Source organism: Tiliqua scincoides, chromosome 3, assembly GCF_035046505.1.
Source record: "Tiliqua scincoides isolate rTilSci1 chromosome 3, rTilSci1.hap2, whole genome shotgun sequence".
Taxonomy (NCBI): Eukaryota; Metazoa; Chordata; class Lepidosauria; order Squamata; family Scincidae; genus Tiliqua; species Tiliqua scincoides.
In genome coordinates, this window is record NC_089823.1 from 14,044,626 (window position 1) to 14,179,959 (window position 135,334).

At 44.6% G+C, this 135,334-nt stretch overlaps 6 protein-coding genes and 6 non-coding genes across 15 annotated transcripts; 2 read left to right on the forward strand and 10 right to left on the reverse strand.

The window, feature by feature from the left end:
- Positions 1-1,822: 1,822 nt before the first annotated feature.
- Positions 1,823-21,272, reverse strand: TAF1D (TATA-box binding protein associated factor, RNA polymerase I subunit D). Of its 4 annotated transcripts, none has more exons than XM_066622290.1 (14): positions 21,192-21,272; positions 18,056-18,211; positions 16,855-17,263; positions 14,056-14,231; positions 13,014-13,068; positions 12,508-12,691; positions 11,737-11,799; positions 10,492-10,537; positions 9,876-9,954; positions 7,854-7,884; positions 5,978-6,034; positions 5,454-5,513; positions 4,687-4,779; positions 1,823-3,667 (listed from the first exon to the last, which is right to left on the reverse strand). In XM_066622290.1, exons 2-6 carry the CDS (start codon positions 18,190-18,192, stop codon positions 12,626-12,628), a joined length of 843 nt encoding a protein of 280 aa, XP_066478387.1. In that variant the 5' UTR covers positions 18,193-18,211; positions 21,192-21,272; the 3' UTR covers positions 1,823-3,667; positions 4,687-4,779; positions 5,454-5,513; positions 5,978-6,034; positions 7,854-7,884; positions 9,876-9,954; positions 10,492-10,537; positions 11,737-11,799; positions 12,508-12,625. The 4 variants fall into 4 exon arrangements, with proteins under 4 accessions (XP_066478387.1, XP_066478386.1, XP_066478384.1 ...); XM_066622289.1 differs by having other exon boundaries at positions 11,737-11,802; XM_066622287.1 differs by having other exon boundaries at positions 11,741-11,819.
- LOC136647090 (small nucleolar RNA SNORA32) lies at positions 5,019-5,142 on the reverse strand. Its single transcript, XR_010794255.1, has one exon. It is a non-coding gene; the product is annotated as a small nucleolar RNA SNORA32 (small nucleolar RNA).
- On the reverse strand, positions 5,573-5,703 carry LOC136647092 (small nucleolar RNA SNORA18). Its single transcript, XR_010794257.1, has one exon. It is a non-coding gene; the product is annotated as a small nucleolar RNA SNORA18 (small nucleolar RNA).
- LOC136647083 (small nucleolar RNA Z40) lies at positions 7,583-7,655 on the reverse strand. Its single transcript, XR_010794250.1, has one exon. It is a non-coding gene; the product is annotated as a small nucleolar RNA Z40 (small nucleolar RNA).
- On the reverse strand, positions 9,708-9,838 carry LOC136647085 (small nucleolar RNA SNORA1). Its single transcript, XR_010794252.1, has one exon. It is a non-coding gene; the product is annotated as a small nucleolar RNA SNORA1 (small nucleolar RNA).
- Positions 10,279-10,417, reverse strand: LOC136647084 (small nucleolar RNA SNORA8). The gene has a single exon (XR_010794251.1). It is a non-coding gene; the product is annotated as a small nucleolar RNA SNORA8 (small nucleolar RNA).
- Positions 12,091-12,164, reverse strand: LOC136647110 (small nucleolar RNA SNORD5). Its single transcript, XR_010794268.1, has one exon. It is a non-coding gene; the product is annotated as a small nucleolar RNA SNORD5 (small nucleolar RNA).
- A 210-nt stretch (positions 21,273-21,482) lies between the features above and the next one.
- On the forward strand, positions 21,483-40,787 carry C3H11orf54 (chromosome 3 C11orf54 homolog). Its single transcript, XM_066621010.1, has 9 exons — positions 21,483-21,528; positions 26,435-26,525; positions 30,213-30,311; positions 32,374-32,447; positions 33,485-33,586; positions 35,227-35,403; positions 37,608-37,757; positions 39,434-39,550; positions 40,020-40,787. The coding sequence occupies exons 2-9, from the start codon at positions 26,468-26,470 to the stop codon at positions 40,191-40,193; spliced, it is 951 nt and encodes a 316-aa protein (XP_066477107.1). The 5' UTR covers positions 21,483-21,528; positions 26,435-26,467; the 3' UTR covers positions 40,194-40,787.
- Positions 40,788-44,518: 3,731 nt separating this feature from the next.
- MED17 (mediator complex subunit 17) lies at positions 44,519-57,842 on the forward strand. Its single transcript, XM_066620115.1, has 12 exons — positions 44,519-44,805; positions 46,287-46,453; positions 46,726-46,945; positions 48,602-48,738; positions 48,826-48,910; positions 51,477-51,629; positions 52,478-52,608; positions 53,493-53,677; positions 54,725-54,862; positions 55,746-55,863; positions 56,502-56,661; positions 57,391-57,842. Exons 1-12 carry the CDS (start codon positions 44,556-44,558, stop codon positions 57,594-57,596), a joined length of 1,950 nt encoding a protein of 649 aa, XP_066476212.1. The 5' UTR covers positions 44,519-44,555; the 3' UTR covers positions 57,597-57,842.
- A 3,674-nt stretch (positions 57,843-61,516) lies between these two features.
- Positions 61,517-76,921, reverse strand: VSTM5 (V-set and transmembrane domain containing 5). Its single transcript, XM_066619495.1, has 5 exons — positions 76,788-76,921; positions 75,459-75,502; positions 64,562-64,891; positions 63,740-63,877; positions 61,517-61,560 (listed from the first exon to the last, which is right to left on the reverse strand). Exons 1-5 carry the CDS (start codon positions 76,919-76,921, stop codon positions 61,517-61,519), a joined length of 690 nt encoding a protein of 229 aa, XP_066475592.1.
- A 12,084-nt stretch (positions 76,922-89,005) lies between these two features.
- LOC136644029 (high affinity choline transporter 1-like) lies at positions 89,006-100,503 on the reverse strand. The gene is made up of 8 exons (XM_066619496.1): positions 100,329-100,503; positions 95,790-95,903; positions 94,231-94,386; positions 92,306-92,454; positions 91,429-91,572; positions 90,832-90,985; positions 90,323-90,540; positions 89,006-89,533 (listed from the first exon to the last, which is right to left on the reverse strand). The coding sequence occupies exons 1-8, from the start codon at positions 100,501-100,503 to the stop codon at positions 89,006-89,008; spliced, it is 1,638 nt and encodes a 545-aa protein (XP_066475593.1).
- A 6,531-nt stretch (positions 100,504-107,034) lies between these two features.
- On the reverse strand, positions 107,035-119,654 carry LOC136645490 (transmembrane 4 L6 family member 1-like). The gene is made up of 5 exons (XM_066621746.1): positions 119,484-119,654; positions 115,863-115,928; positions 112,782-112,945; positions 109,620-109,812; positions 107,035-107,121 (listed from the first exon to the last, which is right to left on the reverse strand). Exons 1-5 carry the CDS (start codon positions 119,652-119,654, stop codon positions 107,053-107,055), a joined length of 663 nt encoding a protein of 220 aa, XP_066477843.1. The 3' UTR covers positions 107,035-107,052.
- Positions 119,655-135,334: the final 15,680 nt, after the last annotated feature.

Here is a 135,334-nt window from a genome sequence, read left to right on the forward strand (position 1 = left end):
CTAAACCTTCCTCTAGTGCAGCTGTTTTCAACCACTGTGCTATGGTTTCAATCACACTAGTGGTTCACAAGACTGTGGGAGAGATCATTAGTAGGGTCAATGGGGATGTGAACCCCCCACTGGCAGCAAGGTGTGCCTTGACAAGTATGCCACAAGATGAAAATTGCTGCTCTAGCACCTAGCAAGTCTAAAATACCAGCTCTCCTAGTATGTCCACATTTCTAGATCTTTAAAAGGTAGCCTTCAGCCATGCTGGCCTTGGGGGTGGAGGGAAGGCTTTGCTGTCTTACCCTTGACACAGAGTGGCATAAAGTGGGTTTTTATCTCTATGGGCTATACAGCTGTAACATGGGGTTGTATATTTATTCCCAGTTGTAGTAATGAAGTTTAAGTCCTTGTGTTGCCGACACTGCTCCATCACATCTACATGTGTCATGCACACATACACAAATAACTGAAATTGAGGAAATTAGCTAGAGGTTTAATCTAGCACTGTGATAAGGTTTAGGATTGTTTATGTGGATGCAAAACAATCAAAACTGCCTCAAAATTAGGCTAACAGTAACTACAAGACAGAGCTTTCAAAAGATAGTTTAATATAACAAGTAAAAGGCATGTTTAATTTCAGGTTAGGAGATACTTGCAAATAACTGTTTGGACAGCAAGAGTTAGTTGGAAAGATGATTGATCTTCATAGCAGACTCTTCCCCAGAAGATTCAAACAGGGAGGCTTCTTCGTCCAGAGTCTAAAAAGAACTACCCAGTTGGGCAATTATAACTAACATTCAGGCAGGACTTACTAGCTCTCCTTTTGTTGGATCTCAAGCACCCAGATTTAATCAACCAGAGGGGCTTTTCCTTGGGAGACAGCAACATCTCACCCCTTTTCACATGAGGGAGGCCTGCCCAGCTCTGATACCAAGATAAAGTCAAACACATGTTTTGGAAAGAAGGTGTCTAACACTTGCCTTACAGGATTAGCAGTGCAACTAATCTTAAGGCAACATAGAACATGGAATGGACTGGTGTAAAACAAGCTTCACTCTATATACAATGGGTTCATGATTGCTATCGAGCTCTAGGGAAGGATACAGCCTATGTAAATACAAACCTTGTAGGGAGCAGCTCTTGGCTGGAAGTATTAAGGGAAAGATGGTTGGCAACCTTCAGTCTCACAAGACTATGGTATAAGCCTACAGCACCCAGTATTCCCAGGCGGTCTCCCATCCAAGTACTAACCAGGCCTGATCCTGCTTAGCTTCTGCAATCAGATGAGACTGGGCATGTGCAAGGTAACAGTTGCTGCCTAAGGGAAAAATATGGCCTTGTAATTTATGCTTTACTTACAACATTAGCTGATAACCATGCCCCCAAAGAGCACAGTTTAGTTCTAAGGTAGAAGCTTCAATTTCCATGGTCTTGGGACAAATTATTAAAGGCTATGAGTTCTGGAGCTATGTCAACTATTTGTTTAATGTTAGGCCCAGAACAGATTACTATTGTGAAGGTGCACTGTATAGAACTAATGGGCCATGGGCCAATCCTATCCAATGTTCCAGGGCTGCAACTGCAATTCAGCCAGAAGGGAACAAATATTTCCTTATTTGCAGAATCTTCTGGGACTGCCCCTCCACCCTAGTCTGCAGCACATGTCCTGTCAGCCTGGCTTCATCAGTGCTAGAAAGTTGATAGGCTTGCACCCTAAATTACAGCCAAAGCTGAACAAAAACCAGAGAGCCACCTAAATCTTTACCTCAGTATGTGAGCTATGTAGAACACTCAGGCTCCATCTGAGTACTGCCCATGTTAATATTGTCCTACATCCTACCACCTGCTATGTATCTTGTGATTAGTGTACAGGCATACAGACTTTAGTGGTTGTGACCAACATGTCAAGTGTGCTCTATTCTTCTTTTCAATTATAGTCAACCCTGCTACTTGACTCTCCTTAGCTGTTTCCATGTGACATATATATTCAACTTCATCTACATCTGATTGGTCTCAACAGTTTAGTTAAGAGTAAGGAGATTACGTAAAACACAAAAGGTAGTGCAATAAAGATTCATTTATTGAAAAGTATTTACAGAACTAAGTCAGCACCAAAACTGGTGTTAAGATATTGGTCTGCCAGCTCTAAACTATTTTTAACTTTTACATGCAGATGGAGGGATTCAACCACCACTTACAAGCCCTGCTCTTATTCATGGTTTCTAGACACCTTAGTCAGGATATACTAATTATTCTACCCCACCCTTTCCTTACTCAAAGTTGGTAGCTGCTACCCCATCCTGTCACTATCTTTAAACTCAGCCCAGAATAGCCAGCTAAGCCACTTTACCTCCTTTGTTTTACAAATATTTTATTTACAGCATTTTTAACCCACCATTCTCCATAAGGGAACTCAAGGCAGCTTACAAAAGAGCAGATACAAAAAAGTAAAAACAGTTAGAACAATCTTATTCTGCTCTAAAAAATCCATAAAACTAAAACAAATGTTAAAAACCATAAAATACAATTTAAATATAGCCAAATTGGTCTGGTTAAGCATGTTTTAAGCTCATCCAAACACAACTCTTTACCATCTTAAACTACATATATTGGTGTAATGAGGTCAAAACCTCTCAGAATAAAAGGCACTTTAGTACAATATATTCTAAATCCTAAAAACACAATTCTAAATACTTAACTCTAAGCTGGATGCATGAAATCTTCAAGCTGCAAGTTATCAGAGCTGGAGTTCTCTACCTTCTGGATTGGGAGAGCTGGCTGGCAGCATCTCCCTCCAAAGGAAGCGGAATGGCAGGAGGCAAGATGGATTCACTTTCTCCTTCTTATACTCCAATTCGTAGAAATAGGTATGCAATCCATACCTTGGCACATAGGTAAGTCTAGATTTCTAATAAAACTGTAATCCCATGAGTGGATAAAAAGTCACATCTTCCCCTCCTCCTGATTATCCCCAGCTGTGTCAGCACTCTACTTAAGATTTATATACTATCTTTCCTATGTTCAAGGTTGTGTGCAATTTACAACCATAAAGCCAGTCTCTCCAAGACAAAGTGGCTGATTGCACCAAGACTTACAACCTCTCAGCTTTTGATGATCTCTGGGCATCTTCCTTTTGGCTCCAGCCATAAATTTTAAATATAAGCTGTGAAACCATAAACTTATCAAGACATCCCCTGTTGAAATCTGTGACAGCTAGAGACAGGTACATAACACAGCCCAATTTATATGTTAATATTCCCTCTTAAGAACATAACAGCCCCACTGGATCAGGCCATAGGCCCATCTAGTCCAGCTTCCTGTATTCACAGCTGCCCACCAAATGCCCCAGGGAGCACACCTGACAACAAGAGACCTACATCCTGGTGCCCCCCCTTGCACCTGGCATTCTGACATAGCCCATTTCTGAAACCAGGAGGTTGCACATATGCATCTTGTCCATTCCAACTTTTTTCCCTAACTGCCACCTTATCCAACTATACCTGAATTACTGTAAGTTTCCCTTTTAACAGGTAAAAGGACTGACAGTCCATTAAGCTCAGGGCACAACAGCAGAACACTAGGTGCTCCCCTTAGAAGTAGCAGTTGCCAGTGTGGTTAAGTATGTTTGAGATGGAGACCACTGCCAGCAGATTTATTCAAGCTTCTTGACATCTGTAATCTAAATAAAAGCAATGTGTTACTTTAAAGATAACCACTTTGTCCTGCATTTTAACCTAGAGCTTTCTTCTCTCCCCTAGCAGTACAGAGGGAAAGAAAAAACTTGCCATACAAAAGCCTTACCCATGACTGAGGATTTGACCCTTCTAACTTGCTCTCTACACAAGCAAAGCCAGGGTAGAGAGAAGAAATTAAGGCAGGGGAAAGGGCTGCCCTCCATTCCCATACAATTCACTACTTGCTCCCTCTCCCAAAGCATCTGATCAGGTATCCTTTGTCTAGTTTGACTTGGATTATTGAGACTTGTAATAGTTGAATATTACTTCATCCCCAGGACATTTCCTTGCCAAACTTGTATAAACTCAGTTCAGAATAGGGAGAGATTTATACACCACTCCTGAAATTACTTTTAGCCTTGTGTAGCTTGGAGCAACACACTCTGGTTCACTAGTTATTCGGTTCCTTGAAGCTTGTCCTTACTCCCACCATCTTTCACCTTTTTGAAAAGTTACTGTTTCAGTTAAAGCTCCCCTATCCTCCATAAATGGGAATGCACTATTAAGAGGATAGGTGCACATTGTACAGTTTAACATTACTTAAACTGGTGCTTTTTATATGAAGAGTTTATACAGTCAACACCATGGCAAACACGCAAGGACCATTTTCTTTTATAACAAGCATGTGCAGCTTAATGTAACCTGGATCCTTGAGGGGATGAAATTCCTTATTCTGAAATGGGAAGCCCCACTACCTAATGTATTCTAGATCAGGTACCCTGCATATTAGATGCAAATAGACCTGGTACATTTGCACAAGTGTTATCACATGCAGTTTAACCCCAGCTGTCAAACTTCACATTCAAAATGTTTCCTCTGTAATAGACCATAGAGCACACCAAGTACCCCTGGTATCCTGCAGAGGACTTCTCTATTAGGCCATTGCGTTAAGAGCCATTTGTTTAACAGCACACAGCTCTCTTTGAAGTGACCTTCAGCAAGTGCTCCTGATATCAGTCTTTACCTTTGGTACCAACTGGAATCCAATTTTAATTGTAGTTCTAAGTCCATTTTAGGTTTGGTTGTGGATTTTCTAGAAGCGACCTTATAACAGATGCTGGAAAATAGGATTAACACATGGTTAGCAGGAAGCAGCCCTAGAAAACCGAAGTTTAGACAATTGGAATTGAGTTCAGTGGAGATTTATCTGTAGAACACCCCAATTCAGAAGTACTTTCTAAAGACAGCACAAGGAACTGTTACCAGGACACTTTGGGGAATATGTCCTTGCTTAACCCTAAAACAGGGCTTCTCTGGCCTCCAGACTTGGCAATCTTCTGGTCCAAGTTTATAGTAAGGTGTTTCCAACAGATTTTATGCTACTATAGTAGCAATGCAAAAAATCATATTGGGAGTTGCTTTATGGTCACGTCCACAGCATACCAGAAATCGTATTTCATAGCAGCCTTGGTAGTGACCAGGTAATGCATCAAACTTCAATTAAGTCTATTTTAGAGTTGGTTCAAAACTACCATCTTTGCAGCAGTGCAAGTCTGTACAAATGTTTGTACAACTGTATATAACTGAGTTGTAAAATTGCCAATAGCCCCCAAATGCTGCCACGTGCTATCTGAATACCTGGTTGATCTGAAACACTGAAGGCGGCAGAGTGTCAAAAGAAGGACAAGAGTCCCAGGTGTAGCTGTAACAGTATAATATGTTCTTAACTAGTCCTGAATGTTCTTGCATATATTAACATAAAACCACAGCATAGTTACATCCAAGACTTACCTACTATTGGAGAAGGCATTTTTTCCAGCTGCAGTGGAAAGGCTGCTACCAAATCCAAACCTGTAGAAAGACAACATTTCTTAATGCCCTTTCTTAAAGGTAAACCAGCAGTTACTTAGGACTGTCTTGCAGTTTTATATCCCACAGACCCAACACAGTTCAGTGGGTAAAGCGAAACCACAAGTTCACTCTATGAGGCATTTCCAACGACAAGAACCTACAGCAAAGTCCCATCGGGATAGACCTCAACATGACCCTTCACCAACACCTTTAAGTGTCTAAATGTTCTATCCTGTTTATTGCAGCACTGTCATCCTTTGGGAATTTACTATCTGAAGTGCAAACTCTTAACGTGTACATGTATAATCCAATATGCAAAATCCAGTTGGTAATATTAAGATATCTTGAGGTATGTGCTGCATGTTTACAACATGTTTGTATTGTGTGCTACATATTTGTCCTTTACAGGTCACTCCCCCACCTAAACCAAAGAAAAGATGGCAAGCCAATATAAATTTCCATACCTCACATGTTTTCTACAACTGGAGTCCTGTTTTTTTCATTTGTGCCATAATTCCCACCTGCAAGAATCAGCTGTTAGTTTGCAGAAACAGTAGGATCAAGACATTTGTAATACTTTTATCTCCCACTTTCCAAGGAGTCCAGGAAGGTTACAAACGTCTTTCCAGCTCTGCTGCTATCCCTGTGAGGTAGGTTACACAAACGCATCGTCCTCAGCCAAGGATGGCCTTGGCCAGTTTCATGGCCTTAAAACTGAGGTATTCAATCTGTGCGTCGCACCTCCCTAGTGAGGCATGGCTAGCCTCCAGGGGAGTCACCAGGCATCTCCAGGAGAGAGGTGGCCACAGCTGCTCTGCTCAGCTCAGCTGCAGGTGCTGCCTCCTGACTTGCTGCTTTTCTAAAGCTGAGAACAAGGTGGGTGGGGCAGCATGAGGTGGGGAGAGCTGTGAAACATGGTGGGGGAGGTGGGAGAGAAGGCTGGCTGGGAATCAGCAGAGGTGCTGCTGGGTGTGCTCCTGGCAGGCTTCAAACTGGGGGGAAGCACTTTCCTCCACTTGGGAAAGAGGAAGCCCCACCTGCTCTTGGGGGGTGTCCAAATGCCACAGCCTGCATTCCTCCGTCTTGCCTGGGAGAATGGGGTGGCATCTGCATGTTGGGGAGTGTGTGTATGAGCATCCCCCATCTACTTTGGGGGTGCATTGTAATCTTGCTGGGTGTGGTGCAATCCTATCCACACTTTCCTGGGAGTAAGCCCCATTGACTCAAATGGGACTTCTGAGTAGACCTACATAGGCTTGGGGTCTGTCAGCTTAACCAATCTTCACCTCTCTTTTCCCCCCCTTCAAAAAAAGAAAACAAGCCACTCTTGATGACTTTGTCTCCAAAAATTGATTAAAAAAATACCCATTCCTTTTCAGCCAATCCTCCTTTTCCTCCTGCCTCCTTTTGGGGGGCTGCTTCCCATGTTAGCTGCTATTATAAGACAAAAGGCACAATCCTAGCTAGATCTACTCAGAAGTAAGTCCTATTGTGTTCATTGGGACTTACTCCAAGGAAAGTGAGGTTAGGATTGCAGCCAAAGCAGTCTCTGGGTCTCAGTTTGCAATTAGCAGATACACACAAAAACAGTCTTCCCCTCCCCCAGCAAATTCATCACTTCCCCCCCCCCTTTCCAAAACCCTCCAGGTGTGCTGCAAAAAACTCAGGACACAATCCTAACCAGGTCTACTCAGAAGTAAGTCCTATTTTGTTCAATGGGGCTTACTCTCAGGTAAGTGTGGTTAGGATTGCAGCCTCAGAGGCAGCTATTTTTTTTGTTTCTAGAGTATAATTATAACACCTTCATCCCCATTTTGGGGGTAACTGAGGTGAGGTGATGTAATGGGGAGCTGTGGTCAATGGCCACAAGGATCAGGGGAGCCTCAGGCTGGAAAAGTTTGAAAACCACTGCCTTAAAAGCTTCAGTGAACTTCATGGCTTGTTGAGAGTTGGAATCCAAACTACTTCTTCAACATTAGGATTAATTATGTATTCAACAGGGGCTGTTATGCCACACAAAGTTGCAGAAATCTTCCCCTTACTGATAGTTAAATTTAGCTATTCTATCCACTTGTTCAGAATGGCTTTTATCATTCACTCTTTTCAGAGCAGTTGAACATCTTGCCAATCATCACAACAATTTCTTATGGAAGCGTCATATGAAGCCAATCATTTCTCCCCTGCTTGGACACAGGTGACTTATTTAAAATACACTCTCTCCAAAAGAGATAGTGGGACTTATCTGCATATCCCCTTTGTGCAGTGAAGAGATGGGATAATGCTGATTATAGGTTTTGCTTGTCCAAACAAAAAATGCTACAAGAAATGTCAATTTCTTACCACTTTATTTGGGAGGCAGAATTCTGAATTCCTGGAACAAAGAGGCAAAAAGATTCAGCATAGCCAAGTCAGTTGCCATGCATATTGATGCATGCATTTCAGCATTAAGAATACCAAGTACTATCACCTCCTGATAATGCATTTTCCATGCTATGGTGGGCAGAGATGCATGAACAATAACCAATCTGCCGGGAGACTAGGCTCCCCCCTCTGAATCATTGGCATCCTTCAGTCTCAGAAGACTATGGAAACACGCTCTGAAAAGTGGTTCTGGGACAGCGTCTGGTGTGGCTGAAAAGGCCAATTTGGGAGTGACAATCCCTTCCACACTGGAAGCAAGTGCAGTCTGTCCCTGGTGTGTCTCCCTGGTTATGGGCCTTCCTTCTTTGCCTCAGTCTGATGGCCAAGTGTCTCTTCAAACTGGGAGAGGCCATGCTGCACAGCCTGCCTCCAAGCAGGACATTCAGAGGCCAAGGTTTCCCACCTGTTGAGGTCCATTCCTAAGGCCTTCAGATCCCTCTTGCAGATATCCTTGTATAGCAGCTGTGATCTACCTGTAGGGTGCTTTCCCTGCACAAGTTCTCCATAGAGGAGATCCTTTGTGATCCAGTCATCGCCCATTCTCACTACATAAACAAGGCAACACAGGCATTTGTTTCAGCAGTGCATGCATGCTAGGGATTCCAGCTCATTGCAGGACCGTGTTGTTTGGAACTTTGTCCTGCCAGGTGATACCGAGGATGCATCGGAGGCAGCGCATGTGGAAAGTGTTCGGTTTCCTCTCCTGTTGTGAGCGAAGTGTCCATGACTCGCTGCAGTACAAAAGTGTACTCGGGACACAAGCTCTGTAGACCTGGATCTTGGTATGTTCCATCAGCTTCTTGTTGGACCAGGCCCTTTGCAAGTCTGGAAAACGTGGTAGCTGCTTTACTGATGCGTTTTAGCTCGGAAGAGAAAGTGTCTCAATAAGCTACCTTGAAATTTAGAGGGAACATTTTACCATACTTGATGGAAATGCATCAATGCCAAAAATATGTTCTTTGCTATACCAGCAAATGCAACTGATATTTAAGGTAGATCCACAAATGAAACCAGAAGCTTTCCTGTTGGGAATACTTAATGACTGGATTCAGAAAGATTTTGAAACTATATTTTTATGTATGACAACTGCAGCAAGAATATTATATGCTAAGTATTAGAATGTTCCAGAGATACCTTCAGTTGAAGAACAGTGGGAAAAGATATTGGACTTAGCTGAAATGGACACATTTGCAGTTTTCCTTAAAGTCAATAAAGATTTTTATGGACAATTTTATGAAACCATTCATGGACTTCCTGCATACAAAGGGCAAAGTTGGATTAATGAATTATGGATTCGATGAGTAGATAATTGATAAATTGTTTTGTAGAAAATAAATGTTACAGAGGAGTTTTTTGTCTCTTAGAATTGCTAACAGTGAGATTATACGTTGAAGATTTTCTGTGTTTGTCAATTTGTCATCTTACCAAAAGAAATTAACATGTTCAAATTTCCCACTCCCAAGTTAGGTGTGCAGACCAGACCCAAGTGTGAGGTAAACCCAACAGGGATAGAAAAAGGTTTTGGACAAGGTCATTGCTCTGAGAAGCCAGTCATGAGACTCCAATATATATTTGAGGGGGGAATGGCAAGTACAACAGCGGACCCAGAGCTCTAAACACAAAGTGGCAGGCCAATTTCTAGATCAGCACTGATGTGCATGATGCATCTTTATAGTTTAAGAGGGGGTTCCTTTGAGAGAGGGGTGCTTGCTCGTGACAATTGGAAAGACCATTTAAAATCATCTCAATCCGACAGGTAAGACTTCAAAGTAAATTTATGACAGGTCTCATTGTCACCACTGTAATTTGTTTTACAATGATGGAAGCATAACCTGTGTTTCTGTAGCCCCATGGCTTGATTCAGACACAAACAAGTTGTGCCCATTTATTGTACCAACAAGGCAGAGGCTGAACCTGCTCAGCTTGCAAACTCTGACTTACTTGTCTTGGAAGAAAGAAGAAGTTGCCTTCAGAAAGAAGTCACTGTTCCCAAAGGTTGTTGCCACAACTCCAAAAATCCCTTCAGGATAGAAAGACTTGTTAGTTTTTATGGAGATTCTAGATTACAGGGTATTACTATGTACCAACTAGGAATTGACTCCAGAACAGAAATGGTAAGCAATTATATTTGCAAGGAGATATTCAATTCCTACCCTGTTAGGCCACAAAACAGAGGAAATCTCTGCCAGCAGCAAAACCCTAATCAGATATTTTGGTCATCCATTGCAAAATGAAGTCTACATTTCTGTGCAAATACAGTAGAGAAGAACTTTGCAGGACGACACACTGAGCACCCTGAAGGCAAGACTATGTTGCCTTACAAACCCTTCAGCTATCAGCTGTTACTTGTTTCAACAAAAATACCAGGTTCAGCAGGCACAGCAGCTTGAGAACCAACGATGCCACATGTTGAGTTAGTATTGCACTGTTTTTTGAACATGCCATCAGGAGCAGGCTGCTGGATGCAGATACCATACAGTGCAGTGAACTCCGCTCCTCTCACCACCAAAATACCTACATGTTTGCCTAACAGTAATACGAATGGATAATAACTTACTTCTGTGTGCCAAATCTGAAGACCTTTTCCAGTCGCTTTCGGTGTTCTAGGAAAAACCAGCAAGAGGAAATAAGTCTCCCTAGATAAAACTTTGATTAATGGAGCTTGCCTTACTATTAAAGAGATTAACAGGATATTGCTATACAGTTAGAAACTAGACAAATCCCACCAGGTTAATTACCTACTACTGCAACAGATTTGCAGCACCACCCTATGCACTTACTTGAAAGTAAAACCAGTTTATTGGGGCATGCCTTCAGCTGTATGTGCATACAGCATGCTTCAAAATGTTTATCCACCAAGTTGCCAGGAACCTCTGCTTGGAGACAGAACTTTCTAACTACCTTAAGCATGCTGCATTTGTTCTAGGAAGGCAGCTGCGGAAAAAGGGGTTTGTCTCAAGTCTTTCTGAAATCATATATTAGTCTTATCACTAAATTTTGCTTTAAGCTGCTAAACATAAATAGTATTAACTGATGTTTCCAATCACTTACTATAGTTCATTTCAATGCAAGAATGTTCCTTCCCATAAGTAACACAACTAATACAGATCAGCTGTGGGTTGCAAAGGAAGAGTTTGCTCTCAGCACTTGCTCTTGGATTTTGTCTACAAGACAGTCAGAACCTGAAGCTGTGCTTAAACAGTAAGTGCACACGTTCCTGATTCATATAATGTTCCTCTCTGCACATACAACAGAACATGCCTAGGACACAGGGCAGCCAGCTCTGCCCAACAATACAGCAGAGCATGGTGGCATGACCCTCCCCAGCTGGGAACCTTGAAAACCCATAGGTGGCCAGAATACAGAGAGTGAGGCTGCTAACTGTATGCACAGAGAGAGCCTACTGTGCTCCCATCAATCTCATTTCACCACCATTCACTGCTCTTAACTTCAGGTTGTCGTCATAACATGTTCATTCTCTTCCTGACTGGGAACTCTTAGCGTAGAGATTACAACAAGGTGAAGTTTAATGAATCTAAAGCTCAACTGCAGGATGGTGGCGTAGCTGTGGGGGTGGAGCACCCAGGCTGACAGAAGGGCGGGCAAGCAGCCCATTTGACTCAGTTTTGCTCCCCCCGCTGGGAATGGCTCTGAAGGGAGGGGCCGCTTGGACACCCCCCTCCAGCTACACCAGTGCTGCAGGAGTTTGTACATACAGTGGATTTTTCCAAGTCCAGAAATTTAATACAATTCAAAGCCATACAGAACAGAAGTAGTAAATACCCTTGCTATAGTATCATACCTACAAACGAATGCTGCTTCCATGAGGTCTTGAAGGCTGGTCATTAGTATTATAAGTCTTGTTCTGCTGTACAAATGTTTATACTGAAATACAAAAGCACAAGCATGTGTCAGTTATACATCAACCTTTCACATCAAGTGTCTTTCTCCACACCATAATGTGCCAAGGGCCATTAAGTGATGTTGAAATGTTTCCAAGTACCTATTTATCTACAAAAATTCATTTATAGTCAGCTTCCAAAATTTTTTCTGGAAATACAGTACATCTTTATGCCAACCCTTAAGGAACTGTTTGAGCACCATGAATATGCATTTTAGTAATGCAAACAGCAATACTAGTTCCTCTGCACTCAGTTCTAGTCAGAATTTTAGTTTTAGTTCATTTCTGAATCACTCAGCAGTTGAACTGAAAGCAGTCATCACATGAACCGCTGTGCAGAATCAGGAAGTTATATATGCCAGTTAATGCTCTTAGTGAAAGTCTACTCCCAGATTTAAATTAAAATTCTTGAGCCATATCAATCCAGTTTCCTTCATGATAAGCAGAGTCAAAACTATCACAACAAACTACCCTGAACAGTTGAATTTGTAGAAGTAGCAACACCTATGCAGTGTCACTACAGGAGTAACAATGTACTGAAGCTAAAGAAAATATACATCACAGCTTAATATTCCTCCCTGCCTCCACTGGTATCCCTACTTTGGGGATAGTCTTGGCCTCCACATTCTATGAGAAGTGTGCCGCCCACACATAGCACAACTAGTAACTTACCTAGTCAAGCAGACAAGTAGTTTTCACAACACCCTACATAGGAAACAGCTGATCCAACAACTGCTTTAGGTGTGCTGCTTCAGCAAATAGAAAGATTACAGCCCAAGGTCCAAGTCAGTCACTTTGTCTTCCTCTTGGATTTTTTCTTTGGAATATTGCTACTTAATATGAAACAGCTGTTCTCCTGTGGTGGGGAAATGAAACAGAAAGGGGGTGTTCCCATAGAATCAATACACAATAGGTTTAGTCTAACCTACAAGGGAACCCCCTTCTCCACCCTGCTGGATCAACTACCAAGAACTACGCAAGACCTGTGCAAGCGTGCATACATGCATAAGTATGTATGCCTTTTTGTTCACTTAATTCTCTGATGCTGTAAGAGTTAGTCCAGGACAAAAAGAGGGCATGTCTAAACACCTATAAAATTATTCTCAAGTGATTCAAGAAATACAGCTTAGCAAGCTTCATCAATCAAGGCAATTCATTAGAGTGATGCAATGCCTTACCACTATCCTGGCACCAATGTCTTCTTTATCACCAGAATTCTCATTTTGGTTTTCCCTATCAAAAGACAATAGCCCAAAGTTGCATTAGCTCTGCATAACTAAAGATCATTCAGTGATCCTACTTGAGGTACTACAAGTGGAGTCTATTTATCCGAATTAGTTCCGTGATGTCACAAAAAACATGTTGTGCTAAGTTCCATAGAGTTACACAAATACAATGCAGCCTGACACTTCCGGATGGAAGGAAACTAAGGCAGCTTTTATCAATCCCCGCCTCTCCATACTCAGCCCTCCCCATTGCCAGCTGTCCTGCCCTAGGTGTTTCTACTCAGAAGTCCCATTGTGGTCAATGAGGCTTACTCCCAGGAAAGTGTGGAGAGGATTGTAGGCTAAATCACATGCTTTGCTTACTGGGAAGTCTTGCTTGTGTCTGTGACAGCCTGTACCATCTCAGTGGGTGGGGGGGTTGCTTGTACTGGCGATTGCCTGCACCATGGGGGGGGGAATTCCGCAAACACTCCCTGGGTTTTTTAAAGCAATCCCCTCTGTTGCTACCACCTGCCCGTGTTTGTGTGTGTGCGCGTGTGTGTGTGCATTGTGTGTGCGCGCGTTCCACCTTGTTGCATGTGTTCTGGCTATAGAGGTTTTCTGCCCCCCCCCTTCAGCTGGCTCAGGCGCTCCAGGAGTCTTACTGTTCCTTTGCAAGGGGAACCTCTTCCAGGGCTATTTCCCTGCCTGGGTGAGGCAGAGCCTTTTTGCAGTGTTTTGGGCTGCCTGGAAACAGAGGGAGATGCCAGCACAGGGCAAAGGTGTTGACTTTCATTACCCCCACCCCATTTGGGTTGAGACAAATCCTAATGGAAAAATCTGTGAATAGGCTGCACCTGTACTTGCAAAGATTGAAATTGGTCAGTTACCAATACAAGCAAAAGATTTGGGAAAAATGGTCTAGAGACCAGCCAATTCCTAGCCTATGTAGGACTTTCTCAAGCGTGAAGACAAAGCAGATATTAAAAGCAATGGAATGCAGGAACATACGTACTCTGTTTCCTCAATAGGTGAAAGGGGTCCATCATCATCCAAATATTTGTACTTCCTCAACTCCAGACATTCATTTTCCAGATCATCCCCAGCATTTAACTGGGTCAAAGAATTTTTGAGGTGGTGTTCATACTTCAGCTGTTCAATATATTTGAAGAATCCTTTCAAGGCAGCATGCTTGAAAAAAAGAAGTCAGAAATTGACAGGCAGCCCTTTTGTTGCCCAGTAAGCCAATAAATACCAACATCAGTAAGGGCAATACTCTTATGCTTAGATCTTTGTCCACTCTATAAGCCATCACTTTTGCTTTAATGCATACCAATAATGGTTTGTTTTTTATGTCCTGGAACAAACAGCAGTTGAATTTTTATCCTGGTAACATTCCTATGTGCAGGTGGTTCACATATACTGGTGTGTGCAGTGCCTGGTGGATTCTGAGTGGGGAGGAGGAGAGAGGAGGTAAAGGCTGAAGAATCAGTCCCTAAACTATTATCATGCACTTTCAGGTCACAATCCAGAAAGTCATTTTGTAAAATAGACAAGGTTTGTTGTGCAGATTTCTCTGTTTAGCTCTGTGCTGAATCACATCTATCCCGGGCGCCATCTTGGAGAAGCTCAGAAAGCTGAGAATTCGCCTTCCCATGGCCTAGATACAACAACATCGCAGCAAAAAAAGCTATTAGGAGTGACTAAACTTGGCTCGTTAAAAAGTTTTACCGAGAACTGTAAGAAAGAAGTCTGGAGGAGGAGAAGATAATTTTAAGATTATTCACACTGGCCAGTAGCCACCCAGGGGGGAAATAGGTGAATTGGTATTTCCCCTGCTGGAGTAAGTACAAGATTATTCTTTTTTAATGGTATGTACCAAAGAGAAATAAGCAATCTTCAACAAAGGAAATAAAGTCTACTTTCATTTTCCCAGCAAAAAGCCTTGGTTTAAGTCTGGTCACTGTTACTTTCAGTAAGAGGCTTGAATTTTTTTTGGTTATTTAAAGGCATACTAACCTAATTTGAGTGTGTTGATTTGACTGAATTGTTACTGATTTGTCATTGATATTGACTGGACGTGGAATATTGACCTTTTTTGGATACAAAAATTGGAAAGTAGCCCCGGACACAAAATTGGAAAGTAGCCCTGCAGGAAGTGGTTGGTGTTGATAAAAATGGCTTTTGAAAATTTAAAAGATGTTCGTGAAAGCCAGGCCTTGTTGGTGGATTTCATGATGGATTTTAGAAGAGAAAACAGCAACAGGTCAGAGAATTGTCTGAACAAATTGGGCAAATAAGCTCCTCCCTTGTAAACTCGAAGGAACAGATTATAAACAATAGAGAAGAAAAAAGAATGGATCAGATGTTGGGTGAAGTTAAAGAAGTGGAGTATTTTGAAATGGGACAAGCCATGATGTGTATGCGCAACCTCCTGATTTTAGGAATGGGTTAAGTCAGAATGCCAGATGTAGGGGAGAGCACCAGGACGAGGTCTCTTGTTATCTGGTGTGCTCCCTGGGGCATTTGGTGGGCCGCTGTGAGATACAGGAAGCTGGACTAGATGGGCCTATGGCCTGATCCAGTGGGGCTGTTCTTATGTTCTTATGATGGAAGAAGCAATTGTCATAATAACTAAGAATCTTAAGGAAAAAAAATGTTCAGAGAGCAAGCTGTCTCAAGAAGAGGAAGAATTTATGGATTGAATTCAAGAACAGAATGAAAAAGAAGAAAGAAAAAGAGAGGGCCAAGAAACTCAACAGATTTAAGAAGAAAAAGAAAAAAAAGAAGTGGAAGAATCAGTTGGAGGAGTAAGAGGGAACACCAATAAGATAAGAGTACAAAGTAAGCAATAAGAAGAAGGTCAAAATGGTTGAATAATAAGTAGAAATTTTTTTTAATCATATTAAATCAAAATAGATGTAAATGAAAATTTGAAATATAAATATTGCGGAAATTAAGTGGTATTAAGATAAATATTTTATTAATTATATTAAATTAAAGTAGATGAAAATGGAATCTGGAATATAAGTATTGTGAAAATTAAAGTGGTAAACATATGAAATTAGATGAAAGTGCAAATTTGGAATATAAGCATTGTGTAAACTAAAGTGGTATTAAGATAAATAAAAGGGTTATTTTTTAAAAGAGAAGGTAAATGAAATAAATTATAGATGTCAATTTATTTTGGAGACAATATTAAACCTGTATTTTGGGTTAATAAATATGTGGTGGATAGGCGAAGTATAATACCATTGTAATTGGAGATAGTTGTTTTTAGATGTGATATTAGAAATTAAGAATCAGATAAGAGATTTTATTTTAGAGGTTAGTTTAGTGGTAAGAAGAGTCTATAAGTAAAAATTTGAAGCCTTTTCTGACTGGATAGATATGGAAAATGAAATATAATATGTTATAAGAGATATTGAAGGGGGTAATACCATTGTAATTGAAGACATTCTTTTTAGATGTGATATTAGAAATTAAGAATTAGACAAGAAAGATTTTATTTTAGAGACTAGTTTACTGGTAAGAAGAGTGTATAAATCTGAAGCCTTTTTATGATGGGATACATAACGTTAGAGGAAAAATATGGATTGTTTAGTTAAATTATTAACCAGTAGGTTAGAATATGATAATTTTTGTATTGATGAATAATTCCGTTTGGATTAATGTTTGTTGTAATCGATGGCCACCACCCTTGTGTGTAACCTATGTAGTCCTAGCCCTAAGTCTATCCAATTTTCCTTACCTGTATCTGTAATAAATAAAGCATTGTTAAAAAAAGGAAAGTACTTGTTTAATGACAGCTTACCTCATATAGACACTCCATTCTGAAAGGAATACGTTTTCTTCTATAAAATCTCTCTGCAAAAGGAAACCGACGGCCCCTCTCAAAGTATCTCCTCATCCGCTCTTTTCTGGAGATCCTGAAGCGTGGTCTTACGCTTGGGCACCATGCTGGAGTCTTGCTAGTAGTGGCTTCTTTTTGTTCTGGTGGCATCCTGTTCTTGCGACACATGCGCTGCCTCCTTCTGAAGTGGTAGTCAAAGAGGGCTTTCAGGTCCACCTTCGGCATAGGCAGCTTTGCAGGCAACTCAGCTGAAGGATGCCTCTGAGCTTTAGCATTGACTTTATTCTCAGAGGGTCGCTCAGAAAGTCTTGATGAGCGAGTTTTTGCTTTCCTTTTTGATGGATGTGGTGAAAGTGAGCCAGAGCCTGTCCTGTAGCGGCAACAATGAGGCAATTTATCTTGTCAGAGAGGTGCCATAGCTCTGTGCACAGAGCAACATCCTGCAACTCTCAGGTAATTGGGCTGAAAAGACATCTGCCTATAAGTTTATAAGCAGAGTTGCCTGTATGCAGGTTGGAAAGCTCTGCCAGTCAGAAGAGACAGCCCTGGACAAGATGGCCTGACACTAAATAAGGTAGTTTCCTGGAACCATCTTTGCAGGTCATTGCAGAGAGACGGTTACATGCACCTTAAAAGAGGGCATCTCTTCCCAGATGAGCCTTCCTGCCCATTAAATCATTCATGTGAGACTGTTCCATGTGCATCTGTAAAAACCATTACTAAGGAGGTTCCCCCACCACCAGCAGTGACACTCTGCCTGTGGGATGCTCTTCTCTATAACAAAGGGAAGGGCCCTATTGCTGAAAATTCTGTCATCATAAGCCACATTGTGAAGCCAATGAAGTGAGCAAGTATAAGCACAAGTGTTCCAACTAGTCAGTTGCAGCACAGGGCCTCAGCCTCTGGATAGGAAACACATTAAAGGACTTTGATAAGCACTTGAGGAGTGCTGCTGCTGTAAGATGGGAAGGGGACACATTAAGAGTCTCACCAGAATAAATATTTAGGAGGTTTATTGATAGCAGATTAAACTGGGAACATCTTACAGCAGCAGCACCCCTCAAGGGCCTATAGGAAGATCAGAATTTCATTAAATGGTTATTTCAACATGTGCAGGTATACAGCCAATATGGAGATTTGAAAGAAGTTACAGCACACTCACATCTCTGGATCTCCATCATGGGGAATACCTCCAGTCAGGAAAGTCTGTACATGCAGTACATCTTGGGAAGAGTGACCATTGGGGCAATCTTCAGAGCCCTCCAACAATGAGATCTCCATTTCATCAGTGTCTGCCATGCTGTGCTTTCAGTTTGTACTAGTGTAGGGAAGACAGTGCATTGTTAAGGGGTTTTTCTAAACTTCAGTCATTACAAGTACTTCAAAACACAATCCTCTACACACCTACCCATGAGTCACCTGCACTAAGTTTAACAGACCAACCTCAGAAAAATAATGCACAAGATTTTACTAACTCTAAAGAAAAACATTAGGTGCCAGGGATTAAATCTGGCGCCTTTCACAGGTAAACTTTGTGTTCTACCACCAACCTATAACCCAACCCCATTTTTGCAAGTTATGTTTACAGAAAACTAAGAAACTTATGCACAGTCAAGAGTACATTACCATGCAGCCAGACACAAAACAGAATTGTGACAAAGATACTCTTATTCAGAGCCTGTTGCAAGCAGTCATCCCCAACATTGGCTACTAAAGAGTAAGCAGAATCAATGCCAGATGTTCAGGGTTTAAGGTTAACTTGAAAGAAACCAAATGCATCACACCCCTAAGGCATGACCTTGCAGGTACATAATGCAGCAATCTTGCTCATGGTAAACAAGTCTAGTTTCTATACAGGTTAAGTACCCCTTATCCTGACTGCACAGGACAGGAATGTGTCTGGATTTTGGAATAATTGCATAAATATGAAAAATGATTCCTCTTGCTCTTTTCGCTGTTAGCCATATGGGTGTCTGCTGGCCTCTGACATTTTTCAACAACGTCTGTAGAAGTATACAACAAAGAACAGGGAATATAACTTACAACCTGTGCCTGCACTGTAAGGAGCACAAGGCCTTCTCATATTTACACTACAGAAAACAAGTCTTGGACAAAAATGTCTGGATTTCAGAATAGTCCGGTTTAAGGGGAACTCTAACTGTACTACCCCAAGTTCCATGTTGGACACAGATGAAATAACCACAATAAACTCCTGCCTGCGCTTATCGATCAAGCAGCATTAGTTTAGCTTAGCACCTGCAAATGTTTTTTACTGTTTATAAATCAATAAATAGTACATAAATTAATACACAATAGAATATAAACTACAATTAAAAAGAAACACCAATATATATAAAGCCAACGTAAAATAGTTCTAAATATCATGCAGTTATAGAGCATATCCAGATTCTCTTCAACTTCATCTAAACTAAATATCAAAAAATTTATGTCTCCATCTGCACTTCTTATACATTTCCTTTCTTCTTAACTTACAGGTTATTTATAGACTCCATTTCCCTCTATCCCTCAAACCCAGAAATTATAGTATTTTTCTCTAGTATGTACAAAGTCAATGAGTGGCTTCCAGTTATTCATAAGTGTAGTTACTGACTTCTCTGTTAAGTAAAATGCAAATGTAGTTCTTTATAGTGCTTCTACTGCCACTTATTTTGTCACTTATTTTGTTTTAAAATTTGCTGCAATGCTTATTACTATGCTTAAACAGATGCAAGTATAGTGTATCAAAGCAAGGCAGGGTACAACCCCCCCAAATAAACAGAATTACAAGCATGGGATTTTAAAGGTATAAAAACCCATCTCTGCATCTATATTTGGGATATTGGAGAAAGTCAGGCACGCTGACAGCAAAAATCTCATACTCAGCTAGAGTCACCATGATTAACAGGGCTTGCTCCCAAGGCAACACTGACAGAATTATCTAAAACAGTGGTTCCCAACCTGGGGTACGTGTAAGAGAACTGAATAATGGCAGAAAAGGGCAGGTCTGTATTGGAATGCCTTGCAGGGCTAATATGAAGGGTACAATTTATGGAAATTGACTTTCAAGGGGTACACCAGTGAAAAAACGTTGGGAACCACTTATCTAAACCAGCCATTTTCAACCACTGTGCCATGGCACACTGGTGTGCCGCAAGTGGTCCACAGGTATGCCACAGGAATTTGGTAGGAGGTCATTTATTAATAGGGCTAATCGGAGATGTGAGCCCCCACTGGCAGCATAGTGCATGGTGTGCCTTGTCAATTGGCAAAAACCTGGTGGCATGCCATGACCATTTTAGTGCCATGAGATAAAAAGGTTGAAAATCACTGACCTAAACACTGAACCAATGTTCTGACACTGCCTTATTCTTTACAGCAGTGGTTCTCACACTTTTAGCACTGGGACCCACCTTTTAGAATGGGAATCTGTTGGGACTTACCAGAAGTGATGTCATGACTGGAAGTGACATCATCAAGCAGGAAGAGTTTTAGCAATCCTAGGTTGCAAACCTACTTACACTTACCCAGGAGTAAGTCGCATTTACTGTCATTGTGAAAGGCAAATATATAGTAGCATGTTAAAAGTACAGATCTGTAATAGTTCCCCAAATGCAGTCACATACCATGGGGCCATAAAGACTAAAATAATAAAAAAAATATTGAAATGAACGGGGACCACCTGAGATTGGCTCACGACCCACCTAGTGGGTCCCGACCCACTGTTTGAGAAACACTACTTTACAGATTTAAAAGAGACTACATGTGTTGAATGGATGCCACAGGGTGCAGAAGCTGCCATGAAAGAGTCCGTTAAGGGGCCCTGGAAACACAAAACCTTGACCAAGGAGCAACAATACTTCTTTACCCAGTGTGGCATTAGTCTGTGGAACTCCTTGCCACAGGATGTGGTGATGGAACCTGGCCTAGATGCCTTGAAAAGGGGACTGGACAGATGGATGGAGGAAAGGTCCATCCCAGTCTACCAGCCATGATGGGCATGTACAACCAACCTCCTGGTTCTAGGAGGTTACATCTGAGTACCAGGTGCAAGAAGGGCAACAGGATGCAGGCATCCTGTGGTCCTCTAGGGCCTTGTGGTCCCTGAGGCATGTGGTGGGCCACTGTGAGATACAGGCAGCTGGGCCAGATGGGCCTGTGGCCTAACCAAGTGGGGCCCTCTTTAGGACACGGCTCTTCACCCCAATTTTCCCCCTCACACCCCAATATCCCACCCCCACACCCCATTAACACCCCTTAGATCTTTACCGAAGAAGCCTCCTCCTGCCCGTGATACTAACCGAGCGGATGGCAACGGATGCTCCAACGCGACCTAGTCAACCTCAGCGCCTCCCTCTCGCAGTCCAACAAGGCCGCGCAACAGCCGACGAGCACCTAAGTAGGGCCGCTGATCTCGCGAGACTGTGGGTGGCGATCTCGAGGCTGATGGGAAGGAGGGAAACAGCGGGCGAGGTGGGGGGGTGCAGATTGGCATCTTGGGTGTGGCGCTGCGCTCTGATTGGTTGTGGCGCTCCAAGCTGGGTGATGATTGGTGGCTTGACCGCGAATGGGCTCAGGGCGAAGAAGTGGGGAGGGGAGGAGCCTGTGGCTTGTAGTCTGCTCCCAAGTCCTCCTTCTGTAAGTAGCAGCGCTTAATGGGTGCATGTTGGGGGCTTCATTGTATTTGTATTGCAAGGGCTGGGGGCGAGTTCTTGCCATCATAGGGCAGCCCTGTGCATGTTCACTGAGCAGTAAGGCTGCAGTCCTGTGCACACTTTCCTGGGAGTAAAGTCCATTGGACCCAAATGGACTTACTTCTGAGTAGACAAGCATAGGATGGCGTGCAAACCCATTGGGTTTAATGGAACTGACACTGAGGTCTTTGTGCATGAAGTGATTGTTGCAATGCAATCCTATGCATGGACCCAATGGGACTTACTTCTGAGTAGACAAGCATAGGATTGGGGTGCAAACCCACTGAGTTTAATGGAACTGACACTGAGTTCTGTGTGATTGAAGAGTAGGCAGCTTTACAGGTTAACAGTGTAGTCTTGTGTGTGTCTACTGAGAAGTAAGGCCCATTATATTTGGTGTCAGCTTATTCCCACCAAAGCATGGATAGGATTGCAAGCTAAGTCATGTTGGGCGAGGCATTATTTGTGCATGGGAGTGCTGAGGAAACAGGAAATGGAATAAAAGAGACTTCTCTTTTTTCTTTGCATCTGTGCTTGGTGTGGCAGGCAGTGTTAAGCTGTTCAGTTTCATAGCCCATAGAGAGAACACAGAATCATAAAGTTAGAAATGACCTACAAGCTCATCAAGTCCAACCCCCTGTCAATGTAAACTGTCCACAATGCTAGAATCCCTGGCAGAAGGCAATTCAGTGTCTGCTGAAAGACCTCCAACAATGGATGTCTGCTTAAAGACCTACCACTGCTGAACAGTTAATACCATCAGGAATTTCTTCCTAATATTTAATCAAAATCTTTCTTGTTTACATTAAAAACCATTTGCCGTTGTTGTACCCTCTGGAGCAGTGTTTCTCAAACTGTGGGTCGGGACCCACTAGGTGGGTCGTGAGCCAATTTCAGGTGGGTCCCCATTCATTTCAATATTTTATTTTTAATATATTGGACTGGATGCTACCATGGTATGTGACTGCATCTGGGGAAATGCTACAGACCTGTACTTTTAATTAGCTACTATGTGTATTCTTTTAACAATGATAGTCAGTGGAACTTTCTCCTGGGTAAGTGTTTCCATCTTATGACAGTTACCAACTTCAGACTTGAGGGGCTTTTCCATCATGCCTGTTTTTGTCTGTTTTGTCCTTCCCCACCTACCCTTTTATTTTTCTTAACCTTCAACCTGCGGAAGAGTTCTGTATAATTTGAATACTTGCTAACTACTGGGTGATCATTTAGGGCCAAATCCTATGCAATTTTCCAGTGCCAGTGCAGCTGTGCCAATGGGGTGTACACTGCATTCAGTGGTGGGGAGACAATCACAGAGGCCCCCTTAAGGTATAGGAACATTTGTTCCCTTACCTCGGGACTGCATTGCGGCTGCATTGGTCCTGGAAAGTTGGATAGGATTGGGCCCCTAGTTGGTTCTAATAAAGGTATTACCCTGTTTGGGATTATTCCTCCCAGTATCCCAGGTGTGGTCTAAAGGTGTGTGATGCAATGGCTTTGTAGGTCTAGGTTTGCCTGGGAACCCTGGGTAAGCTGATTTGAGATCTAACACAGAAGAAAAGTGGGAAATAAATGTAATATAAATAAAGCATCCACAGAGGTGGCTGATCCCAGTGATTGGTCCTGCAAGAAGAATGTGTTTAGCATACAGAGCAATCTTGTATGTACTCAGAAGTTGGTCCCACTGGTTCTATAGGAAGATGACCAGAAAAAACTATGCAGGTCTGTTTTTTCTCTTAAAAGTAAGGTTTGGTCTGCAGAAATTGCAGGCAAAGCATTTCCAGGCAAACTGCTGTTAAAGACACGGCTATAAGAGCTATTCAAAAGTTGGCAACCATATTGCAAAAAAAGTGTGTGTAGCTTGATCTTAAGCCTGTTTGCTGAGAAGTAAATCACACTGAGTTGGGGGGGGAGGGCTCAGTACCAGATCAATGACCATTGCAACCCAACTCCATCTTCAGTCCTGACTTTGATCACCCCAGGGTTTTTCAGGGATTCATCTTATTGTTACCAAGTCTCCCACACAGTGGCATCACTAGGGTTTGCGTCACCTGGTGCGGGAGGCCAGCACGTCACCCCCTGCAGTGGGCGGGGCAACACTCTAGGTGGTGGGCGTGGTGATCTACCATCGCCCCGCCCCCACTGGTTTTTTGACTGTACCTTTTGATAGAATAAAGATATTTCAATGTAGTTTGTTTCATCGCATTCTGCATGAAATTACACATTGATTGATTTATAACATGATGGTATTATTCCTCCAAGCTCTGATTTTAGTGATTTTGGTCACTAGTGGTGTCACCTCCCAACTAACACCTTGGGTGTCAACTTACTAACACCTTATTGGAGCAGTTCTCAAACTTTTAGCACTGGGACCCACTTCTTAGAATGACAATCTGTCCAGGACCCATCATAAAGACCCATAGAGAGTGGGTGTCAATGGGCAATTTTCACAATGGAGAGAGGTGAAAAGCGGTGTGCCCCAAGGATCTGTCCTGGGACCGGTGCTTTTCAACCTCTTCATAAATGACCTGGAGACAGGGTTGAGCAGTGAAGTGGCTAAGTTTGCAGACGACACCAAACTTTTCCGAGTGGTAAAGACCAGAAGTGATTTTGAGGAGCTCCAGAAGGATCTCTCCAGACTGGCAGAATGGGCAGCAAAATGGCAGATGCGCTTCAATGTCAGTAAGTGTAAAGTCATGCACATTGGGGCAAAAAATCAAAACTTTCGATATAGGCTGATGGGTTCTGAGCTGTCTGTGACAGATCAGGAGAGAGATCTTGGGGTGGTGGTGGACAGGTCGATGAAAGTGTCGACCCAGTGTGCGGCGGCAGTGAAGAAGGCCAATTCTATGCTTGGGATCATTAGGAAGGGTATTGAGAACAAAACGGCTAGTATTATAATGCCGTTGTACAAATCGATGGTAAGGCCACACCTGGAGTATTGTGTCCAGTTCTGGTCGCCGCATCTCAAAAAAGACATAGTGGAAATGGAAAAGGTGCAAAAGAGAGCGACTAAGATGATTACGGAGCTGGGGCACCTTCCTTATGAGGAAAGGCTACGGCGTTTGGGCCTCTTCAGCCTAGAAAAGAGGTGCTTGAGGGGGGACATGATTGAGACATACAAAATTATGCAGGGGATGGACAGAGTGGATAGGGAGATGCTCTTTACACTCTCACATAATACCAGAACCAGGGGACATCCACTAAAATTGAGTGTTGGGAGAGTTAGGACAGACAAAAGAAAATATTTCTTTACTCAGCGCGTGGTCGGTCTGTGGAACTCCTTGCCACAGGATGTGGTGCTGGCGTCTAGCCTAGACGCCTTTAAAAGGGGATTGGACGAGTTTCTGGAGGAAAAATCCATTATGGGGTCCAAGCCATGATGTGTATGCGCAACCTCCTGATTTTAGGAATGGGTTAAGTCAGAATGCCAGATGTAGGGGAGGGCACCAGGATGAGGTCTCTTGTTATCTGGTGTGCTCCCTGGGTCATTTGGTGGGCCGCTGTGAGATACAGGAAGCTGGACTAGATGGGCCTATGGCCTGATCCAGTGGGGCTGTTCTTATGTTCTTATGTTTATGTTCTTATAAAGCAAATTAAAATAAATAATTATAAATAAATTAAAGTAAAATCAACAAATAAGGGAAAGCAAGTCCTGTTCCACCAAGTGAATTTTATCTGTAGCCTGCCTGCAATAACACCCCCCCCCCCAAAAAAAAAGAATCAGTAAGATTTTCACCCCTAACCTGTACCCAGTTCAATTTAAGTTCTTATATTTCAAGCATATCACTATCAGGACCCACCTGGCTTTGCAAGTCTGAGAGCCCAATCCTATGCCTGTCTACTCAAAAGTATGCCCCATTATAGTCAGTGGGGCTTACTCCCAGGAAAGTGTGGAAAGGACTGCAGCCTAAAACAGAAAAAAAATTTCACCTTACCCTGCCAAGCCTATTTCATTCTTTTTATGGGGGGGCTGCATTCTGGAGAATTTGTTGAGCTCTGGTTGCATCAAATCAGGACCATTCTGGTGGCCTCACATTTCCCTTTGCCTGACCTGCCCAGGAGCCAAGGCACGTTTGCTTACTCATGAGTAAACGTGACAATGTAGCTTAGTTTTGCTTTCCATAGGACTCAATACATTCGCCAGCTTGGAGGGAGGGACCTCCTTCTTGGGTTTTTTTGGGCGTACATTCATTGGATCAGGACCATTCTGGTGTTTTCGATTCCTCTCAGCCTGCCCTTTCAGATGGACTAAGGCATGTTCACCTACACGCAAGTAAGCGCGCAGTACCCCTTGGTTTCTCTTTCCATTGGGCTCCATGCATTTTTTGTTTTCCGGTTTTTTGCCAATACCTTTTGATAGAAAGGAGATATTTCACTCTTGTTTTTGGCATTGCATTCTGCTCGAAATTCTGCATCCGATGGTATATAACATGATGGTATTACTCATAACCACCACGATTTTAGCACATCACGCTCCCAGTGCGCGTCACCCCGCTCTTGCGTGTCACTCAGTGCAGCCCTCACCCCCTAGCGACGCCACTGCTCCCACATGTCCCCTACTTTAAATTGGCAAATTTACTAGCAGATCTGAGTTGCAGTGGATTGATGGCATCAGAGAAAAATGAGTGAGGGAAGAGGCAAAACTCATTACAGGGACACAGGCAAAATTTTTGAGACAAATTCTGTCTCAAATGCTCTAGTATCTAAAAGTGAGTCTGAAAAAGCCACCATAAAAAGCCAGCAAACCCATCCAACTTCCATTTAATCACTAAACCAGTGTGTTCATTAACAGATCTATAACCTCACAGACCTGTAACCTACTGCGGTGTACTCTGATCTCTTTGCAGCTTAGTGACTGTTCAGTTTGCTGTAGGAATAAAATGTCCAAGGTGGAGAAGTTTGCTTTTCACATACCAAGTCTGGAAGAGCTTGTCGGGGGTGAGTAAAGTGGTTCTTTAACAGTGTCTTCTTATAGGTCTACTCAGAAGGAAGCCCCATTCAGTTCAATAGAACTTGTTCCTATGTAAGTTTGTATAGAATTCTAGCCTAACCCATGCTGTGACGGAAGAAATTGGGGTGGATGGAACAGGGCCCATGAGAGGGGGGTGTTAGGACACAAATGAATTGAGGTTGACAGTGAGGGATGCAAAATCGATGGAGGAGTCCTTTTGTAGGGTTCCTGCAGATTTGATATTGCCTGGGATATAAGAGAATTATTTGCCTCTGAGCTGTGAGTAATCAAACCTAGATTTCTTTTAATTTTTTTAAAACAACCCTGCAGAATCAGGCCTAAAGTCCATCTTCTCCAGCATTCTGGTTCCAGCCATCCCTAATACTGGGGAGCAGGTCCAGTCCAGGACCTCTGGTGCTTGAAGCAATGAGGCCAGGTGCCACTCCCCCATGACACTCAATTTCCCCTCTACCCTTGCTAAATAATTCCCTGAGGCAGAACGTGCCAGTCTCCTCTCATCAACACCATCCTGCAGCTTCACTAATCTTTCCCACCGCAGCTGCCCCCAAACTGCTAATATTTCCCCTGTTCCTCCAGCCCTGTTGATCTCCCCAAGCAGATCTCTTCTGGCCCACCATCTCTGCTGGTCACATCTCCTTGCTGTTGAAATGGCAGGAGCCAGGAGGAGTGTGAGGGAGATGAGGTGAAGTGGCCGGCAGTGATGATGGGCTGCTTCAGGTGGCAGCTTGTGCCAATCCACCAGTCCCATATTAAAGGAACTCCAGTGAAGAGGAGGAAGAGTGGCTGTTAGATAAAGGCTGATGGGAAGATGACAGAAAGCTTCAGGACTACTACTTTAATTCTACCTATTACTCGCACAACATGCCATGGGGAGGTTTGCATGACTTGTCCTTCCAGTGTACAAAAACAGATACGTGGAATGTCTGCTTTTTGCATCATATTCCCCTCCTCCCAGTCCTTGTTCCCCCTGGAGAAGCCACCCCCTTCTTGTGTTCCTCTTGCACTCCTCTAAACGTCAGGAGTGGGGAGGGAAGCAGAGGTGTGTATTGAGTGCTGGCTGATGTATGTATTGAGTGCTGGCTGTAGGAAGTCTGCCAGAGGTTGACTGGCAGTGCAGGAAAAGGGACTAGTATGGCTTTCACTATAACAAAAGCCCTGGATTGCAGAGTGTTCTCTTGTTTGCTTCCTTGCCCCTTGTCAGGGGCTCCCTGACTGCAAATGTGCTGTACCTGCCACAACTAAGGAAAGATGTGCACAGAGGGACGAGGGTCAGTGCTATCATTAGGACTAGGCAGCTGCCTAGGTGCAGACCTCAGGGGGCACAGAGCCGACCTTTTGAGGGGCAGAGTTTTATACAGATTAGTTTTTTTAACCCATGTAAAAAGTGCAACCGCAAAAATGCAATAAAAATAATTTATTTAAAAGCAATCTCACAACATACATAAAACATGTCGTGTGTGTGAATTCGCTAGAGAAGTCAGTGATAATAGGAATTTTCAGTGGAACAAGAAGAAGGGGCAGGCAGAGAATGCACTGGCTTGATACCTTTGAAACAGATCCAAAGATGAACGTCCAACAATTGGAAGAAATCGAACTTGACAGGTAGCATGGAGAGCTCTCACCAATAAAGTCTCCAAGAGTGGGACATGACTGAATGGATAAAACACACACACACAAAACATGCCAATGTATCTGTGAATCAGGTACCCGCGGATTCAGTTATCCGTGGATAGGGGGCCCTTCGCCGCTTGTGCCAATTCCATTACCTTAGCTTTGTGGTTTCTTGCTTAAACAAAGTGAAATTGTTGCTGAAATGAAGAGTGACTGAACCAGCCTGCACACTAGATGGAGCCTACTGAACGTTAACAGGAAGCGCTTTCCATTAACATTGAGTTCATCTCCCTCAGAGGCATAACACACTGCCTCGGCACTCAAGGCAGTAACAAGACAACATCACTTGACGCTCACTGTGGCAGCTTTGCACCCCCTGTTCTGACCTTCTCCTGTGGAGACTCCCTTTGAAGGTGAGCCTCCACAGGACAAGGAACGGGGGTGCGAAGCTGCAAGTGCCTCCTTCTCCAGGGAGAACCCAGACGTGACTGCCTTGTGTCATTTGCAGTACAAGGCAAATGACAAGGGTCAGGTCAGGTTTGGGTTCTCCCTGGAGGAGTGGCACTCGCTATGGCTGTTTCTTGCCTCTGTTTCTTCTCCTATGCTGGCTAAGGGGAACCGCCACAGGAGACAGAAAAGGGCGTGAAGCCACCAGCATCCTTCTCCAGGAAGAACTCAGAAGTGACTGCCTTCTGTCTCTTCTTGTATAAGGCAGTCATTTCTGGGTTGTCCTCAGAGGATGGGGTGCTTGTGGCTTTGCACCCCCTGTTCCTTCTCCTATGGAGTCTCCCCTTGAGGGAGAACCTCCACTGGAAGAAGAACAGGATGCGAAGCTGCCAGCACCTCCTCCGTCGAGAACCCAGAAGTGACTGCGCTCTGTCTCTTGCAGTGCAAGGAAGTCACTTTGGGATCCTGGAGGTGGGGCGCTTGCTGCAGGTGCTTTGCATCTCCATTCCTTCTCCACAGGAAAAAGAATGGGGGTGGGAAGCCACCGGTGCCTCCTGTTTATGCCTCTGGTCTCCTACCTGTAGTGTGGAGGCTTGTTGACTTCACTCTTCAGATCAGCAAGGATTTTGTTTTTTTTAAGGAAGGAACACAAAAACGAAGGTAATAGAATCGGCGTGGGGGGCTGCTTCAGTATTTGAATGGTGTCAGAGGGCCCAAAAATTTCCTGGGATCTTACATTTTCGGATCTCACCAGCGCCCATGACAAGGTGGTGTCCTGTACCTGGGCCCAGGGTCAAAAAGGGACTGGGAGCCAATGGAAAGGAGCTGGAAATTTCCTGGGATCTCGGAAAATGTTTGCATCTATTGTTTGAAGACTACCGTTCACATTTTGGGTAAGCCCACAGTTTTGTATACTGTGATTTGTAGAAATTATGATCCAATGGAGAAAGGGAAAGGTTCCAAAATGAACTTCAAAAACCTTTGTACCCCCTGACATAATTTTTCTCAGATGTACTCTTGTGCTCACTCTGGGTGTAGGGAGTAGTATAGCTAGAGGGGGTGCAAAGCACTAAGTTTTGCAGGAAGCCTCACCGCGCCGTGCAAGCACACCTTCCCCCTCCCCTTCGGAGGCATTCTGGGCCAGTACAGCAAAACGGAGGTGTATGCTTGCACAGTGCAGTGAGGCTCCCTACAAAACCTAGTGCTTTGCACCCCCTCTAGCTATACTACTGCCTACACTAGCTTTGCTACTCTAGCTATGCTACTGGGTGTATGTCTGTTCACCTTGAGCCCCAGGATCATCCAGCTCCTCAAAACATCCAGGGGGGCTCTTTTCATGTGACTTAGTGGGAGTTGCTGCAGCCAGTGCTACCCTGCCTATTCTGTTACAGTCACCTGGAAGTTCTAGGTCAAGTGGAAAGAGATGGCAAACACTGCGGCTTATATGAGCATTGCACGCACCCTCTGAAACTGGCATGGGTGGGGGCTCCGGTTGTGATTGTCTTGCCCTGCTGAACCACAGCCTGTTTCTGTCCTTGTAGGTTGCTTGGTATACGAATCTAATGTTTTCTATACTCTCCACTAATTTTTTCTAGTGTTACAGAATGGACTTAAAGAAAACTTTGCAGATGTTCATGTCTCTGTGGTGGACTGCCCTGACCTGACTCAAGAACCATTCACGTTTCCAGTGAAAGGTAATATAGTGTGAACAGGTTGTATGATGAGAGCATGTCAGAAGCTTGTGATTCATGGTTTGCATTGTCTTGAAGGCCTGAGAGGAAGGAGGGCCTTGTAGTTATGTGTGACCTTTGGCCTGTTGGAACGCCATGGCAAGGACCAGCAGGATGGGGCTTGCAGGCGGTGTGAGAGCCTGTGCTCTCATACCTGGCACAGCCAGGAAGACCCAGCTGACTGGGGCAAGGCTAGCTGGGTGGGACACATAAAAGAAGGGATGTAGTAGGAGTGAATGAGAGGAGGGCAAAGAGAGGAGGAAAGGAAGGTGGAGATGAGAAGCCGGAGAGGAATGGAGAGCGCAGGAAGGAGAAACATACAACTGGGGAAAGGGGGAAGAAGAGTGTGCCCAAGAGACTAAATGGAGGCTAGGAGAAATGAAGCCAAGAGAAGGAAGACATTGGGATACGGGGGGAGTAAGTTTGATGGGGAGAATAATAGAGGGGAGAAGATGAGACTGGGAAGGGATTAGACCAGCAATTTTCAACTGATGTGTCACAGCACATTGGTGTGCTACAAAAGATCCACAGGTGTGCCATTGGAGGTTGGAGCACAGGAGCTGAAAATAGCTGAAAAACTTTTTTGATTTTTGTGGCTCTGTTTTGGTGATGAAAGAGGGACTGATAAGTTGTTACTACAGCCAGTTGCCCTAGAAACCGAGCCGCAGAACCTGGAAGGGTCTCCTGGAAGTGACATCGCAAGAGGCAAAGACCATAAAGAAGACTATAGAGGTCAATGTGCTATGAAAAGAAAAATGTTGAAAATCGCTGAACTAGACACTCTTTAGCACCTTGCAAGAGGTCCTTCCCTTTGGCAAGCCTCAGACCCTGTACCAGTCCCCACCTGGGTATCCATCAGAAGGTGCAGACATCTGACCCCAGGGAGAGAGATCAGTAGAGATTGGCTTCCACACCTCAAGCAGGAATTGATTCAAGGTGAAGAAAGTTGAACACGGGGATCATGACTGGATGTGTTCTTATACTGACGCACAAACGCACACCCCACTATTCCTCCCTTATGTGAACAACACTTAACAGCAATCATTCCATCAGCAGCAACCCCTCTCCTGCCAGTTTGTGCTTCTCCAGTTGGACAATATGTCAATCCCATCTCCCTTTTGATGTTGAACATCCCCCTTGGGATGGAGTCAAGGGGAACAGGACCCAACACTTTAGTTTTAAAAAGGCTTTCTAGTCTTTTCCTTATGTATAACATGATATTTTCCTCATGTATAACATGAGTGCCACAGGATGGCACTCCTTAGTGGAACTCCTTGCCACAGGATGTGGTGATGGCATCTGGCCTGGACGCCTTTAAAAAGGGATTGGACAAGTTTCTGGAGGAAAAATCCATTACGGGTTGCAAGCCATGATGTGTATGCGCAACCTCCTGATTTTAGAAATGGCCTATGTCAGATGCAAGGGAGGGCACCAGGATGCAGGTCTCTTGTTACCTGGTGTGCTCCCTGGGGCATTTGGTGGGCTGCTGTGGGATACAGGAAGCTGGACTGGATGGGCCTATGGCCTAATCCAGTGGGGCTCTTCTTATGTTCTTATGTTCTTATTTAAAAACCTCCTGAGTGTGATAAGTGGAAACTCAGCATAATGCAAATTCAGAGGAATAAATAAAAGAATGAAGGTTTCAGGGAAGACAGGGAAAAAAATGTGTCCTTTTTCCTTCCCCCCCACAAGCTTCTAACTACACTCTGAGGCCCCAATCCTATACATACTGCCTGGGGAGTAAGCTTCATTAAGCCATTTCTGCCCAATGTTGCATATACACAACAGGGATCAAGTGTGTACACCTGTGGGCTGGACAGAAATGGGTTAGGACTTCCTCCTGAGTCAACCTGCATAGGCTTGCATTGTAAGGCTTCTGCTCCAGGCTGCCTGGAGGTCGGAGTTTGAGCAAGCATTGGCATCTTCTGTCGTAGGCCCCCATTTATACTTTATACCTCAAAGTGAAAAAGGATCTCCAAATTTTTCTGAGGCACTAATTTCACCTACCACTTTGTTCATCTCGCAGGTATTTGTGGCAAGCCGAGAATTGCAGATGTAGGAGGTGTTCCATATCTTCTACCTCTCGTACAAAAAGATAAGGTAAAGGGTGAACACCCTTGACTGTTTTGTACCTCTGCCCCAAACACGCACAGTGCTGTACAGCTCTGCTATTTATCCTTCAGGAGGGATTCCCACAAAATGCTTGTGTGTACTTCCATCCAGCAATCTCTTATCTGGAAACGGTTTTATTTGTGCTGTTGGTAAAGATAGGGTGGGTAGGTGCTTTTGGTTAACACCAAAACAGAATTTGTTGTCACACCTATATGAGCATAGTGGGGAAGCTGTGAATTCTGTTGATGGTGGTTGTTTTTTATTTCCAAATAAAACCTTCATAACTTTTTAAAGTTTGTTGTTGCTACAGTAGCATAGCCGGAAAGGGGGGAGGGAGTGGAGCGTCCCTGTGTCCTGTGGCAGGGAGTTCCCCAGGCTCTGCTTGAGTGGCCGTGCCCTAATCCTGTGTGCTGTGTGCGAGGGAGTGGAGCGTCCCTGTGTCCTGTGACAGGGAGTTCCCCAGGCTCCACTCGAGTGGCCGTGCCCTAATCCTGTGTGCTGTGTGTGAGGGACAGTAGCATAGCCGGAAGGGGGGGAGGCATGGTAAGTAGAGTAGGCACCACAACTCCTTGTGTAAGTGGTGCCTCCCAGTTACTCCAGGGAGTGGAGCGTCCCTGTGTCCTGTGACAGGGAGTTCCCCAGGCTGTCACCCCCTCTGGCTACAGTACTGACTTTGAATAATGTGTCTGACAGTTCCCTGCTGCCAGTGCTAGCTTTCATGGATATTCTCCTTATTTGACTGCTCAGAGAAATGAAAAGTGTTACTCTTCAGAATGTTGTTCTATTAAAAGAACTGCAATAGCGGCAGTTTGACATACTAGGTTAAAAAATGGCAGCTAGATGCCGTCCGTTCTGTGACACTTTAAATCCGTAACTTTCCTAGGCAGAGGTAGGGTTCCCCTGCACTCAGTCTCTCAACCAGGCTCTTGCCACACTCAGGCCTGCTTAGCTTCAGTGAACTTGGCGCATCATAGGCTTTCAGCTCATGCCCTTTTCAAAAGGACAATGCCATCTTTCCTATTTAGATTTACGACCTGAACACAGTGGCAAAAGAAATACAACTGCCTGGTGCCTTTTTCCTTGGAGCTGGAGCAGTTTCATCTAGAACTGTTGGCTGCAATGCTGAGGTAAGTAAATATTTGCCTATACGGTATGCTGCACGAATACAAGAGAGCTAGGATCGTGTAGTGTAGTGGTTAGAGTTGTCTGCATTGATGGACTAGGGCAGTGGTTCTCAAACTTTGAGGGAGCTTTACTCCCTCAGTAAGTTCTTGTGGGGGAGGGGCTAGGGCAGTGACACAGTCCCCAGGATTGCGTCGCTAAGAGGGGGCACTTGTGACTTGCTTGTGCAGGCAGGGCTGCAGCAGGCTGCAGGAGGTGTGGGGAGCCCTGCGCAGCCCTCTGCAGCGCTCCCCGAGGCTTGGAACTTTCCCTGAAAGTGGGCGCAAAGCACCTCCTGCAAAATGGAAGTGCTTTGCACCAGCTTTCAGGGAAAGTTCCAAACCTCGGGGAGCGCTGCGGAGAGATCCCTGCACCTCCTGCAGCCCTGCCTTAACAAGCACATCACAAGCACCCCCTTCGCCCCCCCATACAGATGCGATCCTGGATATCACTTCCCTTCCTCTCCCCTTCCCCTGCCCCTTAAAGGGACAGGGGAACCTTTACACGAACTGGTGGGTCACGACCCACCAGTTTGAGAACCACTGGACTAGGTGACCTCCAAAGTCCTTTCCAACTATACAATTCTATGAGTGTTGGACTGGTTCAACCTTAAAAGCCCCAAATACTTTTAGCCTTTCTTCATAGGACTAGGTTGAAAAAAATCCCAACAATAGCAGAAGCCCTGTTTTCCCAGCAGAGCTCACATAAGTTGTTTTCAGAGAGGAAAGACTACAATAGTTGGGACTCTTTAATTCAAAAAAAAAGACAACTAAGCTAAAGGCTGGGTAAAAGCTGCAGACTCCTCAGTATGGCATTTACAATTTATCTTTAAGCAATCCCTTCACAAAGTAAAATACTATGTTCAAATATAAGCAGTGATAATCCTGTGATTATCAGTGTGTTGCACGTTACAAGGTGCTCCATGGTCCTCATTCTGCAAGGTCTTTTCTGCCAGATCAAATTCTTTAGCTAATTTTCCACATGGTAAAAATTTACCAAGAAGTAACACTTTCTTAGTGTGACACTGTGTGTGTGTGTGTGGGGGGGGGGGGGTTATCACAACTTGAAGACCACTGGAAATGAAAACTTTTTAGAACCTGTTGATATATTCCAGATCCAACTACACAGTTTTATGTAGAAGAAGTGTTCAGTATGTAAACGTTCTGAGGCAAAAGTCATCTTGTGGTATTTTTAAAGCATTCAAAAAAACGTTAAGTAAGAAATGAGCCTTTGATTACAATCAAGCTCAACCAATTTTTATTTCAGTATAGGCGGTTCACTATGATAAACTTCAAAGCCTGTTGTAGATGGTGTAGCCCCACAGTGATGAAGAGATCATGGGTGGACTACTGTATGCTCATCCTGCCTGACCTGTCCTTTCCCTGGAGCAACTTTTCTCTCAGGTCTTGGGCCAGTGTCATGGCTCACACTAGTGTTAACTGGAACTGAGGCAAACCAAGTTCCCTAAAAACCAGGGTCTGGAAGTCCTAATTTCCTTTGGATTGGATCTGCTGTATTGAAGGCCTTTGTTTTTTTACTAACTGGGAAGGTGGCTGAAAAGAACTGATCTACACTCATCAGCTCTTTTTCCTCCCCCTCTCTCTAGCTTGTTCCTATTGTTCAAGCTAAAAATGGGGATAAACCAGCTGTCAATGGAAGTTACCTTGCCAAGATTAATCCTGAGAATGGCGGGTGCCTGTTGGAGAAGTACAGCACCAAATACCATGATTGTGAGTTTGGACTGCTGGCCAATTTATATGCCTGTGAAGGCCTTCCTGGCAAGGTAAGTGATCTCGCTGGCTTTAACTTCTGTAGCATGCGCATACCCACACTAATCAATGTTTCTCGGGACCCACTAGTGGGTCGTTAGCCAATTGCAGGTGGGTCCCCATTCATTTCTATGTGTTTTATTTTTAATATATTAGACTTGATGCCTCCATGGCATGTGACTGTTTGGGGAAATGTTACAGACCTGTACTTTTAACAGGCGACTATGCATATTCTTTTAACAATGATAGTCAATGGGACTTACTCCTGGGTAAGTATGGGTAGGCTTGCAGCCTAGGATTGTTAAAAATTTTCCTGCTTGATGATGTCACTTCCGTTCATGACCTCACTCCTGGTGGGTCCTGACAGATTCTCATTCTAAAAAGTGGGTCCCAGTGCTAAATGTGTGAGAACCACTGCACTAGAGAATATATATACAGTACATGTTTTTAAAATTACAATATGTTGTGGTGAGTGGGATCCCTTCATGCCTCTGTGTATGTGTGTAACATGGCAGTGGCTTGCCCTAGTCAGCTAGTCCAACCTGGCATTTTGGCCTCTGCAACCTGCACATCCAGAGGATTAATCGCAAATGTGTATTGATAGCACCAATGCAGCTGACACCTAGTCCAGGCAGAACAATGGCACCCTACTGGGTTGTGCTTGTACCTGTCCATTGGTTAAACCCAATAATCCGACTATGACAGAAGGAAGGTTCCAGGGGCTGGGCTAGGGTTTCTTTCCAACCCCATAAAAGAGGCGGATGGGGTTGAGGTAGTGTGTGTTTTGTTTCAGCATTTTCAGGGTTAACTGCAAGTTGTTGTCAAGCCACCCTGTATCATGGAGATCACAAGGAAACTTCAACTATGGACATAATTCATAGCTAGGGAAAGCTTTATTGTTTTATTTGAAATGCCTGCTTTGCAATATTTGAACCTTGTCTAACTTTCACTTTTTTCTCTTTTTAGTAAAAAACTATTTTTATTTTTGAAAACTCAGAATCCGCTTTTAGTCAGACCAGAGAAGAAACCTACTAACTACCCCTTGCTCTCTTACAGATTGCTCACGGCTAACACTACAAGGTTGTGTGTGTATAGGTGCAGAGGAACTTAGATTGGCCAGTTCAGTTAACCCCAGGGCTCCCTCCCATCCCATGTGAAGTGAACCCAATTTGCAGGGGTCCCTCAGCACAGAAGCTGGCTGCTAAAGAGGTGGCTTTTTGTGGCTGTGTTGGAATGTCATGTATTTCTCCATCACCTTGGAAGGTACTCCTGGTTGTGTGGACAACTCAGATGCATGGGTGATATGCCTTGCTTCTCCCTCAAAGTCACACAGAGGGCTGCAGCATCCCTGCCATATGGCCACATATCCCACTCTTTCCATAAAAGTCACCCCCCCATCTCTCATGCAGACTACAAACCTGTTTACCTATGCTAAGTGCCAGCGAGAATTAAGTAGATGTTATTTGGAGTGGAGTGCAATATGTCTCTGTCTCTTTCAAAAACCAAGCACTAGAAGAGTCTCAATATGGATCAGGGGCACAGTTTGGGGAAGGTGGGGTTAACCCTTTGTCCCCTCACTGATTCCCTGATTTACTTCCCCAACCCCTGTACTGGCCTTGAAGGGGAAAAAATTTAGGCTCTTGTATGTATGCCTTTGGCCACAATCCTAACCAACTTTCCAGCACTGACATAAGGGCAACGCAACTCTGAGGTAAGGGAACAAACATTGCCTTACCTTGAGGAGATATCCGTAACTGCCCCCCAAATGCAGGATACAGCAGACATCCCATTGGTACAGCTATTCCAGTGCTGGAAAGTGGGTTAGGATTGTGCCCTTTGTCTTTTTCCCTATGTGCTAGCAGTAGTTTGTGAAAGAGTGGGATTTACATCCAGAAATTAATGAGAGGGAAAGAGGCTTAAGACCCCTGTGTCATTGCCCCAGTCCAAATTGGAGAAACCTCATGGCTACTTTTTAAAAAAGACAAAGAGGAGGTGAGCTCCATGGAACTCTCAAGTTTTGTCTAGTTTGGCCCCAAAGTGATATCATTTGGTGTCCGCTAGGACAGGTAGCCATTCTCTTGTAAAGCAGTCCCTCAAAGTTCCATGCCAAGTAATGACAATCACATAAACACATGTTCATTCATGCATGCACATTTTTACTTGGCATGGAAGTAAACTGACAGACTGCTCTGTTAATAATATATATAATTTTTTTTAGGTTATTGAAGTGAAAGCAAATCAAAGAACCGGCGAGCTGAACTTCATATCCTGCATGAGAAAAGTCTTAGAAAAACATTATGGTGACAAACCAGTTGGGATGGGAGGTACATTCGTTATTCAGAAGGGAAAAGCAAAAATTCATATTATGGTAAGACATAGATATGTAAAGGATATTTTCCCTTTGCTTTTGGGTGTACAGAGGTACAAACAGCACGATGAACAAGTTCCAAGTTTCTGTATAGAGGGGAAAAATGTAGACTCCTAATTAGCAAACTTTTGTATGTGTAATAAAACAAAAACGTAATTGGTGAGTTAACCAGAAAGGATAAAATTGTAGGAGCAAAAGCAATGCAGCAGATTAAGAACTAGCCTTCATCTGCAAACATCTTCTGAAATAGGGGAGTCTGAATGCTGGGTGTAGCAAGAAGGGCTCAATAGTTCTGGAATTCATGATCTTGGGTGTAGCCATGACATTAACATCCTCATTTGGCTTTTGCAATATTAAAGCAGGGGTCTCCAAATCCCAGCCCAGGTATCAGATGTTGTTCGAGGTGAACCTCTGTCCAGCCCGCAGCCTGCCTCTGGTCCCCTGAGAGACTCTGGCCTGCTTGACCCAGGCTGTGCTTTGGTCACATCCGGACGGTGTTCTGAATGCCTTTTAAAGGCCTAAAAATATTACTTCCTGGTTTTCCCGAAAAACCAGAAGTAACTTTTGTGCCCTCTGAAGGCCTTAGAAGGCTTTCTGAGGGTTGGGGAGGCCTCCCTGGCCCTCAGAACATGCTCCAGGTGTGCTGGATGTGCTGGTTCTAAGATATTGACTCCTGTACATTTAAGTAAGCTGCTTGTGGGGTGGCGGAATGGGCATCCATTTAAGTGTGTGGTTTATTTCTGTGGTGTGTGTTGGTGCTTGAAGAAATCCTGGAAATTTGAGCCCATTCATTCAAGTTCCATCTCTAATGTATGTATTTAAATTTTATACTTAAATTTTTTTTCTGACCCTCAACACAGTGCCAGATGTTCGATGTGGCCCTCTGGCCGAAAAGTCTGGAGTCCACTGTATTGAAGTATGGACAACTCAGGGAAAATGGCATTTGATTGAGAAATTTGAGTTTATGAGGTGGGGCAGAGGAGCATAGGGATTCATGTCCTCCAAGTGAGGGAAAGAGGCACTTTACAGGGGGCTGGAATTTGGAGTTCTTGATGAGAAGTTCCCTCCTACAGTACTTTATATGCTTAAAGATGCCCTGGCCTGATGGATGCCGTTTCATATGCACAAGACTGCACTTGGAGAACAGGAAGACTTGTCAGCCCGCAAGTTTTTCACTCCATCCTCAACCTGAATGACATGACTATTTTTCCACATCCTAGTCTAATTTATTAATTTTTCTTAGTCTTTTGCTGGATGCTTTGGTTCTCAGAAAATTCTGTGCCACTAATGTTAATATTCTTTCCTTTCCACTTGTGTGTTTGCTCACCTGTCGTGTTTGATGTCATCAGTAACACACAGGTCTCTGATTGGTCTGTTGCTCTGGAACCGGGGAGGTGCCTAGGCTGTTTCTTCAAGTTGGGGTGGGTTATGTTTAAATTTCTGCCCAACCCTACATGTATGCAACAGGGATCAAATGTGTGCACCTGTGGGCCGGGCAAAAATGGGTTAAAAAGGAGAGGTTGGGGTGTGGATGCTTTTAGCTCACAAGGAAGCCTGCTGTGAACTAGACACTGCTAAGAGTTTGTAGACCGATAGGAAAATAACTTCCTAAGTTAATTTTGCTTGAATAATCTCATTTTTTCCTTTTCTCACACTTAGCAACATTTTTATTTCAGCCCTCAGAATTTTCTGCATGCCCTTTAGAAACTGATGAGCAAATGAACAACTGGCTCAAGTTTTTTGAAATGAAGGCGCCACTTACTTGTCAGCCAGTGTTGGTCTCCCGAGATCCAGTAAGTCCATTGGCAGAGGATGGGGTATCCTCCTGGGGAGTAAGCCCCATTGACTATCATTGTTAAAAGCGAATACAGTACATAGTAGCTTGATCTATAACACTTCCCCAAATGCAGTTACACACCATGGTAGCATCAATCTAATACATTAAAAATAAAATGCACATTGAAATGAGTGGGGACCATCCTGAAATTGGCTCCTGGCCCACAATTTGAGAAACACTAAGAGAATACTTACTACAAGAGAGCATTCAAACATGCAATCTGAAATAGTGCTGCCGCAAAATAGATGCTTCATGCATTGCTTCTGCTCATCTGTTTTGCTGCTTCAAAATGTTGTGTATTGGGAGAGAAACTGTTATGGAAACAGTTGGAATAAACATAGGGCCTGATCTGAAGGTATGTCCTGCAGAACTCTCTAATTCTGACTCTGGCCTGAATTTAATATATTTCCTCATTTATTCCCCAGGGCTTTGACCTTCGTCTGGAGCACACTCACTGTTTCAGTCACCACGGTGAAGGAGGACACTACCACACAGACACCACTCCGGAGACTGTGGAGTATCTGGGGTACTTTATGCCTGCTGAATATCTCTTTCGAATCGACAGACCCAAGGAAACGCACATGGTTGGGCGAGATTAAATCTATACTGGACTATATTAAATCTATAGTTGGTTTACCTGAAGCACTAGAAGCCAAGTTAACTATTGGAAACATGCTGTTAACAAAAGCCATTGAAATATGTCACAAATTCAAGTCTAATCATCACACAAATATAGCACTTCTTTTTCTTTGACATTAAAGACATCACATTAGATTCATGGATTAACTAGTGACCAAAAATTCATCTGAATTTAACCTGATAAGGAAGAAAATCAGGAGCCAAGCCATTGCACAGTTATCCATTTTGGGGGTTCTTCATTCCCTATCCCCCCCCCCACATTAGCAATCTCGTTTGTGGCTGGCCACTCAAATTTGAGGGTAAGGCCTCCTGAGCTAAGTGCCCTTTTCTTTCCCTGACTCCCCCATTACGGGTTGGTTGGCAAGTCCAGCAGATGACACCACCATCTCTTCTCCACAGTACACACTGCTAGTATTATAGAGATTTAATGGGAAACAGTAGGAATCTGTTGTGAAGAAACCACTAACAATTTGGACACAAAATATTGAATCACTGATTTATGATCTTTTGGCTGGAATTAAGATAAGCTGAGAGCCAGCCAACCTGACTTTTGATACTGCAAAATAAAATTTGCTAAACTACATTGTTTTCTTTGTAGTTATTCTTGTAACAAACAGACAATATGTTACTACAGACAATTGCCCTAAAAACAGAGCCTCATAATGCAGAAGAGTCTTCCAGAAGTGACATCACAAGAGATGAAGTCCAAAGGTCAATGTACTATGAGAAGAAAAAAGTTGAAAATTGTTGTTCAACTGACCAGCTATTATAAGAAATAACAGCTGGAGAACTGACTTCTGTAAGTGCCTGAATAGGGCTATAGCTGTCCTACCACTTCTGCCAGGACAAGGTCATTCATACACTTATTCCAAATAATCCATCCTGGAATCTAAAGGGACCCATGTTTGCCTCGTATTGCTGATTTCTCCTCCTTTCTTTATGGCCTGATGACAGGGGAGTTTTAGTGAGGCAGGGTCAGAATGCCAGATGCAAGGGAGGGCTCCTGGATGCAGGTCTCTTGTTAGCTGGTGTGCTCCCTGGGGCATTTGGTGGGCTGCTGTGAGATACGTGCTGGAATCCCTAGCATGTATGCACTGCTGAAACAGACGCCTGCGTTGGCTCGGTCATGTCGTGAGAATGGATGATGGGTGGATCCCAAAGGATCTCCTCTATGGTGAACTTGTGCAAGGCAAGCGCCCTACAGGTAGACCACAGCTGCGATACAGGGACATCTGCAAGAGGGATCTGAAGGCCTTAGGGATGGACCTCAACAAGTGGGAAACCCTGGCCTCTGAGCGGCCTGCTTGGAGGCAGGCTGTGCAGCATAGTCTTTCCCAGTTTGAAGAGACACTTTGCCAACAGTCTGAGGCAAAGAGCAAAGAAGGAAGGCCCACAGCTAGGGAGACAGACCAAATAATAAAATATTAGAAGGAATAAAATAAGAAGGAAGGCCCATAGCTAGGGAGACAGACCAAATAATAAAATAAAATCAGATATTTTATTTGAGATTCTGAGGGTTGCAGCCTAAACACTGCAACCTTGCTTTTCAGATCTGCATATTCTGAGCAGTTAAGCAGGAAGCCTTTATCACCCCAATCTCCCCCCCCCCCACTGCAATGAGGGCTTATACACCCAGTAGCGTAGCTGGAGGGGTGTGTGGTAATTATTACAGGTGCCACTATGCACCGTGAAAGTTGCCCCTCCCACACGTCTTTGGAACCATTTGGGACAGCAACTGCGTGTAGTGAACACACCTTGGAAGAGGTATCTGGAAGCATGGAAGAGCTGAGTGTTTTGTGGGGTGTTGGTAGACCGTCACATCCTCCGTGCAAGGTGCCACAGATGTCAACTTTCTTCCAGGTGCTTCAGGAATTTGTGGAGTACCAGCTAACCAATGGTTCCCTCAAAGGTAGGGGTAGGAGGCAGGAGAGGCGGTCAGGTTGAACAGGTGCTGAACAGTGACTCAGAAGAACATGGCATGATTATGTTTACAATGGATGGTTTACTGATGGAGGAAAAATTCATGGAACGGATTGCTTGATGCTAGAGAGCCTTTGAAAAAATGGCCACACTGCATTTTCATGTTCAGTGTGTGCGAGGGGATGCTACTATTGCTGGCAGTGGTGCAGGATCCAATGTATCCATATGATGCATTATGGTAGATAGAACTGAGCATTGGCAGGGTTTTCAATATGCTGATGGAGACCAGCTGGCGAATAGCAGGTCGCTGGAGCTGTTTGCTGGGTGTGAGAGCTCAGACACCGCAGCTAAAATTTGCCTGTTTGTTGTGGCAAAGCGCTAAGAGTGGAGAGCACATGGTATAGAAGGCTGGCAGTGTGCTTTTCCTACTCTGTGACCCAGGGGCAGATCCAGTGTCTGTATTGGGGGGGGGGGGCAGGATCACTACCAACTTCTGAGCCCAGGTCAACCAGACGGGTAGACCCGGAATCCCGCATGGACTTGGAGCCCAGGTCTATCTGGCTGAGTAGACCTGGGCTCCTGCTTGGACTGTGAGCCATCAGTGGGAATGAGAGCCCAGGTCTACTTGACTGGGTAGACCTGGGCTCTCACTTGGACTGTGGTCACTGGCTGGTAGACCTCAGCTCCCACCTGAACTGAACCATGGGCTGGTAGACCTGGGCTCTCACCTGGACTGTGAGCCACTGGCTGGTAGACCTGGGCTCCTGCCTGGGCTGAGCCATCAGCTTGAGTCGGCGGCGTAGCTGGAGGAGGCTCAGCAGCCAGCCTGTCAGGGAGCCTCAGCGGGGTGGGCATTCCCGGCGGGGGGGGGGCAAAACGGAGCCGTACAGGAATGAATCCCCTTCGGCTACGCCACTGGCTGGAGCGGAGCCCAGGTCTGCCGGCCAAGAGCTTCCTGAGCGCGCCCGGCGCAGGCTGCGCTGCGGAAGGCCACCGGGGGCGCTGTTGCGCAGCCTCAAAGGGGCGCTCCGGCGACTGCTCTTCCGCAGGGTTGGCGCGGCTCACCGGGATCTTGACGGGCAGTCCACCCCTGAGGGCAAGCGCGCGACGCGCGTTGGAGGGCGAGGCGCGCGAAGCCGCATCCCTGGGCAGAGGAGGAGCTGCGCGAGGAGGAGCCCCGGCCTGGCGCGGGCAGGACACTCCGCGTCAGCGGAGCTGTACCTGCCCGCGCGCGTCCCACTGGACTGCCCTGTAGGCTCTCGCCGACCCGGCTGCCTGACGGCCCCCGGCGAAGCGGGTGACAGGCCCCCGGGGGGCGCACCCCGGGTACACTTTTGCCTGTCCCGGGCGCTTGCTGCCTGGCCCCTGGAACTCTCTGGAGCCACAGGATGCTCTCCTGGGATGAGGCCTCTGGAACTCCCTGCCACTGGATGCTCTCCCGGGGTGGGGCCTCTGGAACTCCCTGCCACTGGATGCTCTCCCGGGGTGGGGCCTCTGGAACTCCCTGCCACATGATGCTCTCCCAGGATGGGGCCTCTGGAACACCCTGCCACTGGATGCTCTCCCAGGATGGGGCCTCTGGAACTCCCTGCCAGCTCTCCCAGGATGAGGCTTCTGGAACTCCCTGCCACATGATGCCCTCCCAGGATGGGGCCTCTGGAACTCCCTGCCACAGGATGTCCTCCCAAGTTCATCCTTGCACTGTGGAACACCCTGCCACAGGATGTCTCTTTAGAGTCATCCATAGTCTTTGGAACCCCCTGTCACAGGATGCCCTCCCAAGTTCACTCCCATCCACTCTATCAACTGTTTCCTGTGGCAAGGAGTTCCACGGACTCAGTTGGACTAGCTGTGCCCTGGTCCTGGTGCTGTGTGAGAGGGAAAAGAACGCCCCCCATCCACTCTATGCACCACTGTGTCATGTGGCAAGGAGTTCCAGACTCAGTTGGAGCAGCTGTGCCCTGATCCTAGTGTTGGGTGAGAGGGACAAGAGCATCCCTCTGTCCTCTGGCAGGGAGTTCCCCAGGCTCAACTTGAGTGGCCGTGCCCTAATCCTGGTGCTGTGTGCAAGGGAGTGGAGCATCCCTGTGTCCTGTGACAGGGAGTTCCCCGGGCTCCGCTCAAGTGGCCGTGCTGTGGTCCTGGTGCTGTGGGCGAGGGAGTGGAGCGTCCCTGTGTCCTGTGGCAGGGAGTTCCCCAGGCTCCGCTCGTGAGGCAGCACGAAGTGTTCCGGAAATCCCCGAGCGCGGCCTCCGTGGCAGCCACCAGGGGGCGCCGGACCGCGTTTCGCTTCCTGCTGCTCCGACTCGGCCTGTCCCTTCACGGGCGCCGTAGCAGGAGAGCACAGGCGCAGCGGCGCGGCCTGCGGTGCGGCTGAGGCGCGGGGCCCGAGCGGCGCGGCGATGGCGGGGGCGCCGGCGGTGCGCGTGAGCATCGAGCCCGCGTGCGAGAAGGCGGTGCAGGAGGTGGGCCTGGACGGGAGCGAGACGTATCTGCAGCCGCTGTCCATGTCGCAGAACCTGGCCCGCCTTGCGCAGCGCATCGACTTCGGCCAGGGCAGCTCCGGCTCCGACGACGACGAGCCCCGCGCCTCCCGCCCCTGGGCCGGGGCGGGGGCCGGGACGGACCCTGAGGACGACGACGACGACGAGGGTCAGCGGGGGGCTGCGTGGCCTAGTGGCTAGAGGCTGTGGGGCCGGTGGCGTAGCCGGAGGGGAGCGCAGCGCTCGACCTGGACGGGGCCTCAGTGAGGAGGCAAGCGGCCCCTCCCTTCGGAGCCATTCCTGGCGGGGGGGGCAAAACGGAGGGAGGGGCCGCTTGCCCCCCCCGCTGAGGCTCCCTGCCAGCCACAGCGCTGCGTCCCCCAGCTACGCCATCACTGGTGGCTAAAGGGTTAATGGTCTGCGTGGCCTAGTGGTTAAAGCACCTGGTCCTTTCTCTGGTGGGTCGCCACCCACCAGCTTGAGACCCTCTGCCCTAGAACAGCTTTGAGGGTTCTGAGACCTACTTTATTCTTCCCCTGGAATCCCAGGGTCCACCAACCAGATATGGCTGCAGAATAGCGTGCAGTTAATCAGTGGAACTCCCTGCTACAGGCTGTGGTGATGGCAGCTGGCCTGGATGTTGTTGAAAGGGGATTGGACAGATTTAGGTGTACGGCTCATGTGCTGATCAACCTAATAAGAGGCTGTGGGGGGCAGTGGCTTAGCTGGTGGGGGGCGCAGCACTCAGCTGGCAGGGAGCCTCAGTGGGGGGGGGCAAGCGACTGGGAACCATTCCCAGCGTGGGGAGCAAAAAGGAGCTTCTACCCCAATTCACAGATCGTCCTGTACAGTCTTGACAGCAGTGTACTGCATAAAGTCTGTTAAAGCTATACACTCTGAATAACTCAAGCAACTGAGTCAAGATCTGTATTCTACAGCAGAGGTGTCCAAACTTTTTGGCAGGAGGGCCACATCATCTTTCTGATGCTGTGTCGGAGCCGGGGGGGGGGGATTAATTTACATTTCAAATTTGAATAAATTTACATAAATGAATATATTAGAGATGGCACTTACATGAGTGAATGAAGGTCTTGCAAGGCCTATAAAAAAACCTTGCACGAAGCAAGGCCAGCCTTTCATTTGCTGCCACTGCTGCATCACAGATGTGAAACAGCAAGCAGTGGAGGGAGCCTTCATCCCACAGCTCATGCAAGAGGTAGAACAGTTAGCCGTCATGCTGAGAGCAGTTGCATTGGGCCAGTGCGGGCTCCAGCAAGTCTCCAGAGGGCCAAAGGCTCATTGGAAACTGGGGGCTTCCCGCAGGCCAGGTTGGGAGTCCTCGAAGGCCGCAAGTGGCCCCAGGGCCAGGGTTTGGGCACTCCTTTTCTACAGGAATGCTAAACATCCCCATACTGGCAGCCAGTCTGATCTAGAGAAAAATCTCATTTTGATGCTATAAATCTATATTCGGGTATGCTGATTAGTGGAACCTTATTAATGAGTAGATGCCATCCCCCAAAGGGAAGCAGCTGCATGGTATCGCACTTCTTATCCATAGCTGTAGTAATATCTGGTGGGGAAGGGGTACCTCTGTTTCAGTAATTCCAGCAGTAAGTCTTAATCATGTTTCTCCTTCTTTGCATTTTGCAGGTTTGGTAAAATTTCAGCCTTCTCTCTGGCCATGGGACTCGGTGCGAAATAACTTAAGAAGTGCCTTGACTGAGATGTGTGTGCTCTACGACGTTCTTAGCATTGTCAAAGATAAAAAATTTATGACTCTGGATCCAGTTGCACAAGAGCCACTTCCCCCAAAGCAGGTACAGTAGCCTCTGAGCATGATTTCTGCAAACAAGAAAAGGGCCAGTCGCCTTTAGAGGGAAGCTTTGTTTTATAGGAAAGGTAAATGTCTACTCTGGCTTTAAATGTGAAGCATGTGAACTGCTGACTTTTCTCATCTTGGAAATCTCTTCCAGTCACTGCCAATGTAGATGCAATTCAGGTTTCCATTATGTGAAGCTCTAAAACTGTGTAGATGTATAAGGTCACATTTTAAGTAAATTGCCACTCTGAGATGTCTCTTCCTTTCCAGAATCCTCAGGTTTTACAGTTGATCTCCAAGAAGAAGTCATTAGCTGGAGCAGCCCAAATCCTCATCAAAGGAGCAGAAAGGCTATCTAAATCAGTGGCAGAAAGCCAGGAAAATAAGCGCCAGAGAGACTTTAATTCTGAATTATTACGGTTGAGACAGCACTGGAAACTGAGGAAAGTGGGAGACAAAATCCTGGGAGATTTGAGTTTCAAAAGTGCAGGTATGGTAGGTGAAGACCTGGTCTAAAATTTTCTAATTCTGCTGATATATCTTTGAATGGCTCCCCTTAGTGAGTAATTAGGTCTTTTTCTCATCTTTTGAGCTGTTGAAAGAAGTAGAGATTTATTTCTCTAGCTCAGGGATCTCCAAACCCTGGCCCGGGGGCCAAATGCAGCCCTCAGCAAGCCTCTTTCCAGCCCGTAGCCAACCTCTTGTCCCTTGAAAGCCTCTGGCCCACTCAACTGAACATGACCAGAACTGTGCTCTGATTGTGACTGGAGGGTGTTCTGAGTGCCAGAGAGGTTGAATGAATGAGCCCATTCATTCGTTTATTCACTCATATAAGTTCCATCTCTAATTTATTTATTTAAATTTTATATTTAAATTTTTTTTCCGACCCTCCACACCATGCCAGATATTTGATCCGGCCCTCTGGCCAAAAGTTTAGAGACCCCTGCTCTAGCTAAAAGAAGGGAAAAGAACATGTTGACAGCTGAGGGGCTAGATAAGCAGGTACAACTCTATCTTTGTGTCGCAACAGTTAAGAGGCTGAGCTCTAAATCAAGAGGGCCCTAGTTTGAATTTCACCTTTGCTATGAATTAGCTAGATGGCCTCAAACAAGCTACTCCTTGTGGCTTGGGGCCCCTATCAGCAAAATGGGGATAATACTTGCATTACGAGGTTGTTTTAAGGATTATAGCTAGATAATACAAGTGCTGTGAACACTCAAAAGTGCTGTAAAGATACTGGTTTCTATTCCACGTTATCTAGTCCAATGGTTACTAAACTGTGGGTTGGGACCCACTGGTGGATCACGACCTAATTTTTGGTGGGTTGCCAAAGGGTGATGGAAAGATCAGATAACTAGTTGTCTCAAGCCTTGAGGCTATTCAGAAATCATGCTGTTCAAAAAATCAGATTCTGTAGCTGCTAATTACCCTGCAAAGAGCTTAGTTCCTACAGTTTGCAAGTATGTGTGCATATAGGGAGATAAATGTTTGAGAGTGTTTTTTCTGGTTATTACTAATAAATAAATAAATAAAATATTATTTCTTTCTAGATTTCCTTTTTTAAAAGTCTGGTAAACCTAGGTGGGTCCCAACAGAGTGTTTAAAAAAGTGGGTCCTGGTGCTAAAAAGTTTGAGAACCACTGATCTAGTCCTTACAATAACCTAAATTTACAATAACCTAAATTACTACTAAATTTGTAGTAATTTGTTAGCTGTCGGCTGTTTTAACTACGAGGCAGATGATTGCCTGAGTTAGGGCCCAATCCTATCCTACTTTCTGGCACTGGTGCAACCTCAATGCAGCCCCAAGGTAAGGGAACAAATGTTCCTATACCTTGAGAAGGTCTCTGTGACTGCATCGTCATCACAGGAAGCAGTGCATACCCCATTGCCACAGCAGCACTGGCACTGGAAAATTGGATAGGTTTAGGCCTTTACATGGAAAGGCCTGTACAGGGAACACGTAGCACTGACGTATCGTGCAAAGCTCTCTAGTTTTACTTCAGTGCTTCATTCAGTCAGATTTTGATTAATTTTGTGGAACATACTGTATGTACATCATGTCAAATATCAGTCAATGAATCTTTCAGATATATGTACGATATCATGTGCAAGAAACTGATTCATTGAAATTTTTCCCTTTTAGGATCTCTCTTCCCTCATCACGGAACATTTGAAGTAATAAAAAACACAGACATTGATCTGGATAAAAAGATTCCAGAAGATTACTGTCCTTTGGATGTTCAAATTCCAAGTGATTTAGAGGGATCTGCGTATATTAAGGTTTGTCCAGAATATACTTGGTGCATTTTCTTTGAACATTAATGAAAAACAAAATAACCCAATCTTCTTGTTTCCTTTTGAATGCAGGTTTCTATTCAGAAACAAGCTCCAGATATAGGGGATCTTGGCACAGTAAATCTGTTTAAAAGACCTCTTCCCAAAACTAAGCCAGGTACAGTTGTGCTCCATCTTCAAATGTTATGCCTCAGAACAGGGTGAAACAGGAAACTGGATAAATGCCCTGTGTTTATCAGGACATGACAATAACAGATGGGAAATCCTAATTCGTATAGGAATTCTACGTTGGCATGCCTGATGTTGTTGGATTTATTAAATACATTGTGCGTGAAAGAGAGAAGGAAATGCAGTTGTTTCTTAATTAGATTTGTAAGGACAGGCTTGCATGACTGTCTTCATCAGTTCCAAGCAGCCACATTTGGGTGGAGAATCTGGAAAAAAATTCTCTTAAATGACTTCCTTGTAAATCTCTAACAGGGTTACTATGCTATCCCCATGCAACTGCTGGGCAGGCATAATACTGGCTTCTTCTTAACTCAGTTATAAAATCATGCACCAGGCTTCAGAACAAGAAATAATTTGTCAACAGTAGAGCTCTGATTAATCTTAACTGTAGTTAACACCTGGGACAACAAATTGTGTCTTAAAGAGGGAGGGGAAGAGTACTGCAGTTAAGATTAATCAGAGTTTTAGATTCAGGTTATAGTGGGGAGCCTGATTTATAGTTAAGATATCAGTTATATCTTAAGATATCTATAGTTAAGATATCTATATCTAGATAGTTAAGATATCTATACTATATTTATAGTATAGATATCACTGCAATTGATATCTGTGCCAACAAACTAACTAGGAATTGGGCTGGCAAGAATTTGTTTCAGTAATGGGTGGAACTGTAGCAAAGAAGTGTGCGTGGTGGAGGCTTGCTCCTGACTTATTAACTGATTTAGATACTCATTGTTATCTGTATTAGGGTTTTGTGCTGGTAAAATTATTGTATGACTCACGAAAACTGTCATATAACTGTCACACTAGGCAGAGAGTTGAGTGCCTGACCAGCTGTAACGCTGTTGCCCTTAGCCCAGTTAATGCTGAGAGCACTGCATGCCATCAAATAAGGCTGAGATCACTTAATGTAGCCCTTCTAGGGTGTTGGTATTCATGTAAGGTGGTCTGTAGGCACTATTGCATTTTGGGGACAGGTGAGTGTAGATACCTCTGTGTTACCACAGAGGAAACTAAGAACCTAATCTTATCTATTCCCAGAAGAATACTGGGTAATTGGGTAAGAGGCACTTTTTCAAGTAGGTGCTCCTTTTTTTTTTTTTTTTTTAGCAGGGGGAGAGTAACTGGCCCATCTCACCCCAGCAGTGTCTGTTGTAGTGGCTGTCTGCTGGTATTCTTTTGCATCTTTTTAGATTGTGAGCCCTTTTGGGACAGGGAGCCATTTAGTTATTGATTTTTTTCTGTAAACCGCTTTGTGAACTTTTAGTTGAAAAGTGGTATATAAATACTGTTAATAATAATAATGTACTTTCTATTCTGATATACTTTATTCTGTAAATTGGGAGGCATCCAAGGCAGCTTGCAGAAAAAAAGATAAAGTACTTTAAAAACAGAACTGAAAATGACAGTAACAGTTGAAAACAGAAACAATAAGGACAGTAAAAACCAGGGGCAAATCATAAAGAGAATGCCAAGCAGAACCAAAAAGGTCTTTAACCTTTAACAACCTGAAATAGTGGAGGTCCTGATGTTACCTCCTGAGTGCCACAGTGGAGAAGGCATTTTCCTTTGTTACCACTAGGCATACTTTCATCAGCAGTAGAATGTGTGCAAGGACCATCTCGGGGGATAGGCTGTTCCATGCAGGAGCAGGCAAAACAGTCCTTTGGATGTAGTGTGGGCTGTGCCATCTCTTTACACAATTAGCAGCAGCAAATAGCTTAATAACCTGCAAGTCTGGATGTACCAAAATATACTTCAATAATTGGGAGGGCTTTTTGTTATAAATATTACAGTGGCGTTTCCCAGATAAATGGGGGGTTGGTGGTGGTACTGAGATAGGAACCCTGGGTGAGTGGCAGAGAGCAGTGGATGAAATCACCTGCAGAAAACTTAGCCAGTTTAAGACCCAATCCTATCCAATTTTCCAGTGCTGGTGCAGTTGTGCCAGTGGGGTGTGCACTGCACTCTGCAATGGAGGGGCAGTCACTTAGACCTCCTGAAAGTATGGGAACATGTGTTCCCTTACCACAGGGCTGCACTGTGGCCACACCAGAGCTGGAAAGTTGGATAGGATTGGGCCCTTAGTTGGGATGTTTTATACCTTCCTGTCTTTGTGTTATGCTAGTGGCGGATATTGGTAACACAGTGTTCATTCTTGGATTTGATTTTGATTTGATCAGCCTTTCAAAAAAAAAATCCGCTTTTGAAAACCTGAAACCTTTTGATCCTAAAGACATGAAGCTTTTGGATCCATAAAGATCTACACTTGAAGTGTGCTCCATTTACCCCCACATACCAAGCGCTGCATAGTAATTTTTTAATTTAGAATATTGAAGTCATTTGCGCATTGTAGCAGCCTTCTCTTTTTCTAGTCACTTAGGCTGTATAATGGCTTGGTCATCTTTTGAATGCTGACATCCCTAGAAATAGATTGGTTACTTCCCTGATTTTTAGCAATCCTTTAACCCCTCTTTTTTTTCCCCCCACTTCAGGGGCTCCTCACTGGCAAACAAAGCTGGAGACTGCACAAAATGTCCTCTTGTGTAAAGAAATTTTTGCTCAACTCTCTCGAGAAGCCGTGCAAATTAAATCCCAAATTCCCCACATAGTTGTAAAGAACCAAATCATTTCCCAGCCATTTCCAGGTAAGAACTGCAATAAGAATTAAAAGGGAGGGATCTTGAAGAACAGCTTGATCTAGATCAGGGGTGCCTAAACCCCGGCCCTGGGGCCACTTGCAGCCCTCGAGGCCTCTCAATGTGGCCCTCAGGGAATCCCCAGTCTCCAATAAGCCTCTGGCCCTCCAGAGATTTGTTGGAGCCCACACTGGCCTGATGCAACTGCTGTCAGCATGCGGGCAATTGTTTGACCTCTCGAGTGAGCTGTGGGATGAGGGCTCCCTCCACTGCTTGTTATTTCATGTCTGTGATGCAGCAGCGGCAGCAAAGGAAAGGCTGGCCTTGCTTTGTGCAAGGCCTTTTATAGGTCTTGAGCTATTGCAAGACCTTCATTCATTCATATAAGTTCATCTTTAATATATTCATTTATGTAAACCTTTGTAAATTTATTCAAATTTTAAATGTAAATTAATTCTCCCCCCTTCCCCCCCCCCGGTTACAGAGAGATGATGTTACCCTCCTGCCAAAAACTTTGGACCCCCCTGATCTAGATCAGTCCATTTACTGATCGTTGCTTGTTTTTATGGGCTGATGTTTACTTTTTATACTTAAAAATTCACTGAAAAAACATTGTGTTCTGTTTTATTGCCTGCTTTTCAATTTAAGCTAAAATTTCCAAAGCGGCTAACAATAGTAATTAAGGCTGCAATCCAGTGCGCGCTTTCCTTGGAGTTAGTCCTATTGAACACAGTGGGACTTACTTCTGAGTAGACATGCCTTGAATTGTGTCCTAAAACAACCAATTTATGTTAGTTGCTCCAGATGGCATTGAAAACTAAGCAATGTTTGCTCGCTACCTTCATTTTATTATGCAGGTTTGCAACTGTCGATTTCCTTGTGTCACTCTTCAAATGACAAGAAATCTCAAAAATCTGCTTCTGAGAAACAAAGTCCGGAAGATCACCTTTATGTTCTAGAACATAATTTACACCAGCTGATCAGAGAGGTAATGTACTTTCTCATAGTTGAGAAACCAGACTGTATCCAGATTCTCTCATTTTCAGTGACATTTAAATAGGACCACGGAACATGATCCAGAGGCAGACCTTCCTAAATCCTATTTATCAACACTTAACAATACTGTTATATCCTTTGGCCTGGGTGAGACCAGAACACAAGAAACTCTTGCTTCTAACCTGTTTTGCAGTATCCTGGTGCCAGTAGAAATGTTTGTATCATGTTCTGGAGCATATTTCACCCACATAATAACTTCAGATGGGTTTCTAGATGTACTTGGGGTTTCTTTGGATTTGATCCTTGTGTGTGGTTCACAGTTTTTTTCATAGACTTAATATACAAATATGTCAACTTGGAGTTGTCTCCATATCAGGAACATCTTTTTCTGATACAGACGAAACTCTCGTATTCCATCTGTGAAGACACTTTCTGGCTATACACCAAGATGTAATGCGACTAATGGAATAAAAACTCCCAAACCCTGGGGAGCAATGTTCTCTTGGATTGTGTTTTTCCCAGATCCATTTCCTCTTAATCTTAGTCAGTGGCTTGGGGATAATATTAAATTATGTCAGCATCTAAGCTGACATAATTTAAATAGAACATGCTGAAGACTAGCTTGCAGAATTCTTGTACCCTGTCTTGCCCCATTGTCAAGACCCGGAAAGTTTAACATCTAGTACTGTATTGGAATTGGACCATGGTTGGAGGACCACACTTTGTTTCTGTATTTTATGGTACTAATCGTTCACTGTTTGTGGGTTTTTCAAACACGTTGAGTATAGTTAGTACTCAAGTTCTGCTGTGGTTGCGTTTGTATGCTATGTTTCTTTGGCTCCTTCTAATGTTTTTTTTTTTTTTTTGCTCCTACAGTTTCACAAGCAGACCCTGAGCTCCACCATGATGCCTCACCCAGCTAGTGCACCTTTTGGCCATAAGAGGATGAGACTGGCAGGGCCTCAGGCTTTCGATAAAAATGACATCAGCTCCTTGCAACCAAGTGAGGGGCTATTGGAGAAAATTATAAAGCAGGCGAAACATATCTTTCTGAGACGCAGGTATGCAATCGTGCCTTAGAATGTTTCTTTGGAAATTAAATGTACTGAGGAGTAAACGTGCAGTGCAAGTGAACACTATAGGAAACTACTTGTACGTAGCAGAAGTGGTAGTAGCCATTAACATTAACTAAGGACACGATCCTAACCCCTTATGTTAGTGCTTTCCAGCGCTGACATAAGGGCAGTGTAGCTCTGATGTAAGGGAACAACCATTCCCTAACTCTGAGGAGGCCTGTGTGAGTGACACCCAACTGCAGGATGTAGCACATGTCCCATTGGCACCACTATGCCAGTGCTGGAAAGTACTGACATAAGGGGTTAGGATTGCACCCTAAGATAGTAATCATCTTAGCAACTGAACAGTGTTGGTTTTTGTCGACACATTTGCTTGAAGAATATGAAGTATATGTTACACTAATGACACAGTGATTCCCAAAAGCGGGGTTCTGACGAGTTGTTGTGTCCCAAGCGCCTGTAGGTAGTCTGGTGGTCTTTGAGTCTCGGGGACAACATAGGAGTAAGAACAGAGTGTGGAGTTGATTTAAAGTTTGGGAATGTGAATCCAGATACCCAACAAAAAAATCTAGAATGGGAGAGCAAATATATTTGTGTACACCTTTTCAGAACCGAAATTTACAGTAAAATGTTAAGGATTACTTTTCAACTAAATTAAAAGTCCACTTTGGTTTTCTTCCTTCATAGTGTTGTGAGAGATGATTCTGTCTCTTTTCCTGGGATGCATTATAAATTGTTTTACAGCATACAGATGCAGCTAATCGATGTGCTGAATGAAAGCTACCTTTGTAAATGGAGCTTCACTTGCAAATCAATAATTTTATATGCAGGCTCAATTAGGCATCAAAGTCTTTAGCAGAATATATGATGTGTCAACACTGCTGGTCCTAAATGTTATCAATATCTATTTACATTATCATGGGTATTTAGTTTGCAGGTCAATAATTTGAGCAGACAGAGCCGATTAATCTTTTTCTCAGTAGCACAGGAAGTGATTGTGATCAACCTCTTTGGATTTTGTTCATATTCCAGAACTGCTCGAACCATCGACAGTCTTGCCAGCCGCATTGAGGACCCACAAATTCAAGCCCATTGGTCAAACATCAATGATGTCTATGAATCGAGTGTCAAAGTCTTGATCACATCTCAAGGCTACGAACAAATATGCAAGTGAGTGTGAAAACAGAAACATCTATTTAAGTATGTGAGAAGGGTTCTGCTGGGTCATTCTAAAGGTTAATAGTCTAATATCAGTGGCTGGTTAATAACAACAACAACCACCATACTCTTGTAGAAACCCCAGATGTGGGATATGTAGCCCATTATCCCCCAGCAACTTGTATTCAGATACAAACTGCCTCTGAATCTGGAGGTAGCTCTTAGCAGCCGTAACTGATTGTTTATAGAGTGTCAGGTGACCTATCCTCCATAAATTTGTCTAGTGCCCTTTGGAAATCTCTAGGCTGGTGGCTATTGCTGCATCTTAAGGTAAAGTATTCCCCCGCACAGTCATGTCCATTGACAAGGCACACCATGGGGCTCAAATCCTCCAATTGCCCTACTAATACATGACCCTCCCCAAACTCCCATGGCACACCTGCAGACCATCCACACCACACCAATGTGGCATGGCATAGTGGTTGAAAATCGCTGCTCTATTGTACTGAACCACTAAACAGTGAGTGGAACGACACAGTAACTTCACTGTTGTCAAGCAAGGTGGTCTTGCCTTCCTAATGGAAGGAAGACAAGAATTTAGAGACTGAAATAGCTAAGGGAAGTGAAATGCTAAAGAAGAATGCATGTGCTTTGCAATGGTGTTTAAAGTGCTTCTTTGCTAAATCAGAGGCACAGTGTGAAATTATTTCCCTTTCCCTAAGGATTACTATGGTTTAAGAAACCATAGCAACAGCTATTGAGCTGGGGTCTACTGCAATATACTGCACCAAGCAAGAGTGCTTTTGACTTTTCTGTGGTTTTACCAGGGGTTTCCATGGAACCTCTATGGTGGGTTCCCACAGAGCCAGATTGAACTTTGTTAATATTTCTAAAGGTCCATTCAGCTGCAATTGAATATTGGCATTGAGCAGATCAGAGTAGTACACAGGGATGGAAGAGTGATTACACTGTCCCATCAAGAACAAGAGTTGCAAGATTTTCTTCTCTCTCAGGTAAAAACCAAGACTTCTCCTTCTGTTATGTGTGTTCCAGTGCTTTAAAGGGGTTGGGGATGGACAGATTGTTTTCCAGGGAATACCTGTGACTATAGCTGAATTTCTTGGTGATAACTTTTCTCCTTTTGAAAAGGAAGCTAGAAATTATATTGCAGCTGAAAGAACTTGTGTAACTAGGTAACCCTTTAAAAAAAGTGAGGCAAAAGCAGAACAGAAACCTATTTTCAACCTATTTTCAGAACAGAAAGTGACCATTGCTATTCACAAGTAATTGTATAGCTAGGCTGATTGTCCCAGAAGTAGATTTAAGCTGCAATTCTGTACTTTTACTTCAGAGTAGGCCCTACAGAACTTGGTGAGACTTACCTCCAAGTAGACATGCCTAGGATTGGGCTGTTTAAACACTGTTTGAATAACACTTGCATTATGCAAGCCTTCAGCTGGAATAGTGAAGATTTGCTCATGTTCTCCCCCCATTAGTATAACTGCAGTAGCTTATCATGAACTACCCACAGTCATTGGTGTTACATTAGTTAATAATTGCTCTGTGTTTTGGGACAGAATGATATTCAAAATAAACAGAACACAGAAAAAATATATGCAGCTGAAACATCAACCTTTCTGTTCACTTTCAGATGTCACAGCATCAAGTACATGCGGTTCAGCAGTTGGCCAAAGTTATGGGATGGCATGTGCTCAGTTTCAGCAATCACGTGGGCTTGGGCCCAGTAGAGAGTATTGGCAATGCATCTGCCATAACGGTGGCATCGCCAAATGGAGACTATTCTATTTCAGGTAGTGAAAACCCCTGTTTTCCCCTGCCCCCATTTTTTTTGCCTGAGATGTTCCCACCTGAGATGTTCTCTGCATCACAAGGGGACTGCTGACTCATCCAGATGCAAGAAGCATTATCCTTTTGTTGCGTGAGCATCTTTTTTCCCCTTCTTCCTCAAATTGACTGGTAAACAAAGGACCTGGCTTTAAGCCACTTCATTGGCTCTTGGGGCCCAATTGACTAGGTCTGATTTGGAAACATCAGATGCTTCACCTTTCTGCAAGTATAAGTGCAAGGACCAGGAACTGTGAATAAGGAGGGAAGGGAGAAGGTGTCAGATTTTTGTTCTGTCACCTGCATTTTAACTTCATTACCCATCTCTACCACCACCCTCGGCTGGCTTTATCAGGGTCTTGTTTTTATCACTTGTATCTTTCCCTTCATTGTTTCGTACAACCTTCTGATAAGTTTATTATTTTAGTATTTACCTGCCTGATCACAGTTCATGTGGGAGCGGGAAGGTTGCCACATATTCCAAGCCGCTGCTACTTGTTCACTTTAAGAGGACTGCTCAACTGTTGGGTCTCAGCTATAAACTTAAGAGCAAAACAGGGACATCCACAGCTCCCTCATCCAAATTGAGAAGTCACAATGAAGCAGCATTGATTAGGAAATGTTTGGGTTCCATATACAAAACTATATACATATACAAGGCAAAACTGAAATCACTTTGTGTTTCTTTCCTGCAGTACGTAATGGTCCAGAAAGTGGTAGCAAGATTATGGTCCAGTTCCCACGGAGCCAGTGCAAAGATCTTCCCAAAAGTGATGTGCTGCAAGACAGTAAATGGAACTATCTTCGTGGCCCCTTCAAAGAGGTTCAGTGGAACAAAATGGAAGGGCGGAATTTTGTATACAAAATGGAACTCCTTATGGCTGCTCTGACCCCCTGTTAGTAGGACACAATGATACGCAAAAGAGGACAGTTGTTTTGGTACAAGTGTAACAAAGGAATGTAAGCAAGAAGCCCTACACTGGAAAGTGCTGACATTGCTGTTATCCACTCCTAATAATTACATGAACTTTTTATATTTGATTAAATTAAAAAGTCTTTATTTCTACGCATGACCCTTTTCTCAAGTATCAAAAGCTTTTAGTGCTAGATACAGTTTATTTTGTGGTTTCTGTGTATTTAATTAAAGTGTGTCGTTTTTTACAGAAGCTGTTTCCTTGTTTGAGTCAATCTCTTTGCAACTATTTAACAGGAATTTTGCACTAAGAGAATCGCTTTGCCCACCAAGCAACAGCAACCGAGGAATTGCTGCTTGGTTATGTGCTTCCTTTGAGAAGGGTCTCCAAGGTGGATTAGTAAGAGCAACTTAGACTTTAAAAGTGGCAGAGATAGCTTGGTAGGGGATCCTTGGACACATCTGAAAGAGGCAGAGACCTTTACATGCACACATTGGCTTACACCTGCTTCCTCCCCAAAGAAGCACTCTTAGTTGCATCGTGGCTACAGTGCAAAGGAGAAGGCCCACTTACCGCAGACACCCGCCTATAAGCCGACCCCACAGATAAGTCGAGGGCAGGTTTTGAGCCAGCAATCATGGAATTTTCTGTGACCCTCGGATAAGTCAGAGGTTAAACTTAGGGAGGTGTCTGACTATAGTTTTGTCTGATTTTACCCAAGGCCAGATCCTGAAAAATAACCTGCCACTAATTGTTACCTAAGAACTGTAGTCTCTAATTTATTAAAAACATAGTAAAGATCATAAGATACATTTTTATTCTTTTTTAAATTCTGGTCTTCACCACCTTTTTGTAAATGCTATCAGAGTAAGTGCACTGTAAACAACATACCAGTAAAACAGTGGTTCCCAACCTGGTATTCATGTACTCCCAGGGACACTCAACAGGACCTGTAGGGTACTTGAAAAAGAATGGAATAATGGCAGAAAAAGGCAGGTTGTGCTCCAAATGCTTTGCAGGGCCAGCAAGGCAGGAAGGAAGGTAGCTAGTTGATTGTGAAAGCCCCACCAATAGCTAGTTTTTGGTCATCAATTCATGTATGCACCAGTGATTGAAAACCAGCTGAAACATAATATGGAAAGTGATCAATCAGCCAGAATTTCTCAGCACACTTCTGGTGCAAAACAGTGCAAAGGCAGAGTCTTCTGTTCCTCAAACAGATAAAAAGAGAAAACATTGTAATAAATGCATGAAGTCTGGGTTTTCATATGGGGGGGAGATGAGGGCTTGTATTATTAATTACAAAAAAATGGTTGGCAATTAGTTATTTGATTTTTCTCTGTAAACCACTTTGTGAACTTTTAGTTGAAAAGCGGTATATAAATACTGTTAATAATAATAATTATTATAATTATAATAATAACCTTCAGTCTTGAAAGACTATGGTATAAGCCTACAGCACCCGGTATTCCCAGGTGGTCTCCCATCCAAGTACTAATCAGGCCTGACCCTGCTTAGCTTCCGAGATCAGACAAGATCGGGCATGTGCATTTTGCTAATAGGAAGGGTACAATTTATGGAAATGGGCTGCCAAGGGATATGCAAGTGAAAAAGGTTGAACCATGAATCAAATCCACCTTTAAGGTGTCTGGTGTGTTAAGCCAGAAGCTCCATGTACAACATACAACCCATAACACATAACTGGGAGTGTGCAATCCAATTCACAGCAGAGAGATGTGGCTGCATATATTTGCAGCTGTTTTTACTCAGAAGTAGACCCACTACTTTGCATGGGTGTTATTCTTAAGTAATGGTACACTGAATTGTAGCCTGGGAAGGAAAGTCCCATCCTGGTGTTCCAAAAAACAGACCTGCTGCAGCAGAAAGAAGATTAAAAGGTTAACTTTGGCTGGAATTTCCCAGTTGCTGTAGAAAGGATCTCTGCCCTCCCTGCCTGCCTGCTGCTTGAGAAATGAAACTGTTCAGAGTTGAAAGGCTCTGTCCTCTGATTGACCCGGAGATCAGGTGAAGTGAGAATACGGTATCTTACAACCCAATCCAATCCAGCTGTTCTCTCTGTGGTGGTGACTGTTGCTGCTGCCAGTACGCTGTAAACATCCCATGGCTTACTGGGACAATGGGGAGGGGAGCAGCTGTAGTAATCCACCATCCTTCCAGGCACTGGCCATTTTAAAATTCCTGAGTGGTCTGACCGAACTGGGTACGCGTGTGTGTGTGTGTGTGTGTGGGGGGGGGGTAATCTGGGAATGTTAAATTAGCATGCCCCAGGAAGGACAATAGATGATGGCAGTTGCTGCCATCCCCCTCCCCCTCCCCCATTTGCCCAATAAGCCACAGACTACTTAATCAGGTATAGTTGGCATCCTTTAGTCTTGGAAGACTATGGTATCACACTGAATAGTGCTTCTGGAACAGAGTGTCCTCTCCAGTGCACGAAGCCTGGGTAAGGTAGATATGGAGGATAAACTATTACCCATGCAGCAAATCCCCCCTCTCCATGTTGCTGAAATGGTCCAATGGAAAGGCAGAAGCCAATACGGTTGGTTCCAGCGGAGTCGCAGGAGTTGCCAGAACGTGACTGTGTTCAGCCATGAACTGCCTCAGGGACTCCGGCTCCGGATTTTGCCTCGAGGTTGACTCCTGAAGCCTTTTCCATAACTGGATGCAGCCACAAGGCAGTGGAGGTTTGGAATCAGAGTTTTCCTTCTCTCAGATGAGCTGCCTTCCCAGGCTAACAAGTTCCATCTACCCAGTGGCTGTTTAGTCGCCTCTAGTTAATCAGGTAGCTGGAAGACACAGCCGCAGCAGCAGACAGGTGGCACCTTGCCAGGCATGGGCCTGTTGTGAATTGCCAGTTTGAATTTTAATTGTTCAGGACACCTATAGGACCCTAGCTGTGGTACTGCTGAACAGGCTTATTCTGAGTGTCAAAGTATATAGGGACTCTCAGCTTCAAAAAAAAGTAGAAAACTGTACAAGCTTCTTGAATCCCACCTGCAGGTTCTAATCAGTCTCATGCATGTGTAAGGGCAAGTGTTTTTGAAACAAAAGTAACTGATAGGGTTGCATGTGATGCTAGGGTTCCAAAAATCAGCAGATCTTTAGTGGTACAGGATGGTTCTAAAGAATGAAAAATACTTATTCATATGGATTGTCAGATCTGACAAAATTTCATTTATTGTTTTACTCCTGAAACAGTGATATACTGCTAAACCTTTTAGAACAACTGCAGTAGGACAGAGTTTTAACAGTTTCAAGACAGGTTTGTGTTTGTCATTCTGAAAACATATATACTTGGAAAATTGCATCTAAGCAAGATCAAAGCAAATTGGGGCTAGAATGTTTCATTTCGATATGGAAAATACTGATCAAAATCCCTATTCAGCCATGAAGCTCATTAAATGGCCTGGATAAGTCACATTCAACCAGAACTACGGCATTGTTGCAAAATGATAATTTTCTTCAGATAAGCCACTCATTTGTCAATAAGTTCAATGCTGGTAAGTTATGCTTGCCACAGCCAGTCAGCCACTGCATCTTAAGGTTATTTTAAAAATGTTTATTTGGTAAATTAACAGTTGCAGCTTCTTAAAATCCAGGAATCTCTGCCATCTCCACATGTTCAAGACTTGGATGCAAACATGGGTGCGCACTGAATCCTCAAACACATGAATGTGATCATCAAAGGTGTCTTTAAAACAAGTAGGCTATACCACTGACGCATCATCTCCCTTTGGCCCATGTCCATTGTAAATAATAGTACTGACTCATACAAGCAAAGAAACTTACAAAAAATCAGTTTTGCAGTCCAAGATCCTGATACCCTTTTCACCATAGTTTTCTCTTGAGGTAGAACATTGGCTTTTGTATATTAAATAGTTCTTGGCTAACACCCCATCATTTGCAGCTCAGTCTCTTCAGTGGTGCTTACTGTAAATGAAAGAACATCACTGTGGATTTAAAAACAGATCAACTGGAGAGGAGACATACCAAAGGAAAAACATAGCCAGAGTCAATAGGAAAAGACTTTGGATTATAGTACAAAAGCCACTGAGAATCAAAGTTGCATACTTTCTCCTAAACAGAGCTAGGCATGCTGCCCTGTTCCAAATTTGTCAACAATTTTTTTTCCTCCAAGTAGTAATTCAAGCCCCTTTTTGCTACCTTAAGGTCTAGAAGCATAAAACTCTTTGGCATGCTAAATTTCCCCACCCCAGGCTTGTACTTGTGCTCTGCCTTTCAGAATTGTAGAATACACACACAACTCTGTTTGTATGCTGTTACTTGTCTGTTAATCCAGCCACCTTTTCCTGACATTGGCTGCAATGTCAGAGTATTATTAACACCTTAATTGTTAAAGGGGAAGGATCAGTCCTGGAATCAGTGGCGGTAGCTGGGATAAAATCTCATAAGTATTTAGAGCTAGAAAGTGGCTGAATCTTGCAGTAAAACAGAAGACAGTACCTGTATAGAATGTGCTGTTGGTGGGAAGACAGGCAGAGGTGGTATTTCACATCTTGTTTCAAGCTAACCAGCCCGCTGTTGGGCATGGTTTTGTCTTGTAGTGGTAATGCCATCTCTGGAATGTACCACTTCAGTTTGTGAGTGAAGGGCTTTGCACATGACTGAACCATCTTCCAAACACAAAAATTCTCTTCACTTAAAAAAATCTAAACTTTAAAGGGGGTTTCAGGGCTAATCCATATAACATGCTAGATTTCTGAATATAGGAGTGTGTGTTTTTTACACAATAGGATAATACAAATTAGAAACATCACTGTTTTCTGAGCTAGTCGGAGAGAGAAGATTCTTTAATTCTTGGGCTCTTCTCGCATACGTGTCAGAATTGTATGACACTTGGGGCCTCTGGAACTTTCACCCAGACATTGGCCAAGATCCAATGAGGGACTTCTAGTACGCTCTGTAGTTTGGGCATGTTCAGTGGGATTCCTTTTGTTCAACCACCTACATGCCATGGCAGAAGCTACTTTTCTAACTACCTTTGATTTCAATAATGGATCTGCCTTGTGTCATGGAGAGAGGGGGCTTTTCACATGCCCACACGGAATGAACTGCACAATAAGTGTCACTTCCATGTAATCTGGGTTTTCTGAGGAAAGAGGTTTGGCAGGATTGCTGGTTTGATAAGTGTTGAGAGAACAAAGGCACTCTTCTTCACAGTACACACTCACAACTGCTGCCATAAGTTACAAATAGACTACGGTGTTTGTCTAAGTCTTCCAATTCTCGTAAGTTTTGAACCACTGAAAAAAATCTTGAAAGGTCAAGAGATACACAGTTTGCAACCAAGGTGAAGAGGAAGGAAGATGGGGTGGGGAAGAGAAGAGTGATTTAACAGACTGAAAAGGGACTAGCCTGAGTAATTGCCACTCATGATTTTGGAGTAATCAGGCTTTCTACTTTCAGGGAATCCTTGCCATGTGGATTTGCCTTGCCAAGGTATTCCTGAATTCTGCAGAGATTGTGAAGAGGATTAGGGACTATCCACCCATGAAGTTGACTAACCCTAGATACACTTCAAGCTGGTGGGATCTAGAGCCCCACCCACCCATCCACCCACAAGTCTACCAATCAGAACTGGGTGCAAAAATAGTGGTTCTGCACCTCGCTCTGCACAGACCTCACCACAGCAGTATAAATGGGTGGACCTAGAACATACCCAATGCTCTTCTGTACATTGCAGAGAAAGAGCCATGCCTATGGCCAACAAGGACATCTGTGAGATCAGGGCCCAGTCCTTGAATTATGGGGTGGGATAGGTAGAAGACAATGAAAACACAAGCCTCAATGCCCCCACACCCCAATTTCCTCCAATTTTAGCCAAACCATCAAGACCTACTGCAACAGTAGCTAAGACGAGTCATCATAAAAACTTGAAGATAGTCAAGCCTTTGAGTTGAACCTTGCAGCAGGACAACAGCTCACACTTAACAATTTAACATCCCCCAAAGGCAAAAATAATAATAAAAATAAAAATAGGGACTATAGAGAGTAATTTACCAGAGATAGCTTAAACTTTTCCTGGTGAATAGGGACAATTAGGGCATATGAAATTTATTTATTTATTTATTTGCTTTGTTCTAGTTACCTTTGAGCTGGTGCCTCTCTTTCTGAAGCAGGTGCGCGAATTTATTGCACAGCCACATGAGGCAGACCAGAACAGCAGACACAGCCACAAGAAAGGCAAAGAAGACGGCCACGAAGTGCAGATCTTCATAGAGAATCTCTGCGAAGGAGAGACGCAACACAGTGAAGTTTGAGCAGGGATGCAGCAACAGTTAAAGAGGTTGACAAGTCACACTGAATTCCACTTGATCTTCTTTCTTTAAGACACTGTCTCCCCACTGCTAGTTTTTTTTTCCCTTACATGCATGTATTTTTATTGTAGGTGAGCATTTTTAAAAAATGGCATTCCTCACCTGAAGTGCAGTCTACTCAACTGCTTCATCTTATTCTGCTGCATGTATAGACCAGGCCTGGCTTACCACCAGGTTAAAGCTACCTCTGCCTGTTGGTGGGCAAGCTTCCCAAAATCTCACCAGGCAACACACACACACACACACACACACACACACACACACACACACACACACACACACACACCCCAATCTGGCCTTTAGCTATGCCACTGCACAGCAGATAGACACTGCCCTAGCCACAAACTCAGATATTCTGCACTTTCTAGTAACCACATAGTCCATCCAGCTACCTCTTTAATATTTTTAAATCCCTCCAAGGAGCTCAGCATGGCATACACAGTATATAGCATGAGTTTCAGACTCAACTGCCCAGGCTTAATCCAATACTTGAAACACTACCACACACCAAGCCTCTGATGAGCCAGCAAACAGAACAAGGAGGGGCTGTGTTGCTTCCAGGGCACAAAACACGGCCGCCTTGTAGCCCATACCGGAAACATTCAGTAGGATGGTGCCATAGATGGAGATTCCAGACTCTCCCGTCACCGTGACCAGGTAATAGCCAGAGTCTCTCGTATCCACACTCAGAAGGCGGAGAGATCCATTGTCATAAACATTCACTCTGTCCACGTGACTGCTGGATATGTTGGTGTAACTTCCCGGCTGCCACTCTGCAATTTTGGCTGTGCCCCAGGCTGACGTTCGCTTCCACTGGATGACGGGGGCCTCCTTGCAGGTGTGTGCAATCGACAGCAGAACATTCTGTGTGACGGTGGCATTGATGCTGGGCTGCGAGATGAGCAAGGGGACTTCTCCTTTGGCTGGAAAATCAGAGACAAGTGGTGTTTGTGAGCAGGGTCTTTCTGTGGGACATAAGCTGACCTTCAGGTTAGATGCTGGCTATGCAAAGTCACATCCAGCATCCCAGGTCGGCCCAAGACATTGTGGCATCAGAGGTCATGTGCCAAATGTCACCTCCCTTAACAAGTGACACACCAGCCTCAGCTCCACCAACAGCCCACCGCTCCCCTCTCCTCCACACTTAGCTGGCCTCATGGATAGTTCAGCTCTGCACCATACTGGGTGGGAGCTGTGAGCTGGTATGGATTTTGACCTGAGGAGTAAAGAGGGAAGGAAAGAGGCTGCTTCAGCTTGGACAGAAGGTGCAAAATTTTGAAACTGCCTGGCAAGAAATGGGGTTTTCTAAAAGAAGTTTAGAACTGCTTTTGGTAGCTAGTGAATTTTGGTACTGGTGAGGTGGTACAGGGGGACATTCGCTAAAATTGAGATTTGGGAGAGTTGTTGTTCAGTCGTTAAGTTGTGTCTGACTCATTGTGACCTCATAAACCATAGCACGCCAAGCCTCCCTACCATGCCAGGCCTCCCTACCACACCAGATACACCCCTAACTTTTGGATTTTTTCCAAATTCAAGGGACAGTTAGAACTGACAAAAGAAAATATTTCTTTACTCAGAATGTAGTTAGTTTGTGGAACTCCTTGCCATAGGATGTGGTGATGGGATCTGACCTAGATGCCTTTAAAAGGAGATTGGACTAATTTCTGGAGGAAACATCCATCACAGGTTACAAGCCATGATGTGTATGTGCAACCACCTGATTTTAGGTTACCTCAGAATGCCAGATGCAAGGGATGGCACCGGGATGCGGGTCTCTTGTTGTCTTGTGTGCTCCCTGAGCATTTGGTGGGCCACTGTGAGATACAAGAAGCTGGATTAGATGGGCCTATGGCCTGATCCAGCGGCCTATGGCCTGACAAAGCTTTTACATGCTCCCCAGCTCAAGATGTGTGTTGTGTGCACATTCTATGTGTCAGTTTAGACTTTTAACATGCCCTGAGAAACTATTGCTGTTTTTCCTTTACTTCCCAACACATGCTGAATGACAAATCTTGTACATGCTTGGAGGTTGACAGAGCCAGCAAGGTGTAGGCTGGGGACTACAATACAAATTTTTTTCCCAGTTGCAGTCCCTGTGCAGCTTCTGTTGTGTGAACTGGCTCTGAATCTTTCATTCTTTGCCAAAGAGACATCTTTTCTCCTGGAGAGTTGTTGGGGAGCTATTTTATGCACATAAACTGATGAAAACTTCTTTTTTTAGCCTTTAAATAGAAGCTCCCCCCCCCATGGGTTAGGAATATAGTGTGGCAGTGGGTTAACCCTCTCTCCCTACTATGGTCCTGATTCAACTGCCATTTGCCCTGGAAGAAAGGTCCCACTGGCGCCAATTTACCACTGGCAGGGAAACATAATATCTCAAAAGTTAATTATAGAGATGAAAAAGTAGTCCTATAAATCTAAGCAGCTATTTTGCTACCAACAGATCTGTATTGCACATGGGATGAGGCAAGAAAGCTTGTTTTTGAAGCCGGGTTGTCAGAAAATGGGTCATAAATCATTGCTATAAAAAGTAAATCAATGATATCAAGCACAGAAATAGATGAACGACAGAAAGACAAAAAGAGAGGATAGGCATCATGTTGGATCATTAGGAAAAATAATCCATCAGCAGCATAATAGTTTCATTAGGATCAATTTAACAGCCCTAAGATGGTACACCAAGGGCACAAGTCTAACTAGGTCTACTCAGAAGTATGTCCTATTGTGTTCAGTGGGACATACTCCCAGGAAAGTGAGGTTAGGATTGCAGCCTAAATGTCTGACAAATGTTTGAGCCCTTAGTTGTCAATGTATTCATACAGTGCTATGGAACTTTTAAAATAAAAGTATTGCTGCTATTTGGTCCCTATTCTTTGTTAAAATGTTTAGTAATAGCTGTTGGGGTTGGGGTTCTTCAGGGTTCAGCTCAAGGGCCTGCCTTCCCCAAACTTTTGTGATGACTCACCTCTGCTACTGTTCTTAGAAGGAGGTCATGATCTGGCTTAAGACAATGTTTCTAAACCAGTGGTACTTGTACCACCAGAGGTACTTGAGGTGGTGGCTGGTGGCACTCACAGGACTCCCACACCTTGCTGCCCCGCAGCAAGACCAGCAATGCAAACCTCTTACTGATGTCTGTCACATTGCAACAGGCCTCCCAATCTGGAAGTAACCGGCAATGACATTATCACCAGTTATTCTGGTGGTACTTCCAGTAGGTGGAATGTGTGAAGTGGTACGGTGGGGGACAAGTGTTGAGAAATGCTGGCTCAAAATTATGTGTGGAGAACTAAGGCTTGTGACTTCATTAAGATGCTTCTCATTGTTCAATCACTGGGTCTTGCTCTCAAGAATATCCTAGTTCGTATATGCCAGGATCTTCCCCCATAATGTGCAATTGAAGAGTATTGCATGTGACCTAGGTTGCTCCACCCTCCATTTATACAGAGTCCTGCCCTTACCTGAGGACCTTACAATTTAAATTTCAACACAGAAGAAATTTTGGGAGGGAAATGAAGGCAGAGGAAGAATATGTATTAACTTCAGTTATACATGCTTAGACTTACATATGGTACAAACTGAAGACTAAGGGCCCAATCCTATCCAATTTTCCAGTGCTGGTGCTGCTGTGCCAATGGGGCATGCGTTGCATCCTGTGGTGGGGAGGCAGTCACAGAGGCCTCCTCAAGGTATGGGAACATTTGTTCCCTAACCTCAGGGCTGCATTGCAGTGCTGGAAAGTTGGATAGGATTGGGCCCTAAGAAGGTTGTCCCAAATGATTCTCCAAGAAGGTAGATTTTGAAGGAAGGAAGAGAAATGGCAGCACAGAAGCTTTCTGGGAGGCAGCTCCAGGTACAAAAGGCAGTAAAAGAGAGAGTTCACACCAAAAATCTTTGAGGCTGGATGTTGAGTACAAACATATGATGCAACATGGGAGAGGAAAAGATGTATACCAACAAGCTCTAGTTTGCCACAGTCTTGAAATGGAATGGAGGTAGTGTTATTTTATTTATTTTTCACATTTTTAAGTACTGTCCTTCCTCCAAAGAGCTCAGGGTGGTCCATAGTTTCCACCTTTTGTTCTCACAACAGCCCTGTGAGGTAGGTGAGGCTGACAGTGATTGGCCCAAGGTCACCCTGGAAGAGGTTAGACCAGGGGTGTCAAACCCATTTCATACAGAGGGCCGAATAGCATACATGATGTCTGCTGAGGGCCGGAAGTGATGTCATTAGGCAGGAAGTGATGTCATTAAACTGGTCATAACAAAAGAGCACTTTTTCTCACTTAGGAACTCATTAGCTGCAAATGACATAAGATAAAATATGCAAATCTTGATCATATTTCAATTTATGGGAGAGCCCCATTTTCATGTGGGCTGCTCTTTCAGCAGTAACTCCTTAGCACTGCTTAGCAGATAAGAGCCTGAGAGCCAGATAAAAAGCTTCCGCGGGCCACATCCAGCCCCCGGGCCTTATTTTTGGCACCCCTGGGTTAGACCATACCTAATGCATGAAGAACATGATGGAGCAATGGCTGCCCTGCTCTCCCTTGGAAAATATAAACAGCAGCAGTTGTTATGATTTTTCTCAAGCACCAATCAGAACCCAAGAATCCTTTGGAAATCAAATAGCACATCAAGGAAAACCAATTAGTTGCTATATTAGCAATACTGGAGAGTAATTTGATGGTATACTAAATACAAAGACAAGAGAAGCCAAATTTGGTAACAGAGGTAGCTACTGTCTGGAGGTAAAAGACTCCACCCCAACACTTTTTTTTTTGCCTGACAGCCAACCTAAACAAGAGTACAAGTAAACTAAGAAGCATGCTCACTGCTTAGGACTAGTGTGTTGGTTCCAATATATTGTGCCACTGTCACTTTTCCGGGGTTCCCCCCCCCAAAAAAAAACTAGGGGAACATCCACTAAAACTGAGTGTGGGGCGAGTTAGAACAGACAAAAGAAAATATTTCTTTGCCCAGTGTGCAATTATCCTGTGGAACTCCTTGCCACAGGACGTGGTGATGGCATCTGGCCTAGATGACTTTAAAAGGGCATTGGATAGATTTCTAGAAGAAAAGTCCATCATGGGTTACAAGCCTTGACGGGTATGTGCAAACTTCTGGTTTTAGAAGCAGGCTACCTCAGAATGCCAGATGCAAGGACCAGGTTCCAGGTCTCTTGTTGTCTTGCGTGCTCCCTGAGGCATCTGGGGCCACTGTGAGATACAGGAAGCTGGACTAGATGGGGCTTTGGCCTGATCCAGTGGGGCTCTTCTTATGTTCTGATGGACCAACATAGCTCTGTGCATTTGTTTGTTTTGGTTGCTCCTGCTAGAAATTATTGATTTGCATTTTATAGCTATAATTTACAACCCATTTGCAGACACAGCAGCATCAGATGTCATCTCTCTCTTCTCCCAAGTGCAGTCCACTGGCAGCAAAAGAGCCACTTAGATTTGCTTTATTTGTCTCTGTAATTAACTTTGACCAGTTCACTTTTCCACAACAAAAATGGTAAATAAAAGTTCAGTCAGGAACTAGTCTTAAAGGGAAAGAATACTCTCTTCGAAGGAGACTTGGAACTTCTTCACAAAGCATTGGGTGCATGTGTTGGGGGACTGGCTTTCAACATACATTGACAAAAAAGGAGTAGGGTGTCAATGGGCAATTTTCACAATGGAGAAAGGTGAAAAGCGGTGTGCCCCAAGGATCTGTCCTGTGCTTTTCAACCTCTTCATAAATGACCTGGAGACAGGGTTGAGCAGTGAGGTGGCTGAGTTTGCAGACGACACCAAACTTTTCCGAGTGGTGAAGACCAGAAGTGATTGTGAGGAGCTCCAGAAAGATCTCTCCAGACTGGCAGAATGGGCAGCAAAATGGCAGATGCGCTTCAGTGTCAGTAAGTGTAAAGTCATGCACATTGGGGCAAAAAATCAAAACTTTAGATATAGGCTGATGGGTTCTGAGCTGTCTGTGACAGATCAGGAGAGAGATCTTGGGGTGGTGGTGGACAGGTCGATGACAGTGTCGACCCAATGTGCGGCGGCAGTGAAGAAGGCCAATTCTATGCTTGGGATCATTAGGAAGGGTATTGAGAACAAAACGGCTAATATTATAATGCCGTTGTACAAATCTATGGTAAGGCCACACCTGGAGTATTGTGTCCAGTTCTGGTCGCCACATCTCAAAAAAGACATAGCGGAAATGGAAAAGGTGCAAAAGAGAGCGACTAAGATGATTACGGGGCTGGGGCACTTTCCTTATGAGGAAAGGCTACGGCGTTTGGGCCTCTTCAGCCTTGAAAAGAGACGCCTGAGGGGGGACATAATTGAGACATACAAAATTATGCAGGGGATGGACAGAGTGGATAGGGAGATGCTCTTTACACTCTCACATAACAGCAGAACAAGGGGACATCCACTAAAATTGAGTGTTGGGCGGGTTAGGACAGACAAAAGAAAATATTTCTTTATTCAGCGTGTGGTTGGTCTGTGGAACTCCTTGCCACAGGATGTGGTGCTGGCATCTAGTCTAGGCGCCTTTAAAAGGGGATTGGACAGGTTTCTGGAGGAAAAATCCATTACGGGCTACAAGCCATGATTTGTATGCGCAACCTCCTGATTTTAGAAATGGGCTAAGTCAGAATGCCAGATGCAAGGGAGGGCACCAGGATGCAGGTCTCTTGTTATCTGGTGTGCTCCCTGGGGCATTTGGTGGGCCGCTGTGAGATACAGGAAGCTGGACTAGATGGGCCTATGGTCTGATCCAGTGGGGCTGTTCTTATGTTCTTATAGGGCTTAATGCAGAACTGAACCTTCACTAGCAGGGCTAAGAGGTACCTTTTAAGTAATGGCCCCCAAATGTAGTGGAGGAGAGCAATTATGTTAGCCCTCAATAGAGCATCTTTGCCTATGGCACCATACCAGTGCCTCTTTTGCATCTGTTTTCGAGATTACGAACTTTTAGGATACGGAATCCTCTTATCATTCATTTAACCACGTTGTGAATTGTTGGAAAGTAGTATCAAAATATTTATAATAAGAATAATTCACATTTAATGGAGGCCTTTTCCACAGTCATCACGTGTTTAGATGACAACATCAATTGCCCCTCACAGATGACCTCTAAACAGTTCCTTGCCTAGTCACCCGTGATGAGTTAAGAGTTGACCAGATAGAGCAGGGGTCTCCAAACTTTTTGGCCAGAGGGCCACATCAAATATCTGGCACGGTGTTGAGGGCCAGAAAAAAAAATTTAAATATAAAATTTATTTAAATAAATTAGAGATGGAACTTAGATAAGTGAATAAATGAATGAATGGGATCATTCATTCAACCTCTCTGGCCCTTGAACACCCTCCAGACTCAACCAGAGCATAGTTCCAGTCATGTTTGGCCAAGTGGGCCAGAGGTTTTCAGGGAAGAAGAGGCTGGCCGTGGGCCACATCTGGCCCCCGGGCCCGGGTTTGGAGACCCCTGAGATAGAGGAAAAGCAGGCTTGCACAGTGACGTCACAAGGGTTTGCATCGCCCGGTGCAGGAGGCCAGAGTATCACCCCCATAATGGACCTCCTCCCATGCAGTGGGCAGGGCAGTGCCCCAGGCAGTGGGTGTGGTGATGCACCATTGCTCTGTCCCTGCTGGTTTTCTGGCTGTCATGTTTGATAGAATCGAGATATTTCAACTCGGTGTGTTTCATTGCATTCTGCATGAAACTACGCATCAAATGATATATAACATGATGGCATTATTTGAAATACCAAGATTTAAAAAATTTTGGCTGGCAGTGGTGTCATACACACACATACCCATCATGAGCACCTCCTGTCACTGGGCTTGCAGCCAAAAGTATTATGGTGAGGGCATCTATTTCTTTTCTTTGGCCTTTTACTGGCACATTTAAAATGTTTCATTGCGCTTGGTTATTGCTCTCCCTTTGTTTTTTTTAATGCTGTGTTACATTTTTTAAAATTTTGTTTTTTTATGGTTTCTTTTAAATTTTATACTGTTGGAAGCCACCTTGAATCCTGTGGCAATGAAGCAGGATAAAAAAATCTTTTCAATAAAATAAAAACAAAGGGGCAGAGAATCACTGCCGAATAGCCAGGACACAAGTACAAGTAACCCAATAATATTATTTAATTGTATTATTTCTTACTGAGAAATTGGGCAGAATATTGCCTGTGTACTTGGCCTTTTGTCTCCCTTGCCAGGATCTACTTTGCTTCTTGGAAGATAAATTTCCATTTTTTCCATGCAGATTTACAGTTGTTCAACTATCCTACATTTCCTGAACCTGCCCAATCCAAACAGACTAGTTTCTGCCTAGAAAGCAAATAGTACACACCTCTCACATTGCTTGTTAAAGGCAGCAGGAGCCCTTGCATGTACCAGTGCTGAGGGAATGCCCTGCCCAAAGCACAAATGGACATTACAGGAGTATGCCATCGCTCTTACAGAAAACGAATGGAATCTCCTTCTCCCACATAGTATGCATGCTGAACTGCAAATTCAGACACACACAGTGCAACACCACATGAGAGTTAAAGTTCACCATGCATGAATCTGTTATTAATCTGTTTGGTTTGCATTTGCATTTCCTGGGAAATTTGTCTGGTTCAGTTCCATTACAACATCAAACAAAAGAAGGATGATGATGATGATGATGAACGTGGCATCCCCCATCGTGTATGGGGGCCAGGAATTTTTCTACTCCAGTTGATGATTTTGCACACTCTGGGATTTGTCATGTTGTCCAAATCACAGGAATTTTTTAAAAAGCCAAGATATGAAACTGGAATTCAAGTTTAGTGCCAAAACTGCTTGGCACAAGTGGGCGGTTTTCCTTCCAGGTCAAATACCAGCCACCAGGCCCTAATCTGGATCAAGACCATGGCAAGGGCAAAGAGTTAAAGCCTACCTCTTTCCCATAACATTCATCATCACTGGGGCCCTACACAGCGACTAATTACACATTTAAAACATATTTTAAAGATGCACAGGCCCCAATTATGCAATATGCCTATTGTCTAGTTTGGCATTTAGATGGCTTCAAAAAGGATTAGGCCAGTGTTTCTCAACATTTGTAGATGGCTTCAAAAAAGGGATTAGACAAGTGTTTCTCAACATTTGTCCCCTGCTGTATACCACTCCGATGGTCCACCTATTGGAAGTATCACCAGACATAACTGGCAATAATGTCATCACCAGTTACTTCTGGATTGGGAGGCCAGATGCATTGCAACAAACACCAATAAGAGGCTCAGAAAAGAGTGAAAAGTGCATGCTGGAGCTCTGCCCACCAAGCCGAGCTTCCTACCACTTCCTACTTGTCACATTGCATTGATGGTCTCGCTGCCAGGTGGCAGGAGTCTGGGGGTCCTCTGCATATCTAGTCCAGGTGCCATCATCATGTCCTGTGGCAAGGAGTTCCACAGATTAATTATGCTCTGGGAAAAGAAAGAGTCACAACTGTGGGTTTCCCGTATGCAGTTGGTCAGCCATAGTGGGAACTGTGGAGGATAAGATGCTTGTCAGATCTAGTTTTTCTTGTGCTCATTTCCTTTAATGAATGTATAAACAGACCCCTTTGAAATAACTTTGTGTACAAGGCAGCAGAAATACTCTACCTGCCATTTTCGATCCATAACAATGGCTCATTCATACACTTAAGTTTCTACTGGATGGTGTAGTCAGCAAGTGAAGAACACAAGCATATTCTAGCCCCAAGAAACCACACTATTCAAGAACATGGAAGAGCACTCAGGCAATGTTGTACTCCAGAGGCTCAAAGACTTGTTCCAAGAAACAAGATTGGTGTTTAGGATAGGTGCCAGGCAGGATTCTTTTTCACAACAAGCCTAAATATTCTAGCGGGGGGGGGGGCACACACCACTTACAAGCTGCTCTGTATGCTCTTGTCCAGTTTAACAAAGTTCATCAAACACTCACCTACACAAGACAGTAAAAAAGTGCCTGGAAGGCAAAAAAAGTGGAGTGAAGATGGAGCAAGGAAAGATTAGGAAAAGATTGCCACTTTTCTTTCCTGGCTGGGTTCCTGACACTCTTTAAGAACTATTTGATGATGATGATGATGATGATAATGATGATGATGATGATGATTAACAGTATTTATATACCGCTTTTCAACTAAAGTTTACAAAGCGGTTTACAGAGAAAAATCAAATAACTAATGGCTCCCTGTCCCAAAAGGGCTCACAGTCTAAAAAGATGCAAAAGAAAACCAGCAGACAGCCACGAGAAAAGACACTGCTGGGGTGAGGTGGGCCAGTTGATGATGATGATGATGAAAATAAAAACAGCCAGCATCATAATGCCTTTTCTTATAGATTGGTGGTACACAGAAACACACAGGAAGCTGAATAAGGCTATTGGATCATCTTGCCCTCTATATAATCGGCAGCAGCTCTCCAGGTTTTCCTGGACAGAAGATTTTCCCAGCCCTGCTTAGTGATGGGTTTCCCTGCTTTCCCCTGGGGTCTGGGGAATAAGAATAGGCCCTCAGTTTGGCTGTACTTTTCATAAGAGGCAACTAAACAGCCACCGGGTAGATGGGACTCCTTTGCCTGGGAAGGCAGCTCATCTGAGAGAAGGAAAACTCTGATCCCAAACCTCCACTGCCTTGTGGCTACATCCAGTTATGGAAAAGGCTTCAGGATTCAACCTTGATGCAAAATCCGGAGCTGGAGCCCGTGAGGCAGTTCATGGCTGAACACAGTCACGTTCTGGTAACTCCTGCGACGCCGCTGGAACCAACAATATTGGCTTCTGCCTTTCCATTGGACCATTTCAGCGACGTGGAGAGGGGGGATTTGCTGCATGGGTAACAGCCTATCCTCCATACCTACTTTACCCAGGCTTCGCGCACTGGAGAGGACACTCTGTTCCAGAATCACCATTTAGAGCGCAATACCACAGTCTTCCGAGACTGAAGAATGCCAACAAAAGCTTAGTGATGCTAGGAATTGGTCCTGAGATCTTCTGCAGGGAGAGTGTGCCCTCTGCTACAGAACTACAGCCTCTTCCAGCCAGATGTTGTGGCTTCATTTGAAATACTGTATTTAGTTCTTGTTGCCCTATCTCAAGGGGGACAGCACAAAATTGGGAAAAAGTGAAGAGAAGGACAACTAAAATGATAAAGGAGCAGCAGCACCATTACACAAGGAAGAAGGCTAAAGCAGGAAAGATTTTTTCCCCTTTGGAAATAAAGGCAACTTGGTAAGGGGAGCAAGAAAGAGGTGTATAAAATTACAAATGGTGTCAAGCGTCTGAACTGGCTGCAATCCTAGCCACACTTTCCTGAGAGTAAACTCCTCTGAACACAATGGGACTTACTTTTGAGTAGACATGCCTAGGATTGCACTGTCCCTCTTATAACACTACAGCTTGGAGCCAGCCAGTGAACATGACTGGCAGCAGATATACAGGACAAGCAAAACAACAACAACAAACAAACAAACAAAACATACTTATGGAACTCACTGCCACAAGATGCAGTAACAGGCTCAGGTGGCTGAAAAGGGGATCAGACAAATTAATGAAGGTTAGTTCTGTCAATGGTCATCAGCCACTAGCTTAATAGAACCTCCAAATTTAGAACCACCATCCCTCTGAATTTTGAGGAAGGCAAACAACAGGAGGCTTTGTGTAACACCGTGCTTGTGAACTTCCCCAGAGCATTCCGCTGACCACAACTGGAAAGAAGCTGTGCTGTTGTAATAAGTAGCACACAGCCCCATTGAGCTGGTCTAGCAGGATATGCTAGGCAAAAATCCAGCAGTTGCAGGTGCCCCATCACTACCACACCATTGCAGGGAAAGCTAAGCTGATTGAAATTCTGCCTGTTGTCTAGCTATTCAAAGGCAGAGGAGTCTTCAACAAGGCGGGAGTGGAGAGCAACCAACTGTGGGAAGGGATTTGTTCTTAGGAAGGAACTTGTTCTCAGGAACAAACTGCAGGAAGGCAGTTTGTTCTCCACTGCCACTGAAAATAGAACTAGATCCAACAGGTACAAACTGCAAGAGAAGAAATTCTGGTTGGACATCAGGAAGGAATTTGTGATGGTCAGGGCAGTTTGGCAGTGGAACAGATTGCCAAGGGAGGTTGTGGACTCTCCCTCATTGGAGATCTTCAAGCAGAGGCTTAACATGCACCTCTAGGAGGGTTTCCTACTACAGGCAGGATGTTGGACTAGATGATCTTTTAGATCCCTTCCAACTCAAGGATCCTATGAATTGGATACAAAAAAGTCCAAGGGGCTTACTGCCATAGGCAGGAGGTTGGACTAGATGACCTTTTAGGTCCCTGCCACCTCTAAGATTCTATGGATGCATACAAAAGCTTACTGCCACAGGCAGGGGGTTGGACTAGATGACCTTTTAAGTCCCTGCCACCTCTAAGATTCTATGGATGGATACAAAAAAAGTCCAAGGGACTTACTGCCACAGGCAGGGGGTTGGACTAGATGACCTTTTAAGTCCCTGCCACCTCTAGGATTCTATGGATGGATACAAAAGGTCCAAGGGGCTAACTGCTACAGGCAGGGGGTTGGACTAGATGACCTTTTAAGTACTTGCCACCTCCAGGATTCTATGGATGGATACAAAAAAGTCCAAGGGGCTTACTGCCAAAGGCAGGGGTTGAACTAGATGACCTTTTAGGTCCCTGCCACCTCTAGGATTCTATGGATGGATACAAAAAAGTCCAAGGGGCTAACTGCCACAGTCAGGGGGTTGGACTAGATGACCTTTTAGGTCCCTTCCAACTCTATGGATACATACAGAGTCCCCGGGGCTTACCTTGGAGCAGCAGCCCAGCGGCAGCCAGGCAGAGGGTCGCGAGGGCCAGCCGTGCGCCTTGTCGTCGTCTGCTGCCGCCCTGCAGAGAGCCGAGAGGTGGCATGAGAAGGGAGCGGGCGCTTGCGGGCGTTCATTTAACCGCGCACCTGGAGCCGGGCAGGTGCGCTGCTGGAGGGCGCGTGCGGGGTCCTCCTCTTCCAGGCGGCGGAGGATCGCGGCTGGTGGGAAGCCCGAGCTCCCTTCCTGGGCACAGCCAGCTAGTGAGTGAGTGGGAGGCCAGCCAGCCAAACAGCGCTCCCACACCCTGCTGGCCAAGCAAGGCAGGAGTGGCTGCAGGGAGGCGGCAGCCCAAGAAGAAACGAAGTAGAACCGCGTAGGACATCCAGCCCGTTCTGCAGCACGTGGCAGCACTCCAGGGACTGGCCAGGCCACCACCTGCTGGCCCCACCCCCAACGTTCAGGGCAAAGCATAGGGTAGTGGGCTACAACCTGGGGGTGCTGCTTGTATCTTTAAAACAGGCATGTGCCTTGGGTGGGGAGGCAAGGGAGGCAGTGCCTCCCCACTGGAGTCCTTCAGAAAGCACCACCACAGTGGGAGGCGTTCAAGTGCTCACAACATGCACTCTGCCTGCCTAGTTCTCTGCCCTCCCTGCTCTGAGGATGGGTTGTGAGTGCATGAGCACCTCACGTGAGGGCAATGCTTTTCGAAGGACACCAGTGGGGAGGCCCTGCCTCCCCACCCACCGCACATGCCTGCTTTAAAGTGGAGTCAGGCCAGCTTTGCTCCCAAGCTTTGCCTTGTACCTGGGGGGGGGGGTCACGTGTTATGCTAAAAATAAAATTTAATATTTTTACTAAATCATTTCACAGTCACTAAAACAAGTGGTTTTGTAACTACAGGTGGGACGTCGGTATACCACTGGGGTTTGGTTCTGGGACTCCCTGCAGATACCAAAAACTGTGCAGTCAAAACAAAACATGACAACAGTCAATTAGATCTGCTATTCTACCTCCTGATTTTAGAAATGGGTTATGTCAGAATGCCAGATGCAAGGGAGGGCACCAGGATGCAGGTCTCTTGTTATCTGGTGTGCTCCTTGGGGCATTTGGTGGGCCGCTGTGAGATACAGGAAGCTGGACTAGTTGGGCCTGTGGCCTGATCCAGTGGGGCTGTTCTTATGTTCTTAACTACAATTCCCAGAATGCCTTGCAGGTCTCTTGTTATCTGGTGTGCTCCTTGGGGCATTTGGTGGGCCGCTGTGAGATACAGGAAGCTGGGCTAGATGGGCCTATGGCCTGATCCAGTGGGGCTGTTCTTATGTTCTTATTTTGCAGCTCACTACAAGAAAAGTGACTCCCTCCCTTTGCCCTGGCTCATGGCTGGCGATGAACCACTTCCACATTCCATTGTTCAGCAGGTCAGGGCAAGGGGAGGGGCACTGGCATTCCTGGGGGGCAAAACACTACATTTCTTCAGGCTCCAGGATGCCTGTGTAAAGTGGCCGCTCCCCCTCAGCTGTAACATGTAATTAAAAATAAGCAATGAGGGAGCAATGAGCAACCACTTGTGGTTGCAAAAGCAAAGTGAAGGCTTCTCCTCCACTTTGCTGTCACCTTCCTTAATGCCTCAGAAGCCAAGGGGAAGGGGCCACTTTACACAGGTGTCCCAGCACCTGAAAAAACATAATGTTTCCTGCCCTCCAGGAATACCAGTGGGGAGGGGGGGTCACTTTGAGCAAGCTGCAAAATAGCAGTTCTGATAGTCTGACTCCCTAGAAAAGCAGTTTTTCTAGAACAGGGATTGTAAAGGAACTTTCCCCCTCTTCTCCAGGGATCAGCAGGATCCTTCTTATCTACAGTGGCCATCAGTGCAGCGTCTAATCTGTGGATAAAAAAATCGGTGTATAGAAAGGTTGGACCTGTATTTTCCAAGGTAATATACATATTTGTTCATAGTATTACTCATATGCAATTTTATGTTAAAATGCGCTTAGATCCATTTGGGCCATTAACTAACACCCACTTTTTAAGAGCATATTTTGATGGCTTTCCATTCTACTACCAAGATATAAAGTTTATGATAAATTGTCTCTCTGTCTCTAAGAGTCTACAGACTTTAGCTCTAAACATGGGTCCCCACAAAAAATGTTTCTAATTGGGCCCTGCTCCTGGGATGAGTCCTTGCCCATTGACTAATTGTCTATCCTTTTACTCTTAATAGGGTGACTTAAGGTTGCCAACTGATCAGAAGAGCAGGCCTGCCACCTCTTTTGGCTTTATGAGCAGTTTCATATGCAGTTTATTTGCCTGATGGAGACAATCATTTGTACTGCCTGATTACATAAGCTGCCTGCTCCAGATAAACTGGTTTTTGTTTTGAAAGTGTATGGTTTTTAATGCTTTTATTGGGTTGCATCCAGACCTTGGTTTGGCTCTAAAGATGTGCTTGGCCTTGTACCCTGGAATCTTTGGCTTTCTGTTGCTCCATTCCATCCCCTATTTTTCATTGCCTCCCTTTCTCCATTACAAATATTGCCAACTGATTAAAAAAAGGACTTGTTTGCTCTGCTCTTTTGCCTTTAACAACAGCTAGATGTGCAAAAATAAGCAGGTGGTGATTTTCACTGCATGGAGGCTCACAGTATACCTCATTAATGTATTGGTCTAGATTTGTATCCTGCTTTTCTACTACTGTCCCCAAAACATGAATAAATGCTATGTTTCAGATATGTCCTAGTCTGAATGCCAGATGCAAGGAGTGGCAACAGGAGACAGGTATCTTGTTGTCTTGCATGGTCCCTGAGGCATCTGATGGGCCACTGTGAGAGATAGGAAGCTGGACTAGAAGGACCCTTGGCCTGATCCAACAGGGCTGTTATGTGCTTGGACATGTCCAGTGGGATTTCTGACTTCTAACATTTGAATGACAGATACCTACCTGTCATATTGAGGGTTCTCTGTATTCTGGTCAGTGGTAGTATCAGAGGCCACTTAGAGGTCCAAGAAAACCAAAGGGTTGCACTCCCCCTGTTGGGCTCCCAGCAAAAGTCATCTACCAGGGAGATGAATCAGTTTCAGTTCCTAAACTGGGTCTAAACCAGATGCAGAAAGGATCACAGAAAACCTGAAGTTGGATCGCCACTATCCACTCTCACAGCTTGCCCAAAATGGTAAGCTTGATATTGACTGGGAGTTATCAAGGGTGGCCTTTTTCATGGAAGGTCCTCAAAATTGCCTCCTTTATATAGGTGGTGCAGTACTTGTCTTCTTTCAAGTCCCAAAGAGACATTTACAGAACATTCCTATGCTTGCCTGCAAAGACATAAGTACCACTGAGCTCAATAGGGTTTACTCACTGCCTGAGGCTGCAATCCTAACCTCACTTTCCTGGGAGTAAGTCCCATTGAACACAATAGGACTTACTACTGAGTAGACCTAGTTAGATTGTGCCCTGATACATATGCATAGAGTTGCAGCTCCCAGTACTGATGACATAGCTTAGGAATCTGCTTACATTTCCATCCAGTAAATTATTGTCCTGCATTTAGTTAAGAGAAAATTTAATTTTAATTCAATATCCTCCAAGAGTGAGATATTTAGTTTTGTTTGGCAAGTACCAGTCAATAAAAAGCTACTGTAATTAATGACTTCAATCCTTATTGGGATCTTGTTGCATTATTTTAGTCTATTAGCCACTTGATAAATCAGTAAAGGGTAATTAATCATTGATGTGAAAATATTTAATTGGCTCTCTGCCCTACACCTCAATTAACAGGTGGATCTTTCAGGCAGCAGGAATACATGTGGGTATTTTGGAAAGTAACAGCAAAATAACTGTAGCTTTTTAAACACATCTGTATATTCCTAATTTTTTTATTCCATCATGATTACTTTGGATTTTTTTCCCTACTAGGCCACACAATTACCTAGCATTTTTGTGTGTTTTGGAAAATACAAAATGTAACTGTTCAAGAACTGAATTGAAACTGTGATCTTCTATCACCTGGAAGTGGGATGTAACTTATGCAGGGTGGGGGGGAGGTTATATGCCCTCCAACCACTAGGTAATACCACCCTGGTTTGGCTTTTATTGATTCTGGACCTAGTATACTACCTAAATTACTATCCAACTTTGCCAATATAAAGACTACCACATTTCTGTTTACTTATTCTCTCTGTCCTGCAAAGAAACTGCACATTGTTATCAGGGCTACAGACAGATCCAACAAATGGCAAGATCTCATTTTGTGTTTTAATGGGAGAAAAGCAATTTTTGTTTCTTTGTCCCAGTACATAAGAACATAAGAACAGCCCCACTGGATCAGGCCATAGGCCCATCTAGTCCAGCTTCCTGTATCTCACAGCGGGCCACCAAACACCCCTGGGAGCACACCAGATAATAAGAGACCTCATCCTGGTGCCCACCCTTGCATCTGGCATTCTGACATAACCCATTTCCAAAATCAGGAGGTCACACATACACATCATGGCTTGTAACCCGTAATGGATTTTTCCTCCAGAAACTTGTCCAATCCCCTTTTCAACGTGTCCAGGTCAGATGACATCACCACATCCTGCAGCAAGGAGTTCCACAGACCAACCACACGCTGAGTAAAGAAATATTTTCTTTTTGTCTGTCCTAACTCTCCCAACACTCAATTGTAGTGAATGTCCCCTGGTTCTGGTGTTATGTGAGAGTGTAAAGAGCATCTCTCTATCCACTCTGTCCATCCCCTGCATAATTTTGTATGTCTCAATCATGTCCCCCCTCAGGCGTCTCTTTTCTAGGCTGAAGAGGCCCAAACGCCGTAGCCTTTCCTCATAAGGAAGGTGCCCCAGCCCAGTAATCATCTTAGTCGCTCTCTTTTGCACCTTTTCCAATTCCACTATGTCCTTTTTGAGATGTGGCGACCAGAACTGGACATAATAGTCCAGGTGTGGCCTTACCATCGATTTGTACAACAGCATTATAATATTAGCCGTTTTGTTCTCAATACCTTTTCTAATGATCCCAAGCATAGAATTGACCTTCTTTACTGCCGCCGCACACTCGGTCGACACTTTCATCGACCTGTCCACCACCACCCCAAGATCTCTCTCCTGATCTGTCACAGACAGCTCAGAACCCATCAGCTTATATCTAAAGTTTTGATTTTTTGCCCCAATGTACATGACTTTACACTTACTTACATTGAAACACATCTGCCATTTTGCTGCCCATTCTGCCAGTTTGGAGCGATCCTTCTGGAGCTCCTCACAATCACTTCTGGTCTTCACCACTCGGAAAAGTTTGGTGTCATCTGCAAACTTTGCCACCTCACTGCTCACCCCTGTCTCCAGGTCATTTATGAAGAGGTTGAAAAGCACCAGTCCCAGGACAGATCCTTGGGGCACACCGCTTTTCACCTCTCTCCATTGTAAAAATTGCCCATTGACACCCACTCTCTGTTTCCTGGTCTTCAACCAGTTCTCAATGCAGGAGAGGACCTATCCTCTAATTCCCTGACTGTGGAGTTTTTTCAATAGCCTTTGGTGAGGGACCGTGTCGAACGCCTTCTGAAAGTCCAGATATATAATGTCCATGGGTTCTCCTGCATCCACATGCCTGTTGACCTTTTCAAAGAATTCTATAAGGTTCGTGAGGCAAGACTTACCCTTATAGAAGCCATGCTGATTCTCCCTCAGCAAGGCCTATTCGTCTATGTGTTTTGAGATTCTATCTTTGATGAGGCATTCCACCATCTTACCCGGTATAGATGTTAGGCTGACTAGCCTATAGTTTCCCGGGTCCCCCCTCTTTCCCTTTTAAAGATTGGTGTGACATTTGCTATCCTCCAATCCTCTGGTGCCGTGGCCGTTTTGAGGGACAAGTTGCATATTTTGGTCAAGAGATCAGAAACTTCATTCTTCAATTCCTTAATAACTCTTGGGTGGATGCAATCAGGGCCCGGTGACTTATTGATCTTTAATTTATCAATGAGGTCTGAAACATCTTCTCTTTTAACCTCTATCTGACTGAATTCCTTGGTCAGGAGGGGCCGTTCAGGCAGTAGTATCTGCCTGAGATCTTCTGCCGTGAAGACAGATGCAAAGAACTCATTTAATTTTTCTGCCATTTCTAAGTCTCCTTTTATCTCCCCTTTCCCTCCCTCACCATCCAAAGGGCCAACCGCTTCTCTGGCAGGTTTCCTGCTTCTAACATATTTGAAAAAGCTTTTATTATTCCCCTTAATGTTGCTGGCCATGCGTTCCTCCTAGACTTGCTTGGCCTCCTGTATCACCTTCTTAAATTTCTTTTGCCACAGTTTATGTTCCTTTTTATTCTCCTCATTAGGGCAAGACTTCCATTTAAGGAAGGACCCAAACGCTCTTGCACTCACCTTAAGACTGTTACAGGTCAGCAAGGGCAGCATTGGGGGCTTTTCCAATTATGCCCTCCTTTTTTCCCCCATCCCTGCCCCCTCATCCAGCCTGATGAAGAGTTCTTCATCCACGGTTGCTCGCCAATTTGTGACATTTTAGTTGGTCCTAAAAAAAAAATCATCCTATTTTTGGATTTTTTTAAATCTCCTGCATTACCTGCTGGAGAGAAGATACTGCTACTACAGCAGACTGATCCTTTTGCTTAGCAGATTTTTGCTTAGAAGTCCAGAACGGTCTGGTGGGGCGGGCTAATTTTTGTGAGATGGCTACCAATCTCTCTGTGTGCTTAACTGAGTAACACACCCATGCCCCAGCTAAGGGGAAGAAGCTGATGTAAGGTGCATGATGTGCAGAAAAAAGGCAGTTTTGCAGTTTGGAACAGAGGTGAGTTGCCTGAAGGCACCTTGAGCTTTCAAGGGCTTTCAAGGTGGGGTCACAGATTTGCTGCTTTGCAGGAGTGACTGCACCTTGCCTCCCTTTATGCTCTGCTTGTAAAACCAGCAAATATTACAAAATTTCAGAAATCTTGCCTGTTCTTTCCTCAAATAGAACACAGGGAGCTGCCTTCAACTGGGTAAGACCTTTATCAGCTACTTCAGTATTGTCTTCACTGACTCGAACCTCTTGAGGGTGTCAGACTGGAATCTTTTCCAGTCCTACCTGGAGATGGATGGGATTGAACCTGGGAAGTTCTGTGTCCAACGTACATGCTCTACCACTGAACTTCTTTTCTCTTTCTCTTTCCTCTTGGCTAAAGGAAACCAAATCTGACTTGTACAACCCTTAAAACGTCTCACCACTTGTGGAAGTGAGGAACAAATACTCAATTAAGAACCTAAAAATCATTCTATTGGACTTGACCTAAAGGTCCATCTTATCTAGCAAGGAGATATGGTAAATGCAGACACACAAGAGTGCCAGTAACAAATAATACAATGTTCTCTATAGGGGAAGTTCCCCTACCAGGAGCCTAAGTAGGAATCCAAGGAAAAACATGGTAGCTGAGCTTGTGTGTTGCTGTTCTGAATGAAAGGGGGAGAAACCAGGAAGGCACTGCCAGGAGGCACAGAGAAATTGAATGAATCATAATCATAAATCAGTTGGCTGCTTCAGATACACAGATCTAAAGACCATCCGGAAGAAACAGCCGAGTTACAATTTCAAATTAAACTGCACAGCTCTTTATGGTGCAAACTATCTATTTCCAGTCCTGAAGCCTGCAAAAGATAAATTCAATTGCCAGCAGAGGATCATGATTTTTAAAGGGCGCCTTCATTTGTGCATCTGCCTTTGCAGGGGACCTGACTGGCAAAATTAAGGCTGTCCTCTCTGTCTTTGGCTGTGGCTTTTCAAGTGTTTTTAGAGAGCAGGCTCTAAAGTCATTAATAATGGAACAAAAATGCATTTAAAAAGTGAGCAGGAGCCAGGAAGTGCCTTCTTCTCTGCGATATGCCGCATTAGGGCTTTGCAAAGTTTTTCACAAAGATTGTGGTTTCTCTCTTTTTTCTCTCTTCTTTCTTTCGGGGGTTCCCTCCCTCCCTTTGGTGCAGGCAATTTTATTATGAGATAGCTGGTTGGTCTCAACCTGAATTAAGGAATCCATTCAGCAAATCCCTTTGCAGATCAGCCTGTATGCTGAAGAACCCCTAGATGTCAGCTTCAGAACTTATATGCATTTGCAGAGGAGGGTGAAGATTATTCTGGACTCAGATACACTCAGCTACACAGGTGGTTCACAGCATGCTTGGAAAGGCATGAAGGCAATAGACCTTTCACATTGTTTTCCCCCTGCACCCAGGGCCTCCGAGAGGAATTTTATTGGATGTTCAAAGATTCTTTTCGGCCCCTTACCAAGGGGGGAAACAGAGTGGGGGAGCGTGGTGACTGGAGTGAGGAGGGGGCAAAACAGGGTAGTGGGAGGGTGGTGATAGCCAGAAAAGTCTTTGGAACCCAGGTCTACTGAGCTTCCCAACGCAGAGCCTAGGTTTACCTGTCTGTGCAGTGTTAACAACTAGGTATAGTATTATGGAAAACCGAACACGCTCCTAAGTCTTTCTAAAATCTTTTAAATACAGAAAATCACTGCAGAAAATGAGCATCATTGTAGTCAGGCTCACACTAAAAGGGAAAGTGTCCTATTTGCACCAAAACATACTTCTGCAGCAGCTGTAGGCCCACAGCTATGTCCCTAAGCTCCTATACTCCCCTTCATGGCAAGCCGATCTACATGCCAAAAAGCTACTATAGCAGACCAGTTTCCTCCCAGATTTGACATTGTGCTAAGGAGTGTCATGTATCCATTCCTTGTCCCAGCACATATGGGTTTTGGTAGCAGCAGCAACCATGCACCCAGCACCCCATGTGGGCAGTGAGTCCAGGTGAGATAGGAAATTAAAGATCCCAGGAAATTTCTGGGGGCCCTTCTTTGGCTCCTGGCCCCGCTTTTTGACTCTGGGCCTGGGTACAAATTGCCCCCCTTTACCTCCCTCTGCATGACCCCTGCACCCCAATGATATTCAGGTGTATGGTCATGGTTCAGGATGTGGACTCACCTCCCTGCATTACAATCTCTGCACATGAACTGGAGGTTGTCCATGACTTTGTTTACCTTGGCTCAAGATCTCCAACACTCTTTCTCTCGATACTGAGCTAAACAAGCGCATCGGTAAAGCAGCTACCACATTTTCCAGACTCACAAAGAGAGTCTGGTCCAACAAGAAGCTGACGGAACATACCAAGATCCAGGTCTACAGAGCTTGCATCCTGAGTACACTTCTGTACTGCAGCGAGTCTCACAACAAGAGAGGAAACTGAATGCTTTCCACATGCGCTGCCTCCGACGCATTCTTGGCATCACCTGGCAGGACAAAGTTCCTAACAACACAGTCCTGGAACATGCTGGAATCCCTAGCATGTATGCACTGCTGAAACAGAGACGCCTGCGTTGGCTTGGTCATGTCGTGAGAATGGATGATGGCCGGATCCCAAAGGATCTCCTCTATGGAGAACTCGTGCAAGGAAAGCGCCCTACAGGTAGACCACAGCTGTGATACAAGGACATCTGCAAGAGGGATCTGAAGGCCTTAGGAGTGGACCTCAACAAGTGGGAAACCCTGGCCTCTGAGCGGCCTGCTTGGAGGCAGGCTGTGCAGCATGGCCTTTCCCAGTTTGAAGAGACACTTTGCCAACAGTCTGAGGCTAAGAGGCAAAGAAGGAAGGCCCACAGCCAGGGAGACAGACCAGGGACAGACTGCACTTGCTCCTGGTGTGGAAGGGATTGTCACTCCCGAATTGGCCTTTTCAGCCACACTAGATGCTGTTCCAGAACCACCTCTCAGAATGCGATACCATAGTCCAGGGGTGCCCAAACCCCGGCCCGGGGGCCACTTGCGGCCCTCAAGGCCTCTCTATGTGGCCCTCAGGGAGCTCCTAGCCTCCAATGAGCCTCTGGCCCTCCAGAGATTTGTTGGAGCCCACACTGGCCCGATGCAACTGCTCTCAGCGTGAGGGCAATTGTTTGGCCTCTCGAGTGAGCTGTGGGATGAGGGCTCCCTCCACTGCTTGTTGTTTCACGTCTGTGATGCAGTAGCAGCAGGAAAGAAAAGGGCAGCCTTGCTTTGTGCAAGGCCTTTTATAGGCCTTGAACTACTGCAAGACCTTCATTCATTCATATAAGTTCATCTTTAATATATTCATTTATGTAAATTTATTCAAATTTGAAATGTAAATTAATTCAGCCCCCAACACGGTGTCGGAGAGATGATGTGGCCCTCCTTCCAAAAACTTTGGACACCCCTGCCATAGTCTCTCGAGACTGAAGGTTGCCAACATAATAACAACCTCTCAACTTGATGGCTCAAATGGTTAAGAGCCATAGTACTTTTCTCAAAATGGATGCATTTTTAGACTTACTTTTCCCATCATGTAGACACAAGGAAATTTATTTATTTCTCTCTTCTGTCACACCTTTCTGCAGAAATGGGGCACTCAAGGCAGCGTACATTAAAGATACCCATAAAACAATGGCAATAACCTCACACGCACTGTGCATCCGAAATCAATAAAACTTAAAACAGCAATCAAAATGCAAAACCTTCAGAAGTGCCAAGAAAGGGAATAAAAAGCCCTACACGGCTGGGAGATCAAATGCTCCCTTAAAAAGAGCCTTCTTAAGTTGGTGGTGGAACACTGATAAAGTACAGGACGACCAAATTTTTTGAGGCCCGGACTTCCCACATCCTAAGTGCTGCCACAGAAAAGGCCATGTCCCCACCAACTGAATCTCAGAATGTAAGAGCAGGGCCAGCCTACCCATGGAACTGGGTGAACTGGCTGCTTCGAGCAATGAGCTGGAGGAGGTGGTAAATTGTCAAGGGTGCCCCAATTGGCAAGTGATTGGAGCAGCAGCAGCTAAGCTCTTCTTCCAGCCACAAGTAAACAATCACGGCTGCCAAGCTGGAGGAAAAAGCAGGTGGCTGCTGTGATCCTGTTCCAATGGCTCACCTGACTCAGGATTGCTTCTCTGCCACCCCCACCTTCTTCCCTGCCTGATCGCTGCTTCAAAACAGGCTGAGTGGGGCATGCTGGGAATAGAAAAGGATCGACTGGTCTGTTTTGAAGTGGCTGGGCAGGGAAGAAGCAGGCAGCAGAGGAGGAGGAATGATGGGAAGGGAAACAGAGTGCTTTAGATTCGCCCTCCCTTTGGTCTTGTTGCATTATTTTAGTCTGTTAGCTCCAGGACCCAGGATCCCCCAGGACCAGTCTGTCACTTGCTCCTCACTCGCCTGACCTCTCTCTGCCAGATGGGCAAGGCAGGTTTGTGTGTGACCACACTGATGTGTGTGCACAAAGAAGGGGGTGGAAATTTGGGCACTGTTTCACCTTTGCCTGGCCTGGGTAAGAAATTGCACGGAGGAGCTCCCCCACATTACTCGGAGGACCGAGGAATCAGTCCTGTAGTATCGCAGTCTTAAAATGTAAAGAGTTTTAAAATTCAGTGAAACAATCCGGCAATCAAAACAATATAAATAATGAAAAGCAACAAATCCAGAACCACAACACAGTTTAAAATCATCTTCTGTTTCAAAAGCTTTTGGGAAAAGGAACAGCTTCACAGCCCTCTGGAAAAAGCCCGAAGTCAGAGGGGATCTATAAGTGAGAGAATTTTGCAATTATGGTGCCACTACAGGCAAGGCTCTACTTCTTATAACCACCAGCCCAACATCTGAAAAAGAGCAACACAGAGCAGGGCATTCCTTGAAGATAAAAGGCAATGGTTTTCAAACTCTCTTGGAGAGTTTGAGCCACTCCAAGTTCTTGCGGGGGTGTGGGGAAGCAGCTGGGGCGGGGGAAAGGCAGCAGCATGATCCCCCATGCTCAGGGGGCTGCAGGGGCTTGGCTGCATGTACCTGAGCCTCCTGCAGCCTCCCAGGGGTGCGGGGAGCCCTATGCGACCTTCTGCAGGGCTCCCTGCTGCTTTGAAAGTGAAAGCGGAGCAATCGTGCCCCGCCTCTGCTAAAGTGGAAGAGGAGCGCAATCCTTCCACTTTCACTTCTGAAGCTTTGGGGAGCCCTGCAGAAGGTACGTGCAGGCAAGCCCCTGCAGCCCCCTGAGCGGCACGATCCTGGGGATCATGCTGTTGCCTCCTCCCTGCCTCCAGGCTGCCCCCACCCCTTAAGGTGAAAGTGGCCAGGGCCCACATGCTGGGGTGTCATGACGCCCCCGTTTGAAAAGCCCTGATATAAGGGAACAAGGAGGGTATGACAACAATGAGGTGAAATTATAAGAAGATGTCATTACATTACAGACACATTTGCTCTCAGTTCTTCAATTTTTGTACATCCTCCTGTGTTTTCTCTCCTGGGTAAGGACATGAGCACACAGTCTTCTTTTATCTTACAAATATCCCATTCACAGGGAAGGATGCCTCTCTTAAACAGAAAGGCTGTCAGATATGAAATGGAGATGATGGTCAGCAAAGTAACAAGCATTGTGACAGCCTTAAATGGAAACAGCTGAACGTAAACCCCATCAACAAGGGAGCATCCTGGGTAACGGATAACCGGGGTGATTTTCAGTGAGGGCTCCCCTGCCAACAACCGCAGCACAAACCCAATGAAGAATCCAGCAGCCGAGCCATACGTGTTTGTGTTAGGAACAAATAGGACACAGAACAGCTGAGGGAACAGGAGGACGTACACCAGCTCTCCCCCAAGGAACCAGATGTCATAAACAGAATGGGAGTAGAACGCCATGATGGCTCCCAGTGTCCCAAAGGCCACCATGGAAAGTCTCATGGCCCACAACACCTCCTTTTCTGTTGCCTGTAAGAAAAAGAGAGAGAAGTTCAGAAGTCTTCGAGTTAGTTTTACGGGCAACTCCAAATTGTGCTTTGGTGGCCTGATCTTCAGCTGATGTTCAGTGTAGCTGTCATGAATATGTACATGTTAGGCCTAGGTTAGCACGTGGAGCCTGAACCAAACTACGTCAGTAACGGAGAAGTGGCTAGCAGTTCTTAGCTGCAAGAATGTGAGTAAACAAACAAAAAGATCCTTGTCTCTCCTTTCTGGCCAGCAAAGGAGAGACAACAATCTTTTTAGGGTTAGAGCAAATTACCTTAGGGCAGGGCTCAGCTGCGAGCAATTGGTCCAGTTGACTTAAAGCTGGTCCTGACAGGCTTCATGGAAGATGCCAGCTTACCTTGCTCTCTTCCAACACTAGCTTGCACGCAGAATCATGTGGTTTGTCTATTCTGGCAAAAGGGAAGGCATAAGCAACCCTTCATGTCACCCCCATCTCTTCTCTGCCAACAGCATCCTGCACTCTGCACAGGCTCAGAGTTCCCTCTGCCCCAAATGACAATCCTTCAAGCTGAATGTGGGGGAGAGCTGTTTTCAGTACGTCGAGCACACACACAGGCATGGCTTGCAATTCCACAATGAAACATTCAAGAAGAACACAAAAGGAGCACATCAAACCTAGGAACAGGGAAATCATGCCAACGCAGTCACATATTCATGGCACATGCAAGTATTGACACATGTCAATACTGACACATGTCAAGACACATGCTTGGATTGGCCTGTTGTGACCATTCATAGCTGACATCTCACCTTTTTCTTAAGAACTTTCCTATAGATGTTGTGAGCAAACATGGAGCTCGCAGACAGTAGAGCAGAATCCCCAGAAGACATCACAGCAGCTGCGATAGCACCCAAGCCACCAATGGAGACATAGGTTGGGCAGAGGTTGTGGAGGACCAATGGAAGGATGAGAGCCGCCTCTCCTCTCTCACTGGGTGTGGGAAGACCATACCTTGTCTGGTTCCAGTCTCAAAAACAGGATGCAGAAGAATTATGTTAAATGGTTTGCACAGGCTTCAATATGATGGAATTTTCCTCCATAAATTTGTCCAATCCCCTTTTAAAGGCATTTAGGCAAGGTGCCATTACAACGTCCTATGGTAAAGAGTACCACAGATTAATTATACACTGGACAAAGGTTGTTTTTGACTGGTTGATAGGCAGTCTTAGCCCTCAAGGGCTGTGACAGGGCAAAGAAAACATGAGCCTGCTGTATACTGTGGATCATTATTGCAAAATCGTTCTTACGTAAGGTTTACCTGTGGAGGCAGCAACAGCCCCAATGAGCACAGAGGGAATGGCCATGACAAAGCACCCCACTCCGGAGAGATAGGAAAGTAGCTTGGCTTGTTTTGTAGAAGAAGCCGAGAGTATTCGCTGGAAGTATGTCTGCCATGGGATGCCCCCAAGAATCTGCAAAACAAAACAAGCAGAATCCTGAGCTCATAGGAATTACATTGCTGGACCCATTTAACCCTATATTTTGAATCCAACAATGGTCAGACAGATGCCCCTAGCAAAGAATGGAGCTAGCTATCCCCTCGCATCTGTTCCCACTATCTGAGATGTAAACAAGGATCTAAACATAAGCTGTTACAGCTCACAGTTACTGAGAGGCCTGTGACACCTCCTGTCATTGATAGATTCATCCTTCAGCCCCTTTGAATGCCCGCTTGGGAGATAAAACAGGATATAAATTTGTAAATAAATAAATAAATTCATGACATCCTATATGACGTTTCACTTGGTGCAGATTTTTCCAATCTGATGTAACAGTCTCTACAGTCCAGCCACAAAAGAGGGATGTGGGAAGCGCCAGTTTCCTTCCCATACGCTCACCTCGGAACAGTTCTTACCAGAAGGAAGAGGTCATCCAGCCACCGTCCAAGATAATGCACTTCCAGTTTTCCAAGCCAAGGTGTTTGGAATGAGCTGTGGGCAGCGGTATGAGCGATGCTTTCCGTGGCGGAGTTCATGATAACAAATGGGATACAGATCCACTTGCAGTGAAACAGAAACATCAGGATTATACAAGTGGTTTCCCCACATTTAGATTCCTTCACAAATTCCAGCTTCACTTTCTGGCCTTCGATACCTCTCACACAGCACATGATTAATTGGTGGAATTCATGGCCACCACTAAGACGATCACCTGCTTAGCTGGCTTCCAAAGGGAATTAGGCAAGTTCACAGAGGGTGGGTGTCTACCAGTGGCCAGAGGCTGTTTGCCACTGAATACCATCACTGAGGAGCAGTGGCAGAGGAGAAGGTGTCAGTGGCATATCTGGTTGGCGACTGTGGGATGCTAGACTAGAGTGACCATTGGTCTGATACATCAGGGCTTATTATGTATTGACTTGAGTAGCAGGTATACTTACAATTGTGTGTAGTAATGTGGACTGAGGAACACAATTTTTGTTCAGAATCAGGACCCATAAGTTTGTCTCAACTCCTCGTTGGTCACAGAGACTATGTGTAGCTTGTGGCATATTTGGAGCCACTACACTTCCTGTCCCTGCTCCTCTTCCAGTACTTTATCAAGGTAATGTTAAATGCACAGTGGTCGGTTGAACATTTGGCAAACCTAGCGATGAGGCATTGGGGAGGGTGCATGTGAGCGATGGACCATTGACAGCCACTAACAGTTGGCAGTGACAGCTTGAGGGACTGCATTTTTAAATTGCTCCAATAGTGCAAAGAACCAATAACATGGACAAACGAGGTAGGACTTACCAAGCTGGACAGCATGAAGACCAGTTGTATCACATCTGTGTATGCAACTGAGTAAAGACCCCCCAGCAAAGTATAGAATATAATCGTGCCGGCGGAGAAAATGATGGCCAAATAACTTTGGATGTCCAAAATGACCTTCATGGTTGCTCCTACAAAAAGAGGACAAACTTTAGGGTTACAGCAGTAAAGTTAGCGCCATGCAGTTTTCCTAACACATTGGAATGATATGGACTCTTGCTTTTTATGAGCGAGGGGAAGGGCTGTAGTAACAGAGCACCCCTCTGCCTGCAGAAAGCCCAGGTTCATTTCCTCACATCTCCAGTCGAAAATAATCAGGTGTTGGATGATGAGAAAGATCTCTTTCTCATCCCTTGAGCCCAGCTGCCTGGATACCAACTGCCACCAAGACCCACATTTTAGAATGACAATCTGTCAGGACCCACTTGAAGTGATGTCATTAACCTGGAAGTGATGTTCATGGCCGGAAGTGACGTCATCAATTTAGGCTTCAAACCTAAGCCATGATCAGCCAAAGGTCCCATTACACAGCAAGCTTGTGCTGTTGTTTTGCATAGTTCAGAATTCAAACATTCCAGCTCAGAAATCAAAGCAGAATGCAGACTTGGATTCTTCCCCCATTTCTTCCCATCTTCCCTTCTATTCAGGGCAAAACACCATGCCTCTCTCCCACCGGGAGCCCCCCTTGCCCAGCAGCTCTGTGCTCTATATTTTCAGCTCTGCATTTTCAATGGCATCTGAGCTAGGTGCTAGGCCACCCACCTGAAACTGGCTCACAACACACCTAGTGCAGTGTTTCTCAAACTGTAGGTCAGGACCCACCAGGTGGGTCACGAAACAATTGCAGGTGGCTCCCCATTTATTTCAATATTTTATTTTTTAATATATTAGACTTGATGCTACCGTGGTATGTGACTGCATTTGGGGAAATGTTATAGAGTTGTACTTTGAACAGGCTACTGTGTTTATGCTTTTATCAATGATAGTAAATGGGACTTACTCCTGGGAAAGTGTGGGTAGGATTACAGCCTAGGATTGTTAAAAATTTCTCTGCTTGATGATGTCACTTCCCATCATGACATCACTTCTGGTGGGTCCTGACAGATTCTCATTCTAAAAAGTGGGTCCCAGTTCTAAAAGTGAGAACCACTGACCTAGTGGGTCCTGGCCCACCATTTGAGAAATGCAGTTCTAGGGACAGCTCCCATTAAGGAAGCTCTCTGGAGGCCTTACAATATCTTTTGCAGTCATTCTTGAACTATCAACCAGGGATCCCTTTAACAAAAGGACTGGCCCCGATAACCATCACAAAATCCTGAAACATTAAAGGCGCAACTTTCCAGCACTGGCATAGCTGTGCCAGTGGGGCATGTGCTGCATCCTGCAGCTGGAGGGCAGTCATGGAGGCCTCCTCAAGGTAGGGCAATATTTGCATTGCCCTTATGTCAGTGCTGGAAAATTGGTTAGGATTGAGGTTCCTAAGTTCACTATAGTTCTTCCGTAGTGAATGAATTAAGAATGTGAATCAAGGGCAACAAAGCATACTCCTAAAAAGGGTTGCGCTCAGACACTGGAAACCAAGGATCCCCAATTTCTGGGGCTCAGTCATCATACTAGCAGTCTTGTCTCCAAGGAGTTGATCTGCTGTTTTTGTTAACCAGAGGTCTTTCTGAATTATTTAGGATAGATCCTTTTCCCATTTATACAGTTATACGCTAGCTAGAGTGGAGATGGGGCACAAAGCTGAATGGGCCCTAATTAAAGCCATTATCACTTCTGAAAATGTCTGCAAGGATTAGTAAATAATTCATGGGATGCAGAGGCCAATCTCTGATATCTGTGATTGACGGCATGCTGGCAGGGCTTAAGTTTCAGTTCTAAAGAGCAGCAATGAGATGTTTCCTTACCCAGGGAAGCAAGAATGGCTGCAAACCAGAACATGTCCGCCATCAATGGTGGAATGAACAGGAGACTTGCCATCACATTGCCATATGTTTCCTGGATCGGGTCCATCATTGTCACATAGTGTTTGGATCTCATTGGGTTGACAAAGAAGAGCCCACCTGTTAAAAATCAATTGTATTGATCCGCTTAGGTGTTGCACACACTATCCTTTGTGAAAGGAGCTCTGCTGCAACTCTTAAAGCAACACTGATGTCAGCCCATGCCACTCGGCTAAGGGCCAGTTCTGAGATAATGCTGGTTTCCCTGTGTAAGTTTCAACTTTTGGCACAGCACTGTCTGCAGGCATTGCTTTTTAAGTGCCAACAAGTGTTAAATCTGAAAGCTGAATATTATGCATGGCTAAATGGCATCTCTAAGACGTGTACATGACCATCTTGCTGTTGCCAGGATCACCTCTATTTCTAGCCAGCTAAGGGCCCAATCCTATCCAATTTTCCAGTGCCAGTGCAGCTGTGCCCATGGGGCATGCACTACATCCTGTGGTGGGTAGAGAGTCACAGAAGTCTCCTCAAGGTATGGGAACATTAGTTCCCTGACCTTGGAGCTGCATTTCAGTTGGTGCTGGAAAGTTGGATAGGATTGGGCCCTAAATGGTTCTACCTGCTCCTACAGACAGTTAAATGGGCCTATCCAGATAAACGTGGTAAAACCACACATCCCTTTACTTTTAAAAAAAAGTGCCTGTAGACTCTGACAAACAGGTGGTGGAGGAACAATTTCTGACTGTTGATTACTAACTTTGGATTTGGACTCTGTCTATGCTCTGGAGCTAATTTACTTGGGATCACATTCAAAGCCTATATTTCTGCAATGTCATCCTGCCCAAGCACAGAGTACCTCTTCAAATGCTGAAGATCAATTATCTTTCTAAAATGCCACTTGACTGGGGACATGTAGTTCATGGCTGACCCCAGCCAGAAATCCTTGGATGGAAGAAATTTTTCAGGATATTAGGGTGTCAGTAGAACAAGTATGTAAGAGAAGATCCATTTGTCAGTTGCTTTTCTCTTTCTCTATAAATATGTATTCATATATGGTGCATATTGTTTACATTGATCTGAAGTAATCTCACTTGAGTATTTAATTAAGCATCTTTTTTAAGTACCAGTTTTAATTCATTGTAGTGGCTTATATGTATCTTATTTTTCTCTCTCTTCTCTATTGCAGTTTCTGTCTTGTTTAAAGGTCTGGTATACTTTTCATTAAACAAGACTTTAAAAAATGTCCAGTTTTAAAATTGGATGGATCTTAGTGGTTTATAATCTACTACAAGTTTTTGAATTTCATAGACAAAGTGAAGGGAAAACAAACAGATTATGTGTTGCTGATTGTCTTGATTAAAGGAATTAGGACTAATGAACCTTGGAAGAAAAAAAATTAGTCATACTCAAATTTTTCTACTCCCCAGAATGAATTTTTAAATATGTATTTCCAGTCGGGAAGGGAGAGCCAATTTAAACAAAGCAATAATTACAAGTTTTATGCTTTTCAAAAACTTTACCAACAAGGAGGGCCAAAGCAAATCCTGCTGGAGCCTGAACCCACACTAGTCCTCTGGAAGGAAGATAGACAATTTCAGCAGTTCCATTGATATATCCTCCTCCAACCCACGTGGCTGAAAGAAAGCAGGAGAAATGGGAATGAGATTTTGCTGGGCATGTCAAACATGTAAATTGGTGCCAGCTTTATGGGCTAGACTTCCTGCAAAGTATCGTGGGAATTGTAGTTTGATGAAGGTTCCCCTCCCCCCCCAACTCACAACAACCCAAAGATATAGGTTAGGGTGGCTGCAAGGCAGTGACTTACCCAATGTCAACCAGTGAGCATCATGGCTGAGAGTGGATCTGAAACCTGGTATCCCCTTTTCTAGCTTGAGATCCTTGGAACTGAACCTGAAATTCTGTGCATGTCTACCATTATGCAATGCCTCTCTGCTTCTGATTGGCAACCTTCAATCTCGAAAGACTATGGTATATAAGCCTACAACACCCGGTATTCCCATGTGGTCTCCCATCCAAGTAGACCTGGCCTGACCCTGCTTAGCTTCCGGGATCAGATGAGATCGGGCATCTGCAGGGTAACAGTTGTTGCTGCACTTGTTCCTTTCACATCATGAGCTTCATTTCCATCTATGTTTACTGATGTCTCATAAAGTCTTCCTTATAATGTAGAGCTAGGACAATTACCAGTAAAATATTTAGGAGATCATGTTGTTTTTGCTCAAATTAACAAGGCTAGTGTAACGATCCTTAGCTGAAACACCCCTGAGCAGCACTGTATCCTTCTAGAATAGGGGATTAGGTGTGTATAATTCGGCGATATGTACAAATAAATCCTTCTAGTCCACTTTCAGTGGAATATGATTTGGATTTGAATAGTACACTATATGTATTCACATTTCCTGCCACTGATAATTTTTCTGCTCAATTATCTAAAGAATCTGGTAAAGAAAGGTCACCAGGAAATTGTTCTAATTTAATCATAACTGCAAGAATTGAATTAGGCAGTAAAAAGAAACCTGTGAAGGGGCCTCACCCTGAAGACTGGCTAAATAACATCTGGACTATGTTGCATGTGATGGCAACTCACCCATTTAGAAATGGGGGTTAATGGAGCGAGGAAGAGAATAATTATACATTATAGATTATGTTGAGACTTGGAACATAATTATAGGCTGATGGAACAGGGTAATTTAACCAAGCAGTGTCCATAGAAATGTATCATTCTTATATATTATAATTTCTGATTAGGAACTATTCTGATATAGTTTTCCTCTCAGTTCACTTGAGTCTGTCATATAAACATTTTCCTTTTGTTTGCCCCTCAACAAAAGATATAAATGGAGGTTCTTTTTAAATATCATGGTGAAAATTCATTGACATACCCCTTCGCTATGAATTCCAAAAATGCACATAAGCTAGTGGCCAGCAACACAATGAAAGCAGTTTCCCAATAAGTACAACAAAAGGGAGGGGGGAGTCTGTGAACCTGGGTCAGGACAGTGACGGGAAAAATGCTGAGCCCCCTTCATAAGAACATAAGAACAGCCCCACTGGATCAGGCCATAGGCACATCTAGTCCAGCTTCCTGTATCTCATAGTGGCCCACCTCATCCTGGTGCCCTCCCCTGCATCTGGCATTCTGACATAGCCCATTTCTAAAATCAGGAGGTTGCACATACACATCATGGCTTGTAACCCATAATGGATTTTTCCCCCAGAAGCTTGTCCAATCCCCTTTTAAACGCGTCCAGGTCAGATGACACCACCACATCCTGTGGCAAGGAGTTCCACAGACCAACCACATGCTGAGTAAAGAAATATTTTCTTTGTCTGTCCTAACTCTCCCAACACTCAGTTTTAGTGGATGTCCCCTGGTTCTGGTATTATGAGAGAGTATAAAGACCATCTCTCTATCCACTTTGTCCATCCCCTGCATAATTTTGTATGTCTCAATCATGTCCCCCCTCAGGCATCTCTTTTCTAGGCTGAAGAGGCCCAAACGCCATAGCCTTTCCTCGTAAGGAAGGTGCCCCAGCCCAGTAATCATCTTAGTCGCTCTCTTTTGCACCTTTTCCACTTTCACTATGTCTTTTTTGAGATGCGGCGACCAGAAGTGGACACAATACTCCAGGTGTGGCCTTAACATCGATTTGTACAACAGCATTATAATATTAGCCGTTTTGTTCTCAATATCTTTTCTAATGATCCCAAGCATAGAATTGACCTTCTTCACTGCCGCTGCACACTCGGTCGACACTTTCATCGACCTGTCCACCACCACCCCAAGATCTCTCACCTGATCTGTCACAGACAGCTCAGAACCCATCAGCCTATATCTAAAGTTTTGATTTTTTGCCCCAATGTGCATGACTTTACACTTACTGACATTGAAGCGCATCTGCCATTTTGCTGCCCATTCTGCCAGTCTGGAGAGATCCTTCTGGAGCTCCTCACAATCACTTCTGGTCTTCACCACTTGGAAAAGTTTGGTGTCGTATGCAAACTTAGCCACCTCACTGCTCAACCCTGTCTCCAGGTCATTTATGAAGAGGTTGAAAAGCACCAGTCCCAGGACAGATCCTTGGGGCACACTGCTTTTCACCTCTCTCCATTGTGAAAATTGCCCATTGACACCCACTCTCTGTTTCCTGGTCTTCAAACAGTTCTCAATCCAGGAGAGGACCTGCCCTCTAATTCCCTGACTGTGGAGTTTTTTTCAGTAGCCTTTGGTGAGGAACCATGTTGAACACCTTCTGAAAGTCCAGATATATAATGTCCATGGGTTTTCCCGCATCCGCATGCCTGTTGACCTTTTCAAAGAATTCTATAAGGTTTGTGAGGCAAGACTTACCCTTACAGAAGCCATGCTGATTCTCCCTCAGCAAGGCCTGTTCGTCTATGTGTTTTGAGATTCTATCTTTGATGAGGCATTCCACCATCTTACCCGGTATAGATGTTAGGCTGACCGGCCTATAGTTTCCCGGGTCCCCCCTCTTTCCCTTTTAAAAGATTGGTGTGACATTTGCTATCCTCCAATCCTCTGGCACCGTGGCCGTTTTGAAGGACAAGTTTCATATTTTAGTCAAGAGATCAGCAACTGCATTTTTAATTCCTTAATAACTCTTGGGTGGATGCCATCAGGGCCCGGTGACTTACTGATCTTTAATTTATCAATGAGGCTGAAACATCTTCTCTTTCAACCTCTATCTGACTTAACTCCTCGGTCAGGAGGGGCCGTTTGGGCAGCGGTATTTGCCCGAGGTCTTCTGCCATGAAGACAGATGCAAAGAACTCATACCCTTGCTGTGCATTTTCCCTCATTCTGAACCCCGATTACCTGCACTATTTACAAAAGAAAAAGAAAAAGGAAAAGCACAGGATCGTCTTACACATTCAACATAATGTTTAACTTTGATATAAAAAATATGTCTCCTAACTCATCAACCTTTGTCATCTCCATTCCTTGTCATCATTTTTCCCCCTAAACGACAACATCCTTTCCTTATTGGTAGAGGTGTTTGAAAAAAGTAAGTCCACTGTGTTCAGTAAGACTTGGGCTGTGAACCTCTCTTATTTACCAGAAACAAACACTTCTACTTATAGAGAAGGTGCTCCCAGTAGCACAACTGTGGGGGGGCACAGTAAGTATTGCAGGTGCCACAACGTGCTGTGTACCATTGGAGCTATTCTAGACAGCAAGAGCGTTACTGGGTAGCAACAGCTTCAAAGGCGAGTGGGAGGGGTACTTAAACTGTGCTTTATGATACCTGAAATACTTACTGCGCCATCTCTCCTGTAGCTATGCTACTGTGTGCTCCGAACCCTTGCTTATGTTAGTCTTTGTATAGAAAAAGGCCACTCATCTTCTCATTACCCCCCATTCCCTAGTGCTGCTTCCTTCTACTCAGTGCCTTCTCTCTCCTGCCGCCTGTAATGGCCTCACCCTCTGTGCCCAGCAACTAACTGTACTTCTGTCGACTGCAGATTCTCCATAAACTGTACACAAACGTTTGTGAATGTTTCCAACAGTTTCTTTCTCCGCAGTGAGAAATTCAATGACGACACGCTGCTTGTAACGTACATCACTTACAGACGCCATTTCGAAACACTGCTGCAGCTATGCTATCTGTCTGAAGAAACCAAAAATTTGTGTGCGCACTCCTGAAAATTCAAATAATGTATATCTAAAGTTTCGCATTCGTACCATTACTGAAGGCTGAGAAAAAAAATGTGGTGCATTACTTTCTGAGCGACATTTATAACATGTCATATTATAACATTCATATATAACAGTTCATATAACATTTCGTGCTTCTTTCAGGCTCTTCCAACTCATGCAAAGTTGTCCCATATCATTCATTTGAATGTATGTTCTGGCCTTAAAAAGGATGCCCAAGGTAGCTACTGTACCCCTCTCCTTTGGTCTCATATTTCTTCAACTCTGAGCTCAGATCTTCTGTACAGCGCTTGGTACATTTCAACCACTTTTACAAACAATGAATGATGATGAATCCTTTTTTTGTCACGGTTGTACTTACCAGTTGCCGTGAACAGTCCCACAAAAAAGTTCATGTTTCTACCTCCTACCATGGCTATTTCACTTGGCTTCTTGCTCTTCTCCTTGTTGTTTTTCTGGGCTGCCCAAATCCCGGTGGCTAAAGTAATAAGGTAGAACACAACCAGCACTACCAAGCCAGTGACGTTAAAAGCCATTTTCTCCAGGTCTCAAAAACGGTTGCAAATATCCGGCTCCCAATCCAGAAAGCCAAAGACCTTGTTTGGTCAGAAGAGCTATGCAGTGAAATTACTGAATTGAACTCATAGCTAGGTAACTGAACTGAAAAGCACCCAAGTGAAATTATTATGATGACCTTGTGGTTAAGACACAGATTGTTTGCCCCAGTAAGCCAGTCAAAACAGGCTTCCTTTAATCTTTGCCCTTCTTCACTAATGAAAAGGGCAGAAAATATGAATTTATGTTCTGATTTCTGAGGAAAGGCTACGGCGTTTGGGCCTCTTCAGCCTAGAAAAGAGACGCCTGAGGGGGGACATGATTGAGACATACAAAATTATGCAGGGGATGGACAGAGTGGATAGGGAGATGCTCTTTACACTCTCACATAATACCAGAACCAGGGGACATCCACTAAAATTGAGTGTTGGGCGGGTTAGAACAGACAAGAGAAAATATTTCTTTACTCAGCGTGTGGTCGGTCTGTGGAACTCCTTGCCACAGGATGTGGTGCTGGCATCTAGCCTAGATGCCTTTAAAAGGGGATTGGACAAGTTTCTGGAGGAAAAATCCATTATGGGGTACAAGCCATGATGTGTATGTGCAACCTCCTGATTTTAGAAATGGGCTATGTCAGAATGCCGGATGCAAGGGAGGGCACCAGGATGAGGTCTCTTGTTATCTGGTGTGCTCCCTGCGGCATTTGGTGGGCCGCTGTGAGATACAGGAAGCTGGACTAGATGGGCCTATGGCCTGATCCAGTGGGGCTGTTCTTATGTTCTTATGTTCTTATGATTTAATTACCTTCATTTCTAAATGAAGATTTGGTGTGAGAGTTAAGTATGAGAACCTGATGCAGGTTCAACCTGATGACTTTTATGACTATGACATTATGATGACTTGAACTATCAGGAAACCTTGAGTTCAGTCCATATTCAGTAATGAAATTCCTTGAAAAAAACATGGACCATGTAATAACAACAACAACAACAACAACAACAACAACTAGGTATTTATATACCTCCTTTCTGGTCATCGGATTACTCCTCTGACTTTGTTCAAGGCGGTTTACATAGACAGGCGTTTCTAAATCCCTCAAGGGGATTTTTACAGTCATAGAGGTTCTCTCTTTCAAGAACCAACAACATTTCAGAATGGATCTTCCTGATTTGGTCTCGCTTCTGGCCTCCAGTTCTCCCACGCAGGCTGACAGCAGCTCCATCTCTCACATGGAGGGCAACCAAGACGCATCTTGCTCACACCAAGAGCAGGTGGAATCACTCAGCTGGGCTTGTCAGCTGCTTCAAGGTCTCGCCATTCTCAGCCGTTCAGGGAGCTGCCGGTGTCCTCAAACTGGCGACCTTCTGACATTATCTTCGGGCTAACGGAGGCTCTACCCTCTAGACCAGACCTCCTGCCCTGACCATGTACTATCTCTCCACCTAGCCTACCTCCCAGAATCACAGTGATAATAAAACAGGTGTCAAGAATAAAATGGCATCAGTTGGGAAATAATAGCCAGTGCAGGAACATCTGGCTTGGGACCAGGGAGGAGGGGGAAAGTCAGCCTCAGTCCAAATCACCACATGGCTGTCAATGTCATTTAACAAAAAAAGAAATCAGGCATGCAACGGCCACACTACACATTTAATGTCACTTGTCCATGAAAGGGCGTGGTAAAAATTCCTAATTTTCCTTAATTTCCCACCTATTTTTGATTTTCCTGTCATCTAAGAGGACCCCTAGTGTAGATTAGCATCCAAAATGTTCCTTGGGCAGTATAAAAACGTGTCTCCCCCCACGCAGACTTCCTTTTGGTTTCTCTGATCTGGAGGACTAGAGAGGCTATTCCTAGTCAGACTAGGACTTGGCTTGGGGAAGAGCAGGATCTGGGTCTTTGCGCTTGTTCCATGGGTGCCCTGTGGCCCAGTGTGTGCACCTGCTCAGCTACGAAGCTCTTGAAAGGGCCTAAGCCAGTTGGTGGTTTCTCAATCGAGATCACCTCACAGTGGCTAAAAGGTTAAAATGTAGTTGTGAGTTCCTTGGAGAAAGGCCAAGTGTAAGAAAAACAACAGTTTGCCTTCCAGGGCATCAATATAAAGTAAAATGCCTGCAATAAGTTTCCCAACCTGCCTCAACAGAATTTGTGTCACAGTCCCTTTCCGGCCAGTCACTCCTTGAAGCAATGCAATTTTTTAAATAAGTGTACCTTGAATAACTCGTAATATGTAATATTTACTGATTCTGCATCACAGAAATGGAAGCCCAGATGAGCAAAAGAGTTATTACCTAAGCACACCTCTATAACAGGATAATTGTAGCAAGGGAATTACAGAATATATCTGCAGTTCAGCTTGTCCATTCTAGACATCGGAAATACCAATCTGCCTCTCTTGCTCCATGCCTGGATTTTGCCTCTAGCTACAGTAAGGACCTTGTGTAGGCATACCCAATATACATGCCCGGTTGATTTATAACAACAACCATTTGCAATAAAGAGCCTGCACATTGGCCAAAGATGTGGGCCTTCTTCAAATGTGCCACCCAACACCATAGGTGTCTGTCCTCTCTAATGTGATTACACAATGGTGCAGCTGCAGGAAAGGCGGCATTGCTATTGCTGCCTGATATGGCTTCAATGGCAAGTGGCAGAGGCCGCTAACATGGCGCACTGTGGTGCCTGCAGTACTTAAAGTGCTGCCCCTCCTGTAGCTATGCCACTGTGATTACACACTGCACAGGAACGTGTGTGAATAACACAACTGTATAGAGTTCATCATGGGTGTTTTCCCCATACAACCTGATACCCATTGATTAGAGAGGGAAAGAACCATGCGTTTGTTAGCCAAATTCACCCCGTAGGGCAGCGATTTTCAACTGGTGTGCAACTGGTATGCTGTGGCACACCTGCTAAAGGTCCACAGGTGTGCAGTAGGAATTTGAAAATCGTGGAAAGACTCTTTTGGGTTCTGTGGCTCTGTTTCTGTGTCCTGTAAATTGTGTTTCAGAGGGACAGAGTCTGGCAAATCTGGCAGAGGGAAGAGGGACAGACAATTTGTTACTACAGACAGTTGCCCTTGAAACAGAGCCGCAGAACTTGGAAGAGTCTCCCAGAAACCGGAAGTTACATCATAAGAGATGAAGCCTATAGAGAAGATAATAGAGGTCAGTGTGCTGTGAGAAGATGAAATAGGAAATTGCTGCCCTAAATGTTATTCTCACCCTCCCTAAAGTACAGCCTGTCAATTTTCAAACTGACCCAGCAGTGACATGCGATTTGTTATTCATTATTTGCTTTTGTTGAAGATTCAGAAGGTATAATAGGTGTGATGGGAGATGAGGGTGCTCTCTGAGACTGCAGGCTGACCCAGGGAAGCAGTGCCTAGTGGTCAGCATGCTCACTCCCTTCCTGCTCCCCTCCTTCCCTGGTAGGACACACAGCTGTATGGTGAAAAGGCTTGATAGAATGTGTCTGCTGCCACCACCCTGACTCTCAGACCAGGCAGGTGGGGGCACCTAGGCAAAAAAAACAAAAACCCACCCAATCCCTATCACAGTACCCCTTACCCCTGGGGGCTGGGTATCCCCTTACCCCTGGGGTCTGGGGGATAAGAATATGCCCTCAGTTTGGCTGTACTTGTCATAAGAGGTGACTAAACAGCCACCCAGTAGATGGGATTCCTTTGCCTGGGAAAGTAGCTCATCTGAGAGAAGGAAAACTCTGATCCCAAAACTCCACTGCCTTGTGGCTACATCCAGTTATGGAAAAGGCGTCAGGAGTCAACCTCAAGGCAAAATCCAGAGCCAGAGTCCCTGAGGCAGTTCATGGCTGAACACAATCACGTTCTGGCAACTCCTGTGACGCTGCTGAAACCAACCGTATTGGCCTCTGCCTTTCCATTGGACCATTTCAGCGATGTGGAGAGGGGGGATTTGCTGCATGGGTAACAGTCTATCCTCCATACCTACTTTACCCAGGCTTCGTGCACTAGAGAGGACACTCTGTTCCAGAACCATCATTCAGAGCGTGATACCATAGCCTTCCAAGACTGAAGGATGCCAAAAACAAATCACAGTAGCATCTGCAAAGAGACTATCCACTGTGCTTCCCACGCCAGGAACCAGGCAGACCAAAGGTTAAAACATAACCAGTTTTATTTAAAAGATTGAAGAAATAGGCTAAACAAAAAAGGAAAAGAACAAGGCAAGCTGAAAAAATGTGGGGTCCAAAGGCTTATGGATAAGGTGCTATGGGGTAAAATTACCACTAATGGCCAGCAGATGGCGCGCCAGCTACCAATCTGCTCCTGGAAAACTTAACATAAGAACATAACAGCCATACTGGATCAGGCCATAGGCCCATCTAGTCCAGCTTCCTGTATCTCACAGCGGCCCACCAAATGCCCCAGGGAGCACACCAGATAACAAGAGACCTCATCCTGGTGCCCTCCCTTGAAGTTTTGTGATTGAACGTAATGGCCTGATGCCTTTTGCAGATTTTTCCTTTCTTATTTGTTGGAGTTACCTGCAAAGCTGCATCTACAGCTCTGTTCAGGTGGGCTTGAGTTGTAACATTTGGCTCTAATGACGTCACTGGTTTACCTGTCCTGATGGGGGGGGGTGCTTACTTGCAGTATCTTTGCACCCACCTGGAGGAGAATGGCAAGAACACGAGCCAGTTAGCAGGTTCTCCAGCAGGAACCCTGACTCAAATAGAACAGAATGGGCTTTTCCCCCTCCCTTGCATTTGTAAAAAAAGGGGGCGTGGCTACCTGCTGATCCCAGCAGCTGAATAGCACAGATTTAACTATGTGGTGAGTTAAAATTAAGGTTACCAGATGCAAACTGGGACAGAGTGCCTGTACCTTTAACCACTGTATAAAAGAGGGAATTTGGGCAGGTGTTTTAAACCCTTCCATGCCTAGCTACACTACCCAAATTCCCTTTTCTATACAAAGGTTAAAGTTATCGGCACTCTGTCCCGGTTTGTATCTGGCAACCCTAGTTAAAACGCCCTCCGATACTAGAAAAGATAGAAGGATACAGGGATTCATCACAATGGGTGAATGTGTCCTAGTTGTTTAAGAGTTTCTGTTGTTGAAAAGGGCCAGGCAAGAACATAAGAAGAGCAATGTTGGACTGGACCAAAAATTCATCTAACTCAGTGTTCTATCTTCAGCAGTGCCCAACAAGATGCTTCTGTAAAGCTTATAATTAGAACCTGGAGATAACCACATGTCCCTGTTATTTTTCTGCAGCATTTAGTATACAGAGGTATATTGCTACTGAACCGGAACATTCTGTTTGCTTTGCATGGCTAACAGTAATTTATAGGCCTACCTTCCATAGTAACAGACCCCTGCTAACTGGGTAAGAGGCACTTTTTCAAGTGGGTGCTCCTCTTTTATTTAGCAGGGGGAGAGTAACTGGCCCACCTCACCCCAGCACTGTCTGTTCTAGTGGCTGTCTGCTGGTATTCCTTTGCATCTTTTTAGATTGTGAGCCCTTTTGGGACAGGGAGCCATTAGATATTTGATTTTCTCTGTAAACCGCTTTGTGAACTTTTTGTTGAAAAGCGGTATATAAATACTGTTGTTGTTGTTGTTGTTATTCCTTTTCTTTTTTAATGGTGCATTGCAATTCTTCCAGTACTATGGTTCATAAAGAAGGCAGAAGATACAGGCAGGGTTGAGGGAGAAGGGCACAGAACTGGACCATTGTGCAAAGGACCTGATGACATAAGGCTAGCCCCAGGGATTGTTTGTAAAGATAACAGCACCAATCAACAAGCAGAAAGATTATCATGTTGCTCCCTGAGAGAGGGAAGCCAAGTGTTAACCGGAAACCAGGAAAGATGCAGTTAGCATTAGTCAAAAGTGTGCAGTTTGATAGATGAAACTGTGCAGAAAGATGAGGACATGTAACCTATAGGTACCTGATAAGCCCGGCATTACTATGTCCTTCATTGCCTCAGATTTCCAAGTGACTATATGTGAACACAAAGCTCACCACATTGTTGAGTCCCAAAAGGGCTCCCAATTGAAAAAGAGGTGCAGAAGAGACACCAACAAGAACCACTAAAAAAGACACTTGTGTTGGGGTAAAGAGGGACAGTTACTCTTCATGTGCTAAATATAAGAGGACTGCCACTTGAGAAATGTGACTCTAACAGACATCAATAGACACAGGCAGACTGTTCAACGCATCTTACAGGAGGGAATTCCATAAATAAACAATATGGTAAATGAAGAAATACTTTCTTTTATCTGTCTTAAACCAATATGCTTGGGGTCCCTGAGGTTTAAACCATTTCCACATGGTTCCTGGTTAATTTTTTTTTCTTTTCCTTTTGCTTGATTGCAAACAAAAAACAAACTGTAAATTCAGAAAGTCCTAGGTAAGTTACATACGCCCCGTTCTCCTAACTATATAGTAATCCTCATTATTAAAAACAGGGGAAAAAACTCTTTGTGATCTGTTTCAGTAGTTCCAAGCATTCTTCTTAGCTCTTGTCCTTATAGCAACATGCATTAGCCTGACTGTACACGAATCACACATTTCTTTTTGTCTTCTGCGTCATTTGAAGGCTGGTCACATTCCTGCAATATCCGTTTGAAAACAAACAGAAGAGAGAGTGATAAGATATTGTCATTTCTCATAATAATCAGGACTGGACAGCTTGTTTTATATTGTGGATTGCAGTTAAACGTAACAGGCAAATAAAGCTGAATGCTTAAAGCACTGATGACAAGCTGTACCTGCTGAAATTCTCTCTCCTACACAATTGTTAAAGGTTCAGAATCACTGAAGTTGAAAGTTTGCCCACCCCTGAGATATATAGTGTCTTGCAAGGCAGCTGTTGACATCCGGTGTTTCAAGTGAAACCTTTAGCACCATGAAAATGTTGAATAACTCTGGTTGAAAGGTGCTGTGTGTATAAAATGGGATCACTCAGTGTAAATGACCCTGAGCTTCTTGTCTCCATGGGGGACAGAAATATGAGAGGTGTCACTGAAATGCACATATAGGACAGGGTGGTGATAGCCTATCCTGTTCTGTTAAGCCCCAGCCTCTGCTTGCCAGAGGTATATACAGTCAGAAAATTAAAGGTTCTCCTTGGACTATCCTGGCTAGTAGCTATTTCATTCTACATCATCAACCTATGGAATTCATTGCTATAGTCCCTTTGTCATTGCTGGGTCCCTTTGGGGAGAAGGGCGGGATAAAAATAAAGTTTTATTATTTATTTATTTTTATTTATTATTATAGGATGCTGTGGACACTAACATAAACAGCCTTTAAAAAGTTCTAAATTAACATGATAGACCTAACCATCATGTACTAATCAAAACCTATGAAGTCATTTGCATGGCCAGCCACAACATCCTATATCAGGGGTGTCAAAGTTGTTTCATACCAAGGGCCGAATAGCATTCATGATGCTTGCCAAGGGCAGAAAGTGATAACATTAGGCAGGAAGTGATGTCATTAAACAGGTCATAACCAAAAATAAGCACCTTTTCTCACTTAGAAACTCATTAGCTGCAAATCACAGAAGAGAAAACACACAAATCATCATTTTTCAAGACATGGGAGAACCCAATTTTCATGTGGGCTGCCCTTTCAGCAGGGCCACCACAGCATTGCTTAGCAGCTGAGAGCTCAAGGGCCTGATAAAAAGCTTCCGCAGGCTGCACCCAGCCCCAGGGCCTTATGTTTGACAGCCCTGTCCTATATAGCAGGGGTGCCCAAACCCCGGCCCTGGGGCCACTTGTGGCCCTTGAGGCCTCTCAATGCGGCCCTCAGGGAGCCCACAGTCTCCAATGAGACTCTGGCCCACCGGAGATTTGCTGGAGCCCACACTTGCCTGATGCAATTGCTCTCAGCGTAAGGGCGACTGTTTGACCACTCGTGTGAGCTGTGAGAAGAGGGTTGTTGTTTCACATCTGTGATGCAGTAGCAGCAGCAAAGGAAAGGCCAGCCTTGCTTTGTGCAAGGACTTTTATAGGCCTTGAGCTATTGCAAGACCTTTATTCATTCATATAACTTCATCTTTAATGTATTCATTTATGTAAACTTATGTAAATTTATTCAAATTTTAAATGTAAATTAATTCTTCCCCCCCCGGCCCCCGACACAGTGTCAGAGAGATGATGTGGCCCTCCTGCCAAAAACTTTGGACACCCCTGCTATATAGTAAAGAGTTTCATAGGCTGATGATTTGTTGTGAAATGAAATATACTGTAGTTCCTTTTGTTTGTCTTAAATCTGCTTTATATCAATTTCCGTAGTGGCCACTAACAACAAAATCCTATGCATGCCTATTTAGAAGTACATTCAGTAGGACTTACTTCCAGGTAACAGGGTACAAGATTGCAGCCTAAGAGCCCAATCCTATCCAAGTTTCTAGCACTGGTGCAGCCGCAATGCAGCCCTGAGGTAAGAGAACAAATGTTCCCATGCCATAAGGAGGCCTCTGTGACTACCTACCCACCACAGGATGCAGTGTACACCCCACTGGCACGGCTGCACCGGCAATGGAAAATTGGATAGGATCGGGCCCTGTTTTTGGGAAAGACAGAATAATTTCCCACATTGGTCCTCAAATACAACTCATAGTTTCTAACCTTCCCTTCTTTCTCACACAAAGAGAGTTTTCTTCGTAAAGGAAGTGCTCCATTCCCTCTATTGCTTGTATTGCTCTGTCAGGACTCAGTCACACCTTGATCCCAGACCCCGAGAAGTCATACTCCAGGAGGAGGCAGGGGAGAAGGATCTCACCATGGCCTTCAGTACACAGAGGGACCCCATGGAGACAACAGTCCCAGGACAGTCAGAACTCACCCCTCCCAAAGACATTTCACCTGTGGAGGCTGATATCAGAGGATCAAATGCCTCCCCCAACTGGATCCTGTCCCATTTATGGACCTTGAACTATTGCCCACAGGACTTCAAGAGCAAAGCAAGAAAAAGTTTGGTCTGAAGCCCAGAACTGGCAACAAATCATCCATTTGGCCTCCATTCCTACTTGTGCCTTCCCCAGTTCTGTTTCGTTACAGGTGGAGAGAACAGACAGTCCCTTTCTATTCTTACTTACACTGACTTTTCTTTTCCTCTGGCACGTGCCACAGATGACTCCGATGAGCCCGTTGACGACTTGGATCAGGCAGAGGACGGCTTCGATGGTGCCAATGGCCAGGAGGAGAGAGAACAACACAGTGTTCCAGAGGATGATGTTCTCAGGTTTTTTGCAAATGCTCCATGTTGTTTGATTAAACAAATAATTGTCTCTACAAAGGGAGAAGTTAAATTGGGTTCTGTTAGAAACCTTCCATTTAGATATACTTCATTCATTGGATTTGGAGGTGTTGTTACCAGGTTGACCACTGCCAGAACATCAGAATGCTGGATTCAGAGATGATAATCTTTGAGGAGGGCCATTACTCTATTGAACAATACATGCTTTACATACAGAAGGTCCTAGATTTGGTCCTGGGTCTTCTATGCAGAAGGTCCCAGGGTCCAGTGGCATTCCTGGCAACTGCACTGCCTGGGCCACACCCCCAGGGGTGCTACCCCCTAGAGCTAACCACTCCCTATGCCAGCTGTCTCCCCCCCCCCCCCCCGGTGCACGTGGTCTCCCTGAGAAGGCTTTGTAAGGCCTTCTGGAGGCTGAAAACGGTCCAGTTTTTGGCCCAAAACCAAAAGGCCAGGAGGCCTTCTGAGGGCTGGGGAGGCAGCGTGCGGTTTCCCTTGCCCTCAGAATGCCTCTGAGGACTGGCCCTAAGGAGGTGGCCCTCAGATTGGCACACCGATATTGGCACACCGACTGAGTGCTGCCGAGGGGGGTGTTGCCTGGGGGGAGTGGCTCGCAGTGGTGCCCCTCCAAGCCTGGCGCTCAGGGCATTTGAACCCCTTGCCCCCCCTCAGGTACTCCACTGCCAGGGTCAGTCAAAGTAGGGCTGGGGAAGATCTCCATCTCAATCCCTGGAGAGCTACTGAGTCAGTGAAGACAATATTTAAACCTATTTCTCCACAGGGGTGAAAAAATGTAACATATTATAGTTGTCCTGGTACTTTGCCTTTGTTCAGATTAGCTATAATGAGCCTGTGCTGCTCCTAAATGTCAAGATAAATCACCTGTGAATGTTTTCTAGCAAGAACACAGTGAAAATGCTACCAGAGGAAAAACCATTTTCTTGATTTGTTCATCTACTCCCCATGTTGCTTGAATGCAGCATGATTGTTGATGACTGATTACAGGCGTTTATCTTTCTCAGAAATCCAACTGAAGTACAAACAGAAGGGTAGACCAAGAAGACTTAAAACAAAATGCCCAATTTTCAACTATAATTTTATTGGGGGGAGCAGTGAGGAAGTTTAGAACCAGACATGGCAAAACAAACAAACCGTAACATAGGCACATCTGCCTCATTTTTCCTTTGAAAGCTTGGCTCTAACAGTCTGAAAAAAATCAAGTGAAAAGTAGACCTTTTGAACTATTCACAAGCCAAAAGTCAGATTGAAAAATGATCTTAGGTATCTGAAATTAACTGTCAAAGTAATTCAAATTACAGATACCAGGCTGTAGTCCAGAAATATCCCCTGGACCTTTAAATTCGTGTCTATCTATGTACTTTAAACCATAGGCTATAACAACTTGGGATACAGCATTTTAATGTATATTTTCTAAATGGCATCAAATTCTGTGGTTCTTAAACTGTGGGTCCGAGACGCACCCGAGACCCATTGGGTTGTGATCCAATTTTTGGTGGTTTGCAAAACTGGCAGGGCAGATTAACCTATGTGCATTGAACAAACGGCTACTTGGAGAAGGGAGCACTGCTGCCCAAACACCATTATAGCCCTTGGCATTTATAAATCAGGCAGCAGCCTCTAGGGCATTCATTTTCAACCACTGTGCCGTGGCACATTGGTGTGTCGCGAGTGGTCCACAGGTGTACCACTGGAATTTGGGGTAGGTCCTTTATTAGTAGGGCCAATGGGGATGTGAGCCCCCCTGCTGACAGCACGGTGTGCCTTGTCAATTGTCAAAAACTTGATGGTGTGCCTTGACAATTTTAGTGCCTTGTCAGTGTGCCATGAGATGAAAAAGGTTGAAAATCACTGCTCTAGGGCCTCTAAAAAGTTTGAGCACCACTCTAAGTTATCAGTAGACTTTAGTAGTCTAGACATCACAGCCAAACTGTGCTTTGGCTGTCAGACCCACGGCCTAGGCTTGGAAACTCCCTTAGCGGAAAAGCCACGGCTCATTATTGGAACACATGTTTTTGCCTGCAGAAGCTGCCAGGTTCAATCTCTGTCATCTTCAAGTAAGGCTAGGAAAGGCTCCTATGTGTGGAGAGCTGCTGCCAATCTGTGCAGGCACCAATGAGTTAGATGGACCAAGAGCTTAACTCAATATATGGAAACCTATCTTCTCACTCCTTTCCTACTTTGTGATTCCCTCCTTTGCAAACCAATAGTTTGCCTTTTCCACAATTAGTTGGACGTGAAATTAAAACAGAGGTTCTGTAAAGCACTTAATATAATACCACCATATCCAGCAAGGCTCTTTCTCTTAAGAACATAAGAACAGCCCCACTGGATCAGGCCATAGGCCCATCTAGTCCAGCTTCCTGTATCTCACAGCGGCCCACCAAATGCCCCAGGGAGCGCACCAGATAACAAGAGACCTCATCCTGGTGCCCTCCCCTGCATCTGGCATTCTGACATAACCCATTTCTAAAATCAGGAGGTTGTGCATACACATCATGGCTTGTACCCTGTAATGGATTTTTCCTCCAGAAACTTGTCCAATCCCCTTTTAAAGGCATCCAGGCTAACGCCATCACCACATCCTGTGGCAAGGAGTTCCACAGACCAACCACACGCTGAGTAAAGAAATATTTTCTTTTGTCTGTTCTAACTCTCCCAACACTCAATTTTAGTGGATGTACTCTGGTTCTGGTGTTATGATCCTGATCTCTTGATCAAGATCTTCCTATAATGTCTACTCATGAGCAGGCTTCATTCAGCAGATGTCTTTTCCAATGCAAATGGAAGGCCTCCTGTTTGCGGGTTCAGTCAATTTGACTGCTTCTCATGTCAGCACAGCTGGGGGAATTAATACTGAACTGTCCTTTATTTAGTCAGCTTTGGTTCACCAAGCTGGTGTCTTAATTAGTGGTTTCTTTCCATTTTTTCTCTTTTATTTTTCTTGACACAATGGCGGGGAGGGGGGGTTGGCTTTACTCACACAAAGGTCTTGTTTCCAAAGAAGGTCTTGTTCCTGAAAGGATAGGTGTATACCTCATCACCAGTATCACAGAGAGGACCGCTAACTAACCCCAAGGATGAGATGATCATACAGTATACTCCACCTGCTGCTCCCAGCACGGCAAAGATGACAGAGAGTAGCATCTGAAAGGCCAAAGAAACCCTTATGTCAGGGGCAACACATATTTAAAGACCCTAAGGGTCATGGCTAGGGTCTGTGTGACTTGGAGCGGAGAAGCAGTGGGCAGGGTAAAGGTGAAGCATCCCTTTCCCCTGCTGCCTCTCCAGTCCACCTCACGCTCCTTCCCCATCAAGTACATCATATTTATTGTGGTGCGTGTATGAGGGCAGAGGCATACCTGACCAAATCTAGTATTTCATAAGGAAAAATATTTGATGGATTGATTGAAGATATTTTTAGGCTCTGTCCTTTTGAAGGCACTGAGAGTCAGGAAGGTGTAGTGGTTTGGGAGTTGGACTTAGATCTGGAAAATCTAGGTTCAAATCCTCTCTCAGCAACAAAGCTTCCTGGGTGACGTTGGACCATTCACTCTCAGCTTGCCCCACCTCACAGGGTTGTTGTGAGGACAAAAGGAGGGAAGGAACCCATGTACGCCAGCCTGAGCTCCTTGGAGGAAGGGCTGTATAAAAATTTGAAAAATAAATGTATAACTGTAAAAGGTTATAAAGCCATCTTTAAAAAACCAATTTTAAAACAGTAGCAAAATAATCACAATGGAACAGTGAGCAAAAAACAAAACATCATGGTAAACAAACAAGCAAACTTTTAAGAATAAATCAAAAGAAAGCCAAGAGAAACAAAAACACATCCTTGAAAAATGGTAGTGAAATCTCAAGCTTGCAATTCTGGAAGTACTTCTGTATAGGGAGGACATGGGAGAATTTTAGCGGGCTAGCATAGGAGAAAATGAAGAGAAAATATAACAAGTTATGCTGGTTTTAGACAAGCAGTCAAACATAGATACTGAGCTAAACAAACGCATCGGTAAAGCAGCTACCACGTTTTCCAGACTCACAAAGAGAGTCTGGTCCAACAAGAAGCTGACAGAACATACCAAGATCCAGGTCTACAGAGCTTGCGTCCTGAGTACACTTCTGTACTGCAGCGAGTCATGGACACTTCGCTCACAACAGGAGAGGAAACTGAACGCTTTCCACATGCACTGCCTCCGACGCATTCTCGGCATCACCTGGCAGGACAAAGTTCCTAACAACACAGTCCTGGAACGTGCTGGAATCCCTAGCATGTATGCACTGCTGAAACAGAGACACCTGCGTTGGCTCGGTCATGTCGTGAGAATGGATGATGGCCGGATCCCAAAGGATCTCCTCTATGGAGAACTCGTGCAAGGAAAGCGCCCTACAGGTAGACCACAGCTGCGATACAAGGACATCTGCAAGAGGGATCTGAAGGCCTTAGGAGTGGACCTCAACAGGTGGGAAACCCTGGCCTCTGAGCAGCCCGCTTGGAGGCAGGCTGTGCAGCATGGCCTTTCCCAGTTTGAAGAGACACTTTGCCAGCAGTCTGAGGCAAAGAGGCAAAGAAGGAAGGCCCATAGCCAGGGAGACAGACCAGGGACAGACTGCACTTGCTCCCGGTGTGGAAGGGATTGTCACTCCCGGATTGGCCTTTTCAGCCACACTAGACGCTGTGCCAGAACCACCTTTCAGAGCGCGATACCATAGTCTTTCGAGACTGAAGGTTGCCAATACAATACAAGCATAGATAAGCAAAGTTATGTGAGCGATGCATTAAACTGAGAATAGGAGGAGAACAGAATCTGGAAGTTCAAAACAATTCCATGATTATTATGGAACATTTTGGCAGCAGATATGATCATGGCTCAGCCCTGCTGCAGATCACTCCTTGTACCAGTTAAGGTTAAGCCAATCCATTGCACTAGTTCCTGAGATGTGACCTTCTATCAGTTTTGTAAACAAGAGTGCATCAAGGCCTCTTTGTCTCTTTGGGCATCTCAACAAAGCAGACTTACACTGTAGTTCAGTGAAGGGAGGGTGGAAATCTCTAACAGAGGAGTCTCAGGACTTCCAGCACACTGGACATGGTGGCAGGAGGCTGGCTGAAAGAAGCTACCCTCTGGCTGATAAGGTTATCAGATGGTAAAGCCCAGGACTCAGAAATCAAAACACTTGAGAAGTTGCAAGGGCAGAGGGTGGCAAGGGGGAACAGTGCCACTGCAGTCCTCTTGGCACTTCAAATATTAAAATACATTTTTTGTCACATTGCCAATAAATAGCATTGCATGTATTCCACCCTAGAGGTGCCAGCAGCTTTCAGCCTGGAGATGCCATAGACACAGCAACACCGCATAATGGCCAAGGTTGGCTTTCAGTTTAAATTTGGAATTTCAAGTGCCATGTTATTCTAGTCCAGTGTTTTTCAACCTTTGTCCCCGATGTACCATTTCTCATGGTCTAATGATCTTAAGTGCCACTAGAAGTAATTGGCAATGACATCACCACCAGGTACTTCTGGGCTGGGAGGCCAGATGTGATGCTATAAGCAGCAGTATAAGGCTCAGGGTGAGTGGGTGAGCTGGCTTTATCAAGCATGATAAAACCATGCTCTGGAGCTCTGTCCGCCAAGCCAAGCCTTCTACCACCATTTGTAGCTGCGTAGACCACTGGATAGTTCCTCCAGTACCAGCAGTGGTACATGTACCACCAGTTGAAAAACACAGCTCAAGTCTTTTCATTTCTATGGCCAGCTGAGCACGAATATTTTCTCTCTGAAAAAGGAAGGATGAAGATAAGCATGGCTATTATCTGGGGTGTGGTTGTATGGGAGTATTAGTGAATCTGACAGACTTTCTGAAGCCAACGTACAGTAATTGTTTTGGAGCAAGGAACCAGTGGGGCAGGGAGAAGTCCTTGGTGCATTTCATAAAGTTAGTGGTGGAGTGTGCATTTTACAACCTGTCTATTCCGTTTTCCCCATTTTATCATCCCTTCATTTCTTGTTTAAGAACAGTTAACCACAGATTATTGAGACTTTTTCCTTTTACAAGGGGCTACTTACCCCGCATCTGTTAGTACAACATTTTGATCCACCTGCACCCAACATCATAACTGCTGGCAAAAAAACCTGAAGAAGAAGCATTGACGGAATGATTATTCAAAAACGCTTTCAATTATTTGAAAAAAAAACCTTACATGGGCTTGCAGAATGTGTCATAGGCTGAATTTGTACCAAAGATGCTTAATGCTGAAGCATGTTGAAACACAAGGGATGGGATAGAAGGGATGAAACATTCTAGTGGTGGAGATGACTACTTTGCTGACATACATACATTTGTTCTCTCCAGGTTCAGTGGTGATGTAAGCTCTTAAAAAGCCAGGCTCTCAAAGACTGTGGAGGGCACCTATAGGCTAGCACTTGTAATGTCATCAACGCAACTCTTCACCACAATTCACAGAGCAGTTTTGTAACTATTTCTAAGCATATACTTTTTTGGGTTTATATATAACCATATATAAACTGGTTAAATGCACAAACAAACTTACACATGCCGCTTTAAAAAATAATTTTTAAAACTCTCAGAGAGCCTGCCTGCGCTGGTGTTTCGAGGAGAACGGAATGCTAGGTTTTGCAGGCATGTGAACTTCCATCAAAGCAAAGCTAAGCTTTTACAGCTGTGAAGGGGAAGGGGGGGGCTGCATTACACCAGAATTCCTGTGCCTGAAAACTTTAGCATTCCCCCCCCCCCCCGCCCGCCGCCCTAGGAATGCCAGTGCTGTCTGGCACCTGAGAATAGAGTGAAGGCCTGACTATATGTTGGGTGGGAGTTCTGTGTCTGCAGAGAGAATAGGGAGGAGATGAATGATGACTCTGCCCCCCTGGTTTAAGTATTGTCTTCTTTTGTCCCTGTTTAAGAAAATCTAAAAAAAATGAACTGTACATTTCCCCCCACAGATACCATATCTTCCTCCAAAGGGAGAGATGTAAAGACTCACCTTTATTCAAAAGAAAAAGGTGGGGGCAAGGGAGTACAATTTATTTTCATTTCCTTTTCTTAAAATAGTCAAGCCAACTAATTTCTACAAAACCAGTGCCTGCCACATAAATATGTATTCCCAGCAGCCCTCCCATACAATTTGCAATTTGCTTTTTTTTTTCATCCAGGCTCAGTGCAAGGACATTTGCCTACCATAAAGGTCACTGCTTGTTTGTTGTGTCTCTCTTTTTAAAGTGCTGGCGACTCTCAGTCTTTTGCGGTTAAAATGCAACTTTGCCAGGAAGCAGAATGCATAATAGAGAGGGGATGTTCTCATGCTCCAGCACCCAACATAGGATGATAGCTGCTGTTTCACCTCCTGCGTTAATAACCCAGGGATTATTAGAGGACTTGTTAAAACTGATGAGTTGAGTTGCTTTTCCTTTTCAGAAAATTTTGGGCATACGAAACAACAACTATTTTGATATTTATTTAAATATTTTATTTTAATGTATTTATTTACATTTGTGTACCATAGGGAGGAGAAGGGCATGAATTTTGCATGCAGAACATCCCAGATTTAAACCTGGGCGTCTCCAGTTAAAAGGGATCAGGTAGCAGGAGTTAAGAAAGGGTCTCCTCCTATGGATAGCTGCTGCCAGTCAAAATAGATATACTGGGTCAGTGGCTTGTGCAGGTCCATGTGGACTCACACTGCAGGTTTGGGTCTAGGAAGGAGGTTAGGATTTGGCAGCTACCCCTCCCAAACCCATCACTTTTGGACCCAAGTGGATCTGCACGAGCTATTTAGTTAGCTAAAGTTCAGATAGCTTCCCCTGAGTAGACAATTGTTCCTTCACCCAGAGGAGATCTTCTAGACTCCCCCCCCCCACTGCAGGATGCAGTGGTAGCCATTTTGGCAGGGGAGGGGGAAGACACGCAACAGGATTGGGCTCTTATTGCATTGTTGACACAGGCTAGCAGTAGCTCTTCAAGATATCAGGAATTTTTTTTTTCTCTAGCCTTCCTGGAGAGCACCTGCTTCTGCGTTCAAAGCAGGTCCCTCCCACTGAGCTACAATCTCTGCCTTTGCTTTAGTGAAACCGCCTCCTCTTCTTCCTCACCAAAGAAGAGACACGTGTTTTTGTCGGAGATCCTAAGAGATTCGGTTCTTATCAAGAAGGCTCTCAGAGGAAGTAGCAGCAAACTACAACTGGATCTTCCATTTCTTTATTTAACGCTGAACTGATGGTGTTCAAGTGCAAACCATCCAGCCGTGGCTGTGAGAGGAGACCAGCACTGAACAGCCAACACCGAGATGTGCATGACATTTTTCCCAGAGAAAACACACTTTAATTGCAGCGCTGCATTGTAGGTCAATAACTACTCTCAGAGTGCTGTTGTCACTGTTTGCAAAATCAATGGATGTTCCTCCTCTCTTACTGTTCTTTGTGTGCCTGTGTCATGCCTGTCAACCTGACCCGGGGCTATTTCTATTTAGGTCTTTCACCAAAAGCCGTGTCCTGCCACTCCATATACACTTATGTTTACATCACTGCTTTTTATGAGCAGGCCCCTATGGCTATTTTTAAAGCATTGCATGTAAACATAATTTGCTGTTTGTTTTCTCTGCAGATGTACAAATACATTTGCTTCTGCAAAAAACATAGTCATGATCTTGAAGAGACCCTACCACCACAGAATGCAGCGCACGCCCATTAGTATGGTTACATCAGTGCTAGAAAGTTGGATAGGATTGAGCCCTCAGATCTTTACTTCGTTCTTTTTGACCTGCAGGGGTATGTCCCTACTTAACTTCTTTCTCCCCCCCATCTCCTGAACCTGCAGAGCTCTCTTCATGATCTCTGAACAGCCACATGAAGTCCACCATGTCATGTGGTCTCACGCACCCATGAAAAGGGAATACAGTAGTTGTGGGATTGTTCCCTTACCCAGAAGAGGCCTCAACAACTGCCCCCATCACAAGATGCAGCTGTAGCCATTTTGGAGGGGGAGGGAAGGAGGAGGAAAGAGTAGGATTGGGCTGTATGTCTTTTACAGCCCAACCCTAACCAACTTTCTGGTGCCAATGTGGCCATAATGCAGCCCCAAGGTAAGGGAACAAATGATCATAGACTGCAGCAGACACCCTGTAGGCACAAATGCATTGGCACTGGGAAGTTGGGTAGGATTAGGCTGCAGTTCTATCCACACTTGTAATGTGGGAGCCATGATAGGGCAGGAGGTCTGGTCTAGAGGGTTGATCCTCCATTTGCCTGAAGATAACATCCGAAGGTCGCCAGTTCAAGGCCACTGGCACCATGCGACGCCGAGCTATTCCATCTGCTCTGAGCGTGGGAGGATGGAGGCCAGAATGTGCGACCAGATCAAGAAAGAAACATCTGAATGTTGTGGTTTCTTGAAAGATAGAAACCTTCTTTCAAATTGTAAAAATCCCTACGGGGATTTAAATTGCCTGCCTATGTAAACCGCCTTGAATAAAGTCTAAGGAGAAATCTGAAGACCAAGAAAGGCGGTATAGAAAGACCTGTATTATTTATTATTTTATTTTATTTTTATTATAGTTAAATGAGTATAAAATTAACATCCAGTATTGTATATTTATTGGAAAGAACTCCCTTTGGATAGGTATTCTTTAACAAGATGCTGAAACATACATTGCAACAGTAACAGGTTTTTCTTACCAATAATCCAGCTCCCAGAATGCCATGGAAAAACCAGACCAAGTCGGTGATCCTGCTGGCGTCCAACACTTCTCCATTGGGGAAGTAGAGGAGGAGATTGGAAACAATGGCGCACGTTGCGAGTGGGAAGAGAGCAATGCCAATGATCTTGGAGCAGTTCCCAGTACACATTGTGTGTACTCTCCTCTTGGGAAGGAATAGATGAGAAAAGAAAACCGTAAGTAAAGGTAGGGCATAAGAACAAACACGGGGCTTCTGAAAGCAGGAATTAGTGCCTTTTGGTTGTGGGAGAGGAGCATATATTTACACTGAAACTGAAGCGAGAGATTTTCTGATAATGACATTATGGCTACTGGCCAAGCACTCCTTGGTTGGGCAGTTTGATAGTCCAGAATGGGATGATGGGAAAGAATGGTTTCGAGTTAGTTGGAAATCTCTGATCTCTTCCTGTCAATTAAGAAGGGATGGAAAGAGAGGTGCATGTGAGTGAGCAGTTTTGGAAGAGGCAGTGCTGGTTTAAGAGGCTGAGCTATAAACCAGCATTCCCTCATTTTGAATCCCGCTTCCACCACTAGGTGGCCGTAGGCAAGCCACTCAGCTTCAGTCTCACCGATTTGCCATACGGGTTGTTGTCATATGCATTTGGAATTGGCCGTAAAGGACTCATACCCATCAGAGGGCCTACGATGGTAGGCCGACCCTTGAACTTTCAGTACTAGTGGCAGTGGTAACGCCCAATGCACCACCAGGGGGTATGTGGCAATGCCACAGTACAAGTATCCTGACTGTGCTGTCATTGCACAGAGACCACCCCAAAAGTTTGAGTCTGTCCTCTCCCAGGATAGAAGACAGGCGCTGGAAATGGGTCATCAAACCAGCAGGTCTTGCATTGTATATCACAGAGTTTGTTGCCTGCATCTTTTCCTGCTAACTGAATGTTTGGAGGCCAAAGCTTTATTTTATCCTGGGGACATGTGGTGGGTGGGGAGGCAGGTGAGGCAGAGCATCCCCACCAGAGTCCTTCAAAAAGCACTGCCACTGTGTGAGGCGACCAAACACTCACACAGTGGTTGTGCTTTTCAAAGGACTCCAATGGGGAGGCTCTGCCTCACCTGCTTCCCCGTCCCCTGCACATCCCTGCATTGTCCTGATCAAAATGTTTGATTTTGGCTTTTTGTGATAAAAACAGGACTATCTTGGATAACTTGTTCAAAGTAGCCCCAAAATGACTGTGGATACTTAGAGGTTCAAATCTAGCTGAGCCCTGCAACTTATGGGGTTGTTGTTAACTCTCTGTATAAAAGAGAGTGCTACCCAGTGGTACTTTGAGTGCTACTCAAAGTGGTGGGTTGTGGACCAGTGCCAGTCCATGAGCCATCAGTGGTGCATATCTAGGAAAGAAACAACAATATGGCAAAGAAATGGTACTGGTCCCTGGCGCACTGGAAAAACAAAAAAACCTGACAGTCTGCCACATCAGATAGTTTGAGAAGCACTGTTATAACTAACCTCCTTTGCGCTCATGTGGCTGGGAATTTGTAGAGTGTAAAAATTTGTTGTGGGGAAAGTGCAAAGTGCATTAGAGAATATATGTATCTACTATAATTGCGATATAATTGCTACTATAATTGTAGCAATGATAAAATCTTATTGTGCCATCTATTGGCAAAGGTGCAGTTTACACCATTCTAAAATCTTTCAGCTGTGGAAATGGTGTGGCTACCCCCAAAAGCAGCAGCTCACATTCTCTCCTCTTCTCTTCCCTGTAACTTCTCTAGGGCAAAAGCAGATGTGATGTTGAATGCGTATTCATTTCCCTGCAGATCCAGATAGTTACTCTCTCCCAAACAAATCACAGTCAGTTTTGTCCTTCCTTAAACTTCATGGTGTGAGTTGATGTTCTTGTGTTGCAAATTTCCCCACCCTCTACTTAATTTGATGCCACTTGCACATGCAGGAAAGCTCTGAGAATGAAGACATTATATCAGGGTGGGGCCATAACTCAGAAGTGCACCTGTTTTGCATGTCGAATTTCCCAGGTTCAATTTTTAGCATCCCCAGCTAGGGCAGGAAAAGATTCTTGAAACCTTGAAGAGCCACTGCCACTAAATGTAGGCAACACTGAACTATGTGGACACAATCAGTTGGTGGATGGCAGCTTCATGTGTTCTTATCATATCTTTTATGTGAGTAGATGTTACTAGCGCCAGCATGGGACTGCTTTTTTCAGTGGAAGTCATATGCCCCCCATAACATGACTGGACATAGACTGATCAGCTGGTTAATAGGAAAGTTGATCCAGAATTAGGCATAATAAGGCCTGTTTTGGACTACCCAAACAAATGCCTGCTTTAGAAGAGCTTCAGGTCATGGCTGGCCTTAAGAGGTGCAAGGTCCAATTTTGGGCAGTCCTTGTGGGGTCCATCATTTGTTTTACTGGGCTCCCCACTGCATGCCTCTTCCACTTGCCACAATAAGCAGTGGCGGCCTGGGCCAGGAGCAGAACTGGGTGCCAGTGCGGCACCCAGAAGTAGATCAGCAGTGATGCGCTGATGCCATCGTGTCACCACCGACTGCTTCCAGAGTGTCCCGATTTGGGGCCAGTCAGAAGCAGGAGTGAGCGAGTGGGCCCAGCAAGCATTTTGCTTGGAACATAAGAACATAAGAACAGCCCCACGGGATCAGGCCATAGGCCCATCTAGTCCAGCTTCCTGTATCTCACAGCGGTCCACCAAATGCCCCAGATAACAAGAGACACCAGATTATACACCAGGTTATACACCAGATAACAAGAGACCTCATTCTGGTGCCCTCCCTTGCATCTGGCCTTCTGACATAGCCCATTTCTAAAATCAGGAGGTTGCGCATACACATCATGGCTTGTAACCCGTAATGGATTTTTCATCCAGAAACTTGTCCAATCCCCTTTTAAAGGCGTCCAGGCCAGACGCCATCATCACATCCTGTAGCAAGGAGTTCCACAGACCAACCACACACTGAGTAAAGAAATATTTTCTTTTCTCTGTTCTAACTCTCCCAACACTAAATTTTAGTGGGTGTCCCCTGGTTCTGGTGTTATGTGAGAGTGTAAAGAGCATCTCTCTATCCACTCTGTCCATCCCCTGCATAATTTTGTATGTCTCAATCATTGGAGGCTTACCCTGTGGTTACAGGGAGCCCACCCTCCACTGTAGGGCCGGGTCCCCCCAACCACAGGGCCCTATTGGACAAATTGGCCTTAAGGAAAAGCAACTCACTCAACATTTCCACCCCCTTCTAGTTCTCATCTGAGAAATTGCATCTGTGTGTGCAGTTTGTATTCTGTCCCTGGCTCTCTACATCAAGAACATACACATCTCCCTCTCTCCTTAAGTTTGTGAAAGCTCTCATCTCACTCCACAGATCATTTATGAATGTTTAGTGTTTTGACGGCCCAATCCTGTCCAGCTTTCCAGCACCGATGCAGCCATGCCAATAGGTTGAGCACTGCTTCCTGTGGTGGGAGTAGAGTCGTGGAGGCCTCCTCAAGGGAAAATAACATTTGTTCCCTTACCTTGGGGCTGCATTGTAGCTGCGTCAATGTAGGAAAGTTGGATAGGATTGGGCCCTGAATTCCATTCAAAGTGCATCAATGAAGCTTAAGCAGCTTTAGCAGGAAATACAATAATTTACACAATTTCTAACCAAAAATTCAGAGAATGAGTACTGACAACTACCAGTTAAATGCATCTCAATGACCAGTTACGGTATCCTCTCTACTTCTTAACTTAAAATAGTCTAATATGCAATCCATGAGACAGTAACCATGCGAGCCTATGCAAGTCTACTTAGAAGTAAGTCCCACTGGCTTCAATGGAACTTACTTCTAGGTGAGTGTGTATAGGATTGCAGCCCAGCCCTGTTAATAGCTATCCTCACTATTAAGAACGTAATCCAATAGAGAAGAAAGCCCAGATCCTTAGCCATCTGTAAATCAAAATCGGCATGACATTCAGTGATGCTTCAGCTCAAAGTGATACTTGTGTTCCCAATATGTAAGCTTGAGGATAATATTGAGGCTTACCTTATCTATTATACAGGACAAAAAATGTCTCTAAAATGGGAAGTTGGAAAAATCTGTGCTATGATGATTTCCTTTCTCTCTTCTCTGTTCCAGCCTTAGAAACACACAAAGCACCTCTTGGAGGTAGGAATTCCATTAAACAAACTAGTGAAATACTCACCAAAGAATGAGGAAACCCCAAACTATTCCCATTTGTCAGGCCCCAAGGCCGTGCATCACTCTGTGTTATTGATTTCTTTGAGGGACTATTCCACTGGTCAATGGCCACCTTCAGGTCACATTGACTTGCTGCAGCTCAGTGCAGACCTTTTTTCCCCTACCCGCTGCCATTCCTTTTTTAAACACTTTGCAACATCACAACTCAGGGAAACAAGAACAACATCAACCTATGAATGGGGACTCCTTCAACAAGCAATGCATGGGATCCATGGCCAGCTCAAGCTCTCTTGGTGTCTGAGGCAAAAGTGAAATGCTAGTCTCCCTAATTATCTGTGAGTTTGGAACTCACAGTAAGAAAACATGCCGAGTAAGAAAACATGCCTTGGCTCCTGGGCAGGTCAGGCACAGGGAAATGTGAGGCCACCAGAATGGTCCTGATTTGATGCAATTGGAGCTCAACAAATGCTCCAAAAGGCAGCCCCCCCCCCCCCCATAAAAAGAATGAAACAGGCTTGTCAGGGTAAGGTGAAATTTTTTTCTGTTTTAGGCTGCAGTCCTATCCACACTTTCCTGGGAGTAAGCCCCACTGACTATAATGGGACTTACTTTTGAGTAGACAGGCATAGGATTGGGCTCTCAGACTTGCAAAGCCAGGTGGCTCCTGATAGTGATATGCTTGAAATATAAGAACTTAAATTGAACTGGGTACAGGGTAGGGGTGAAAATCTTACTGATTCTTTTTTTGGGGGAGGGGGTGTTATTGCAGGCAGGCTACAGAGAAAATTCACTTGGTAGAACAGGGCTGGCTTTCCCTTATTTATTGATTTTACTTTAATTTACCTCGTATTTATAATTTATAATTTATAATGACCAGTTATGGTATCCTCTCTACTTCTTAACTTAAAATAGTTAAGAAACTTAAAAGTTAAGAAACTTAAAAATTCTTAAACTTAAACTAAGAAGAAACTTCTTAGTTAAGAAACTTAAAAATTCTTAACTTAAAATAGTCTAATATGCAAATATAATTAAATTATAAATTTATAATTTATAATTTACCTCGTATTTATAATTATTTATAATTATTTATTTTAATTTGCTTTATGATGAGTCCTGGACAGATTGTCATTCTAAGAAGTGGGTCCCAGTGCTAAAAGTTTGAGAACTGCTCCAATAAGGTGTTCGTAAAAGTTGACACCCTGGGGGGAGGTGACACCACTAGTGACCAAAATCACTAAAATCAGAGTTTGGAGGAATAATACCATTATGTTATATATCAATCAATGTGTAATTTCATGCAGAATGCGATGAAACAAACTACGTAGAAATATCTTTATTCTATCAAAAGGTACAGCCCAAAAACCAGTGGGGCTGGGACAATGGTAGATCACCACGCTCACCACCTAGAGTGTTGCCCCACACACTGCAGGGGGGTGACGCACTGGCCTCCCACACCGGGTGACGCGAACCCTAGTGACCCTCATGGAGGCCTCATGGAGGCTCATGGATGCTGTCACCAGGATGTGGTGACAGCATCTGGCCTGGATGCCTTTAAAAGGGGATTGGACAAGTTTCTGGATGAAAAATCCATTACGGGTTACAAGCCATGATGTGTATGTGCAACCTCCTGATTTTAGAAATGGGCTATGTCAGATGCAAGGGAGAGCACCAGGATGAGGTCTCTTGTTATCTGGTGTGCTCCCTGGGGCATTTGGGGGGGCCTGTGAGATACAGGAAGCTGGACTAGATGGGCCTATGGCCTGATCCAGTGGGGCTGTTCTTATGTTCTTATGTTCTTGTGAATGTACGTATTGACTGCCTGTTCTGTGCACTCATAGCCAAAAACACACACAGGGCACAAGCCTAACCTTGTCTACTCAGAAGTAAGTCCTGTTTTGTTCAATGAGGCTTACTCTCAGGAAAGTGTGGTTAGGATTGCAGCCATAGGGTATAATCTAGCAAGTTGCTCTTCTGTGCAAGCCCTATTAAAATGGATGGAGTGTCCTCATTCATTAAGATTGCAATGCTATATACACCTGGGATTAACTTACATATCCTATCCACACTTACCTGGGAGAAAGCCCCATTGACTATAATGGAACTTACTTGTGAGAAGGCATGCATAGGATTGGGCTCCAGGTGCCAATGAAATCAATGGAATCTACTCTGAATAAACATACATAGGACTGTGCTGTAAGATTTCATTACGAAACAATACCATAAGACTTTGATAGGATATACAGTTTTAGGTGATCCAGGGTTACACCATTTTTATCTATAGTGGCTAATGATCAAAATTGCCAAAAATGTCAAGTTCAATAAAGACACACTTACCTTGACTGTGACAATCAGAGCCAATATGCAGTTAAGAGGGTGAACTTCAAAACTAAATGTCGGTCACAAGTCCCAACGCAAATGTCAGCCTTTTTTGTTGTTGAGTCTTTTCAAACTTTCTGGGGTGATTATCATAGAAAAGCACGCAAAAGGTTATCTTGGTCACACAATTTAGGAAACAAAAATACTCTCAAAGTTGATTGCGGAATGTCCAGCACCCTGTGATTGTGTGGGTTTTTGTGTGTCACCATGCACTATTGATTTGTAAGGCAATGAAAGCACTGCTGTGTTCCACTGATCAATAGCTCCTAGTTATATTGATTAATGCTGCCTTAGCTCTGTGAGTTTTCTCTTAGGTTTAAAAACATAATGTACAACTGTTGTTTTTCCAGTTGAATCAAATAGCATAAGTCACATGAAAAGGAATGTAAACATATGCAATATGGTATTCTTTGTCACTTTGTGATAGTGATGTCATCTGACTGTAGTCATAACTAGGGTGCTGTGAACTCCATAATTCCATGAGAGTTCCGGGATGGGTGGAGGGTGGGCAGAGGGCGGTCCTGGGGCCGGGCAGGCAGGGAGCGGGAGTCCGGGCCAGGACCCGGTTGTTATGCTGGATCCCAATCCCGTTCCCTGAGCAGCGCGGAGTGGCTACAAGCCGCTCCACTCTCCTTGAACTTATGCCATCTCTGGAGGTGGCGCAAATACAAGGAAACCCATTGGGACTGTGGTCACTTACCTGGGTGTTAGAAAGATTTTGGGATTCTTTTTACTGACGCACTGCTAAAACAGTCAAAAATCTGGAAGCTTTATTCTTTACTTTATTCTTTATTCTTTGCTTTGATAGAATATACAGTTTTAGGTGATCCAGGTCACATTCCTACCATTTTTATCTAATTTAATGTATGGTGAATCCCTCTTTAACCCCTGCTAAACTTCTGAAGAGTCCTGGGCTTCCCAGGACCAGTGTGAAAACCATTACAGTGTCACAAGTTTGTATCAAGGGTGGGGGGTGGTCTGCCCTGGAAAGTCAAGTATTCAACTGAGTGGCCCAGTAGCCTGGCTTCCCCAGGAGAACTCAAAGCAGAGACCAGGTCTACCCTTTGCTCCAAGTGGCCAATAGATCTGGCCTTCACCACAGGAGGAATCTTGATGCAGAGGTCAGGTCTACCCATGGCTTTGAATGTCCAAGGGCAGGCAGTGTGAGCAATCTCCTCAGGGTGCCAAATGCACTAGGTACACAGGGGTTAAAACCGTTTGTGCACCAATGATAACCATTTCTGACCATGAGAGGGAGCTTGAAGCTCATAGGTTAAAAAGAAGAAGAAAGTAATTCTAGAAACTCATATGTAAAATTGGTTATACTGTACGTGCAGGAAAACTTGTTCCTCTTTTTAAGTTTGTCTTTCCAGTGCCTTATTCAGGAAGCAAAGAGAAACGAACTTAGTTGAGGACAGAGAAGGAGAAATGAGCAACAATATGCAAAGGTGGGGACCACAGCATTTAGCTCCTTCCCTCCTAACCTCCTTCCCAACAGAATGCTGTTGGTCTGCCAAAAACCATGATACCTGGCTCCCCTGCAGGGGCTTTTAGCAACAAGGAGTGGGGAATTTTTTATCAGGACCACAGTATACACCACAGTTTCATGCTGATCTCCCCCCCCCCCCCCACCAAAGAGCTACTCTTTAGTTTTTTTGTAGATGGAAAGATTAATGATGCATCTAATGTCAGATGTAGTTTGATACTAGGCAAAACTCTGCAGTTGGCCTGAGTTAGGGATCCTGCCAGGATACTGTACATAACCCAGTTTTATAGCTCTGCTACATTGCCAGCACCCATGTGGAGTCCAACTAGTCAAATTTCACCTAACAACACAAGGCTCATAGCTGGTGTTTGAAGGAAATGTCTTGTTGAAATGAACTAATTAACCTGCTTTAATCATTGGGGAGTGACACAGCTTTCTCAGGTCACTCTTTGCATTTGGAGGTGGTTTCTCAATGGCTCCAGTATGCCAGAGGTGAAGGACAGTGCTGCTATTCCAGACACTACCAGACACCAGGGCTTCAGGATAATGTGTTTGTTTACCCTGTGTGAATAAGCTAGGAGTGGAAAAAGTTGGAGACATCCTGTGGGGGTAGGTTAAAATAAAATACTGGAACTTATGAAGAGGACTTTCAGGAAGTCCATGCTTTTGTGAGGCTTTTAGTGGAAAAATACAAGATCTTGACATTTCCTGTGAATACTGTATACCTGACTTAAAGGAACAGGCATCTCTATTCTGATCATCTTCAACACGTGCACAAAAGCACTAAAGCATTATGAAATACAGAGCCTGTCATTTCACATTCTGTAGCTGCAAAAGTTTCTTTTAAACTGTTAATAACCTACTGCAGGACAATTATTTTTTTTCTATCTCTGTAGCACCATCAGTGCACATGGTGTTTGAGTAGAAAGACAGGCCCCAGATCCTATTCTAGATACTGACACATCTATAATACAATCTAGACCAGGGGTGTCCAAAGTTTTTGGCAAGAGGGCCACATCATCTCTCTGACACTGTATCAGGGGCCAGAGAAAAAAAGAATTAATTTACATTTCAAATTTGAATAAATTTACATAAATGAATATATTAAAGATGAACTTATATGAATGAATGAAGGTCTTGCAATAGCTCAAGGCCTATAAAAGGCCTTGTACAAAGTAAGGCTGGCCTTTCCTTTGCTGCTGCTACTGCATCACAGACATGAAACAGCAAGCAGTGGAGGGAACCCTCATCCCACAGCTCACACGAGAGGTCAAACAGTCGCCCTCATGCTGAGAGCAGTTGCGTCGGGCCAGTGTGGGCTCCAACAAATTTCTGGGGGGTCAGAGGCTCATTGGAGACTGGGGGCTCCCTGAGGGCCGCATTGGGAGTCCTTGAGGGCTGCAAGTGGCCCCAGGGCCAGGGTTTGAGCACCCCTGATCTAGACTGTAGGTCGGGGTGCCCAAACCCCGGCCCTGGGGCCACCTGCAACCCTAGAGGACTCTCAATCTGGCCTGCTGAGAGCTTCCAGTCTCCAATGAGCTCTGGCTCTCTGGAGACTTGCTGGAGCTGCACTGGCCCAACACAACTGGCCCAGAACAACTGTTCTCAGCGTTAAGGCCAACTGTTCATCCTCTCATGTGAGCTGTGGGATGAGGGCTCCCTCCACTGCTTGCTGTTTCACATCTGTGATGCAGCAGTGGCAGCAAAGGAAAGGCCAGTCTTGCTTTGTGCAAGGCCTTTTGTAGGCCATGAGCTATTGCAAGACCTTCATTCATTCATATAAGTTTCATCTCTAATGTATTCATTTATGTAAATTTATTCAAATTTGAAATGTAAATTAACTCTTTCCCCCGCCCCCAGCCCGACACATTGTCAGAGAGATGATGTGGCCCTCCTGCCAAAAAGTTTGGACACCCTTGCTCTAGATCCTGATGCATAAATGATAATTGGGGGGGGGGGGAGTGGAGACAGGCAAAAACAGGAAAAGCATATGTAATTGTTTCAGTTGCATGTAAACAGAGATGTCAAACTGGCTTCATACAGAGGGCCAAAGTTAGCATTCATGGTGCCTGCTGAAGGCTGAAAGGGACATCATTAAGCAGAAAGTGACACTGTTAAGCAGATGATGGCTAGAAAAAAGCACTTCTCACATAGAAACTCATTAGCAAATGATAGAAGGAAAATATGCAAATCTTGTTCATATTTTCAAGATATGAGAGAGCCCAATAAACAAGCTAGGAGAGGTCAATTATAACAGGGGGGTCCTGATAAATTGCTTCCAGGGGCCACATTCAGCCCATGAACCTTATGTTTGACACCCCTGCACTTACATGTACAGGATTTACAGAAGGGAATTAGAGACTAAAGCGAGGTGCCAAAGATATCATAGAATATGTGGGTTTTCAGAAGGGATCTGAAGATTTTTAATAAGGGAGCATTCCACAGGTGTTCAAGGGGTGTAGTCATAAGGGATAGCAAAGGGAGCAGATGGTCTTCAGATGGTTGAGGATGGTGGAGCTGGAAGAGCAAAGATCATGGGCAGGAATGTAGTGGGATAGGAGAACAGAGAGGTAAGGAGGGATGAGACTATAGATGATTTTACCAAAGGGACCCCTCCTCCCATGGCTTTACATAGTAGAAGAGACAGATAATGCCATTTGAGACTTCAGTGGAATCCACAGCAATGTGTAATAGAAAGTAGAGGGCATCAGACTGAGACAAAGGTAAGAACTGGAGTGTGAGAATTGTGTTCCTAGGGCCTAGGAGTGGTAGGTAAAGGGGGAAATTGTACCAGGGCCCAGGATCAAAAAGGAGGCCCAGGAACCAAAGGAGGGGGCCCAGAAATTTCCTGGGATCTTACATTTTCCTACCTAGTCAGACTTGTTACCCGCACAGGATGCTGGTGACACTGCCATGAGCATGTGGCTGCAGTTATGGCAGCTACTGGCAAGTCATATATGCTGGGCTGAGGAATGCATACTTGACACTCCTTAACACTGTGTCAGATCAGGGAGGAAACTGACCTGCTACAGTAGCTCTTTGTCTTGCAGATCTGCTAACCATGAAGGAGTGTGTAGGAGCTATGTGTTCGTCAAAACACATAGACGAACAGGCCTTGCTGAGGGAGAGTCAGCATGGCTTCTGTAAGGGTAAGTCTTGCCTCACAAACCTTATAGAATTCTTTGAAAAGGTCAACAGGCATGTGGATGCTGGAGAACCCGTGGACATTATATATCTGGACTTTCAGAAGGCGTTTGACACGGTCCCTCACCAAAGGCTACTGAAAAAACTCCACAGTCAGGGAATTAGAGGACAGGTCCTCTCATGGATTGAGAACTGGTTGGAGGCCAGGAAGCAGAGAGTGGGTGTCAATGGGCAATTTTCACAGTGGAGAGAGGTGAAAAGCGGTGTGCCCCAAGGATCTGTCCTGGGACCGGTGCTTTTCAACCTCTTCATAAATGACCTGGAGACAGGGTTGAGCAGTGAAGTGGCTAAGTTTGCAGACGACACCAAACTTTTCCGAGTGGTAAAGACCAGAAGTGATTGTGAGGAGCTCCAGAAGGATCTCTCCAGACTGGCAGAATGGGCAGCAAAATGGCAGATGCGCTTCAATGTCAGTAAGTGTAAAGTCATGCACATTGGGGCAAAAAATCAAAACTTTAGATATAGGCTGATGGGTTCTGAGCTGTCTGTGACAGATCAGGAGAGAGATCTTGGGGTGGTGGTGGACAGGTCGATGAAAGTGTCGACCCAATGTGCGGCGGCAGTGAAGAAGGCCAATTCTATGCTTGGGATCATTAGGAAGGGTATTGAGAACAAAACGGTTAGTATTATAATGCCGTTGTACAAATCGATGGTAAGGCCACACCTGGAGTATTGTGTCCAGTTCTGGTCGCCGCATCTCAAAAAAGACATAGTGGAAATGGAAAAGGTGCAAAAGAGAGCGACTAAGATGATTACGGGGCTGGGGCACCTTCCTTATGAGGAAAGGCTACGGCGTTTGGGCCTCTTCAGCCTAGAAAAGAGACGCTTGAGGGGGGACATGATTGAGACATACAAAATTATGCAGGGGATGGACAGAGTGGATAGGGAGATGCTCTTTACACTCTCACATAATACCAGAACCAGGGGACATCCACTAAAATTGAGTGTTGGGCGGGTTAGGACAGACAAAAGAAAATATTTCTTTACTCAGCGCGTGGTCAGTCTGTGGAACTCCTTGCCACAGGATGTGGTGCTGGCGTCTAGCCTAGACGCCTTTAAAAGGGGATTGGACGAGTTTCTGGAGGAAAAATCCATTATGGGGTACAAGCCATGATGTGTATGCGCAACCTCCTGATTTTAGGAATGGGTTAAGTCAGAATGCCAGATGTAGGGGAGAGCACCAGGATGAGGTCTCTTGTTATCTGGTGTGCTCCCTGGGGCATTTGGTAGGCCGCTGTGAGATACAGGAAGCTGGACTAGATGGGCCTATGGCCTGATCCAGTGGGGCTGTTCTTATGTTCTTATGTTCTTATGAGCTCAGAGACACAGCTGTGGGGCTTCAGAAGTATGCTTTGGTGCAATCTGAACACTCTCCATTCTAGTGTGAGCCTAAGGCCACATGCCTAACCAGGTCTACTCAGAAGTAAGCCATATTTTGTTCAATGGGGCTTACTCTCAGGAAAGTGTGGTTAGGATTGCAGCCTTAATGCGATGATGCTAATTTTCTGCATGATTTTCTATTTTTAAAAGATTTTAGAGAGACTTAGGAGTGTGTTTGGTTTTCCATATTACCATATCTTGCTGCTGATGTCACACGGGTGGGTAGACATGGGCTCCAAAGACTTTTCCAGCTGCCCCCCACCCCTCCCCCATTCTGCTTGTCCATCACCACCCTCCCCCTCTCTGTTTTAACCCCCCCTTTGCAAAAGGGCCCAAAAGAAACTTTGTACCCCCTGATAAAATTCCTCTCAGAGGCCCTGTGTGTTCCTATTTTGTCTGTGAAGTGTTGAAGGGTATGTGGTCAGAGACAGAAAAAAGGGAAGTGCTTGTTTTCCTTTGAGACAGGGGTTCTTAACTTGTGAGGCCTGAAGAGAGGTGTGTGTGTGTTTGTGTGTGATGCTAATTGAATTAAGAGAACTTTTTGCCTTGATACCCATTTTTTTTTACTAGATGAGGTCGATTTTGTTTAAACTTTTGACTTCGGTTTGAATTTGGCCCTAACTACTGCTGGGCCAATAAAAAGCCAATAATAACTGTATTTTATTGACAATAGTATGTATTTTCAGGTTTAATCTATATTTACAAATGCCTTTTGAAAATATCTCCAAACTATCAGCAAAACTCTGTATGTGTGTGTGGGTTTTTAGCATTGCTTGTCATCAAGACAAAATTTCCACATTGGTTGGATGAAAGACATCGTGTGCATCTGGTTTTATCAAAAAACTGCTCCACAAATTAACCTTCTGATTGATGGGCAGCCTTATTGATTTTTCTTATGAATATTTTGATATCTTCAAATTCTAATAAGAAGGAAACAATTTTTTTTCTATGATTGAAATTGAATTTTTTTTTAAGTTCCACTTTTTGCTCCATACATTCAATGAAGATTCAGGAAAACAGCAAATTATAATAACTGAAATATATATCTGTGTGTGTGTGTGTGTGTGAGAGAGAGAGAGAGAGAGAGCAAACAAGCCTTGGAAAATGGAGATTCTCCTGGGTGTGTATGTAACAGAAAAGGTAATTAACTTCTGCTCTAAGGAGATTCCCCCCCCCCCCCAAATGTATTCTTATCTGAGGAATGTGAATTCTTCCTTTGTTTGATATGGGAGATCTAAAGGTCTACAGATCCTCAACTGTTGTGGGATGAGGCAGCCCTAAGCCCTCCCACACCAGTGGCTCAGGAGTGAGCAGCTAATGTTAAATTTGGATAAAGGTGAATGCTGCTTCCAAACACTGATGTGGGTCACATGTATTCAGACAATTGAGAAATTCTGACAGTCCAGATAAGAGCAAGTCTGTTCAGCTTAAAACCCCAGTTTTGTTGCTAGAATAGAATTTGGAGACTGTTAAAAGTCACAGTCTTGGAATGCTTCTATTTATACCAACCAGAATGACCCAAAGTCTTGAGCAATTGGTTTTCAAAACTTTTTATTGGGTAGATGTTAAACAAAGCAAAAACAGTGGGGAGAGGGGAAGCTGGACATAGGGAAGTACTGTAGATACTCATGTATAGTACATGAAATTTTTGCCAAGTAATCATGCTCCAATTCTCACTTCCCCTGATCTCCTGGTCAGAGGGCAGAGCCTTTCAACTCTTGAACAGTTTCGTTTCTCAAGCGGCAGGCAGGCACCAAGTTTCTCAAGCAGCAGCAGGCACCAGGCAGACAGGGCAGAGATCCTTTCTACAGCAACAGGGAAATTCCAGCCAATACAAGCCCTCTTCTCCTCTCTATGAAAACCCAGACTTCATGTAGTCATCACGTATTTTCTCTTTTCATCTGTTTGAAGAACAGAAGACTCTGCCTTTGCACTGTTTTGCACCAGAAGTGTGCTGTGAAATTCTGGGTGATTGATCACTTTCCATATTTTGTTTCAGCTTTTTTACTGTGCTGGTTTTCAATCACTGGTTCATACATGAATTGATGACCAAAAACTAGCTATTGGTGGGGCTTTCACAGTCAACTAGCTACCTTCCTTCCTTCCTGTCTTGCGGGTCCTTGCAAGGCATTCCTGCCTTGCAAGGCATTCTGGAGCACAGCCTGCCTTTCTCTGTCATTATTCCATTCTTTTTCAAGTACCCCTATAGGTCCTGTTGAGTGTCCCTGGGAGTACATGAATATCAGGTTGGAAACCACTGGTATGTTGTTCACAGTGCACTTACTCTGATAGTGTTTACAAAAAGGTGATGAAGACCAGAATTTAAAAAAGAATAAAAATGTATCTTATGATCTTTTACTATGTTTTTAATAAATTAGAGACTACAGTTCTTAGGTAACAATTAGTGGTAGGCTATTTTTCAGGATCTGGCCTCAGGTAAAATCAGACAAAACTAGTCAGACATCCCCCTAAGTTTAACCCCTGACTTATCCGAGGGTCATAGAAAATTCCATAACTGTTGGCTCAAAACCTGCCCTCAACTTATCTGTGGGGTCGACTTATAGGCGAGTATCTACAGTAGCTCCAAAGGCGTGCAGTTTGTAACAGCTTTAAGAAGGAGCATAGGAAGAGTTGTGCAAATTGAGGTTGGGTAGACTTTTTATCAAGGGATAAAAATCACTATCACAATTTTTATCACTATAATTGTGATTTCCTGGTGCACCTGGGACTCTGGAATGAAAAAAGAAAATAAAATTCTCTTATGTTGGAAGGGGGCTAGGGGCAATAGCCACCCTGTCAAGTAGCTGGCCCCTCCACCCCATTCCAACCCGTTGCTAGATAGATCTTTGCTTACCTGAGGGAGAGGCTTTTTTCCCCCACATGCTCATGCTCTCTCCCCAGAAAAGCATTTTGTCTGTCTATGCCTCACAATATATATATATTTTTTCTGGTGTATCCACTGATGTCTTTATTTTACAAATTTCTCTGGTCACAGTACAGAAATACAGTATACAGCCTGCATCATTTGATTGTAACTTCTGGGTAATTACAATAAATACTAAAAACGCTAGTTCTGATCAGTGGCATAGCTAAAGGGGTGCAAAGCACTAAGTTTTGCAGGGAGCCTCACCCTGGCTTGCAAGCAGCCTCTCCCCTTTCCCTGTGGAGCCATTCTGAGTGGTGGGA

What these genes read in the sequence shown, in the direction of transcription:
- VSTM5 (XM_066619495.1), bottom strand. Translation starts at nt 76,921, where the DNA reads ATGAACGCCCGCAAGCGCCCGCTCCCTTCTCATGCCACCTCTCGGCTC. An exon ending in CGCTGGGCTGCTGCTCCAAG is followed by an intron (nt 75,503 to 76,787) that starts GTAAGCCCCGGG and finishes TCCCCTTTTCAG; the next exon opens with CCACCTGAGCCTGTTACTGC. An exon ending in AGAGAGGCACCAGCTCAAAG is followed by an intron (nt 61,561 to 63,739) that starts GTAACTAGAACA and finishes TTTCATTTACAG; the next exon opens with TAAGCACCACTGAAGAGACT.
- MED17 (XM_066620115.1), top strand. Translation starts at nt 44,556, where the DNA reads ATGGCGGGGGCGCCGGCGGTGCGCGTGAGCATCGAGCCCGCGTGCGAG. An exon ending in TCTTCCCAAAACTAAGCCAG is followed by an intron (nt 48,911 to 51,476) that starts GTACAGTTGTGC and finishes CCCCCACTTCAG; the next exon opens with GGGCTCCTCACTGGCAAACA. An exon ending in CATATCTTTCTGAGACGCAG is followed by an intron (nt 53,678 to 54,724) that starts GTATGCAATCGT and finishes TTCATATTCCAG; the next exon opens with AACTGCTCGAACCATCGACA.
- LOC136644029 (XM_066619496.1), bottom strand. Translation starts at nt 100,503, where the DNA reads ATGGCTTTTAACGTCACTGGCTTGGTAGTGCTGGTTGTGTTCTACCTT. An exon ending in GGGACTGTTCACGGCAACTG is followed by an intron (nt 95,904 to 100,328) that starts GTAAGTACAACC and finishes GCTTTCTTTCAG; the next exon opens with CCACGTGGGTTGGAGGAGGA. An exon ending in GGAAAGTTCTTAAGAAAAAG is followed by an intron (nt 89,534 to 90,322) that starts GTGAGATGTCAG and finishes TTTTTCTTACAG; the next exon opens with GCAACAGAAAAGGAGGTGTT.
- C3H11orf54 (XM_066621010.1), top strand. Translation starts at nt 26,468, where the DNA reads ATGTCCAAGGTGGAGAAGTTTGCTTTTCACATACCAAGTCTGGAAGAG. An exon ending in ATTCACGTTTCCAGTGAAAG is followed by an intron (nt 30,312 to 32,373) that starts GTAATATAGTGT and finishes TTCATCTCGCAG; the next exon opens with GTATTTGTGGCAAGCCGAGA. An exon ending in GTGAAGGCCTTCCTGGCAAG is followed by an intron (nt 35,404 to 37,607) that starts GTAAGTGATCTC and finishes AATTTTTTTTAG; the next exon opens with GTTATTGAAGTGAAAGCAAA.
- LOC136645490 (XM_066621746.1), bottom strand. Translation starts at nt 119,654, where the DNA reads ATGTGTACTGGGAACTGCTCCAAGATCATTGGCATTGCTCTCTTCCCA. An exon ending in GTTGTACTAACAGATGCGGG is followed by an intron (nt 112,946 to 115,862) that starts GTAAGTAGCCCC and finishes TTGGCCTTTCAG; the next exon opens with ATGCTACTCTCTGTCATCTT. An exon ending in TTTGGAAACAAGACCTTTGT is followed by an intron (nt 109,813 to 112,781) that starts GTGAGTAAAGCC and finishes CTCCCTTTGTAG; the next exon opens with AGACAATTATTTGTTTAATC.
- TAF1D (XM_066622290.1), bottom strand. Translation starts at nt 18,192, where the DNA reads ATGGCAGACACTGATGAAATGGAGATCTCATTGTTGGAGGGCTCTGAA. An exon ending in CATGATGGAGATCCAGAGAT is followed by an intron (nt 17,264 to 18,055) that starts GTGAGTGTGCTG and finishes TTGCCGCTACAG; the next exon opens with GACAGGCTCTGGCTCACTTT. An exon ending in ACATTGGTGCCAGGATAGTG is followed by an intron (nt 12,692 to 13,013) that starts GTAAGGCATTGC and finishes TCCCCACCACAG; the next exon opens with GAGAACAGCTGTTTCATATT.